Source organism: Acartia tonsa, chromosome 2, assembly GCF_053477335.1.
Source record: "Acartia tonsa isolate MP-2025a chromosome 2, ASM5347733v1, whole genome shotgun sequence".
Taxonomy (NCBI): Eukaryota; Metazoa; Arthropoda; class Copepoda; order Calanoida; family Acartiidae; genus Acartia; species Acartia tonsa.
Window position 1 is genome coordinate 28,793,915 of NC_137261.1, and position 102,462 is coordinate 28,896,376.

Sequence of the window (102,462 nt, forward strand, 5' to 3'; positions counted from 1 at the left end):
ATTGTTAAGAAATATTTTTATGTAATCCTATTTAGTACATTTGAATATATTTTGTTTGTCTGTAATTATTTTTCATTAGATTACTTCAGTGATAAACATAAACTTATCACCTGAAAAAATAATAGGGTGCATTTAGAATCACTTTAAAAATAGATTGTTGTTTTTTTATTCAGTCTGTTGTTAGAGTGGTTTTGCTGGAATTCCTATAGACTTCATTTAATCAGAAACATCAAATTAATTTGTATCAACTTGAATAAATTTTCATCAGAGTCTTTTGTATTATAAATAAATATATAAAATAATTTTTGAAAATGTTTGAGCAAGTTTATGTGAGGTTTTAGTAGCTCAAAAGAGAGGTAAGTAAACATAAGATAGCTGGTGTTCAAGCACATATTTCACAGTAAAAAGGTGAATTAAAGAAAGCATGAAATAAATAAATGGATGACTTAAGTAAGCAATCAACCCCAAAAATGGCTTATTTAAGTAAGGATTTTGCAACCAAAATGGATGATTTAAGTAAGTAATCAACCCCAAAAATGTCTTATTTAAGTAAGGGTTTTGCAACAAAAATGGATGATTTAAGTAAGCAATCAACCCCAAAAATGGCTTATTTAAGTAAGGATTTTGCAACAAAAATGGATGATTTAGGTAAGTACTCAACCCCAAAAATGGCTTATTTAAGTAAGGATTTTGTAGCAAAAATGGATGATTTAAGTAAGCAATCAACCCAAAAAATGGCTTATTTAAGTAAGGATTTTGCAACCAAAATGGATGATTGAAGTAAGTAATCAACCCCAAAAATGGCTTATTTAAATAAGGTTTTTGCAACAAAAATGGATGATTTAAGTAAGCAATTAACCCCAAAAATGGCTTACTTAACTCATCCATTTTGGTTGCAAAATCCTTACTTAAATAAGCCATTTTTGGGGTTGATTGCTTACTTAAATCATCCATTTTAGCTACAAAATCCTTACTTAAATAAGCCATTTTTGGGGTTGATTACTTACTTAAATCATCCATTTTGGTTGCAAAATCCTTACTTAAATAAGCCTTTTTTGGGGTTGATTGCTTACTTAAATCATCCATTTTTGTTGCAAAAACCTTACTTAAATAAGCCATTTTTGGGGTTGATTACTTACTTAAATCATCCATTTTGGTTGCAAAATCCTTACTTAAATCATCCATTTTTGCTACAAAATCCTTACTTAAATAAGCCATTTTTGGGGTTGATTACTTACTTAAATCGTCCATTTTGGTTGCAAAATCCTTACTTAAATAAGCCATTTTTGGGGTTGATTGCTTACTTAAATCATCCATTTTTGTTGCAAAAAACTTACTTAAATAAGCCATTTTTGGGGTTGATTACTTACTTAAATCATCCATTTTTGTTGCAAAAACCTTACTGAAATAAGCCATTTTTAGGGTTGATTGCTTACTTAAATCATCCATTTTTGCTACAAAATCCTTACTTAAATAAGCCATTTTTGGGGTTGATTACTTACTTAAATCATCCATTTTGGTTGCAAAATCCTTACTTAAATAAGTAATCAACCCCAAAAATGGCTTATTTAAGTAAGAATTTTGCAACAAAAATGGATGATTTAAGTAAGGGTTTTGCAGCAAAAATGGAGGATTTAAGTAAGCAATCAACCCCAAAAATGGCTTGTTTAAGTAAGGATTTTGGAGCAAAAATGGAAGATGTAAGTAGGACATTAATCACAAAAATTGCTTGTTTAAGTAGGGATTTTGTAACAAAAATGGAAGATATAAGTAGGACATTAATCACAAAAATGGCTTGTTTAAGTAAGCAATCAACTACAAATATAGCCTAAATGGCTGAGAAGGGATTAAATTTTGAGGAAAAATAATCCGGATTAAAATCTTAATCTGTAAGACATTTACGTCAAAAGCGTCCGATTTGGCTGATTCTTATCAGCCACCCTTATTTTTGGGGATTTTTAGGGGTTTATAGGGCAATAATAGTTCTTCAAGTAAGCAATTAACCTACGAAAATGGCTCGTTAGTCCGACATGTCCGATTTAAGTAAGCCACTTTTGTTGTAAAGTGCAGACTTTCCCGATGTGAGCACGTCCTACTTAAATCTGACAAAAATGCTTATATAAGCACAAAAAAAGGTAAATTGCTGAGATAGAGATTACTAGGGTCTAGTTTCAAAATATAAATCTGTTTACCTGTCCTTCGTTAGTTAGATGCCAGGGGCTCAGCAGCTGGTAATTTTATACCATAAGTGCAGTTTTTACCTAAAATGTGTGAGTATGCGTTGACAGGGGAAATTTATCGTTCATTTAGCTTGCTATTATGGACTTCATTCATTGGTCAATTCATTTATCCAGTAGGATAGGAGGTTATGGCGTTATCGTTTTTTTTAGCTAACTACGAGCATCACTTTAACAGAGAACATTAAAATTTAGTGCAACATCCAGGTGATAACATATCAATTTGTATGAACATTTGAACTAACTCAGGATCTAATTGACCGTGCCAGAGATATATATGAGAACAGAGTAGAGAAACTGTTGGACAGTATGGCTTCTGTTGAACTTTATGAGCTCCCCACCACGGATCCTTGGACCTTGGATAGGTAAGTTCACAGTAAAATGTTCCTTTAAAAAATCTATGTACATTAAAGGCTGTTTGCTAGCAAACGGCTGAACAAACATGTTATGCCCGCACATCTTTATAAGCAGCTTAAGAAGGCCTCAAAGTAATCTGGAATGGCCATGAGAAAGCTTCGCTGAAGAAAACACTTGTAATATGAGTCTTTTTTACGCTTTTATGTGCGCTGCGAGATACCTGTACATTATTGAGAAGTGGTTATTCCAGATAATTTTTAGTCCTTCTTTTGTCGGTTAAAACTATGTGTGATCATAGCATAAAGTTCATAGATTTTTAAAGATAATCTATCCAAGGAACATTTCACAACTGATCCAGTTTGTTACTAGCGGTTAAGTCCCTAGCATCTAACGGCTCTGTTTACGAAGGGTTAGGGAAGGACAGAGAAAAAGCTATCAAGGAACCTATGTGAAGCTTCCCTAATATGAGGAGCTCAATCGGATTAGTATTTATCTTCAGAAATCTCAAGCTGCAGACAAAAAAATTTACTACTTTATATAATTTGGGTACTAATTATTACAAGTAAGACTTCTAGAAAATATCAATTAAAGAATAGAAATTTTAGGGTAGGTGAATTTGTTGAAAGGAAATATGAAATTTTTCCGCAATAAATATTTATTTCATATGAATTTTTAAGGACCAAAAATTCGACCTTTTTAGATTCTTGGAGAAAGTGAAAGATAGATGTAAACAAGGATCAAAAGAGTTGCAAAAACGAAGCTGTATGGTTGAAGATGCTATTGAAGACCTTATTGGTCTGGCCTTGGAGTTTAAACAAACTGGTAAAAGTTCATTTCATATTTATTTTAGGAATTATTTCAAATTTTTAACTTTATTGTAGAATATATTTCATAGAATGTTGATTTTCTTTCCAAATCTTTACATAGTTATAAGATTTTAGGACGAGTTATTTGATATTTGTTAAAACATAATTGAACATAGTAGAAAATTATCATGCAAATGCTTATGTTTAAACATATCATCCTAAGCTACCTGTCTGTGTCTGTCTGTCTATCTCGTTAACCGCTGAACTGATATGGTTCTCCTTTAAATTGTAGCTTCTTATAGTTCTTTAGAAGGTTTAACACTTTCCAAAAGATATCATCCCTAGAAAAAAATGACCTCGAACAAAATAATTATTTTGCTCTTATTTTGAATTAAATATACAATGGGCAGGGGTTGACTAGACTACCCCCCTCCCCCCCACTAGCCATTTATTATTTCAACTAAAATTTTCATAATTTTGTATAGGAGAAGCAGTGGAGGATAACACTTCAATCAAATCACCATTTGGGGACACAGATGATGAAGTGTACAGTGCCTCTGAGGATGGAGATAATTCTGCTAGGCGCAAGTCAAGACAAGGATCTATTTCCTTGATCACAAAGTCAATCACCGCCATGAGGTAAATTTATCTTGTTCTAAATGTTTTACTTTTATAGCTAACAATATATATCCTAATTATTTAGATTTAAAAAAAAAAGTTGGTTTATAAGCCTAACATAATAGAATTTTTATGACATTATTTACTCCTAGCAGCTACGCCTCTAGAGGCCTCTAGCTAGACACTTGTTGTAACGGGAGGTGGGGGAAGTCGCCCTTCACTTCAATTTTAGTTGTAAAATTAAATGAAGACCAATGGTTAGCGAGATCCTTCATATACTGCTGTATATGATCTTTAACACATTAAAAATGTATTTTTCATTTTTTAGAAAGAAAAGTAGAAAGTTCAGTTCTATCCCAAAGAAGAAGAGTGTTGAAGAAGAAGGTGATTTAAATGCAAATCAAATAGCCAATCTTCTCACTGTGCTGGATAAACATCAAATAACAGCAGTCAACTCAGCTGCTAAGGAGATCAGAAGAAATTACAGCAAGAAAATATCTGAGAAACTTATCAGCTTAGTTAGGAATGGGTTTAATCTAATCATATTTAAACAAAAGATAGGAAACAATATTTCATACCAACAGGTGCACCATGTATCATTTTTAGTATGAAAGACACAAATATATAAAACCTCCTGCATCATTTTGTCAGACAATTGATGTCAGATCATTAAGAAAAGAGTTTTCACTTTAAAGTTTATTCACTGATTTATATATTGGGTGAAAGTAAATTATTCTTAAATAAAAAAATCTTACTCAGTTGTTTTTTCACAATAAATGTCATATAATCAGATTTTCTCTATTATCATTGTATATTAGTTTACAAATCATTTTTCATCAAATTTGAAAGATTGATATTCTTACAGATATGATTGTCATCTTTTATGAAACATGGAGCAAAACTAAATTCCCTACTTACATTTATATACAATTTTCATATAAATACAAGATTAAACTAAATTTTAGGAGCACATTGAGAGTTTTAGCCAAGTATTTTAACTCTGCTGTGGGCGATGGTCAACAACAAATTGAAGCAAAACCAGATGATGAAGGAAGCTATGATGCTGGAGATATTCTCTTTGTTCTCACTACATATCTTAATATTCCTAATGTTGAAGTCAGACCATCTGTTGATGAAGTTCAGAACATGCTCAATATTGCTGGCAAGATTATTATTTCTGTAACAAAAGGTGTCAGTCAGTGGAAGAGTATTAGAAAGAAAGGGGGTAAAATTATTGGAATGAATCATAATGAAGCAGGCAAAGATTTAAAGAAGCTGTATAATGCATCAAAAGTAGAAATTCCTTTGATTGAAGAACAGCCATCAAATTTTTCAAAAGTTGTTTCTGAAAGCAAGGAGGTTACTAAATCTTTGGGTATGCTTGCTAATGCTATGTCTGGAATGAAACTGGAGCTGACAGCCTTCCAAAGTATCTGGCAGAGATATTCTGAAGTTTGGACTTATGACAGGGAAGAATACGTTGATGAGATAGCCAGAAAGAAACCAAAATTAAAAGATTTTGAAGAGGAATTGCATAAGTTTAAAATGACAAAATCACAACTTTCAACAGAAAAAGATGAATTTAAATATGGATCCATCTTAATCAGTACGTCAGAATTTAAAGAAACTCTGAATAATGAACTCCAGCAATGGATTAATATACTAACAAAAGCTGTACATTTTAAATATAAAAGAGAAATGGACTTTATTATTGCACAATTGAATGATTTTGATAGAAAGTTAGACAGGCCAATTAATGATCTAGATGATATTAGAATTATTATGGAAACCCAGAAGAAGATCAGAGAAATTGAAATTGATCTTGATATGAAAATTGAAACTGTTGAAGAAGCTTTTACACTGATTTCCAAGTATGAGTTACAATTATCCAAAGATGACACCGAAAAAGTTGAATGTCTACAATTTAACTGGCTCCAGCTGCAAGGTAAAGCAATGGATGTACAACTTCTACTTCTCACTGTACAAGAACACTTCCAGAGAGAACTTATTAGCAATCTTGAGATATTCCAGGTTGAATGTGATGGGTTTGTTACAGATTATCATGGCAATGGACCTATGCAGCCAGGATTGTCACCCAAGGAAGCATCAGACAGATTACAAGTATTTCAGAATCACTTTGATGCTCTCTGGAGAAAGCACTCATCTTACAGTGTTGGCGAGGATCTATTTGGTCTAAATCACACTGAGCAGCCAGAATTGAATGCTATCAAGAAAGAATTAAATCTACTTCAAAGATTGTATAAATTGTATAATGATGTTATTGATAGTGTTAATGGCTACTATAATATCATTTGGATTGAGATAAATGTTGAGGAGATTAACAATGAACTTATGGAGTTTGGTAACAGATGCAGAAAGCTTCCAAAGGCCTTGAAGGAATGGCCAGCTTTCCATGCTCTGAAGAAGATTATTGATGACTTCAATGATATTTGTCCTCTACTTGAACTTATGAGTAATAAAGCTATGAAATACAGACATTGGCAGAGAATTCAACAAATTACTAAACATCAATTTGATTTAGAGAGAGCTGGTTTTGCACTGAAAGATATTATGGAAGCTCCACTGCTTGTCAACAAAGAAGACATTGAAGATGTTTGTATATCTGCTCTGAAAGAAAAAGATATTGAAGCTAAACTCAGACAAGTCACATCAGAATGGACAATGCAAGAGTTGTCATTTCATGTATTCAAAAACAGAGGTGAGTTATTACTTAGAGGTGATACAACAGCTGAGATTGTTGGACAAGCAGAGGACAGTCTTATGGTTCTTGGCTCACTTCTATCTAACAGATACAATGCTCCATTTAGAAAACAAATCCAGAAATGGGTTACAGATCTTTCAAATACTAATGAAATTCTTGAAAGATGGCTTCTTGTTCAAAACATGTGGGTTTATCTTGAAGCTGTATTTGTGGGTGGTGACATTGCTAAACAATTGCCAAAGGAGGCAAAGAGATTCTACAAGATTGACAAGGCATGGCAAAAGATTATGGCCAGGGCTCATGAAACACCTGGTGTTGTCAACTGTTGTGTTGGTGATGAATATCTTAGACAAACCCTTCCCCATCTACAAGAGCAGCTTGAGATGTGTCAAAAGTCACTTACTGGTTATCTTGAAAAGAAAAGACTTATGTTCCCAAGATTTTTCTTTGTGTCAGATCCATCTTTGTTGGAGATTCTTGGTCAAGCTTCAGATTCTCATACTATTCAAGCTCATTTGCTGTCTATATTTGACAATACTGCAGCTGTCAAATTTCATGATCAAGATTATAACAAGATTCTTTCCATTATTTCCTCAGAAGGTGAAACAGTACACCTTGAAAGACCAGTCAGAGCTGAAGGTAGTGTTGAAGTGTGGTTGAATGGATTGTTGCAAGCATCACAAGAAGCTATTCATTGTATTATTAGACAAGCTTTTCACTTTATTAATGACTCTAACTTTGATTTATTGGAGTTTGTTTCTAAATTTCAAGCTCAAATTGGAATTCTTGGACTACAAATGGTGTGGACAAGAGATTCAGAAAATGCGTTATCTAACTCGAGATTAGACAGAAAGATTATGTCAGATACTAATAATAAATTCTTAGATTTACTGAACACACTTATCAGTCAAACAACTAAGAATCTTGATAAAATGGAAAGAACAAAGTTTGAAACTTTGATTACAGTACACATGCATCAAAGAGACATTTTTGACATGCTTGTAAGATTGAACATTAAAACTATGAATGATTTTGAATGGCTAAAGCAAGGAAGATTCTATTTCAAGCAAGATATTGAAAAGACACAAATTAGTATAACAGATGTTAATTTTTATTATCAGAATGAATACCTAGGATGTCAAGAACGTCTTGTAATCACTCCACTCACAGATAAGTGTTACATCACACTTGCTCAGTCACTTGGTATGTGCATGGGTGGAGCTCCTGCTGGACCTGCTGGTACAGGTAAGACAGAAACAGTAAAGGACATGGGCAAAGCTCTTGGTAAATATGTTGTTGTGTTTAACTGCTCAGATCAAATGGACTACAAAGGTCTTGGTAGAATTTATAAAGGATTGGCGCAATCAGGATCTTGGGGATGTTTTGATGAGTTTAACAGAATAGCTCTTCCTGTACTTAGTGTGGCTGCACAGCAGATTGCTGTTGTACTTACATGCAAGAAAGAAAAGAGGAAGCAGTTTATATTTACTGATGGAGATACTGTGGATATGAATCCTGAATTTGGTATCTTTATCACTATGAACCCAACATATGCTGGTAGACAGGAGTTGCCTGAAAACTTGAAGATTCAATTTAGAAACGTTGCTATGATGGTCCCTGACAGACAAATTATTATTAGGGTGAAGTTGGCTAGTTGTGGTTTCCTAGAGAATATTACATTGGCCAGAAAATTTTTCACACTTTATAAACTTTGTGAGGAACAGCTGACAAAACAAGTTCATTATGATTTTGGTTTGAGGAATATTTTGTCAGTTCTAAGAACTCTTGGTTCTGCAAAAAGAGCAAGTCCAAAAGATACTGAGACTGTCACTGTCATGAGAGTTCTGAAAGACATGAATTTATCAAAACTTGTTGATGAAGATGAACCCCTTTTTATGTCTTTGGTCAATGATCTTTTTCCTAACTTGAGTCTTGAAAAGACTGGATATCCAGAACTTGAAGGAGCCTTAGAGGAAAAGATTGCTGAGGCTAATCTAATTTACCATCCATCTTGGGCAATTAAAATGATTCAGTTGTTTGAAACTCAAAGAGTCAGACATGGTATGATGGTGTTAGGTCCTAGTGGTTCTGGTAAAACTACATGTATTAGCTTCTTACAAAAAGGTCTAACTGCAACTGGTAAAATTCATAAAGAAATGAAATTGAATCCCAAGGCTATTACAGCTGGTCAAATGTTTGGTAGACTTGATGTTGCCACTAATGATTGGAGTGATGGCATTTTCTCTTCACTGTGGAGAAAAAGTATGAAGGCAAAGAAACATGATCATTACTGGCTTGTTCTTGATGGTCCTGTAGATCCACATTGGATTGAAAATTTAAATTCTGTACTTGATGATAACAAAACACTTACTCTAGCTAATGGTGACAGGTTGCCTATGCCACCAAAAGTGAAACTTATATTTGAACCTCAAAATGTAGATAATGCATCACCAGCTACTGTATCAAGATGTGGTATGGTTTACATGTCATCTTCTGGTCTAGATTGGGCTCCAATCTTACAATCTTGGTTCAAACAGATGGGCTTGTCATCAGAGCATACGGATCCTCTAAAACAAATTTTTGAAGCAACATTCTTTAGAATTTACAAATGGGCAGTATCTAACTTGCATTTTGTAATGAATGTTCTTCAGGTTCATGTATTGAACACATTGCTTAGCCTTCTTGAATGTTTGCTTCCTTGTTTACAAAAGAATGAAGATGCTGTACAAAGAAAGACAATTGCTAATGAGAAACAAAAGAAAGCAAACAACAAAGAAAGAGATTTTGTTCATGATGATGATTTGGACGATGATGATAGTGATGATGATGAAAAGAAAGAAGATGAAAATGTCGAGGAAGAAGATCCCAATAGAAATGATTATGAACAGACTTACATATTCTCTATTGCATGGGCTATTGGTGGTTATCTAGAAAATCCTGAAAGAACAAGACTTGAAAACTATATGAAAGAAAGAACTCAATTAAAATTTCCACAACTTCCTAAAAATGATACAATCTACAATTATGTAGTAAATCCTAATTCTGGTAAATGGTCACATTGGAATGATCAGATTGGGGATTATCAACCACCAGAAGTAAATCCACAAACATACAGCAATCTTTTGATCCCTAATGTTAGCAGTATAAGAACAGAATTTCTTATCAGTAATGTTCATGCTTTAAGAAAGAATGTACTACTTGTTGGTGAGCAAGGTTCTGCAAAGACAACTCTTCTAAACTCATTCCTCAAAAAATTTAGCAGGGAAGAACATGTTGTAATGAACAGTAATTTTTCATCCACAACTACACCACAAATTTTTCAAAAAAGTGTTGAGTTCAATGTTGACAAAAGAATGGGTAGCACCTATGGACCACCTGCTGGTAAAAGGATGTCAATGTTTGTTGATGATGTTAATCTACCTGATATAAACAGTTGGGGGGATCAGGTTACAAATGAATTCTTTAGATCCATGATTGAGATGAAAGGTTACTATAGTCTTGACAAACCGGGTGACTTTAGTAATCTTGTTGATATTCAATATTTGGCTGCTATGATTCACCCAGGTGGAGGTAGAAATGATATTCCTCAAAGATTAAAAAGACACTTCATAACATTTAACTGTACTATTCCTACAGAAGAAGCTATTGATCATATCTTTAGAATTATTTCAAAGGGACATTTTAACAAAACAAGAGGATTCTGTGATGAGGTTATTTCTCTAATTGATAAACTGATTCCAGTAACAAGAAAGATTTGGAAACAAACTAAGGATAAAATGCTTCCAACACCATCAAAATTTCACTATGTATTTAATCTCAGAGATTTAAGTAGAATTTGGCTTGGAATGATTGGAACTCAAGGAAATGTTATCAATACAGAAGAATTAACAATGAAATTATGGCGTCATGAGATGACAAGAGAAATGTCAGACAGATTTATATCAGATAAAGACAAAGAATGGTTTGATAATTGTTTGCTGCAGTCAGTACTTGATGAATTGGGTGAAGACTATCAGCTGATGGCTGAAGATGCAAGATACTTTGTTGACTTTATGCGTGATGCTCCTGAACCAACAGGAGAAGAGGTTGAAGATGCTGAAATGGAGCTTCCCAAGATTTATGAGCCTATTGAAAGTTTTAAATCTTTAGAAGACAGATTACTTGTTTTCTTAGATCAATATAATGATATTATGAGAGGTTCCAACATGGATCTTGTATTTTTCCCAGATGCAATTATTAATCTTATAAAAATATCAAGAATTATCAGAAATCCTGGAGGTAACATGATGTTGGTTGGTGTTGGTGGTTCAGGTAAACAATCTTTAACCAAACTTGCATCATTTATTGCTGGATATAAAACCTTCCAAGTAACAATGACAAGAACATATAATACAGCTAACTTTGTTGAGGATTTGAAAATATTATTCAGAACATGTGGAATCCAAGGAAAGGGAACAACATTCCTATTTACAGACCAGGATATTAAAGAAGAAGGATTTTTGGAGTATATTAATAATGTTCTAGCTGGTGGAATTGTATCAAATCTATTTACACGTGATGAGCAAGGTGAAATTGTCACTGAATTGTTGCCAATCATGAAGAGAGAATGTCCTAAGGTTGCCCCAACTCCTGAAAATGCAATGAATTGGTTCTTGGACAGAGTAAAGATGAATCTTCATGTAGTGTTGTGTTTCTCACCTGTTGGAGAAAAGTTTAGGTCAAGAGCGCTAAAATTCCCTGGCTTAACTTCAGGTAAATTTTTTTATATATTTTTATACAATAGAAAATGTTTTGGTTAAAATCATGGTTATTCTATAACTGGGGTATATTTTATAACTATCCAAGTGTTATTTAAAGATTGCGATATTTATTAGTCTGTTATTGATTTTATGTTTCCCTCTGTATAAAACTTTGCTGTTCTTATGTCCTCATTTTTTTATTTACATTTTATATTTTATCTAGTTCTAATTCACATCTTCTTTTTCATTTACTTCTACTTTTATTTTAAAAAACCCAAATCTGTTTTAATTTCTAAAATATCTAAATTATTATGATAACAGATGTTAGATTAAGTTATTTTTTTTTACCCCTTTTAAATATAACTAGCAAACTAGTAAAGTTATATTTGATAATTGAAAATTGTATTTAAATTTTCATATTTTTTACAGTGCAGTTTGTTATATATCCCAATGATATAAAATTAAGCTTTAATCAAATTAATAACAATATAAACAAGATTTGTTTTATTCAAAACTTATTTTCTTATAAATTTTGAATTAAAAGAAAAGTGCTTTGAAAGCAAGGCCTAAAAAATAATTGCAATTCTATGGTAATATTATAAATATAGATAATAAAGGGACTGTGTACAAAAAAATCTATTCTGATTATTTCGGCCGATTTTTGCTAAGCCAAGATTGGAAAAAAAACATTTCCTGTATTTTAATGTGCAATTAAAGGAAGCCTGCAAGAAATACCACGCTTTAACTGCTGAAAGACTGCCACAAGTAGACCAAATACCCCAAATTTGAAGTCTTCAGCTTCTGTAACAAAAAAGTTCTAGGCATTTTAAAATGGCATTTTATGTACAATAAAAATTTTGAAAGAATCGCAATGCTCATGTTGAAAACTTTGAAATTAAACTACGTGGCCTAGAAACAAAATGATAAGCTTATTTTTGTCATAAATTTAGGTTTCCAGTAACTAATTATATTTTTACAATAAAATACCCATTTTAATAGTCAAAATCATTGAAAAAAATTAAGTTTAATGTTTCTGTTAAAAACGACTAAATGTTGCAATGGATTATTTATATTAAGTTTATGGGTTTTAATTTAACATGTAAAGTTATGTCCATAAGAAGAGCAATAAATAAAGGGATAAGAATTTTCTTTAAAATAAGTTTGACAAACATTTATGAACTGACAAATAAGTAGAATAGCTTATGAACAGCCACTATAAGTCTATTATTTTATGTATGTTCATATATGTTTGTGTTAGATAGTGGGATTGTATGTTATATACATATGGGGAAAAGGGGAGTTGAGTGGGAATGTTGAGAGGTGTTGTCTTTTGTAAATAGATCAGATATAGCTATCAAATTTTCTTTACTTACCCTGATGTTGTGATATACTGACATTTAAGTGTTTCTATTCAATTTTTTATTTAGGTTGTACAATAAATTGGTTCCAACCATGGCCCAAAGATGCTCTGGTGTCAGTAGCCACTCATTTTCTACAGTCATTTAAAATCATGTGCTCAGCTGACATCAAGAAGAACCTTTTCAAAACAATGGCATCTGTGCAAGACAGTGTGTCAGTTGCTTGTGTAAATTATTTCCAAAGATTTAGAAGGTCTACTCATGTTACTCCTAAGTCATTTTTGTCATTTATCAACAGCTATAAAGTTGTCTACACTAAGAAAGAAGAAGAAATTGGTGAAATGAGTTCCAGAATGAATCAGGGTCTAGAGAAACTTCATGAAGCATCAAAAGCAGTTGAACTTTTGAAAGAAGAACTTGCTGTTATGGAAAAACATTTACAGGTTGCTAATGAGAAAGCAGAACAAGTATTGGTTGAAGTAACACAAAGAGCTAAGGAAGCAGAAATTATGAAAGATCAAGTGCAAAAGAGCAAAGACAAAGCTGAGAAAATTGTAGGTGAAATTGAGATAGAAAAGAGTGCTGCTGAGGAAAAATTAGAGGCTGCTAGGCCTGCTCTTGAAGAGGCTGAAGAAGCTCTGAATACAATTAAACCTGCTAACATTGCTACTGTCAGAAAACTTGGAAGACCTCCACATTTAATTATGAGAGTCATGGACTGTACTATGATTCTATTCAGATCCAAACTTCCTCTTATATCTCCAGATCCTACTGTTCCTTGTCCTAAACCAAGCTGGGGTGAAGCTTTGAAGATCATGGCAAGTACAACTTTCCTTAGCCAGCTTCTTAACTTTCCAAAAGATACTATCAATGATGAAATGGTTGAACTTCTTGAGCCTTATCTAACCATGGAGGATTATAATATGGCAACAGCTAAGAGAGTGTGTGGTGATATTGCTGGTTTGCTATGTTGGACCAAGGCTATGGCATTCTTCTTTGGTGTAAACAAAGAGGTATTGCCCCTGAAGATTAACCTTGCCTTCCAGGAAGCTCGTTTGAAAGCTGCTATGAAAGAATTAACAATAACTCAAAACACTTTGAGAAAGAAAGAGAGACAGCTAAAGAAAGTACAATTGTTATATACAAATGCTGTCAGAGAGAAACAAAAGCTGGCAAATGAGGCTGATGTGTGTAGAAAGAAAATGTCAGCAGCCAGTACTTTGATTAATGGTTTGGCTGGTGAGAAACAAAGATGGACTCAACAAAGTAGAAGTTTCAAAGAGCAGTTGCTAAGATTAATTGGAGATACTTTACTTGCCTGTGGTTTCTTATCATATTCAGGTCCATTCAATCAAGAATTTAGAAACCAACTCATGAACACATGGAAAGCTTTGCTAAAACACAAAACTATACCTTATACAAACAATCTAAATGTTGTATCAATGCTTGTTGATGGTAATGAAACATCAGAATGGTCCTTGCAAGGTTTGCCTAGTGATGAGTTGTCACTTCAGAATGCAGCTATTGTCACAAAAGCTAGAAGTTATCCATTGCTGGTAGATCCCCAAGGCCAAGGAAAGATTTGGTTAAAAACAAAAGAACAGTACAATGATTTGCAAGTTACAAATCTAAATCACAAGTACTTCAGAACTCATCTTGAGGATTGTTTATCACTTGGTAGACCTCTTCTTATTGAAGATGTTGGTGAAGAATTAGATCCTATTCTTGATAATCTGCTTGAAAGGAATTTTATCAAACAAGGTCGTGTGTGGAAGGTTATGCTTGGTGACAGAGAAATGGATTTAACTGAAGGTTTCAACTTGTTTATAACCACAAAATTATCCAACCCTGCTTACAGTCCTGAGATTAGTGCTAGATGTGCTATTATTGACTTTACTGTAACAATGAAAGGTCTTGAGGATCAGTTACTAGGACGAGTCATTAGAATGGAAAAGTCAGATCTTGAAACAGAGAGAATTAGACTGGTTGAAGATGTACTTGAAAATAAAGCAACTATGAAAGAGTTAGAGGACAGTTTACTTGAGAAGCTTAGCTCTGTTGAAGGTTCTATTGTAGATGATGATGAACTTATTGAAGTGTTACAGGAGACCAAAACAACAGCTGGAGAAGTTAGCAAGAAACTGTCCATTTCCGCTGAAACTGAACAGAAAATCAATGCCGCCAGAGAGGAATATAGATCAGTAGCTCAGCGTGGCAGTATTCTTTATTTCTTAATTGTTGAACTGAGCAAGGTTAATGTTATGTACCAGACTTCACTTAGACAATTCCTTGGGCTGTTTGACAATGCTGTATCTAAATCAAAACCAACTCACATCATTGAAAAGAGGATCATTAATATTCTGGACTATTTGACAGTATCAGTATGGAAATATACAGACAGAGGTCTGTATGAGGTTCACAAGTTTCTGTTTGTTATGCTGCTGGCATTGAAAATTGACCTGAACAATGGAGTTATAACTCATGCAGAATTTCTTATTTTCCTGAAAGGCGGAGCTTCATTAGATCTTAATTCAGTAAAGGTAACAGCTTTTTAAATTTTTTTACACCAAATAATTCAACATTTACCTTGAATTAACTAATTTTAAATGTATTAACACCTTTGAAGATGTTTTGCAAAAAATAACCTTAATTTTATACATAAATATTTTTGTTAGGAAATATATATTTTTTTATTTTTAGCCCAAGCCATTCCGTTGGATGTTGGACGTTATCTGGTTAAACTTGGTTGAGCTAACAAAACTGGAAACATTTTCGTCCTTGTTAGATAAGGTAATTTTTTATGTTTTTTAAAACTTGTCACTAAATTATAATGTCTAAGTATAGCCATAACTTATGGTCCACTATTAAAACAAGGATGACAACATTCATAAGTAGCGAAGAATAAATGGATCAAGATAGGGACAAGGATAAAAAAATCACAAAACCTTTCCATATATTTGTTTCGGCTTATATATTTTATAGAATTTACCAACGTACAAAGTAAATTATATACTAGATCCTCATTATAATAGGGAATCTTCAATAAAAATCAGCTGTCTATCTTGAATAACAACTGAGAAAAACCAATCCCATTAAACAAAATTGGACTGACTGACTACGGGCTGAAAGACAAAGTGAATTATGGAGAAGGATTACTACATCAAATTTGTTATAGGTGATCTTGACAGAGAAAGACTGGAAGTACTGGTGTGACACAGAGAGTCCGGAGGAGGAGGAGATGCCATGTGGCATGGAACAGGACCTGGATGTATTCAGGAAGCTCCTGCTCATTAGGTCCTGGTGTCCTGATAGAATCCTGTCCCAGGTATACTAATCATTTCAATCTTTAAAATACCTTGAACATTTAAATATTTTTCTTTCTTTGAAATAGTAACATATGCAATGTGCATACACAAATATGAAGCAATTGAAACGTAACAGTTATAAATTTTACGGTTTTAAAAATATGAATAGGTAGTCTTGTAGTCTGTAATACAACCCCCTGGATTTTGGTTCTGTGAATAATAATATGATAAATTATAAAGAATTATAATTATAATATTATAATTTATGGGGATGTCAAAAACATTCGCACGCCACTGGTATAGTCTATAAAAGTAAAAAATGTAATCTTATACTTTATTTCCTTATTCCTAAGATATTGTAATTTGTTTTTATTTTATTTTAGGCTAGAAAGTATATATTTGATAGCCTTGGTGCCGAGTTTTTGGAAACATCTGTCCTTGACCTTGAAGGAATGTTAGAAGAGGCGGATAACAGGTATAGTAGCTACGCTTAAATTTTACAATTTTATTGGTCATAATTTAATGACCGGGTTGGTTTGATAACCCAACTCAAGTGACAATTAGTAAGCTTTATAATGTAAAATTATTTACTTATTTTTGGTTTTGGCTAAAACTTAAACCACCTTTTTAGTTAAGAGATTGGGAACACAGGGATCTAAAGGGATAAGACAATAGCTGATAAATTGATGTACATCTCAAATGATGATACACAAAACTACACCTTCTGTAGATTACAATTAGTGGTCGAAACGTGTGGACAACCAACCAATCCAAATTTAATAAAAGTCCCAAGAGTTGTTGATTCGAAAAATAAGAAATCGCTATTATAAAACTTTGGGGACTAGTGTAATAAACAGCTCAATGACCACTCACTCACTTTGAAAAACATATGCAAATACATAGGTTTGATAGTTATAAATTCCATTATTTAGGGTTCCATTGATTTGTTTGCTGTCCACTGGTTCTGATCCTTCTGGACAGGTATAACATATTTTCCAGTATAGCTGAAAACCGATTATTATCCGCTGGATTAGAACCGGTCTTTTTGGGCTTACAAAACTTGCTTTAATCTCTCATTCTAATATCCACGGATAGCTGTCTATAACACGGTTCGATAAAGAACTATAAAGAGATGAATATGACATTTTTTGATTAATAGATATACCCTTCCAATTATGCAGAAAAAAATTACCCCTTGTATAAATCAGTATTTAATTATAAACCATCAGAGTTGGAATAGCAGAAAGAGATTATAAACATTAAGGTTTAGTTTATCTTACAGTAAAAAGTCCACTTCCTCCCTGCAATGAAAGAATTGAGAAGAATATTTTTTTTTACTTTTTATTTGCTTTTAATTTAAAAAAAGAATTATGATTTTCCAAATATTAAAGAATTGTTCAATTTCAGATTGAATCCCTGGCAAGGGGAAAATCTCAAGATTTCCGGTCTCTGGCCATGGGACAGGGACAAGAAGAGTCGGCTAGGAAAATGATCACAGACGCCATTGTCAATGGACATTGGCTCCTTCTCCAGGTAAAATTATTATAGAGTTGCTATGCTTGTAATATAATCCACAGGATGTTTCTTTGTCTGTTTTTATTTCTGGACCGTATCTTTTACTTGGCAGTGAATCTTATTTCTATTTTGGGGAAGGAAATCTTCACCCTCACAGGAGAAATAACTTAACTAAACTAAAATCTATAGTGTTATTGGTCGACCCGCCCCCTTTCTTTGAATATCGAATATAGAGGTTATTATCATGAAAAGAAATACACCATAAATACTGACAATTAATCAGGAGTCTAAAGGGATACGAATGGCCGATAAATTGATTTATAATTCCACAATGATGATACACAGAAATAACCCTTCTGTAGATTACTTATAATTATTGGTTGAAACGTTTGGTCTCTCAAATTATTGAACCAAACAATCAAAATTCAATAAAAGTCTCCAAAGTTGTTGAGCCAACAAATAAGAAAACGTTATTCTAAAACTTTAAGGACTAGTACCCCTTACTCCCTGCAATTAAGTCCATAAGTAGCGCTGCAACTTAAACAAGTTTACAAAATTTCTATATACACTATAATTAAAAGTAAACTCATGTAGAGTGTTAAAACAGACAAATCATTGAATAAAATTTTTTAGAGTTTGAAACAATATTGTTTTAGAATTGTCACCTCTCCTTGGATTTCTGTGAAGAAATTATGCAGACAATGTTAGATACTGATGATATGCATCCTAACTTCAGGTGGAATATTCACCATTTTTTACTACAGCATCAAGTTGCTTGATTTCAGTGTAACATTTTGTGGCATTTTCCAGGTTTATTTTACTTAAAGGAAGCCTGCAAGAAATGCACCGCTTTAACTACTAAAAGAAATTTTCATCTAAATAAAATGTGACTTTAAAATGCCTACAACTATAATCGAAGCTGATGCTTCATATTTGGGGTATTGGGTCTACTTGTGGCAGTCTTTCAGCAGTAAGATCAGTGTATTTCTTGCAGATTTCCTCTAACTCTAAACATATCTCTAATACAAAAAATACTTTGTTTAGTTATTTTAATCTTATTTTTGTTTGTGTTTGTGCCATTTATCTTTTTATTTACTGTTTTAAATTTTTAGGGTGTGGATGACAACCGAAGTAAACATAAATTTCCCAATTGGTCTTCTACAAATATCTTTGAAGTTCACTAATGAACCCCCTCAGGTATTTAACTTGAAATTGTATTTTAAATTAAAGAAATTAAGGAAACTCAGGATGGTAATGGGCTCGAATCTTGGCCCTAACTTCTATGCATTTAAATAAATTAGTATGTCTTACAGTTACAGAAGAGAAGATGCTTACATCGCCCTATAAACTATAAGGAATTAAATATTAGTAGTAAAAAGATTAGTTTTCGTTATGCTCCACTTTAAAGTTTAAGTGCTAATAAGCTTCTGAATTTATGGAAATCCTCGTTATAATATTTTTAAATAATAGGGTATACGAGCCAGCTTGAAGCGTACCTACGGAGATATATCACAAGATACTCTGGACTATTCTACACATTCAGCCTGGCCTACCATGCTCTATGCTGTAGGTTTCCTTCATACTGTTGTACAGGTACACACTCTAATTATTCAGCATTTTCAACCTGGCCTACTATGCTCTTTGCTGTAGGTTTCCTTCATACTGTTGTACAGGTACACACTCTATTTATTCAGCATATTCAGCCTGGCATACTATGCTGTATGCTGTAGGTTTTCTTCATACTGTTGTACAGGTACACACTCTAATTATTCAGCATATTCAGCCTGGCCTACTATGCTGTAAGCTGTAGGTTTCCTTCATACTGTTGTACAGGTACACACTCTAATTATTCAGCATATTCAGCCTGGCCTACTATGCTGTATGCTGTAGGTTTCCTCCATACTGTTGTACAGGTACACACTCTAATTATTCAGCATATTCAGCCTGGCCTACTATGCTCTATGCTGTTGGTTTCCTTCATACTGTTGTATAGGTACACACTCTAATTATTCAGCATATTCAGCCTGGCCTACTATGCTCTATGCTGTTGGTTTTCTCCATACTGTTGTACAGGTACACACTCTAATTATTCAGCATATTCAGCCTGGCCTACTATGCTGTATGCTGTAGGTTTCCTCCATACTGTTGTACAGGTACACACTCTAATTATTCAGCCTGGCCTACTATGCTCTATGCTGTTGGTTTCCTTCATACTGTTGTACAGGTACACACTCTAATTATTCAGCATATTCAGCCTGGCCTACTATGCTCTATGCTGTTGGTTTTCTCCATACTGTTGTACAGGTACACACTCTAATTATTCAGCATATTCAGCCTGGCCTACCATGCTGTATGCTGTAGGATTCCTTTATATTGTTGTACAGGTACACACTCTAATTATTCAGCATATTCAGCCTGGCCTACCATGCTGTATGCTGTAGGATTCCTTTATATTGTTGTACAGGTACACACTCTAATTATTCAGCATATTCAGCCTGGCCTATCATGCTGTATGCTGCAGGTTTTGAACTGAGATAATTGAAAACAACAGGATTCTTATTAATTTTATTATTTTGAGTTATGTTTTAGGAGAGAAGAAAATTTGGTGCCCTGGGATGGAACATACCATATGAATTCAACCGTGCAGATTTCAATGCTAGCACTCAGTTCATCATGAACCATTTAGACGACCTGGACCCTAAACGTGGCATCAGCTGGCAGACAGTCTGCTTCATGCTTGGCGAGGTCCAGTACGGGGGTAGGGTCACTGATGACTTTGACAAACGTCTTCTCAATACCTTTACAAGTGTGTGGTTCTCTGACAATTTATTTGTTCCGGGATTTAAATTCTATGATGGATATCCGGTCCCAGAATGCAAGACAATTGAGGAATATAATGAGTTTATCAGTAATCTTCCTCTGCAGGATATTCCAGAAGTTTTTGGTCTTCATGCCAATGCTGATATTTCTTACCAGATTAACACAGCTAAAGGTATCCTGGATAATATCCTGAATGTGCAGCCAAAGGAAGGCGGAGGAGCAGCTAAGGGTGAGACAAGAGAAGCTGTTGTCAGCAAGATTGCTGATGATATGTTGAAAAAGCTGCCGAGAGATTATGTACCTCATGAGGTTAAAGAGGCATTGGTTAGGTAATACTATTATTTTTGTATCTTTAAACTCACAGGGGAGCTATTACTCTCCAGACCCTTGCTACTTCACAGGACTTTATAGAATTAACCTAAACCAATACTATTCAGATGAATGTTTATTTTGTTTATAGCTTTTATAGCAGAAAATAGCCTTTAACCATCCTATTACTTAGAATTAAAACTTTAAATACTTAAAACCTTGCTGTTACCTATGTGTAGCTTCCTTAAAATGGATAACTCATTTCCACCAGAAATTTCCGAGATCTTTAGCTTCATACAAAATAAGATATTTTTAATTCTCTAGGTATATTTTAAATATTTTTACAGTTTTAAAAATAAAATGTTTTCAATTTAATATTTAATTTTTAAAAGATAAGAATTTAATACAGCAAGGTAAATCATTAAAAGAGAGATTAGAAGCACATTTTTATATCAAGAATGTCAAGAATTAATTTATCATTAAGCAAATAAACAAAATATTTTCACTTTTTCATTTACAATAAAAATATAACTAACAAGAAAACTTTTTAAGTTAATTTATGAAAAGTTAAGTTTTTTTACTAAGCTCAAAAAGGAAAAAAGTAACAGAAGGAGAAAAAAAGAGAGAAGTAAAGTAAGCTCAAATTTAAAACTTTTCATATTGCCTATTATTCATCAGATGTCATTACGTTTAGACAATAAGACTTTGTATACTTAATAAATTTATTTAGTCAACACATGAACAACAAAAGTTTCCCCTTATTTTGTTTTATATCAAGTCAGAAATTCTTTTAGGCTTGGAGGTATGCTGCCAATGAATATTTTTCTGCGTCAAGAAATTGACAGGATGCAGAAAATCCTAACAATGGTGAGGAAGACCTTGACTGACCTCCGCATGGCTCTGGAGGGTACAATTATCATGAGTGATGATCTCAAAGAGACTCTGGATAATATGTATGATGCAAGGAATGTTTATGCAAAAATAGTTTGAAATTATAATCCTTTTAAGAAAGTAACATGATCTGTGTCTATGTGTACCAAAGGGATTTTGCTATATGCTGAACCAATATGTTTCTCCTTTACAGTGTAGCTTTTCATAGATCCCGGAAGGTTTGTAACTGTTTTGGGGGAGGGTACCACCACCCTGCCAAGATAAATCGCCCCAAGATAAAAATAAACCGCATCCAACTAATAAACAAATGGGGGAAGGAGGAGTAATTGACTCCCCCCCTATTACATAAAATGGGTTTTGTTTTCTGAGGCTTAAGATTTTACTAAATACTGGACAGGCACTGAACTGAACCATGCATTGCACAGCCTTGACTTTATAGACAAAGATCATAACGTTGGTTGTCTGCAAAAAATGGGATATGTTAGGGATTTTCGACCTATCTTGAAAAAGGATGTATCAACCGTTATAACAAGGTAAAAATGTTTATAATTTGGACCTTATTTATTGGTCAATTTGTTCGTCCATTAGGAGGGGAGGGGATGGGGTCGAGGGGTAGATGTGGGAAATCGTTATTTAAGCAAATTACAAATTTCACTTGATAGAGTACATGATAATCTGGTGTAAGATCCAGATAATAATAAATCCATTACCTGTCCAAAAGGTATTAATCAGGTATTAATACATAAACATTGGTGCAGAGTGCCTGAAACCTGGAAGAAAATTTCCTGGCGGTCAACGACACTAGGTTTCTGGTTCACAGAGTTGTTGGAGAGAGATGCACAGTTCAAGCGCTGGTGTTTCCATGGCAGACCAAAGGTATTTTTCATTGGTATTTATTAATGAGTCATACTTAAAAAAAACATGTATAGCATCGTAGTATTGACAATTTTCCACGAATAATAATATAGATGAATAGAATAGTAAAGTTAGATCGGCCTTCGGCCCATCGACTCGAGGCTAACTAAACTAGAATTAATCTAATTATTTTTTTATTTAGACAATAAATTTCTGAGACCTTTAGCTTTAGATAAAAAATAAGAAAACAAATCTAATTTTTATACTTAGGTATTCTGGGTGACTGGATTCTTCAACCCGCAGGGTTTCCTAACAGCTATGAGACAGGAGGTGACTAGGGCTCACAAGGGCTGGGCACTTGACAGTGTCATCTGTCAGAATCTTGTTACAAGGTATGAAATTAGTTTTAGTAGCAAGGCTATTCTATAATTCACGTTGTCTGTCTGTCCGTCCGCCCAACAGACTATCTTTTTGTACGGCTATTGAAAACGTAATGATATTCTTGGAAATAGAGCTGAACTTTTTTTGAGAAGATACATATGACCAATGCGCAACAAGTATATGCATTGTTTTGTCCTTTAGGTTTGCCAAGGAAGATATTCACGATTCACCACCTGAAGGTGTTTATGTGCATGGACTGTTTCTGGAAGGTGCCAGCTTGGACAGGAAGACTGGCAAACTTGTAGAATCAAGACCTAAGGTATTGCTTTGTTTTTCCATGAAAATTTTAAGTGAAGATTATTTTATCATGCTATGTTCTATCCCTGTACGCGTAACATATAAATTAAGATTTTTTTTATATATTTTCTCTTATCTTTTGTAAATAAATTCAAAAAAATTTTGTTTAAAAATAACTATATACTTACAAACTAGTGTTCTGTTTTTAAGGGAGGGAAGTAAGGAGTGGATCAAAATATCCCTTCAGATATATTTTTTTCTCCTTTTGATTTTATCTCCTTTGTTTGCAAGTCCTGAATTAAAAATGAATTTTAGTACAAGCTTAGTTAGTCCCCTTCACATTCTATCATACAAAATACATTTTATAAGTTGTTTCGCCTCTAGTCTTTGATGGTGAGGGATGTCATAAAACAGCTAATATTTATAAAGCTTACCGGAAAAATACAACCAATTCGGATCAGCAATTTCTGAGATCCTTTGCTTCTGACAAAAAAAGCTTTCTGCGTATTGAGTAAAACACTTGATGAAGAAAGGGTTAAATGATTGTATCTCCCAATCACAATGTCCTAGTGCCGACTCTCAATTGGGTCATTGAAAATTAGCCATTGGTGTTGGGAATATTTACACAGCCAAGTTGCAGAAAACAATTTGGTAGTAGACGAAAAAGGTCATTGGAAAAGGGAATGCGGGAGTTATCTTTATTTAAATCTTTACTATAGACCTGTTTTCTGCGTTATAATGAGGAATGAATTGTTTAGGTATTGTACGAGCAGATGCCTGTGATCTACATCTACGCTATCAACACCACCGCCGGCAAGGACAGCAAGCTGTACGAGTGTCCCATCTACAGGAAGCCCGCCAGGACGGAGATCAACTACATTGGGTCCATTGATTTTGAGTCGGACATTGGGCCCAGGCATTGGGTTATGCGGGGAGTGGCGCTACTGTGTGATATCAAATAATCACATTATATTTATTATTACAGTATGGCTTCCAAACCGATTAATATCCGCTGGATTATAACCGGTTCTCAGCCTGACCGAAAAATAATGTATAGCATCGTATTACAGACAATTTTCCACGAATCATAAGATTAATACCAGTTTTGTTAGTCAGAAAACTGTCTATAAGACGATGCGATAAATAATTATTATGTATTTTATTATATTGTATACGCTTTATATTGAAGCTTATCTTATATTTTGCTTTTTTTCTTCCCATTAGATATTTAGAATACCTATTTAGAAAATTTTAGAATTTTTTTATTTAATTTAGCTGATCTATTATATTTATCAACTAGAATTTAGAAATCAAAATTTTAACTTATAGACTTGTATGACATGTACAAAAATATACATTTTTGTACAATGGCCTTTTAGTATTAGTTATTGTATTTATATAAATATTTATATTATTATATGCATTTATGTATCGCATTTACTTACATATTTATCCAAATATTGTATTATGTCTGATTAATAGGAAGAGTTTCCTTAAAATTTTTTCAAGATTTTTGAAAGTTGCCTAATAGCCAAAAGGCTGACTGCTCACTTGTAGATGCTGCAGCTACAAACAATCTGTTCGAACTAAGGCAGCTTGCCGTTTGGCTGAGAAGATTTTAAGAGACTGGAACCTTTATATTTCTCACTTGACCCCAAAATTTTATTAGAAAGTGCTCGGTAGCTGCTTATTAGCCGTGACTAAGCCTTTAATTGTAATCCGTTTTGATGTTTTGAAATTATTGAATAAAGGGAATTTTATATTCCAACTTATTTTCAAAGTTGTAAAAGGTTGATTTACCTGAGGCTTACAGGCAGCTGTCGCGCGGCTGCCGAGCCCTGTCCAAATTATATTAGACTATTAGACACTGTTATAGAAAATTTATTGTATCAATGCATAAATATATAACCAAATATAATAAATCAAATTATATTAACAATTGTCCCATAGAATAAAAATATAATATCTAAACAATTTTTCTTATTCATAAATGCAATAATCAAATTAGTTAGTAGGGTTTTTAAAAAAAGAAACATTCATAATTAATCATTTATTCAAATCATCATAAAATATTTCTCAAAAATTAAAAAAAACGAAATTAAAAATTCAGAGTGTTTTCAATTTAGAAAAACTTTCTTGTGAACACTCTAATAGTAAATTACAAACCAAAAACATATAACCAATAACAAGTAAAAAGAAAAACAAAAATTACGGCTGGTGGTTAGAAAAACGGCAATAATTGGATGAAGAAACATTAATTAATTAAATATCCATTTTTGTTATTCTTTATACTGTAATTTATAAGATGATTCATTTCAAAACCTTGATTAGATATTTATCGCATCGTATTATAGACAGCTTTTCGTGGATTAATAGTTATAAAATTAATAACAGTTCTGTAAGCCCTGAAGGGCCCAAGGCCCGGGCTAATAAAATTGGTATAGATTTTATGATATTTATTTCAATATTTGTGGAAAATTGTCTGTAATACAATGCTTTACTTTATTTTTCAGTATGGCTGAGAACCGGTTCTAATCCATCGGATATTCACTGGTTTCAAAGCCATACTGACTTTGATGAATCTAATCATAGATAGGTTCAGCACTCCAGCTGACAACATCTCCAGTATTTCCCATTTGGGGGCGCAGCTTGACTCCAGTTATGTTGGAGTTTGTAGTAGACTGGTAATGACGGATAATGCTGAAATTAACAAATTTATAAGTTAATTAATTAATTTATTTCTTTATTTGATAACAGGTGGTTACGCTTCTAGAGGCAACCCTCTATTAAATTTTAGTTTAAAAATTTTTTTTGTGTGGGTTATTTCTTTAAGGGTGCTGGTACTCTCCTCCAAGATAGTTATTAACCTTTCAAGGACCTATGAGATGCTACGTTCAAACACATCATGCTACTTTTTAAAAAGAGTAGCGAATTTTACAAAATGACTTTTTTAATTTAAGGAAATTAACACTTAAAATTCTCCGATGATTTTACATTTTTAAATAGTCCAAATGGCTGGCTGACTAATTAAATACTAAAAATGAATTCACTGTGTGTTTGTTTTTAAAAAGGTTTAGACAATGTTACCTTTCAGCGTTGTTATCCGCCCTCTGTACAGTGTCGCAGTATCTGTTGATCTCACTCTGGTTGATGTATCCTCCAACAGACTCCCATACCCTAAATATTTGTAACTATGATCACTCTGTGGTTGATGTACCCTCCAACACACTCCCATACCCTAAATATTTGTATCTATGATCTCACCCCTTCCTCTCCCCTTTTACTGGATGAACGAACTGACGAATTTTCCCCTGGCAATATATCCACGTATATCCTAAATCCATTTAAATATTTTTATCCTATTTCATATTTCGAAAAAACGTATTGCCTCCAAAAAATTGACGTCATACAATACAAAGTACCAATGATAGGGCAGAATAAATCTTAATTTACAAATGGTAAAATTTTTACTGGCCCCTCGATGGTCACTTGTATTGTATCCCCCCCTCCCAAGGGTTTCCAAACTTTATTATGAACACTGCGGAGGCCTCAAACTTTTTTGTTGAATCTAACCTGCTGACAATGAGGTCCCATTCACGTTTCAAGAATGCCAGAGCAGCTTCTTTAGCAGCGAACTAAAAACAAATATATTATCAGGAATATCACAAAACAAACACGGAAGGACAAAGTGAATTATTGAGCAGATGATTGAAAAGGCAAAATAAAGATAACGTGAATAAATATAAAATCATGATACTTTTATGTTTCTATAGCTGGACCAACTGAATAGGTAAATTAAATACTGGAAGCTCATTGGTACAGGGAATCTACTAAAAAATTCAACTATCCATCTAATATAGGATCAGAGAAAATCACGTTTCTCTCAAAATAAAATAGGAAGACTGGCGAGCACTTCGAATCATAGAGTAGCTGCGATCTTTTGTATAGTGAACCTACTAAAAAAAAATCAGACCTTTATCTATTATAGGAGCCAAAATGTTTCATAAAGACAGACGGACATTCTGAATTATAGAGTAGTCTCGCTACTAAAGACAGCCATTTTTGTCATTGCAGCTGCTAGCTAAATAACGATCCACCCTATTTACCCCATCCCCTCCCCATCCTACAGGATAAATGAACTGACCAATAAATGAGTTCTATGTTAACAACCTAAATTAAAGACAAATTTTCCCCTGTCTTCTATGTATTGACGTATATCCTATAATGATTACCTCAGCTAGGAAATTGAACAAGTTTCTGTCTCTGTCAAACCTAAGGTTGGCCCTCTCTTGACGAATACCAAACAGGTCTTTTTCTCTCAACATCAACTCACTACAAGATTAAATTGTATCATTGGTCTTGATTTGTGACAAAAAAGAACTCTTTATAATTATAGTTAACTAACATGATAAAAAATTCCCCTTCTCTACTAAAAAATCATTGATTGATAGTTTGGACTCTGCTAGTTAATAGCCCCAATGATAAGATACTCCAAAATTTTTCAGATAACTTTTGAGAGAATTGTAGTTACTTACTCATAGAGGGATCTAAACTCTCTCTCTTGTTCATCACAGGTGGCCAAGGGTCTAAAATAAACATATGATTTAATTTTACAAATTTGATTAATTTGGTACTTTAAATACATTGGTATCTAGGGGCTTTGAATTCGAAGGGGAAGAGGGGGACCAGAAAAATGGCTTAAAACCATTCCAAGACTTCAAAAAATAAAATAGCATCAAATCATCACAGTACCTATGTGAAGCTTACTTGAAATAGAGAACCAAAACAGGTCAGTAGTTATTGAGATTTTAAGCTTCAGACAAAAAACGCTTACTACTTTGTTTAATGGATGGAACTCTAGTCTTTAGTGGTTTCGAGGACTTATCCTTATTCAAACCAACCAAAGCTTACAAACTTTTTTATAATAGTATTTGCAATTCTTACCTAATAAAGTCATTGTATCTGACAATGATGTCATTGAGAAGTCCGCGGAAAGGTTGGATCTCCATGTTCATGTTGTCCAGACGAATCTTGAAGCTGAAAATTACAATTTTCAACATTATTAATACAATTATTTTGTATAATAAAAATTAAAAATAATTGAAAATTAAAAAAAAAATCCAAATATTTTAAGTAATGTTTTAGAATAGAAAATCTTATAAGGAATATTAAATATTTGTTTTATGACTTGATAAGAGCAATTGATACTATTCAAAAGTCATGCATTTAATGAAAGAAGCATTTATTTCCTTGCTTAAAAATTAAATCTTATGGCAAAACATCTTTATTTAAGATTTTAAAATACATTATTTAAGTCTAAAATCATGAAATAAAAACTATGCTTACTCTTCCGAATAGCTCTTTCTAATTCCCCAGATGATTGAAGGAGATTGGATGGATCTATCCACAAACACCTTCAACTTTCTCTCCATCATTCTAAAACATTTTCATGTTATCATTCTCAATGGTGATTCCTTTTAACATTGTAAAGATATTTAGAATATTTATTTCGTAGGGATTTTATATACACATCTACTCTATATCAAGGGTTATAACATCTATGTCCAGTCTATAATCTTTACACAGTTAAAAAGAATTATTTATAGACAGGAACTTTTCTGGAACCACATCATATCCATAAGAACTCATGTCTGATAGTCTAATGCTGTCAATATCTTTCCAGTCTTTATCCAGTCTCTATACAAGCAACATACAATAGCACACACAAACAATATAATTTTTAATTTAGAATCTAGGTGTTAAATCAAGTAATGGATTAAATAATAATGATAATAATGCACTACTCATAAAAATGTCCTATGAAATCTTTAACCTTTGATGAAAGAGTTCTTATAAAAATCAAATTATTTTTCATACCTGTCAACAAGTTCCTTCTTTCTGGAGACGATGTCCTTCTCGTAGTACCAAGTGTAGTAGTCAATCAGACGATCCCTGTGAAAATTAAAAACTGAAGAATTTTGGAATTAGCACTACCGACAGACAGAAAACGTATAGGTTATTAGAATCTTCACTAAAAATCCCAGCTGCCTTCTGAAATAGCAGGTGAAAAATCACATTTTTTGTATAGAAATCAAATTTCTGTTAAAGCATTGGAAACATACCGACTGGCGAAAAATATACAGACAACTTTTTCTAATTGAATTGTAGAGTAGATTCATTAATTAGAATAAAAAACTTACTGGTATTCCATAAGTTTTCCTTCGTAGCTTCCATCATGCAGTCCATAGTTCTACAATTATTAAAATATTATATATCACTTTAAAAAGCTATGAAATAGAAAGTTTAACCTTTTTTAATCTATAATACAAAGTAGAAGGATGTCTGTCCGTCTGTCTGTCCGTCTGTCCGTCTGTCTGTCCGTCTGAAGCTTAAGATCTCAGTAACCACTGAACTGATTGGGCTCTACTCTTCAGGGAATATACCTACTGGTCCTGTGATGGTTTTAAGCTATTTTCTTGGGGAGTGGGACACCCCCAACCCCCCCAAAAAAATGAAAATACCCCCCCCCAAAAAAAAAAAATTTTTTTTTTTTACTTTTTCTTTTTAAATCTAAAATACGAAAAATTAAGTTGATCAAACCTAGCAAAGCCCCTAGAGGCTAGGGGCGAAGCCGCTAGTGATACAAATATAGTATCTATTAATATCAATTCATGCTTAGAATTTACATAGGGTTTCGAAAAGGAATACTTATCAAACTTGTAGGTAATTGTGAAGTTGTACGTACAGCATTAAAAAAAATATATGAAGAGGAAACAAGGCGTTACATACAATTAGAGATACGTACAAAGTGAGGGATACTAAGCTTTAGAGAACATACTTTTTGTTGGTGTTATGATTCTGTATTGAAGTATTCAAAAAGCATGATGTTACTGTTATCAACAAAGGAGATATCTTAAATTTGAACCTTTTTTTATAAGTGTAAGTAAAACTAACCGGTTTTGAGCATCTATCAATTTCAGTCTGCTTGATGTTGACCTCCCTGGAGCAACTCATGATCATCTTGTCCAGGCTGGCCTCCTCAGCTTGCATTGTCTTAATAACAACAGGTCCAAGTTTTCAGGGAAGAAGAGGACATAGGGCTGTTTATACGCTTGTCCCCAAGATTATGTAATAAGCTTTTCAAATCGTTGGCTTAATAACTTTGGGGACTTGAACTTTGATTGGTTGGTTTATTAAGTTGATTGTCCAAACGTTTCAAACATTAATTATAATCTACAGAGGGGGTGAATTTTTGTATCATCATTGGGGATGTACATCAATTTATCGGCCAATTTATTTCTTTGGATTCTAGGCCCCTTGACGATAAATTGATATACTTTATTACTTAACCAATGATCATAAACACAATTACAAATTGTTGGTTGAAAAGTTTGGACTCCACTAGTTTGACCAACTAATCAAATTTAGTAAAAGTACTCAAAGTTTTTGAGCCAACTAATAAGATACTGCGGTAATTAAAATTTTGGCTACTAGTTTACAGTCCCTGGTTTGTTTGTTCCCTTTTTTACCATATTCCAAAAAAATGTTCCTAATTAATTAATGTAAATAAGTACCTGGATGATTTGATCAGTAACTTGAATCCTAAAAAAACATCAATTACAAAAATTATCGGGAATAGTCCTTTTCGTAGCAACGCCCCTTATGGGGCGAATCGACGTAATTTTAAAATGGCTTTTTATAGGTTATTTTAGGTTAGGTTAGGTTATATTGGGTTAGGTGATTGCCCCAGAGTGTTAGGCAATTGGCCTCGCAGGGTTAGAACCCCCCGCAAAGGCTAGAAATGGGAGAAAACCTACTGTAAAAAATACGAAGAATCGCCCCTAAAGTTGCGTTGCCACGAAAGGGACTATACCCAAATTATCTACTTTTTATTGATGTAAGCAATGATGAAAGCAAATGATTAAATGATGATAGGAAGCCAACTTTATCCTAAGAAATTCAACTATTCATAATTAACTCATTATGTGGTTTGTCACGTGCTTTCATTGTACGTGGAAAAAATTTTACACGATATAATTTACCCAAGCTTTATCCTAAGAAATGCGACAATTTATAGGTGACTCATAATGCGTACGAAATGAAAAAAAATTTGCCCTCTCGTACTCAAATCTGAAAAATGTTTTAACCAATGACAGGTCTGGGATGTATTGTCACCATTCTCATATTGACCAATTTAGACAATATGTTTCTAGATTATCTCTATTGGAAAATATATTTAGACTTACTTGTGGGTAAGATATTCCACCTCAACCTCAAGTTTTTCATTCTCAGCTCTCAACCTTGCAAGCTCACGGATTTCATCACTGGTAGGTTAAACAATATTTTAATGTTAGTAATTTTTTTTGGGTATATTACCTTTCGTGGTAAAGCTCTTTAAGGGGCGATTCTTCGTTTTTTTCCACAGTAGCTTTTCTCCTATTTCTAGCCCCTGCAGGGGGGCTCTAACCCTACGGGGCCAATTGGCTAACTCTTTGTGGCAATCACCTATCCCAATATAACCTAACCTAACCTAAAATAACCTATCAAAAGCCATTTTAAAAATACGATGAATCACCCCTTAAGGGGCGTTGCCACGAAAGGGACTATTCCCATTTTTGTAAAAAAGATATCTCATCCCTTCCCCCCCCCTCCCCCCTAAAAAGAAAGTAAGAATGAGACTAGGTAGTAAATTTAACCTCAATACAAATTTCTACCCTGAAAAACATTCAAGGGGAAGGGGGAAAGGTTTTAATTGCCAATATCCCAACCCCCTAAATTTAAATATCTAGTATCTTAAAACTATGTAAAACTTCAAAATTTTGTTATTTCCTTGTATAAGCAAAAGCTCTGTTCAACTCATCTAAAAAAATTTAAATGATTAGTGAAATTTAATTAGATAATTTTAGTGAACATGGATTACATAATTCTGGTTATATTATTTTAATCTTCTACAACTATAAAAAAAAACGCTATGGTAGATCTAAGAATTAAAACTGAAATAAACTTACTGTTGATATCCTCTTCAGGAAGTGATTCCTTGATGTTCTTACTAAAAAAATCATAAACATTAGAATGAAAAATTATATGTAAAGCTCTTTTTTAGAACTTCGGTTAGTCTTTTAAAATCACCTTACCAAAGAAATATCTACAAAGGCTATTTTCCTAGAGTAAGGTACACTACAAATTCAAAGAAACATGTCCCCCCCCCCCCCCCCGAAACAGAATTAAATTAAATAGGCCATGCTGCTAGAAAAACTATTAAATGTATAGGATCAACAGATAGGCTAAGGGCAAAGACATTTAAGGATCTAAAGGGATAAGACAATGACCGGTAAATTTATGTACATCCCCAATAATAACACACAAAATTACCCCTTCTGTACATTACATATAGTGGTTGAAACGTTTGGATCCTCAACTCATTGAACCAACCAATCAAATTCAATGAAAGTCCCCAAATTTGTTAAACTAATGAATGAGAAAAAGGTTATTAAAAAACTTTAGGGACTAGTGTGATAAACAGCATAATGTCCCCTCCCTCCATAGAAGCGACTAATTATAACAAAAGTATTCACCTGATCAATCTCACCATGAGGTCATCACTGATGTTATGGAAACTTCCATTCTTCCTGATAATCTCATCCAGGCGGGCATTCAAATCCCTGAAAAATATATGAAAATTCAATAACAAGTAAGAAAAGGATACCTTTGTAATGTAACTTACTTTTAAAAAGATCCCAAATGATATTTTTAAAAAGCCTTTTAATTAAGTTATACAAGGCAGGCTTATGAAAACTAATAATAATAGCTCCAAAACTTAAACCAAAGAAAAACATTTTTTGTTGTTGTTGAAACGTTTGAAATAAATTATGAGTTATTAAACCTGATGTCATATCCCGAGGAAGAATGATATGATTGGCGAGAGGCTGTCGTAGTTGTTGATGAAGCATGATACACCTGCAAATAAATGGTAATTGTATTACACAAGAACAATTATTAGCTTGTTGCTAAAAAATATTAAACACTGAACTATTTGCTAAGACCAAGTCTATAGTATTGGAGCAGAGGTGAAAAAAAATATAGTGGCTGGGACATGTGCTCAAAATCTAACAGAAAAGATATACAAAGAATTGCTTAAGATGGTATTCACAAGGTACACGGAGACAGAGAAGGCTAAACTAAATAATACCTGGTTAGAAGAATAATGATTTCCCTGTCCACTAGTAGTGCCTGAATGATAGGAGGACCTGCTGGAAGTAACTCCTCCAGACTAAACTAAATAATACCTGGCTAGAGGAATGATGATATCCCTGTCCACCAGTAGTGCTGGAATGATAGGAGGACCTGCTGGAAGTTACTCCTATAGACTAAACTAAATTATACCTAGCTAGAACCATGATGATATCCCTGTCCACCAGTAGTGCTGGAATAATAGGAGTACCTGCTGGAAGTAACTCATCCAGACTAAACTAAGTATTACCTGGCTAGAAGAATGATGATATCCTTGTCTACCAGTAGTGCTGAACTGATAGGAGTACCTGCTGGAAGTAACTCCTCCAGACTAAACTAAGTATTACCTGGCTAGAAGAATGATGATATCCCTGTCCACCAGTAGTGCCTGAATGATAGGAGGACCTGCTTGAATTAACTCCTCCAGACTAAACTAAATAATACCTGGCCAGAAGAATGATGATATCCCTGTCCACCAGTAGTGCTGGAATGATAGGAGTACCTGCTGGAAGTAACTCCTCCAGACTAAACTAAGTATTACCTGGCTAGAAGAATGATGATATCCTTGTCCACCAGTAGTGCTGGAATGATAGGAGGACCTGCTGGAAGTAACTCCTCCAGACTAAACTAAATAATACCTGGCTAGAAGAATGATGATATCCCTGTCCACCAGTAGTGCTGGAATGATAGGAGGACCTGCTGGAAGTAACTCCTCCAGTCTGGCTAATCTATAAAAAAGCAAGGTATTAAATTGCAAGTTAATTCATGTTTAAAAAATATAATAGAAAAATTAGGTTTAAGTTTCATTGTCTGAATCAAATTTGCCTCTATACTTACTATTAGCTGATGACAACTATGTCTTAAAAGAGCAGCAATAACATACTAGTCAAAAATAGTAACAGTAAATTGTTACGCAGTATTTAGATACAAAAGTCTAGGCAAGATTTTCTAAGGAGTTTTTTATGATAATTTGTAAAGGAAGTACGGACAGTCACCCACAATAAGATATATAAGTTTTCCGGAATTTTAAAGTTAGGGGGAGATTTGAAATCTGGATCAAATTTTAAGGATTTTTTATAAAATTCGTTTTTTCTATAATTCTTTATCTAAAAGCGGAAATGCAATTTAAGTTAATTAATTTTGGCATCTGTGATTGGTGGATTTAAAAAATCTGCGCTCTGATTTGATGTAGTAAATCATTCAACCAATTAGAGCGCAGGTAGTTTAATATCCACCTATACTATTGGTCAAAATTAATTAACTTAAAATGCATTTCCGCTTTTAGATAAAGAATTATACAAAAAACGAATTTTATAAAAAATCCTTAAAATTTGATGCAGATTTCAAATCTCCCCCAAACATTAAAATTCCGGAAAACTTATATATCTTAACCCACATCCTATTTGTAAATTAGCAGTGCAACAAAAAGCTATAACATACCCTAGGACGATTGTTGTCCACAACTACTGGTCTTGGGCTTGAAGTAGCAGTAGCAGTTACCACAGGCTAAAAATATAATCATATTATTAACCCAAGTCTTTATAATAAAAAAATATTAACTAACTTTAAATTTTTGATAAGTTTTTTTTTAGCTTTTAGGGTTTCATTTTTAAGCTTATTTAAAAAAGAATGTTAAAGGAATTTTATAAATTTCTATTTTTTTTCTCACAATAGTAAGTATATATTGATATTAATTGCTTTTCTTATTGCATTTAACTTACAATTTAAGAAAAAAAACTAACCTTTTTAACTGTTAAATGTTTATGAACTCGAATAAAAAAATTATAATAAAATAAAATAAAAATTACTTTAAAGTGATTTAAGTAACTAAAGCTTACTTTAAATGTTATATTAATTGAGTTTTTAAGACTTGACACAAGCATTTGACAGATAAATTTTGGTAAATTCTTTTCCAATATGGCTTCCAAAACTATTAATATCCGCTGGATTAGATCCGGTTCTCAGCCATACTGAAAAATCATGTTAATCATCGTATTACAGACAATTATCCACGAATATTAAGATAAGAATCATAGAATGAATACCATAAATTTAGATATTATGATAATTTCAATAAATTTTAATTATAAAATTTTTAATTTAATATCCGTGAAAAGCTGTCTATAAAAACATGGGATAAACAACTAATATATACTTACAGGAGTAGTGGTGAACTCATGAAGGTCCAGAGAGTAGTCGGTATCACTTCCAGATACAAGGTTAACATCTCTCAGTGCAATGCGTGCCTAAAAATCATTAAACTTTTTCCTTTGCATCAATCAATATATAGTTACTTGGATGTTGCACCAGATTAACATTTACCCTGAAAAAGAGATACTTGCTCAACCTTATATGACGACAGTATTCTGTATTTACGCAATTTTGCAACAAATTTATGTACAATTTTGTTTAGACATAAAATTTAAGTTCTGACACTTTACAAAAGCGATTGTTCATGTGTCCTTCCTATTAATTATAAAGCTTCGCTTTATGGTTGTTGTCATCCTTGTTTTCACAATTTTCCTTTATAAAACTAAGTAGAAATGCATATTACATATTTAAATATTGACATTAAAAAAATCTACCTCTCCCATTTTATCATCTTTTCCATAATCAGAATCAAAGACTTGGAAGACAGCAGTTTTCCTAGCTGCTTGCTCCCTGCTCAACTATTAAAAAACAACAAATTAATGTTTGTAAAAAGGATCAAGATGTCTGTCTGTCCTGCTTTCAAGCAAAGAAAAAATACCCCGTCCCCCCCCCCCCAAAAAAAAATTATTTTGGTAAACAAAAACTATTAACCCTCCTCCAGTTTAAGAACGATTCTATATAGGAGGTTGGACATCCCATTATCTCTTGGGGTGAAGCTACTAGTGGCTATTAGTGAATCTATTACTATTAGTTTAAATAATTATAATGACAAGTACAATTTTCAAAAAAATTGAAAAAAAATTGTTGAAATCTTACAGTAAAAGAGAATGTGCTGTTATAAACAGGATTCAGATTTCCACTGATGGTCTTAGTCTTTAACTGAGTATGCTTTCCTGAAAAGTTGCTGTATTAGTAAAGAATATTTAATTGTGGAATAAATAATTGTTAGAGAACTTAAATTATTGCATAAGTTTTATATGTTAATTTTTGTCTTACAATTATACAATTACAGATTTTACACGTGAGAAAATGAACACTTATGATTATAGTATAAACATGCACGTGTGTAATAATGTAAAATTATCACCTGGAAGAACAAAAAGCATAACATAGGGATCACTTTTACCCATCATTTCCTTGTTCTTCAAATTCTAGAAAAGTATTGATAATTGAGATATTGGTCTAAATATTAAAGAGTTTCTTATGCTATCCTTAGAGTTAGAAGTTGCTAAGCTTTATCTATTCCGTTGATTTGCGTAGTATATTATTAGAACTGTTAGTTATATAGCCAAGCCATTCCATTATATCTATGTAAAGTTAACAAAACAATAACTTTTAGGCTAGGCTAGATAATGTTATAGTATTTGGCTTATTAATACACTACAAAAAGGTTATAGTGAAATAATAGATATCCATAATGTTTCAATATCTTCTGAAACTATTAATCTATTACTAAAATTTATCCATAACCAAGAAGGGATAGGAGCTAAGATTCTGTTTCAATCAAATTTACAAAATTATAGGATACTTTTAATATTTTACAAAAATTAAAATGTTTACCTGACAGTTAAGGATCTTGATATCAAGTTTGTTGTCTTGAAACTTGACCTGGAATAAAATGAGTTATCTACTTGTTTCATAGGGATTTTGTTATATTTTCTCTTTTTTGTCAGCTGCAAAAGTACAAAAATAAAGGGCTGGTTGTAAAGAATGGAGAACTGTTATAAGTTTATTATCTTTATGATTGGCTAATATGACAATTTTCCTTAAAGATTAGCTTTTATCTATTTTTTTATGCTTGAATGTTTTTTTTATGGATTTTATGATCTTTGATTTTTGTTTTTTGTCAGATTTATCTCTATAAATAATAACGGTCTGATGAATAATACAAATCTAAATTTACTTACATTGATGTTGACTTTCCCTAACCCGACCATTTTCCAGGAGAATTCCTATTTATCTGAAATTTTCATGATTTTATTTACAAATATATATTGAACAAGGATGACAACATCCATAAGTAGCGAATCACAAAATATCATGGATTAATATAAAATGAATAGTCAATCAAATGAGAAGAAGAAAAAGAGAGAGAGGAAGGACATGAGAATTAAAGATATTATGAATGATAAAAATCATGAAACATCAAATAATTAATTATGCGTTTAAATTCTCTGATCATTCGAAAAGAAATTACTCTTGAATTGTTCGTGTGTATATGAAGTGTTGGAGAGGTTTGACTGGGCAGCTAGCACGTCCAAATATACTAAATAATCACCTGGAGATAACACAAACAAGGATCAGGGATCATATTTAATCCTATAATAGATACCTTTCCGCGGATTTTAAATAAAAAAAATTCAGATTTAAATCAGTTTAACCTTCGGCACCTCGGAACTAACAAAACTGGTCTTAATTGCATGTTTAATATTAACAGAAAATTGTCTGTAATACGATGCTATATATACAATTTACATCAACAATGCTAATAGTAATAAAAATTTCAGTCATAAAAAACTTTTACTGTCGATTTAAATGATAACCTCTAATTGTAATCTACAGAAGGGATAATTTTATGTATCATTATGGGGGATGAGCATCAATTTATAGGCCATTGTCTTATCCTTTTAGATCCCTGACCCTTATCCCCGTACAAAAGAATAGAGAGAGAGAGAGAGAGAGAGAGAAAAAGAGAGAAAACAAACATTCATTGTAAATGTCTGTTTACTTAATCGATATGAAATTACTTGGATGTTGCACCAGATTTTCATATGCTCTGATAAAGTAATACTTTAAGCTGGCTAAAATAACGATATCTCCCATCCACCTCCTTAACCCTATCCCCTACCCTCCTACTGAATTAATGAACTGACCAATAAATGAGGTCCATATTAGCAACCCAAATTAAAGAAAAATTTCCCCTGTTAATATATCCACGTATTATATTTCCATTGTTTACTCTTACAAACTTTAATCACATACTCAACAAGAATGACAAACAAGCGAAGCTCAGAAATTCAGAAAAGATGAGTTTTATTAAGACGCTATTTAAGAATAAATAAAATGTATTAAATGTACTTAATACCTTCTGATAATTTATATAGAGTAACTTTGATTAATAAACTACTGTAACGTACAGACGGACATACTAACAGACACAGTCTAATTATAGAAAGATTTGCTTTTAACTAATTGTTATCTTCTCTGATTCACGAACACAGTAATAGTGTCTGACTGATTATGACGTAACAAAAAAAAATAAGTCAATGAGAGGCCGTTATTGACCAATGGTAAAATTTATAGTGGCCTCTCATTGGCTAATTTTTTTTGTTACGTCATAATCAGTCAGACACTATTACTGTGTTCCTGATTCACAGCTAAATCATTTATTTTTAATCTTCATATCCTGTCTTAAATATAATTTTTATTTGCTCGCAGTTATGCCACTAGAGGCATCTAAAGCACTTTAAAGATGGGAATGGGTGGGGGAGGTTGAATTAACCCAACCCCTTTAAATTTAGATTTGATGTAGATGTAGAAAGGAAAAAATATTATATATTCGTATCTCTAAATAAAAGTAATAGGATGTCTAATTGTCTATAATAAAGTATCCCGCTAATCGCTGAACTGATATGGTTCATTTTTACAATGTAGCTTTTTAGATATCCTAGAAATGTTTATAATTCTTTTAGGGAAGGGTGCCAAACTCCGCTCAAGAGAAATCGACCCTAGAAAAAATGACCCACGCAAAATTTATTTTGTTACTTTTTCTTTGTAAACCGGAAATTGAAATAGGGGGGGGGGGGGCGGGCGCCGGGCGGGCATTTGGTTTGTAGAATCTTTATTGATGTTGTAATCCTTGTTTTACTTAAGCTATAACAAAATATTTAGAATATTTGTTTGAAGGTTTTAATTAAATAAAAATTAAATAAATCAATACAAGGCCAAACTTAAAAGAAAAATAATTGTAAAAGATAAGAATGTTTATTTAATTACAGGATCATTAAAAGATAAGAAATTGTTTTAAGCAATTTGATATTCATTAAACATTTTTTAATTGAAAATTTTAAAAAGTATAAAATTAAATAATGAGTTGAAATATGATATTATTAGGTAAATTGTTTTTCTCACCCCTGCGGAAACCAATTAGAATTGTCATATCGATTTCAACGTTGGATGATGATTCCTGTACCAATTAGATGCGGTTCAGAATTAATCGTTACCAGAAAGACCATATTAAACAATAACATGCTGATTTTTAACTAAATGTGACATAATATTTTTGTATGATATAATTATCCTATTTATCTGATTTTTGTATTAATGATTCCTAGAACAACAAGGTACAATATTTGAATTAAAGCATCTCTATAATCATAAAAATGCAAGTATGCCCTTAAACATAATAATGTTTATACTTTTACATTAATATTCCTTCTATTTAGTCTTGACTTTTGACACTCTTTAGTTTATAACCCATAATTGATATTGTAATTATTGAGTTCAGAAACTAATACGTTTTGACACTTGTTTGTTTTTATCATTAAGTTAATATTTTCATTATTGAGAAACTGTCATCCTTGTTTAATTGTCATCATCCTTAAAAGATAAGAAATTTATATTTTTAAAATAAAAATTTCTTCTATTTATCCAGAAAGGTAGGAAAATTAAAAATTGTCCTTTACGACGTACTGCAGCCGAGCTGCACGGTTCTTGGAAAGCTGCAGCCGCAAAAAAATATAGGCTGCTCAAGGCTAAACCTAAATCGCGAAGTTCTCTATGGTTTTGTTTAGAAACAGCAGCATCAATAAATTGAAAAGATTGAAATTTCTGCAGAAATCAAAAAATCAAACATTTTTAGTTAGAGTGGATACAACCTTTTTCTTATACAAGATGTCTTAAAGCTGATGGTTCCCGAGCCTTGATTTTATTTGTTGAGGAAATAATATTTAGATAAATATTTGAAATGTATTTTTGACCTTAAAAATAAAATAATTATTCTTTACCAATCCTCATTCTAATTTCTGTCTTAATATATATTTAGTATTGCTTTGAAACCGATAAATATCCGCTGGATTAGAACCGGTTCTCAGACATACTGAAAAATTTTCTATGGCATCGTATTACAGACAATTTTCCATGAATGATAAAATAAAGATAATAAAATTAATGCCAGTTTTGTTAGCCCGAGCCTTCAGCATCTCGAGGCTATAAAAACCGGCTTTGTCTTAAATTTTTCACTTTAATATCCACGGAAAGCTGTCTATACTATGCGATAAATAACTATTCTTATCTTTCACGTAAAATAAATAAGTAATATTTTCTGGAAAAAACAATGAATTTTTACCAAAATGTCAATTTAATAATAATTTCTCAAAATTATTAGACTGATTTAAATATTAATGTGGTAATTAGAAAGACACATAAAACTTTTTGGAATCATCCCACTAATAGCCATTAGATTACCCATATTTTTTTTACAGGTGAGAGGGGGACGTGTTAGGTGCGAAAAAAAGAGGAGAATTTTTTTTATCTAACTTAACCAAAATCATGAAAAAATTAATTAAGGTGAATAAAAGTGAAAAACATTTCAGGGAGGGTGGGGACACTAGGCTGTTAATCACACTAGTCCCCACAGTTTTACTATAACATTTTCTTTTTCGATGGCTTACCAACTTTGGGGACTTTTTTTTATTGAATAAGGGTCATTTAACTGAGTGTCCAAACATTTCAACCAATTATTGTATTTTATAGAATGGGAGATTTTTTTGTATTGGTATTTTATCGGCAATTGTCTTACCTCTTTAGAGATTCTTGAAATTATCCCCCTTGATCTCGTGATCGCTAATATGTGCAGTGGTGCAGTGCTTACTAGTACAAAACTTAAAATAACCTAACCTAAGTTAAATTTTTACAACAAAGACATCCGCTTATCTTAATATCTAAAAAACTAGTGGCAAATCCCCTAGTATCTAGCTGCTCTGTATTCGAAGAGGTAGAGGAGTGCGAATAGCTTAAAACCATCTCAAAACTTAAATCGAAGATAAAATAGCCTAAAAGCATTACAGATATGCGAAGCTTACCTTAAACAGATAACCCAATCGGTTAAGTGATTGTTAAGATTTGAGTAATTTAGACAAAAAAACTTATATAAAAGGATAAGCAAATTTTAAAGAGAAAAAACTTGAATGTGTGAGACGTATGAGGGGGGCAGACGTGCCAAACTGGTAGCTTAGAGAAAAACTACCAATTCTTTTGTCTGCCAAAGTTGAAAGTTGAGACTGCATAATTATGAAAATTTCAATTAAACTTGTTTTATTTCTATTCTATGATAATTCACTTACAGAATGTTGATATAATTGATAGATCAATTTGTAATTTTAAGTTTTTTTTTATTGGCAATTCAAAGTTTTAATTTATCATATGTAAACTAAAATAACCATTTAGATGAAACAAACAACCATGTAAACGAATATTGTTATTAAATTTTGAGAAGCAAAAAAATGTTGATTCTTTATACAACTATTCCTGTAATATTATGCACCCCTTTTTACCATTTTGTGTTGTTTTTTCACATTTTTTCTGGGAAAATTCTGCTGAAATATCAAAATTTTCAATCAGTTTACTCTAGGTTGAAAACAGTAAAAGTGTCTGACTATGACGTCAGAAAAAATTAACAATTAACCAATGAGAAGCCAGTATTCATTATGGTAAAATATATAGCGGCCTCTCATTGGTTAATTGTTATTTTTTTCTGACGTCATTGTCAGACACTTTTACTGTTTTACTCTAGGTTCTCTTGCAGAGGGAAATAATTTTAAGTATAATCTTTTTTTCAAAACATAAAGTATCTCTTCAAACAAAAATAACTAATTATAAGGTATCAACGTTTTTAATGTGAAAGAAATGTTCTAAAAAGTACGAAAAAGTACTGTCCTTTAATTTTCAAACAAACAAAACATTAAATATCATAGCTTTCCTATACTCAATACGTTCATATTGACGAAAAAGAAAAAAAGAACTATCTTTTTCTTAATTGTAGCCAAAAAAACTAGATAATTTTGCGACTGTTTCTGGTTCTTTAACCCTATTTCGAGTGCATAAGAGGCGGGGGGGGGGGGGGGTGCTGTTCACCTCTTCCCCCTAAAGTTTTTTTGTTTATCATTTTAATTGTGTGAAAACTAGTGTTACAAAATTGCACTGATATTGTAACTGCACCAAATAATTTACTTTTTACTTTTTTTGGGTTTTATACCGGTTCCGTTGTCACCGTTTTAAACGGTAAATAACGGTGCCACGGTGGTTGAATTGATTTGTATCTACCTAAATTTTAAAAACGAAGAACTTTGCTTAATAAGTGTGTATATAATATCTCTTATCATTTTCGAGATAGCAGGGGGAGGGGGGAGAATACTCACCCACCCCCATGAATAGTGATTATTTGGAGGCCCCCCGGAGTAGGGTTAAGATTTTGATTTATTTTGTTTTAATAATTAGACACTTAGATTTTATTTTACGCACGTCCATTCTCAATTTTCGTGGCATATTAGAGGAGCCATGCCAACAAGGGTAACATCATTCATAAAGGCGAAAAAACATGTATAATGTATATTCGAGATTTTGATTTCCTATATCCTACTTTAGTTTACAAATTGCTGTTACAAAGTTACAAACAACAACACACTAACAAAAATATTTAAAAATCAAACAATATTTATAAAAAAATATGCATCTACGTTTGATTTAGTTAATTTTATAAAGAAGCTGAAATTTTATTTGAAATTATAGAAACAATCAGAAATATTTGAAAATCTAACTGTAGCTTTCATCAGTTTTATGCACACAAACATAAGTTTAAAAAAAAAGGCTCGCATCTGAAGACCAGATATACCAATAATGGATATATTATTAGTTGGACGTTGCACCAGATTTTCATGTACTCTCATAAAGTGATGATCGCAGCTGGCTAGAATAACAATACCCGTTTTTTACCAGAGGCAATCCCCCACCTTCTGAATAAACGAATTGATCAATAAATGAGGTCCATATTAGCAAGCTTAATTAACGACAATTGTCCCCTGTCAATATATCCATATACATACATATATCCTATATCCAAGTATATCCTATATCCATTATACCAATCGCCATGCCTAGGAATGTTGTAATGAAAGCATATTAAACTGAATATTACTGGAATGCAGGGATAAGACAATGGACAATTAATTAATCTTCCTTACAAGTCCTTGGAGAAATATTGTGCTTTGTTAGTTGGTAAATATACAAGAAAGGGGGAGAAATAGTTGTAGATTAATTTAACCATGATAGTGCCCTGTCCCTATCCCCCTGGAATATTATTAAAGTTTTTACTCACTTGGAAGAAATAACTGCCAGGGGGGAAGGGCTCTGCTATACATGATAGTGCCCTGTCCCTGTCTCCCTGGAATATTATTAAAGTTTTTACTCACTTGGAAGAAATAACTGCCAGGGGGGAAGGGCTCTGCTATACATGATATTACCCTGTCCCTGTCTCCCTGGAATATTATTAAAGTTTTTACTCACTTGGAAGAAATAACTGCCAGGGGGGAAGGGCTCTGCTATACATGATATTACCCTGTCCCTGTCTCCCTGGAATATTATTAAAGTTTTTACTCACTTGGAAGAAATAACTGCCAGGGGGGAAGGGCTCTGCTATACATGATATTACCCTGTCCCTGTCTCCCTGGAATATTATTAAAGTTTTTACTCACTTGGAAGAAATAACTGCCAGGGGGGAAGGGCTCTGCTATACACGGGTTGGTCATACAAAAAAAAATAAATATAAAAAAATGGCATTAAGGATTTTAGAACCTCTTAAATACTGCCTAGAACCTGTAGGAAGCTTCCCAGGAAAGCATAAACTAAATAAATCATATATAACAAAAAATTTAACTCAAAGTTTGCATAGGTCTAAATAAAGATTCATTGAAAAGGAAATTTAAATTATTTGAGCAATTATCCTTATATAAAAGTAACTTGATCTCTGTCTGATTGTAACGAAGGATCTCTGTAACCGCTGAACCGATATGGTTCTCCTTTACAGTATAGCTCTTCATATGTACAGGGAAGGTTTAATACTATTTTGGGGGAGGGTAATAGGTATTCCCCCGAACACAAATTTTTTAAACTTTTCTTTTTGAAACTATAATAAGAAATTGCTTAAAAATGTAGTAAATATCTTTTTGTATCACTCCAGTACTAGGGGATGATTTTGTATAGTTGCTTATGGCTCTTTTACAAACGTAACACACAAGATAAAAAATGTACAGGAATAAAGGGACGGTTATTACTCTATGGTTGAAATTTTTTTTCTTACTAGTCATGTGGTAATAGCGCAATGGGTAGGGTGTTGGCCTTGTAATCTAAGGGTTCCCGGTTCAAACCCCGCCACGTGCAAAATTAACTCTGATGAATATGAATTGAGCCACTCTGATGAGCCCTAAAAGGGTGAAACACTGTGTCTATGGATATCATATATAGTAGTAATGGTTTTTGTCTGAAGCTTAAGATCTCAATATCTACTGCACTGAATGGGTTCTCTAGTTTAAGTAATCTTCACATAGGTTCCGTGAGGGTTTAGATATAAAATCTTAGGATAGTTTTAAGCTATTTTTTTCTAGCATCTTTTGGCCCCTTAGAATACAGAGCTAATAGATGCTACTGGCTATTAAAGTCTTAATTCGAAGATGTACAATATATAAAAATTGCTTTACATAAATTTTCCTTCAATTTGTAATATTAGATTTATTAGACGTAACATTTTCTTAAGGAACTACATTAAAGCCGTTGTTTTTATTTTGTTATAAATAGCTTCTCTACTTATAAAAACACTTTTCCTTAATAGACACTGGTTATGATTTTTACTGTTTGTTTATCATTTTCAATAGAATTTAACTTGGTTTATATTTTTAAAACATAAAATGTATTTTTGGAAAGCATTATTGATCTGTTCTCCAAAAACTAATTAAAAAACACACAGTTATGCAACATAAATATATACTCTAAGAAAACTTAAAAAGGATAATAAACATTTTTTTAAAGAAGGAAAACAAGTAAGAAAACATCCATAAGAAGAGAAGCCATTGAAAATTTAAAACACCCAAACTGAGAAATGGACAAAGTGAGTTAGAAAGTATCTAAATCTATGTTCATTTGTCTTGGACACCTTTATGCGAATATGAAGAAATCTAGCTTTTATAGCAGCTGAGAAAAACTAGAAAACCCCACATTTTTCCCACATAATATCCATCTTTAAAACAACATAATGGACTTAAATACGTATAATGTACGTTAAACATATTTCATTAAAACTTTTTTTCAGTGTAATTGCACATAAAACACACCCTTATTTTGCCTAAAACAATGGGTAACAAGGATGACAACATCCATAAGTGGAGCGGACAAACGAACAATAACTCTTGAAGAGTGTCAAATCTTAATAAACAGAACATTAAACAAATGAAAGTACACACTTTCTGGTAACAAATATAGAGTTGCTATACTTCCTAAATCGTACCTAACTGTTATAGAAATCAGCATGCAATGTTTGAAATGCAAAATATAATTCTAACATGTCTAAATTTCATCCTTGTCAAGTCTTAATAATAGCTAGATGCCGTATTTTAATAGAAATTTCAGCCAATCCAAATTAGTAAGTTAACCTTCGCAGCAACAATTTGCAGCTGCTGTCAGTCAAAATTTGGCAGCAGGTGACTAATTTGTTGTTGTTCCAGATGAGCCTGAAAAAGAGCCTCTGCCGAGCCTTAATATATAGGACTAAGGTAGAGCGAAATAAAAAAAATTACTACGAAGTGTTGCCCACCAAAATCAATAAAAAAAAATGATTTTACCAAATGTTTTTTTTTTCTCAAATTAATTCCGTTGTTGGTTAAAGCTGCCTGATATTCCAAACTATATTTCTGGTGATTAGACATTTTATTATATATTAATGATCTAAAAAATTTTACAGAGCAAAAAATTTTCTTGTTTCTTATGACTGCTGATATAACTAGCAATAAATATTTGATGTGGTCATTTATATAATAAGGCAGAGACCAACAGGGTGGCTTTACAGGGAGAGAGGGAACATTGGGCTGATTATTACACTAGTCCCCAAAGTTTTGTAATAACATTTTCTTATTTGTTGGCTTAACAACTTTGAAGAATTTTATGAATTTGATTAGTTGGTTCATTAAGTTGAGTGTCCACACGTTTTAACCACTAATTGTAATCTACAGAATGGGTAATTTTGTGCATCATAATTGGGGATGTACATCATTGTCTTATCCCTTTAGATACCTGTTTGCTTTATCTTTCAGATCTGACCCACGAGATTTTTGTAGCCAAAAATCGGTTGTTTTTACAATTGCTTACAGTACATTGAATTTTTCTCCACTTGTTATCTTTAAACATAATGATGAAATTGTCAAATTAGAATCCCAATTTCTTCTTTGCCGAAAGTATTTTTTTGTATTGTCAATTATGATGAAACAATCAACATGACTTTCAATCCTATTTATGATGGCAGATTTTTATAGAACATTACAAACATTTGTAGTGTCTATAAAAAGATTACGTCATAATGTTCAACATTGGTCAATTACAATGAATATTGGCATCATTGGCATTATAAACAGCTTCATTTAAAGAAATAGTTAAATTTTTGTATAAGCACCCAAAAAGGGTAAAACCCTGATGCTTCCGCCCGGCCCCCTTCTCCGAGAAATAAACCTTATCACTCTCCACAATGGATATAGAAAATACGTGAATATTATGACAGGGGAAAAATTTTCGTCAATTAGGATTGCCTACATGGACATCACGTATTGGTCATTTTGTATTTGCAGTAGGAGGGAGGGGATGTGACGAAAGGGGTGGACGGAGGGATTCGTTAATTTAGCCTGTTTCGAGTTTCATTTCATAACAGAACATTAAAATCTGGAGTAACATCCGAGTAGTAATAAATCCATTATCACTCCCCACCCTATAACATTCCAAGGCCAGTTTTTTGCTAATGCACCCCTCCCTCCAGTTTCCCCAAGCTCCCCCACAACCCCCAAAGTAAATTTGTTCCTTCAAAGTAGCTAAAGTAGGAATATAATTTTAAAATATATATCTTTAAGTAAGCCATATTGGTTCACGATCTGAATGGAAACTGCAAAGCCTCTAATGGCCTCTTTCGCATAAAAATTGATTATTTGAACCAGTATAAAACTTCCTTTTGCTTATATATAGGATATAAATATAGATACCTTTTTACTCTTTTGTAATTTGTTATAAATAATGTTAAAATAAATGTAAATCTTTGCTCTGTTTGATTCCACACCCGAATGTTATTGCATCCCTCCTCTTGTATAAATGATAAAAAGATAAGGTATGGTCTTGATATGGTTCCCTTTGCTTTTTGCACATCAAAATTTGGTTCCACAGTTATTAGGTAATGTAATAACACAGTAGATTACCTGCATTTAAGATCCTACTTACATAGTGTGACGTTTTTAAGAGTAAAAGAAACAGCGCGTGTCGAAGCTGCAGCCGAATTAAGCGGCCTTTTTCGCCCGCAGCTGCCAAACAAAACTTTTGCCCAATAGAAACTACAGCTAGCTGACAAAGTCATGTTAGTCTAAAGTTGTTATAAAGCAGCAAGTTTTTTAGTCTGACAGTTAAACATCTATAAACATTGTGCTGATTAGGTTAAGAAACTGCAAATAGGTCCCTGGATGGTTTTAGTCTATATAATATTATTATTATTTTCTCCAAATTCTATGGTCGCAGCCGGAAGTAGAAAGGTTTATGTGTTTTTATATTAATAATCAAACTTATTTAAAGAAGTATCAAGGTTTATGACATGTCTGTGTATTAAAACCTCGCTAATGATTGACTGATATTATTGAGTTATTCATCCCCTTTCTTTCCTTTTTAAACAGAATGCCCTAACATGCTAGGTCCGGAGTCACTGGTACAAAAAATTAAACGATTTTTCCCCTTGGAGATCGGTGGGTGATAAAGCTTGAGATATTGTCAACCACTGGACCAATTAGTTTTTGAATTTCCGGGAGTATTCTCACTGGCCATGTCATGTTTAAGATTGCAAAAATTTGTGTCATTTTATACCCATAAAAATAAAACTTAAATTTTGATGTGAACATTTGAAAAATGTATGAAATATGACATAATAACATAATAAAACATATCAAACTCAACATTTTTGTCGAAGCATAATTTCAGGGAATTCAGTTTTCAGTTTTTGCTTTGAAATATAAAATTCCAGTCGTATTTTGTTTAAAGGCGCTGCTACTCTGTAACTAGTATCGTCTCTATTTTCTAACTAACAAGGATGACAACATCCATAAAAGCGAAGTACTGAAACGGTAGGACAAACGGACATTAACACTTATATAGTGTCAGAACTAAATAATCAGAATATAAATATATAAGAGTCGAAGCAAAATTCTAAGTAAATTTGTTGAAAAACTGCTTTATACAGGATAATGTTTATGGGCATACCTACATTTTTAGGACTTGGGTATAGAGTTGCTTCGCTTATAACATTATACTTTGTTCTCCCAGGAATCAAAATACCAAAAATCAGATCAATCGGATGATTTGATCATATAAAAATTGGTTGTTAAAAAGTAAAAAAATCAACATGTTTAAAACGGACGTACGGACATTTTGTAATGATTATTGAGTTGCTACGCTTTCTAAATCGTACCTAACTATTAAAGGAATCACCATACAAAATTTGAAATCGATAGGACAATTCTAACATGCCTAAATTAACGAAAAAAGCTATCCGTTAATTACGGACGGACGGACGGATGTACGGACGGACGGACGTACGGACGGACGGACCGACCCTAATTATAGAAAAGCTTTGCTTTTAAAAATGGGATTTACTTAACTGCTATATAAAATAGCAGACATTTTATTTTATTGTGTTTAGATTCCCATGCAGTGTTATTGTATCAGCAGCTTGCAGAGGGGGAATGTATCAAACCCCTGGCAAAATTAAGAAGTGTATTCTCCCTCTTAAACCCCTCTACATTTTCCTTAAATACCCCCCCTAAAACAGCCAATGGGGATGTTAAGTTAAAAAGTCAAACGCCCATTGAATTTATGGAAGTGGGGGGGATAAATATACTAATCAATGATGTTTGTTTGATCGACTTTTAGTATGTTTTTGTCGATAAGAAGAGAGTTACAAAATTTTCAGTGTGCTTAACACATCCACTTGGTAAAATTTTGTGCACGCCACTAGATCGCATCTTGACTGCCTTTCAGCCGATATTATTTTATGTCTAGGTGTTTTTATACATAGAATTTTGGATTTCATATTCAGGATAGATACACGTAAAAGTGTTTTCGTGTGTGATCACTGTGCGCCTTTTCATGGAATAACTTGTTCTTGTTTGAGTCTTGTGTTGAATGTGTGAATGAGCTGTGCGCCAAGGAATGTTTAATTGTATGATTCTCTTTTTTGTTACTTTACAATAATTATATTAAACATGGAGAAATAATTTAGATTTAATACACTAAAGAATTAATAAAACTTTGTTATAATTCTAATCCATTAGATATTAATCCATCTCGAAGTTATACTGGAAATGATGTTATCACTCCTTTAATATAATTTTGTTGCAAGAACTATCTGTTAATAAATCCTGATATACTGCATCCCTACGTATTACATCCATTGTTTTTGTTGTAGATAGTTTTGAATGTATCCTCCCGAAGTTTTTATAGTTTGGATGGGTGTTATATAGGCTCGTGCTATCTCATTTGTAATACACTAATTATCATTCATCTTAGCATTATGAGGTGTGGAACATATTTCTTATGTGCAACACATAAAAGTAATAGGATCTGTGCACCGAAGGATATCGCTGAACGCTGAACCGATATGGTTCTCCTTTGCAATGTAGCTTATCATAGATCCTTTGAAGATTTTTAACTATTTCGGGGGAGGGTACCATTATCCTCCCAAGACAAATCGCTAAGAATTTAAATTTTTCTTTTAAAAAATAAAATTTAAAAATAAAGGGGCGGGGGGGGGGGTCGATTACTTCGCCAAATAAATCTGACCCACAACCCACCTCTAGAAATTTTTTCTCTTACTTTTTCAAATTCAACCCCATACCATCTCAAGTTCCCATAGAGGCCTCTAGGGGCGTAGCCGTGGGTGTACAATATTTCATCACAGCTAATTTCCGATTATTTACACAATTTGCAGCCACAGCTATCAGCCAAAATTGTGCTAGGTTCAGCGCCTTATTACATGTTTTCTACCAATTATACTATTCAAATAATGATAACTAACAACTACTATTTTTCTCGTATTCATTCAATTCAAATCCGGTGGATAAGAACCAGTTCTCATCCATACGAAAAAACTATTTCTAGCATAATATTATATCCAGCTTTCTACGATTTTAAAAATTTACAATCATAAGATTTAAAATATGTTTTTTAGCCGGTGCATTCGGCACTTTGGGGCTAAAAAAACTGGTTTTAATCTTATAATTGTACATTCTATATCCGCGGAAAGCTGTCTATAATACGATGCAAGAAACAACTATTAAATATTTTGGTTTACATTAAATGTTTATATTATTTTTTTTGCTATAAAATTGACAGGTAGATTTATAATTGTTATACCCTAGTCATAAAACATAACAAGGATGACAACATCCATAAGTAGCGAAGCACAAAATTTCGTGGATGGGACTGACGGTCATTGTTGTTTTTTTCAAACGACGGAAAATTTAATTTTGATATCTTTAACTGAAAAAATTTTGAAAATCGATTAATAAACACCAAAGATATGGGGGGAAATGTAAAAATATATAAAAATAGCCAAAAACCCGCAAAAAGGCAGTCTGACCATCATTGTTGATTTCTTCAAATGACCGGAAATTTAATTTTTATATCTTTGACTGAAAACATTTTGAAAATCGTTCCATAAACACCAAAGATATGGGGGAAAATGTAAAAAATATAAAAATAGCCAAAAACCTGCAAAAAGGCAGTCTGACCGTTATTGTTGTTTTCTTCAAACGATGGGAAATTTAAATTTGATATCTTTAACTGAAAAAAGTTTGAAAATCGGACCATAAACACCAAAGATATGGGGGAAAATGTAAAAAATATAAAAATAGCCAAAAACCTGCAAAAAGGCAGTCTGACCGTCATTGTTGGGTCTCATAACGACGGAAAATTTAATTCTGATATATCTAACTGAAAAAATTTTGAAAATCGGACCATAAACACCAAAGATATGAGGAAAAATGTGGAAAATAAAAAAATAGCCTAAAACCTGCTAAAAAGCTGTCCGACCGCCATTAATGTTTTATAGTTAATTGTGCTCCTTAATGATGGGAATGTTGTCTTTCTATCTTTTATAGGGGCTGAGTAAATCCCATTTCCCCCATAGCGTTACGGACGGACTGACGGACGGACGGACGGACTGACGGACGGACAAAGTGAATTATAGAGTAGCTTCGCTACTAAAAAGGAATGCCAAAATTGATATAAACTATTTTTGAATTTAGTTTAATTAGCACACATGGTATGAAAAACTGGCCGTGTATTATAGAGCTAACTTAGAAAATTGCCTACCAAATTTTTATTTTTAAAGGATATTTTTTTTAAGATGACCCATATAATGGTGCTTTCTCTCATACTTGTTAATAGATGAACCAATGGAAAACCCATTTCTTTATTTTTAAAGTTATATATTTCTAGCCACTGAGGGGGGGGGGGGGTCTACAACCATTCGTAGCCCTAACCTTACAGAGTAATATCCCAGAGGGGCTATTCTAGCCGTTACACCATCTAACCTAAAAAAATTTCAGGTGTATAAACTACTCGCATCAAGAAACAAAGGAGTCTAAAATTGAAAACTCTAATATGTTGGTCTAAAAGTGTTCTTCAACCCTTCATAATACTCTGACATGTTTCAGAAATTTGTTTTAAAAAATTATCATGCAAAACAGAAAGCAAAAAGTTGGATATTTCTTGAATGGATTGTTTTGTCCGTCTGTCTGTTGGTCATGCTTCAAAAGATTTAAAAGATTTAAAAAAAAAGTTTCGTGATTTTCTAAGAGTTGTATAGTCTCTCGTTTTTTTTCATTGTTATGAGAACTGACCATCTGCTTAAGACTCATATTGTTTGTTTCGCTACATATGATTGTTGTCATCCTTGTTATAGCTATAAAGGTTGCTGATACGAAGATTTACTTTGGACGACCAGCGCAAAATTAGTTAACTGACCTACCCCTAGCGCAATTGTTTGGATAACATTCTATTATTAATTATATCTCTTTTCTAACCCTTAAAAACATTATTATATATTAGTTATATAGGGCACATGGAAACATAATAATAGAATAAGAAACTTGATTAAAAAATCAACTCGTTTGGAGAAATGCGAATTATCTATAATACAAAGTAGCTTGATGTCTGTCCGTCTGTCTGTCCGTAAGTCCGTCTGTCCCTTAGGATCTCGGTAATCACTGAACCGATTGGATTCTACTCTTCAGAGAATATATCTATTGGTCCTGTGGTGGTTTTAAGCTATTTTCTTAGGGGTTGGGACACCCTCAACTCCCCCCCCCCCCAAAAAAAAATCCCCCTCAATTTTTAGGCAGTTAATTTTAAATGTAGTGGTTGCAGCACCAGAGGCACCTAATTTTTTAAAAATTACCTCTTAGAAGCCGCTAGTTCTATTATATAAAGTAATAAGGTTTTTTTTTGTCTGTACTTAAGATTTCGATAATTACTGAATCGATTGAGTTCTCCATTTTATGAGTGCTTCCTATAGGTCCCAGGAAGGATTTTGGCCATCTAATTTTTATATCTAAGTTTGGTTTTAGGCCATTTTCCTACTTTCCTTACTGTTTCGAATACAGAGCTCCTAGATGCCAGGAGTGAAACCGCTAATCCTATATATGTAACAGGATCTCTGTGTGTCTGTTATAAACTTTTTTAAAAGCTTAAAATCTAATTATAAAGTAGGGTGTCTAAATTTCCAAGAAAAAAGGTAATGGTAGTAAACAATAACGTTTTCTTATTCTGCCTAACAACATTGGGACTTACTGAATGGTTTGTTTATTAAGTTGAGTGTCCAAACGTTTCAACCACTAATTATAATCTACAGAAGGGGTAATTTTGTGTATCATTATTGGGGATGTAAACTAATTTATCGACCATTTTCTTATCCCTTTAGATCCCTGATTTGTTTCATTAGAGTCATTTTCTATTATAGATTATTCTATGTTAGGAATTGATGTATCCTTATCTATAGTTTCTACTGTACATTATTCTATGTTAAGAATTGATGTATCCTTATCTTTTTGAATAATGAGACTCATCTAAATCCTACCAACCATATATACTACCAACATGCCAGGGAAAAGCTTTCTGAAATAGTTATTTAACGCATCGTATTATAGACAGCTTTCCGCGATTATTAAAATGAAAAATTTTAAGAATTAAATCAGTTTTGTTGGTCCCGAGAGGCCGAAGTCCGGATCTAACAAAACTGGTATTAATTTTAAGATAATGGAAAAGATTTTACTGTATCTTATGCTATTAAAAGTATTGCAAGAGCCAACAATATCATAGAGGGAAAAGGAACAGTCAACTGTAATACAATTATCTAAGTTACAAAGTCAATGTAATGTTTTAACACGGTATTATGCTGTGGGTAAAAAATTACCATGACCGGATTCAGAAGGGGGGTAAAGGGGGTTGTCTACAAAAAAAGGAAATTGGGAAGGGATGCCTTTCCCTTTCTTCGGCACCTCAATGAGTACACACCCCTAGCAAAACCCTGTGGACGCCACTGCTTTTTTTCTTGAGAATAATAATCAGTATGAATGAAAACCTACCCTATAAACTAGTACTGTACAGAATAATGTAGTCAATGGATATAGAATATGTGGGTATTGTGACAGGCAAAATTGTTTTAGAGGCTCTTTATAGTGCCTAAAATAAATTCACGTCATACAATACAAATTACTTTAAAAGAAAACCACACAAAAATTATTAAGAAGGCGTGCTGTGTAAATCAGACAATTGGGACGTCCAAGCTTTTTATATTAAGGGGTGTAAAATGAGGGATTTTAAAGTTTGAGGAGGACACACCCCTTTACCCCCACCCTTTGATTTCTAGGTTAGGCAACATATCATGAAAATATTGAAGCTTTATTTGCCCATACAATAACAATAGAGCTATTATAGATTGACCAAATATAAGCTGCTTATCTATAAATTATATTATTAACCATTAAATGCATGATATGTTATAGAAATCAACATTCCACCCACAAATATAATATACATGATGATTCTTTTGTAACAATTTTAGGTGTCAAAATTTGTGCAATATACTTTCTGCTATTGATTTTAGAGTTTGTTAGATTTTGTATGGAAAACAGCAGACCAAAATGTCGTGCCTCTCTATCAAACAAGAAGTCTAATATTAATTCGTCTGCTATATTATGAGGCTAAACAGATCACGGCTGGTTTTTTATTAAATGAATAAGTTAGGGTACAATGTTTGGCACTTTCGATATAAGTAAATGATAATAAAAAACCCATAGAATGCGATAATAACTTCAGAAAAATCGAAGAAAATAGTTTTCATACTTAATTAACGTTTTTAAGTTTTTCTTCAAAAAGTTTAGATAAGATGCCTTTAAAAGTCGTCTATGATTTTGTCAGGGATAAAAATGTAACTTTAAAATAAGAATTACAACATATTTTGTCAATTAGTACAAAGTAAAATTTTGAACATTTTATTGATCAGTATATTTTTTAAAATGTGAAGTAGAAACCTGAATATTTTATCATGAAAATTGTGTTATGATTTGATTGTCTGCTAGATTACAAGAAAAAAGATACTGACAGTACTTGTTGGTTCTTTAAAAAAAATTAGGTAGATTACTTTCAGAACCCCTCTTTTTGCAACGTTATTTTAATAGAACAGAGACGTAATCTTAGTGTACTCAATATCTAGACAGCCAACCATTGTTTTAGAATTGTTCAATTTTTTAACTTCTGATAAAAACAGAATTAATGGTATTTTTGTAAATATTATACCTCCAAGAAATGGCTATACTTCCCAATCATATGTTGTGTGATATTTAAGAGGAATTATTTTGATATAATGTCATTAAAATATTCGTTGAAAAAAGTGCTATTCTAGCTTATACTTTACATTTTAATGTGTATGATAATTCAAATAAAAGATAATGAAGATTTATATTATATTTAATTGTTATAATTATAAAGAAAAACCTGGAAACAGTAAAAAACTGACTTTATTTTATTGACGTAGGGAAAATTTTGTCAAATATTTGAATAAAAAAGCAATATAAAACAAAATAAATTATTTTTAATATAGTCACAAAAAGGCTTAATGAGTTTAGGAAATATTTCATTCACTAATCATGTCATTTAAACTCTATTACATAGAATACAGTGTAAAAAGATGTTCTCGTTTTAATTTTAAGTAATTTCAAATGCATTTTAATACCTTTTAATGATTTATTTTTTGAAACATCTTTTTATAAAATGTTAATGATTTTTGAAGTTATATGTTAAAATGTTTTTAAATTATGTTAACATTTTGTTTTAAATGTAGAAAATTGGTAATTCTAAACATTCTAAAAATGATTTTATTAAATTTTCATCACTTAAATTGCATGTTTGATGAAATTTTCAACTGATAATTCAAGAAAAATCGTTTAAGTTTTATTATATTTTACTTTGAAATGTTAAAAAAATATATTATTGTCAAAAATGTGGAAGTTATACTTTCCTCAAAAAAAGACCTAAAACATGCAAATTAACACGTGTAATGAGATTTTTTTTCTTTCAGGTTTAATTTTAAGTAATTATTGATATTTTTTGTAAAAAGGATTTTATATAAAAAGTTTTAAAACTCGAGTTATGTAGTGGTTCTAAAAAAGGTTGCGAATTTATGCAATTTTCTTGCAAAAAAAATTTTCTAGGATTTTAAAAATAGCAAAGGATGTTATTAGACGTACTTACAGATACAATTGCTAAGTCATTTTGGCCAAACACTAAAATAAAGTTTTGACATCTGAGGGCCCATACGTGAGATCTATATGAATTGAAATTAAGTATTACAAATGAAAGCAAAAAGTAAACTCAATTTGTTTTTGTTGGACATCTGGCGCTACATTTTTACATACCAAATATTAATAGAATAAATATAACTAGCGGTTACGCCCCTAGAGGCGGGGAGGGGTGACTCGACCCCCCTTGGTTTCAATTTTAGTTTTAAAAATTAAAGAAGAGTAAGAAAATATTTTTTTTGTGGGGGGGGGGGGGGCTTTTTTTCTAGGAGCAATTTTTCTTGTAGATTGTTGTAACCTTTCCTGGATGCTACTTTGTAAAGGATAACCATATCGATGCAGCGGTTAGTGAGATCCTTCGGTACAAAGAGATAATGTGATAATGTGTGCATTTAGTTTGGGGGAATTTTCTGCTTTGTTTATCATCATTTGAGATGTCCAACTATTTATAGCGCATTTTTCTAACTGTCTTGTCCTCTTTTCAAGGAAGCTTCAAGTCCAGAATTATTTTCTCCCAAAGTCCTCTATTGATTAATTGCATTGTTTTGTTTGGGAGGCCATTTTGAATGTGTGTGTGCGTGCATTGTTGCGGCATTATTTTTAATAGAATTATTGCTAGATAAACATATAGTGAGACTATGATAAAGCTTTTGGTGTGTCCAGAGAGTGAATATCATGAGTAGTAGGCCAGGGGCTTCACCAAAATACACTTCAGGTGGGTAGGAACCCACCCGTGAAATTATGAATACGTATATAAGGAAAATATAAGTAGGTTTTCTAAAGGCATTTTAGGCCATAAATAGTAAAATAATGTAGTTATGATTTTAAGTAATTAATTCTTATTTGATCATTTTTATACCAAAAAGTTACCTTATTACATTACATTTTAAGTTAATTATTCCAATTAATATTTCTTTAGTTATTGAGTTTTAACCCAAAGAATTTAAACATTGAGCTTCGTGATCTATTAAAGCAAACCAAAGTTCGGGCCTTAAAATATAAAATAGTTTGTTACCAAAGCAATTGTGATGTATGTTTTAAAATATAACTAATTGATATTGTTATTTCAGGATAATGTAGATAGAAATTCTTCACTAAATCTATACTCTTACCTGTTGTTTTTGGTCCTGGTCTTGGATGATTGTCTCTCGTTGTTGATCTTAGACTTTTGTGGTTATTAAAAGTCAAAGCATCACCAAAAGATTTATGCGGTCATGACACTAACTCTTAATATCGCTGTATTTTCCTTTTTGTAATGAAAAATGTATGAAACATATTAATTAATAAAATACAAAGAAACAATAAGAAAAATATTTTATAAGAATTGTATAAAATCTGAGTAGCTCAAAAATATTAATGTTATTTATGAAAATAAATTTAGCCTGGGGGCAAGTAGCATAATAGCAGCTCACAATAATTTGGAATTCATAAATTACGGAGAACCACTTTTCATTATCAGCTTATATCGCAAAATCATCGTAAAAGCTTGAAAAGCAGGCATGTAGGAAAACGCAAATGATAATTTTTTTTTTATAATTATAAAATCAAATCTGTGTGTCACTATAATAAATGGAATATTAAAGATACTAAAAAATAAAAAAGGGTTCTTATTTAACATTTAAATCTAAAAGCTTTGACTCTAAAGTCACTCTAAGAGTGTTGTTGTATAACATTTTTCTTTTAGTGAGGCAAGCAAATACTTATAGAGATGCTCATCTGTTGTTGTTGTTGTAGCCATGATTCTCTGAAGTTAGGACTCAGATGCACACGGAGACTAGAAGAGAGAATCCTTTGGCCAATCTTAGATTGGTAAGCTTCGCGCACAGCTGATTGTATTATATGTTACATTACAAGCTGACCCGCAATTATCGTGGAAGCTACTCAATTATTACATCACCCTTGCCTAGAGTTTTGGCAGGTGTTCCATATTAAGCCACCCTAATTAATGGCACTCTCATACGAGGAGCATGGATGAGGGAAAGCATAGTTAGAGCTGCTTGATTTGTAGAATCCTAAGTTCCTCATGCTCATCTAAAACAAACTAATATAATATTTAGTCTAGTTGTATACAATAATGGATGTAGAATATAAGTGGATGTTATGACAATGGAAAAATTGTCGTCAATTTATTTGCTAAAATGGAACCTATTTATCGGTCAGTTTTTTCATCCAGTATAGGAGGGGAGGTTATGGGGTTAAGGGTGTGGAAGGGGGGTATTGTTATTTTGCCCGCTGAAAGTTTACCTTTATTAGATGAAAATCTGGTTTAACATCCAAGTAATGATATATATATTTATACGATTAACCAAATGCTGCCTTTGCTGCTATAAGAAAATATTTTTTTCTTTTACTAAAATGCCTATTCTACACCCATGTATATAAAAATGCATTTTGGTTGTTGTTTGGGCATTAAAAATGTACAAAAAGTGAGTAAAAATAGAGTAAGCATAATAGAAGTAAAAAAACATAAATTTCTAAAAAATAAAGAATTTGCCAAATTTTTAAAAACATCTACAAATTACTTTTCTTTTTAGCCAATATATATATATAATATATTTTTAACCGCTTCCCATACTGACTTACTAACTGACTAAGAAATGTTGTATACCGCTATTAAATAAATGACAATAGAGTGCCTTTAGAGTACAACATTTGATCAAAATTCCACAGATGAGTATTGAAAAATGCTGGAAAAGCGTGTCAGCCTCCTGTAAGATTCAGAACAATCATCCTTTCCCATTTTAAAAAATCATCTGTAAGTCTAAACATGACCAATATACGGTAATCCCTTTAAACTTTAAACATTAAAAAACTTACCAAAGCATCCAATAGGGTTTAAATTTGAGCCTTAAGGGCGGCTGAGGCGCGGCTGCCGATACCTGGAAAAACATATACACATTTTCAAAGATTTTGTAATTGGACCAAAAGTAAAATGCCAAATTTCAAACGCAAACCTAAGATAAAATAGTGACCTTACCTTATAATAGAAAAGCATCGCTTTCAAAGTGGACTCTAAGTTAACTCTAAATGATTTGGTGTGATATTAGAGTTGCATAGTTTTTAGGCCAATGCTATCACTAACAGGGGAACATTTTAATAAATTTTAATCATGTAAAATTTGCACTTTAGAAAACAACTTCTTTTATAGTGTTACGCCACTAGAGGCCTCTATGGACACTTAAGTGAAGGGCAAGGGTGTGGGGAGGGGAAGTCGACCCTTCATTTTCAATTTTAGGTTTTAAAAGAAAAAGTAATTTTTTTCTTTTCCAGGAGCGATGGTACGTACCCTCCCCTAAAATAGGTATTTACCTTACCTGAACCTATGAGAAGCGTCAATGTAAAAGATTAAGAATAAACCTTTCAGCTCAGTGGTTGGCGAGATCCCTCGCAAAACACCCACACACAAACAGACATCCTGTTTTTACAAAATTGTAGAGAAAGATGCGACTAGACTACTTAGACTTAGATTTATTATTTCGTGGATCTTTACCAGATTATCACGTACTCTAATAAAGTGATACTTGTAGCTGGCTAAAATATCGATCAACCCTTATCCAACCTCTTAACCCAATTTCATCCTTTCCTACTGGATGAACAAACTAACCAATAATTGATGTCCATGTTAGCAATCTAAATTGACCACGATTTTTCCCCTGTCAAATTATCCACCTATATTCTATATCTATGGTCATGAATTATGAATTATCATCGCTACTATAAATTTGTAAATGTTTGTCAGTAATCCTTGGTAGTCAGGGAGGGAGGGGATGTAGAGCCTTTTATTACACTAGTCCCCAAAGTTTTATTGTAACGTTTTCTTATTCATTTGCTTAACAACTTTGGGGACTTTTATTAAATTTTATTTGAGATGAGTGTCTAATCGTTTCAACCACTGATTTTAATCTACAGTAGGGGTAATTTTGTTTATCACCATTGGGGATATACATTAATTTATGGGTCATTGTCTTATCCCTTTATATCCCTGAGTGCAGACACAGTGAGTTTCTATTTTCTTATTTATCACATAAATATTAAAAAACGCCTAGGGGCTAATCCGGTAAAACATAGAATTTTAATTTTTTAGTTTTTTTGTATACCTTCTATAAAATATTTCTGTTCTTTAATTTTTTTTCTTTGTTTTTTTTATAAATGTTATTAATATCCTGGCTTATATAAAAGTAAGAGGATCTTTGTCTGAGTATACCAAAGGATCTCTGTAACCGCTGTAACCGATATGTTTCTCCTTAACAATGTAGCTAGTCATACATAGGACATTGGAAGGTGTGTATCTATTTTGACGGAGGATACCATCACCCTAACAAGAGGAATCGCCCCAAGAAAAAAATGACCCACTAATGACCCTCCACCTAAAGGGCTCTAAGCACCTCTAATGGCGTAGTCGCCAGTCCTTATGATAATCAGAATCTGTGTGTATGTACCGAAGGATCTCTGTAACCATTGAACCGATATGGTTCTGATTAACAGTGTATAGGTCCTGGGAAGGTTATAACTATTTGTAAATTGATTTTTGCACTTTTGTTTGTTTAATTATACATAGTTTAAATTTACTTTTCACTGTAGTTTAAAAAAAAAGATTTGAAATTTTTTTTTGAGGGGTGGTAATTTTTTTCTCTCCCTAGGACCTATAAGAAGCTACCTAGTATAAGAGAACAATATCGTTTCCGTGGTTAGCGAGATCTTTCGACATAAACACACAGACAGACAAAGATCCTGTTACTTTATTATAAGGATGACCGTAGCGATTTGTAGAAATCATAAGAAATGTTAAAATTCAGCTTCATTGAATCTCACCATTACAAGAACTTACTACAAGAGCAACATACAAAATTGAAAAGATTAGTTCTTATTTTGTATAAGTAAGGCTTCAACAAAGTATTCGCCAGCTTTTTGTTGGCATTTACACGCTCTTCTTATAAATATAGTTGTCAACGAAAACTGCAAAAAATAATATAATTGAAAATATTTTGGATCATGGAAAGCAAACGAAGTGGCGGGTTTTATTGTATTTTCACAGTAGCTTTTGATATGTTAATTTAGGTTAGGTAAATTTAAATAATTACTCCGCTTGATTAGGAAATTGGTCCCTAATGGTTAGAGCCCCCCGCAGGGGTTGATATTGGAGAAAATCTTCTGTGAAAATACGATGAAACTCGCTATTTCGTTTTCTTTCCATGATTTTACCTTAATTATAAATGATTGTTGCAATAATATGATAAAGAATGACATCCTCCATAAAATAAAAATAAATAAGTGAGGACAATGGTCAAGCAAAATTTAACAATTTCATAGAATCATTGCTTTAAAAAAATATTATATTCTTCAGCATCGTGCCAGAAATCACCATTTCAAAAAATTTAGCTAATCTTAAAGGGACTGTGAACGTAAATTTTTCTCATCTTAATATCAAATCTTAACATTATCTTATTCATAATATCTCACAGATAGAGCAAAACGCGCTTTTGTTTGCTTAAAAAACGGCCTTTTCCGACGATTTTTATAAGGTAAAGGGAAAGGAAGAAATTTTCCGTATTATATAAAATGTGCATTAATTTGCTTTTTTCTCCCATCATAGCTAAAATTAAACTTTTTCACATAGTTCTTGACTTTTCCTAACGGTTAAGCTGACTTTTAACATAATTCTTGCTTTAAAAAAATGTATAGTTACTTAGAAATTGATATTTTTTATGGAAAACCAAATACAATAACAAATCTAGAAACAGGTTTTTTATTAGTATCCAATTAACTTTAGATGGCCCATCTCTCGCCCACCTTTAATTACAAATTTGTAAATAATAAAGACGCAATATTTCTTTATAAACAGTCTGATAAAAGTGTAAACTAATTCTCCAAAGTGGGTTATTTATTGTCCAACACAATAAAAAAGGATATTGTTATTTTAAATAACCTATGAGATTCAACCCTTTGTAGACAGTGAGGTATTTTTTTGTCAATAATACGAATTTTAAAAAGGTCTTTATTACCTAATTACTACGTTATAAAAAAACTAATTGGCAATTTTATATCATAAAATAAATCCTTCACAAAAAGTAAATTGTTTCAACTATATATGACAAGTTAAATATCCCTACAAACATTATAAGAAACAAAAACGTTCAGATTTCCCCTGTTTTTTCCTTTTTCCCTCCCAAAATACCATAAAATCAAGGCATTATTCCTGGATATTTTTGTTAATAGGACGTTTTTGGTTGATCAGTGTAGTGAAATGTGCTTAGAAAATGTTAAGATTTGATAATCAGATGAGAAATTTTTACGTTCACACTCCCTTTAATGATGTGTAAAATTTGTTTGAAATCACATTATACAGATCATTATGTAGATCATAATAATATCTCATCGTAACAGGAATCTACATATAAAGTTTAAAGTGTAAAAAGTTTATATATATAAAACGAAAACAGTAAAAGTGTCTGACTATGACGTCAGAAAAAATTAACAATTAACAAATGAGAATCCAGTATTCACAATGGTAAAATATATAGCGGCCTCTCATTGGTTAATTGTTAATTTTTTCTGACGTCAAAGTCAGACACTTTTACTGTTTTCATATAAAACTTTTTAAAATTTAGTTTTATTGGTTGTTACGTAGGTTAACCTTTTATATTAGTTTGAAGTTTAACACTATTATAAAAAGCAAAAACCCAGAATTATTTTGGATAGGCTAGATAAAATGTAATATAAATTTAGTTCCTTATAAATATCCTATTATATAAAGTTGTAAGGTTTTTTTTTGTTTGAAGCTTAAGATATTAGTAACTACTGAACCAATTGAGTACTTTTTTTAGGGTTAGCTTTACATAGCTAATGTAAGGGTTTTAGGCCTTTCTATTATCTGATTAAGTCTTTTTAAGCTATTTTTATAGCTCCTCTCATCGAATACGAGCCCCTTAAGGCTAGTGGCGTGACCGTTTTACCTTTATATAAAGTAGTATAGTTTTTTATCTGAAGCTAAAGATCTCGGGAAATGCTGGTCCGGATTGTTTAGACTTTTCAGGGAAGCCTAATAAATGTCTCGTTGTGGTTTTAGGCCATTTTCTTGAACTCTTCTACCCTCTCCCAAGCTAGGATGAAGCAACTAATAAATACATAGTATGTAGTAGTATGGCGTAGAAAATAAAAGTAAAGAAAATAAAAATCCTAAGACTGTCAAAAATCTTGAATATTTCTATGTAGCTCAATTTATCCTAATTATACATTATTTAACCTATTAATGGTCATACTTTATTGATATAAAATCTCTGCTGTTAAAAAATTAATAATAAGCAACGGTTGTGGGCATATGACGGGGTGTAGTAGAGATAATAGGGAGAAAAAAGTAATGCGAATTGTTTCAGTTTTTGCGCCGTCCAAATAGTTGCATAACGTAATAATCGCAATATATATCCTATTGGCTTTTTGCAACCACCATTTATATCCTAGGCCAACATTTTTCTGCGGGGAGTTTATCTTAGGGTTATGCCAGAAATCTGACATGATATAAAGATAAAAAATGGTTGATTTTTTTATGGAAATGATTCCTTAGTTGATTTATATTATACAAAATATTCATTAAAAAATGGAATAAAACCTTACCAGGACAAAAAATAAGATTTACATGTGTCAAGCGGTTTTTGATATCTTTCTGGACATAGTATTACATCCAGCTATTTATTTCAGTCATAAGATAAAAAAAATTATATGAGAAGAAAAAAAAATCCTAGAAAACCACGAAACCTTAAAAGTATCGTTGACATCTTTTTAGCATGACCAACATACTGACAGACAAATAATATAGAAAAGATTCGCATATGTAATATGAATTTTCACTAAAACTTTCAGCTTGTTATCTTCAATAGCAGTATAGAAAATTACTTTTCTCCTATAGCGTTACGGACTGACGGACAGACAAAGTGAAATATAAGTAACCTCGCTACTAATATTACGCTATAGATAAACTATAATTTCATTTATATCTAAAAATACATATAAAATGTTTTATGTCAAAATCCATGAGATTAGAAGTTTATCCACTATTTGCGAAACCCCGCGGCATTTTTAGAAACAGAGAGAGAGAGAGAGTGAGGAAGAGATATATAGAGAATGAGGGAGATAAGAAAGAGAAAAACACCCTTGATGTACATATATACATACATACTCACTTAGAATCTAATAATTTGGTTTTAAGGCTGGGGGGAGAAATATGGGCGGATAGAATACACATTGGTCAGTTGTGAATTTATTTTCTGTGGGTTAACACACCAAAAAAAACAAAAAAGCATCTTATTAAATAAAGATAAAGAGAGATTATAATGATGATAAAGAAATGAGAGAGTTGCTATTTATTTGCAACTAAAATTGTAAGAAAAGAATGGCTAATTCATTTTTGGAAAGTTTAATCAGGGTAAGATTTTTGTAAGGTCGAAGAAAATATTGGTAAAATTCACAAATTTGCCATAGTCGTTGGACATTGGGTTGTTTATTACACTAGTACCCAAAGTTTTAAAAATAACGTTTTCTTATTCGTTGGCTTAACAACTTAGGGGACATTTATTGAATTTTGATTGGTTGGTTCATTAATTTCATTAATATCGTCCACTTTTATATATAACCTAAAGAGGACTAGTGTATATCACAACCAACCTCTTACCACTTTTCTCTGGGAGTTCTAAAGTTGTTTAGTTAAGTATTGCACCTGTATGTTGATCAAGTCAATTACCCCACTCTTACCAACATCGTCACGTGCCTGACAGAAGCAGAAGGAACAAAGTTTAAGATCTTAGTCAAAAATATTTTTTTTTAAATTGACAAATTGATAGTTAATGCTAGATAATTTGGTATCCATTCTGTAATTCTCCTTATCATTGATGCTTTGGTTTTTATAGGGATATAAAAAGGTGATAATCATAACTCCATACGATAATATAACAAGGATGACGTTATTTATCGTTAAAAATACCCAGAAATACACGGCAAAAATTTCATAAAGCATGAAAAAAACGAATGATTAACAGAATAAACTTAAATTTTACATTAAATCATAAAACATTGCAAACAAGGATGGCAACATCCATAAAAACGAATCTCTGAAATAGTAGAAGAAACGAACATTACCAAGTAAATTAAATTTCAAGTAAATTTGTTGCAAAATTGACTAAATACAGGATACTTTTTAGAGACATACTTACATTTTAGGAGTTGATTATAGAGAAGCATTGCTTATGACATTGTACTATGTTGTCCTAGAAATCAGTATTCCAAAAGCAACCTGAATTATAGAAAAGCTTCGCTTTTAAAAAGCTATTGTATCAAGTTTGGTGTATGAATTGTGTAAGTAATTATTATGTTCAAGCTGATTTTTACATTGGACTATATTTTTAACAAATACTATAGCCTAACTCTTTTAGGATGTAATGACATTCTAATTATAAAGCATTTGCGCTACAATAAATGTTACATCAATCGATATATTGTTACTTGGATGTTACACCAGATTTTCATGTATTCTGATAAGGTACTATTCGCAGATGGCTAAAATAACGATATTTCCCATCCACCCCCTTTGTTCTATCCACTCCCCTCCTGCTGCATGAACTAACTAACAAACGAATAAATAATGTCCATGTTAGCACGCTAAATTGTTGATAAATTTTACCATGTCTTAATATCCACGTATATTCTATATCCATTCCTAATTATTGAGAATTTGCGCTACAATAAATGTTGCATCCAACAAAATTATGTCATTATAGCAAGTGTGTAAAAAGTCAGTATAACTTTTATGGCTATGACTTTAAGATTTTAAAAATAGCGCGGCTAATCTTAGATTAAAGTTTAGTTGTCTTTTATATGTATATTTTATATCATTGTCTATTTACAATTTTTGCAAATATGCAATTGAATAAAAGATACTTTTTAAAAGAAAATTCAAGGCTAGATTATATTAGTAAAACCTCTATAGTTGAGGCTAAGACTAAGTACTTATATAGTAAAGTTATATTGTACCTTGTTGTCCTAGAAATCAATTTTCCAATTATCAGATGAATTTCATAACCATATCATAAAATATTGTCGTCAAACAAATAAATATTTTTAAAATGGACCTACTTACTTTCTGGTAACCATGAATATGTTGCTTTCTAAATCGGACCTAACGATTACAGTAATCAGCATGCAATGTTTAAAATGGAAAAGGACGATTTCATGCCTAAACTAAAGAAAAGAACAATCTGTTAAGGACGGTCATATGAAACGAAAGAAACTATTATAGAAAAGCGTCGCTTTTAAAAAACAAGCTTATTCATTCTTTTTCATAATATATTTTCCAGTATGGTTTCGAAACCGATTATTATCCGCTGGACTAGAACCGGTTCTCAACCATATTGAAAGGTCATGTATATCATTGTATTACAGACAATTTTCCACAAGTATTAAAATAAAAATCATAAAATTAATACCAGTTTTGTTAGATCCCTCGGGGCAAACAAAATTAGTTTTAATCTTAGAATCTTTCATTTTAATATCCGCGGAGAGCTGTTTTTAGGACGTTGCGATAAATAACTAAAACGCTGTACAATCTTTTAATAGTTAATTATGAACTTGATGGAATGCCACAAAAATAATTAAAATATTGACAATTTATCTCAATTCTTGATCTGTAAAAGATTCCAAATATATAGGGGGTGGTTATTAAAGATGGATTCCTCATCTGTTAGAATATGTATTATGAAATATACTTTGGTGATTTCACATTTCTGTTGAGCAAAGGTAACCCTTACTTTTTAAAGCAATTAAAAATAAGGGCTGCATATGTAGCTTTTTATATCCCTAACCACTAAGGTGGGCTTTAACCCTGCGGGGCTACCCGAATACCCCAAATAACTTAATAACAACAAAACAAATAAAACCTAACATCTCCCCCCCCCCAAAAAAAAAAAACAATTTAAAAAATAAGAGGATTGTCCTAAAATTGGGCGAGCAGCAGCAAAAAATAATGGCCTTCTGCCAAAATTTGCAGCTAACAGCGGCTGTCATGTTTCACCTTATATTATTTTTTTCTTTGTCTGCGAGGACAAATTGCGTACATAGTTAATATTCTTTTAAGCTTCTGGCATTATAATATTCTTGTCATTTGCTTCTGTAATATTATTCTGGTATTATTTACTAAATATGATTTATTGTTGTGTTGCTCAAAAATGTCCTCAAGCAAAAAAAGTAGGCCTTAAGAGAACTGCCAGGCCTAATTTTTAAACCATAGAACAAATAAATTAATAGAAGTAAATATATTTTTAATAAATGAACTAAAGCCAAGAAAATAAGGGACATTTTGTTAATAGTAATTGATATCAGGAATTGTTTAAACGAATAATTTATTAAATGCTATTTCATTTTCAATATTTCACCAAAAACATGGAAGTTCCAGCCTATTTCCAAGCTCTTTCATGGACTCACGGACAAACCATTGTTAGGGAGTAGATTAGTTTCTTTAAACTACTTACATGAGCTCTACTTCTAAGTCTTATTATTCTATGCAAAAGGCACATTTTTTATTTGGCATAGAAACAGAAAAATTGGGCTTACACGTAAAAAAAAGGGAAACAGGATAAATATAGGGGAGAGATGTAGTATATGTCAATGGTGTCAATGGAAAAACACAAAAATAAAACAACAGCCAAAATTTTTCAATTTATGTAAGTATGATGAGCTATCGCTCTAGAATTTATTCTCTTGGACAAAATATATTCATTCCTTTCAAAATACGTGGATAAAAATAATTTTCTTTTCAAGTACTATTGTGAATTAGAAGAAACAATATTGTTGTTCTTTTTTTAAAGACTAGCCGCTTCTCATATCTGTAAATGGGGTGTAGTAAATAACACAAAAATAGCCTAAAACTATCTAATAACTTAAATTTATAGATAAAACATCTTAAACCACCCCTATATGAAGCTTCCATAAAATGAAGAACTTATCGGCTCAGAAGCTGTTGAAATCTTAAGTTACAGTTAAAAATCTTAAGATATGATCATTACCTCGTTAAGTTCCATAGACATCCCAACTATTTTTTTAAATTATAAAAAGATATAAATAAAGGTACTTTTTTAAATTTTCTAAATTCTGAAGAATTTTTGGTTTCTTTTAATGAACATTTAATGTGAACATGGTCAAAGGGATGATGGGTAAATAGATAGATAGGTGAGGGTAGTATGATAAGGGGGTGGCGTTGATGAACGGTATTTGGACAGCCCAGGCGCCGTCTGTCAGCCACTGCAATTTACGAAGAAACAATTTTGGCTCTAACCATAGTATACCCCTGAATCTCTTATAATTGCTTCTTTTCAATCCATAATGCTTAAAACATTATCTTAATGATCAGCATCCTTGTATTATCTTATATTAATACCTTTAGCGAAGCTTTTTTATAATTAGGAATTATGATTAAGTCCTAAAAATAAAAGTATGTCATTTACAGTATCCTGTATTTACGCACTTTTACAACACATTTATGTACTATTTTTGCTTTTTAAGTTCTGAGTTATTTTTCGTTTGTCCTTCTACTTTTAGCGCTTAGCTTTCATGGATGTTATCATCTTTGTTTTAGTAGATGATAAAAGTAAAAATACAAAAGGAAAAGGTGGGTAGCTGAAAGATACTATTTTTTATTAAAACTAGGACAAAAGAAAATTATTCGTCAGGACTAAATATTAGGGTACGTAAAAATTTTGGGAATAGCCCCTTTCGTGACAACGCCCCTTAAGGGGCGAATCGTCGTATTTTTAAAATGGCTTTTGATAGGTTATTTTAGGTAAGGTTAGGTTATATTGGGTTAGGTGATTGCCCCACAGGGTTAGGCAATTGGCCCCGTAGGGTTAAGCCCCCAGCAGGGGTTAGAAATAGGAGAAAAGCTACTGTGAAGAAAACAAAAATCGCCATGAAAGGGACTATACCCAAAATTTTCTATCCTTATCAAAAAAAAAAGCTAATTGCTGAACCAATCCAGTTCTCCTTTGCTTTTCATAGGTCCTGGGAAGGTAAGGTTTATACTATTTTTAAAAGTTTAGCTTCTACAATTTTTTTCTCTTTAAATCTAAAACTAACAGTGGGATAGTGGTTGATTCCCCCCACCCCGAGTGCCCATAAAAGCATCTAGGGGCGTATCCGCTAGTAAAGTATGAAGTATAAGATAGCCCTGATTTTAATAATATGCAATTATATACTTATCAAGGTATTTATCTAACAAAATATTTTTAATTATACAAAAATTTCCTTTCAAAATTTAGCATTTTATTTTTTGAAAATGATTTTAATGAAAATGATCTTAAGTTTCAACCAGACGAACAGACATCGTTCTACTTTATATTATAGCTTGTATGTAATTCTGAAAAGCAGAGGGCTCAACAGCCGAATATGCTTCATCATTGAAATCGTCATATTATAAATTCAGCTGGATGACTAAACCTGTTTCTAAACATGCAGACAATCCATCTTTTCGGATCTATTTTTGCACACAACCTGGTTTAAATTTAAAGCTTATGCGCGACTGTCGAGCCCTGCTTAAAAGAGCAATAGCAATAGCAGTAGCGAAGTAACAACATTTCTGAAGAAATTTTGTTTTGCTTGTATTACAATCAGTGTTGCGGAGCCAGAGCCGGGAGCCGCCATATTTAGCTGGAGCCGTAATTTTCGTTAAAAAACGGCTCAGGCTCCGGCTCCAGCTCCGGACTAGATAAACAAAGATATTTTTTATAGAATATAATTTGGTAACTCTGTTTTGTCATGTGCAAATGCCCCTTTTAAGTTTTTCAAGTCCATTTTTATCAAAAATTGAACTTTTAAAAGAGCTACGCTTCTTAATTCAAGAAACAATTGAAAGCAAAAAAAATAAAGTTGACCTGACCATATAAAATCTTAAGATATGAAGTGAAGTTGATTCTTATACAAAGAAAATAAACCTAACATTTAATTTTCAAATTTCTCAGAAATAAGCAGAGAGGGGAAAGGGGGGAAGTCAATCTACGACCTTTTATTCTTTTCAGCAACTTCAACACAAAGGACATGATTTTATGCATATGCAACGGGAGAGGGAAGAATAAATCTATTTTCCATTGTCCTACCCCTAGTTCCCTAGAAATTACATGAAGCGGATGTTTCAAAAGTAAATTTGTGTCTGTTTTTAGTTTCTTTCTTAGATAAGTTGAACCAGGGATCTAAAGGGATAAGACAATGGCAAAACACCCCCAAAATAAAACACATTATCCCTTCTATAAATTACAATTAGTGGTTGAAATATTTGGACACTCAACTTAACGTACCAACGAAAAATAAAAATCCAATAAAAGTCCCAAAAGTTGTTGAGACAGCGAATAAGAAAACTTTGTTATAAAACTTTTGGGACTAGTGTAATAAACTGCCAAATGTCCACTCTCTTCCTGAGTTGAACAGAGGAACAAAATATAAACACAAAGAATTTAAACAAAAACGTCAAGATTTTTTTTTGTAAATTTTATACTTGGTTTAACGTACATGCGAATTAATTCTAGTGACAACAAGGAATTCAATACAAAAACTTGGGGTGCTGCCACTTTTACCACTAGCAAAAATACTATACAACCCCTGTGTTTTTGACAAAAAGTGGGTGTGTTTTTGTCAATTTCTTTTTTAGCTGTATTTTTGGCAATATTTCTTATCCACTGTTAAAATTACACCTTTACTACTGTCATAAACACAGTTTTACTGTCATTTTCACACCCATGAAAATTCAATGAGGCTGTCAAATTCACAGTTTTAATGACAAATAAACACCTAAATATTTTGACATTAACTTTTATACTAAAGTAACAGGATGTTTGTCTGTGTGTCTGTACTGAAGGATCTCGCTAACCGCTGAACCGATCGGGTTCTCCTTAACAGGGTAAATTCTCATAGGTCCTGGGAAGGTTTATAACTATTTTGGGGGAGGGTACCACCACCCTCCCAAGAGAAATCACAATAAAATCGAAAAAAATTGAAATATTCCTGCCGCATAGTGTCGCTAGCGTATGAATGTCTATACGTAGCATAGTGGCGCTGCGTAGAGACATGAATTTAACAGCTGATTGACCATAGACAAATTATTTCTCAAATTAGATATTTGAAAAAAAAACATTTAGATGCCACTAGAGGCCTCTAGGGGCGTAGCCGCTAGTATAAGTATAAAGAACTTAAACATGAAATCAAATCACTGTGTTTATGACAGTATTATCACTGTATTTTTGGTAGTAGTAAATCTGCCATGTACCCCAAAATTTGGTTAGAGCAAAGTTTTTCATACTTTGTTTATCAATTTGTTCGTCAATCTGTAACGTATAGCTCTAATAGAAACCGTATAACCCTTCAGTGCAACAATTACCTAATACGAGCGAGGATGCTGTCTTTGACACTCAAACGTCAGGTCTAACAACCAACTCTTTTATTGCACAACTTTTGTGTGGAAGTCCTAACTGTGCAAGTTGAGCCTGCTTTGGGCCAATGTATTTCCCATACTCTAACTAATAAGTAATGATATCACACAGGTTTTACATAGCTGCGGAAGGAACCATTTTTACATTTTAAATTATGACGCAGTGTTAAGCCGAGTTTCGAACCTATCACGTCCAAAGGTTTTAACTATATCTTTATTTTGATATAGAGAGGCCTCTAGGTGGCGTAGCAGCTATCTCACAGATAAAATAACTAAACCGCGCGTAAAAATTAAAATTTGATAAAAATAACGGTTATTTGGAAATGAAGATTTTATTTATTAAAATACCATTTTAGATTATTAGCAAATAATTTTAGCTTACCCAAAAAATTCATTAACAAAATATAAATGGTCAAACAATTATATTAGATGATTTAAAATTAATAAATAAACGCTTATCCTGTTTAAAATAACCATAAGTATCAATTTGAATTAACTTAATGATTTCTTAGAATTAAGGTTTATTATTACTTGGATAAGACACCAGATTATCATGATTGTAGCGGGCTAAATAGCCATCCCCCTGTACTCCATCCCATCTCCTACCACTGGATTAAAGAAATGACAAATAAATGACAGGGTAGAGAGCAACCCCTGTGATAATATCAACGAAGATTTGATATCCATTGGGTGGAAACGTGAACTTACATGCTTCTATACAAGATAGAAGGCTGATAGTTTGAAATAAATAAGGCTATAAATACATTCGATTTTCGATAGAAAATGTAATTTCGCTGGATTAGAACCGGCTCTTAGACATACTGTATTATAATGTATAGCATCGTATTACAGACAATTTTCCACGAATGTTAATATAAAAATCATAAAATTAATACTAGTTTTGTTAAAAAGGTCCTACGACCACTATGGGCTTAACAAAACTGGTTTTAATCTTCCTTTTTCTATTTTGATATCAGCGGAAAGCTGTCTATAATTGGATGCGATTACTATTACTAGACTGATATTTTGGTTAAACGGGGATTTTTTTCGATGATTCTGCTTACAAACTCTTTAACTCACTAAGTCCGTCGGTCTTTTTTAAATATTTTGGGAGAAATCAAGGAAATTAAATATTTAATAATAATATTTTGCTATTTTATTATTATCAAAATGAGTTTGTGAAATGAAATTGTACAAACTTAAAAATACTACTAATAACAAATTAATGTACAATAAAAATATTCTAATTGTACTGTTCATTATTTCAATATTGTGATATGAAGTCTAAAAACACATTTCTCTTTTTTTGTTAAAAATAAAAAAAACCACACGGCTTTAATATTTTTACAGTAGTTATAAACTGAACTTTATTGTGCTTTACATTTGAAAAGTTGAAGGCAAAATAGTTTTTCCATTGCCATATCCCTATTCGTGGGATGAAATGGCCAAGTAAAATTTTAATTGCATATACTTATCTGTGTAGCAATTGATGATAAAAATCTTGCCATCAAGTCAAAAATACGAAGGACATATTGTTTTCGGGTTCCAGCCCACCCCCCTGCTTAAAAAAATAAAATAAGGTTGGGTTGTACTTGATTTCTCCTATGCTTAACATCTGCACCGGCCCTAATCCTACTGGGCTTACACCTTTGGCCCTCTATTCCTAAGGGGTTTAACCTAACTTAACCTGACCTAAAGTAAAAAACAACTCCCCACCCTTCTTTCTTTTAAATTTATTTAAAAACAATTTTTAAAAATTTAAAAACAAGTCACTTTGAGTAAAATCATTTGCACAAATAAAAACAAACAAACTTTATACTTTTATATTCCAATGGATTTACTATTTCTTGGATCTTACATCAAATTATCATGTACTGTATTAAATTGAAACTCGTAGCTGGCTAAAATAACGATACTTCCCACACAAAAAAACTTTGTCCCCTCCCCTCCCCTCCTACTTGATGAACAAACTGTCCAACAAATGATGTCCATATTAGCAACCTAAATTGACGACAATTCTTCCCCTGTCATAATTTCTATGTATATTCTACATATATCCATTCATATTTTTGACATGATCTACATATTTCAGGTAATTCTGGTGGTGACCTGCGCCAACATTTCTCTGCCAGGAAAATAAAACTTACTTAATCCTCAATCATTATTCTACACGCAGCTGCTCTATACCTCCTTTTATCTGTCTATAAATAAATCACAATTAGCAAATTGACAGTAAAATATGTGTATGTGTATGTCTGATAAGATCTCGCAAACAATTGTTTTAAAATTTTACTGAAAGTTTAGTATTGGTTTAGTGAATGACGGGTTAAGAGGTTTTTTCCCCCCCCCGAAAGATAAATCTGCATTGTATAAAGTTCTTTTTTTCAAACCAAAAACTACTTATTCCTTATTGGGTGAAGCTTCTAGTTTTCTCATAATACATTTTCAAAACTTTTTTTTACAATATCTAACAAAAAATATCTTTAACCAACTCTTGAATTTTCTTTTTTTCTTGAGAATATTATCCCCTGCCTTCCAGACGCAGCATGATACTATATCAAAATTTGCAACAAAAAATGCACCAATTTGAGAAACTAGATTATGATAATTAGGACAGAAAAAAAATTATGACCGTTTTATTACTCAAATTCTCAATGATATATGGACTAGATGTAAGTCATATAATTTACTTTTTTTCGCACACATACACACACAGTACAAATCAAACATGGATAACAACATCCATAAAAGCGCAGAAGGTATGACAAACGAACATGTCACAACTTAATAAGCATAATATTAATTGAAAACCTGAAATTTGTTTTATAAAAAATGTGATGAAAAATACAGGATACTGTTTAAGCTGCATACTTACATTTTTAGTACTTGATTATGGAGTAGCTTCGCTTTTAATATTTTACCTTGTTGGTGTAGGAATCACTATTTTAGAAATCAGATGAATATGATAAATATAGCATAATTTTTTTTTGTTTTAAATGGACGTACTGATTTATTAGTAACGATTGTAGAGTTGCTACCCTTTCTAAATTGTACCTAGCTGTTACAGGAATCATCATGCAAAGTTTGAAGTCAGTAGAATAATAAATAATTAATTGCTTAAATTAACGATAAAAGCTAACCGTTACGGACGGACATACTAACAGATCAAAACATTTTTGGACACCCTGCATGTACTATAAATACTTAAAATAGACTTAGAAATTACAGAAAGAGCCTTTTTCCTTCTAGGGCATACTACAAAATTATCTTCAACATTTACTTTCCCCTTTTAATTCGAAAAGGTATTCCTTCCCCATTTGACCAATTTGAAATTCAAGTGTTTGCAAAAACGCGAAGTTATGAAGTTCACATAAATCGGTGTTTCCACCTTTCAGCAAACACGAAATTTTGCACCAAACGATGTAATTATGACACGTATTTTTTTTGTCAATTTAGGTTGCTAACATAATTTATTGGTCAGTTTTTTCATCCAGTAGGAGGGATGGTATGGGGTAAAGGGGTGAGTGGGGAAAAAAGAGTCAAAAAAGAAATGTGAGTGTTCCTAAACCTTCAGTTAATTGGATGTATGGTTGAATTGAATTATGAGATTTGTGTTTTTCGGATAAGAAATTTAACACAATGAACAGATAAAATCATTGGTTGAAGTAGCTACATTTTTTCCCCAGTTTTACGTGAAAGCAACATAAATTTAATGCAAAGAATTGGGCTACCACTACCATCTCATTTTTTTGGTTATTTATCACCATTATTTAATCTCAAAGGTTCTGCCTCAAACATAATATTAACAAGGATGAAAACATCCATAAAAGCGAAGCTCTTAAACGGCAAGACAAAAGATCATTATAATTTACATGAAAATCAGAATAAAAATGTATTAACAAAGTCTAAACAAAATTGTAAGTAAATTTGTTGCAAAGGTGAATAAATACAGGATACTATTTTAGGACATAATTACATTAATGAACGAAAAGAGCTAATCGTTCCGGAAGAACGGACCAACCCTATTTATAGAAAAGCTTCGCTTTAAAAAAGTACACTCAGTTGCACTGGGTCAAATTTTTAATGTAGGGTTTTAGTTCAGGATTTGGGTGGATGATCATTTACGATAAAATAAAATTTTTTTTTAATGCTAAACAATACATGATAAATGATAAATTTACTAATTACCACACTAAGAAAATGTTACATCATATACGTTCAAGAGTGGGAGTAAAGGGTTGTTTAGTTACCAACCTCAATCTTTGAAACTCCTCGATCATTTTATCGCCAAAATAATTTAAAAAAAATACATTAGATTACCCTCCGCAAACCTTTGGAATTCCTAATTTCACCAACCTAATAATTTAAAAGCTTGGATGTCCCTGTGTTTCTGTTACAATCCATAATGTAAAGGGTAGGGGAGAATCTCTGTCTTTTGATGATATTAAAAATTCCTGTTTTTAAGTGATTAAGAATAATGGGAAAAAAAATGGAATTATTATTACTTGGATTATCACCAGATATCATCATGTACTTTAATAAAGTGAAACTTCGAGCACCCCCCACCCTCCATCCCCTCCACTTCCACTGGATAAACGAACTAACCAATAAATTAGTTCCATGTTAGCAAGCTAAATTGACAATTATTTCCCTATCATAATATTCACGTATATTTTACATCTGTTACTGTTCTTGAGGGTAAGTTTGTTTACCTGTGTGGCTGCTTCAGGATGCCAGAGTGTGCCTGTTCCCGCCATCTGGCCGCCAAACGGAGAGCTGAAGCCTAACAATTATATTCCACCAACCACCACTCCTCTACCTAAACTAGGAAAGTATTTTACATGAAAAATTTAGTAGACACTAAAATTGAGAAAAAGGTTTTCCATTAAGGATTCGAAACTGATTAATATTCTCTGGATGATAACCGGTTTAAAGACACACTGAAAAATCATTTATCGCATCGTATTACAGACAATTTTTTACGAATAATAAAAATAATTCATATTCTTAATATCAGTTTTCTTTTAGTAAATGTATGCCCATAGTACTACCACTAAGTTTATTTGTAAGAGTTTAAATATTAAGCTAGCAAATACTTCACATTAAACTTAAAAATGAATATTTTACTATAAATTTGCAAAAATATAACAAAATAAAGCAAATAATAAGCTAAATCTGGTCAACTATAAATATTGTGGTGTTCCTACATAAGAAGGTAATTAAGCCAGTAGCAAAATTTATTATTTCATAAAGAGAAACCGGTAGCTGGCTAAAATAACGATCCGTCCCTTTTACCAATCCCCTCCCATTCTAATGGATGAACGAACTGACCAATAAATGATGTCCAATGGCAATTTCGACATACTTTATCCTAAAATAGGAATTTGTTATGGTAAAGTTTTAGCCGATAAAATGTTAAAGTCAAAAGTTTTTTTAAATTGTTATATCTCTTCCTGAAAGAGATTGTTCTTCATGAAATAAAGTTAGTTGGGATGAAATTAATTATGATGTAAAGATTTTTTACCCATATTGTCCTTTATAATTTATTCGCTCGACTCCGCCAAAAATACTCCGACTGCTTCGATGCTTTTATTTTTGAGATTCTCAGCTACTTTTTTTTTTATAAAAAAGATTGTTTTTGAGGTCTTCAACAAACACATTTGTCAAGATTTGCTAAAAAAAATAAGGAAAAAAGTTTACATTTCTAAAGGAACACCGCAAATTGGATCTATGTATTCTTTTGTAGAATACATACATTTTAATTGCAGTTTCGTGATTGCAAAATTTTTATTCGCAAGAATGCAAGTAAATCCTAAAGAAGTCAACATGGACCACTATTTAGTTTAGTCTTTCAATCGTCTTTAATTTATCATGTTACTGCTTATCTATACATATATAAAAAAATGTTGTTTTTACTATATTACTAACTAGCGGCTACGCCCCTAGAGGCCTCTAGTGTCATTTAAATGTTTTTTTTTTATTTTAAATATCTAATTTGAGAAATAATTTGTCTATGTTACGATCAGCTGTTAAATTCATGTCTCTACGCAAAAAATATGACGTAACAAAAAAAATTAGCCAATGAGAGGCCGTTATTGACCAATGGTAAAATTTATAGTGGCCTCTCATTGGCTAATTTTTTTTGTTACGTCATATTTTTTGCACCAATACTCACAGCATCGGCGTGAATATTTTTTTTCTTCTCGATTTTATTGTAATTTCTCTTGAAAGGGTGGTGGTACCCTCCCCCAAAATAGTTATAAACCTTCCCGGGACCAATGAGAAGCTACCCTGTTAAGGAGAACCCAATCGGTTCAGTGGTTAGCGAGATCCTTCGGTACAAACACACACACAGACAAAAAGACATCCTGTTACTTTAGTATAAGGATGGTTAAAATACCCTTTTCTCTAAAACTGGTATTAATCTTACGATTTTTATTTTAATTTTAATATTCGTGGGAACATGTCTGTAATACGATGTTATACATGATCTTTCAGTATTGATGAGAACCGGTTTTAATCCAGCGGATATTAATCGGTCTCGAAGTATTCTTTAGAAATAACATTGTTTGATAACAGGTTGTTTACAAATTTCTGAGCAAAGTTAATTTAACAAGGATGACAACATCCATAAAAGCGAAGCACTGAAACGGTAGGACAAACGGACATTAACACTTGTATAGTATCTGAACTGAAAAATCGGAACATAAATGTATAAATGTCGAATCAAAATTGTAGGTAAATTTGTTGAAAAACTGCTTAAAAACAGATTAATGTTTATGGACATACTTACATTTTTGGACTTGATTATAGAGTTGCTTCGCTTATAATATTCAATATTGTTCTTTGTTGTCCCAGGAATCAATATACCAAAAATCAGATCAAACGGATAATTAAAACACTTGAAAATTTGTTGTTAAAAAAGTAGAAAAATCAACATGTTTAAAATGGACGTACGGACATTCTGGTAATGATTATAGAGTTGCTAGATAGATAGATTCTAAATCGTACCCAACTACTACAGGAATCATCATGCAAAGTTTGAAATCGATAGGACAATTCTAACATGCCTAAATTAACGAATAAAAGCTATCTATCTCGGACGGACGTACGGACGGACGGACCGACCCTAATTATAGAAAAGCTTCGCTTTTAAAAATGTGGGATTGTAGGGGGGTTATATTTGGTTAGAGAGGTAATGAATCTCTAGAATTTTCTTCCTGGGGATATTAACACCCCCCTATCGCACGTCCTTTGTTAAATGCATGATCATTAATAAAACACGCCACTAACCTTATTTCTGTAATGCAATTGTTGTGCAAGGGTTGATAATTTGTATGCTGCGTATCTTCAGGACCATTTACAATTTATATGTTCTTGGGGTGTGGATCCTAAATTATTTTTAAATGCGTAACAGCTCCATAAATGATATTCCTCTACACTGTTTTTAAATCTAATCCCTAAACTCTAATCTAATGTACTGAAATAAATTTAACCTTTTAACAGTTAGGAAGTTGAATCCATTTTTATAGAAGCAGAAATATAATCTAAGATTACAGTTTTGACCCTCTAAAAAACGTAATCTTCCATTCCACTTTCCCCTCTCTTGGTGATGATATCATCAACGCCGATATGATTTATGTAATCTACCATTCCAATTTTGCTTCTCTTGGTGATGCTATCATCAATGACGATACAATTTTTGAAATGTACCATTCCACTTTCAAGAGAGGCGAAACTGGAATGGTGGTTTACACTTTTAACATATTTGAAATCATACATACTATTTTTCAATTATGTTAATCGTAGGAATGTATAAAATACTATTTAAAATTAAAAATATTTATGTAAAATAAAAATAATTACTAGAATATACAATTACTATTATGTCGATTTAAATAAGGGGATCAATGTTTATGAATACTCTGATATGTAAACATAAATGTACCATTCCAGTTTCGCTTCTATTGAAAGTGGAAAGGTAAATTTCAAAAATCGTATTGGCGTTGATGATATCATCACTAAGAGAGGGGAAAGTGGAATTGTAGATTACGTTTTTAGAGGATCAAAACCGTAATCATAGATTTGCTTCTATAAAAATGGATTCAACTCCCTAATTGTTAAAAAGCTAGTTAAACCATTTCTCAGTTTTTGTTATTGAAAATTTAAGTATCTCTTATCTGTTTACTCATAAGATAAAGCATTTCTACATTTACATATTGTTTGATGTTTTTTTTATATATTTTTATTACTTCATAATTGATACTAAATTGAAAGATTTTTTTTCTTTTGAAAATGATCTACTATTTAAAGGATATAGATGTCATAAAAATCAGAAGTTTGGGAAGCTTCAGAAAATTTATATAAAAATTGGACCAGGATCCTTACCACTGAAACATATACATACAAACAGACACTCTAAAATTTCATTTTTGTAAATTATAAACTTTTTTACTTCTGTAATATTTAACTACATTTGTTGATTTAACCGGGTTTACTTGTTTATTTACTGAATTTGAATTTTATTCTTTTTCCTGTACTTCTACTTGTAAACATAATTTTTAAACCCTTTTTTTTATAGTGCATTCGTTTTGTATACACACATACATATTACATACTTGTTTTAGCTGTGTAATTTCTTTTAATTATCTACTACTTCACTTTTCCTACCCCTAAGCTATGAGCACAAAAATTGAAGTATTACCAAAGTTTATACCTTATAACCAACATTTTTTGTGTCTATATTTGGAGTATGTTTGTCCTATTGTCAGACCAGATATTAATCAGGGCTCAGCAGCCGAGAAGCAGCCGCCTGTAATTCCCAGGGAAATAAACTTTTTACACTTTTAAAAATCAGCTGAAAGTCTAAACCTGACTCAAAAATGGCTATATCCCCTTGAAAAAAATTCTAACATCCAAACTGGTTTAAATTTAAGGCTTAGTCGCGGCTGATGCACGGCTGCCGAGCCATGGTTTATATTTCTTTAGCAGTCTCTCATACGCTGAATTGTAGAGATCGAAATTGATCTAATTCAAATTTTGATGATATTAAATGTTTATTGTTTAACAATTTCAGAGTAAGGAAAAGGTATTAATTGTCATATATTGTATCGTACTATATACCGCTTTCCGTGGATATTGAAATGGAAAAGTAAAACCAGTTTTTTTAGGAACTGGCTAACAAAACTGGTATTTTTTATTTTTATTTTAATATTCTAGGAAAATTGTCTGAAATAGTATGCTGTACATGATTTTTCAATATGACTGAAAAACAGTTATTACAAGGTTTCTAAGCCAATACATGAATTTATGTTGCTTTTCTTTAAAAAAATAGTTTTAACACTTTTTATGAACACTATTTAAACCTTTGAGAAAAAGGGGCTTAGGCAAGATTAAGCATAAGGGCGCGCTATCTTTTTTATCAAAAGTTAATTTTAAACTTAAGTAATTGGTATATACATAATAGTTTGCTTTTAACAACAATTTTTTATAGTAATTTTTAAGAATTAAGTTCTCGCATAAATGTAATTTTCTTAACAATAGATAATATTAGATTGTGAAAAAGATAAAATTTACCTAAAGAATAATTCAATATTCATGGGAGCGAATCTGATAATAGCTTTTTTTAATTCGATGCAATACAAGATTTTTAAGTATGGCTAAGTAATGGTTCTGATCCAGCGGATGTTAATTAAAAAAGCTAAAAACAGATAACTTTTCTACATACGAAAAATTAGTTACGAACAAACTTACTCGGATTAAAGTAAAGTGTTGTTGTAGCAAAGATGGATGCATCCATAAAAGCGGTGTTCTAAAATCAGAAGGAAGGACAAACTCTTGTAGAGCAGAATAATTATTTGTAAATCTAAATAAAATCAAATGAAAAGGTTAATTTATCATGCAAAAAAGATGTTGTCAAAAAGTTAAAAATGTTTTAAATGAACATACGAACTTTCTGGTAACAATTATAAAGTTGCTACTCTTCCTAAATCGGTGTAGAAATAATAATACAAAGTTTGAAATCTATAGGACAATTTTAACATGTTTAAATCAACAAAAAGAGCTAACTGTTACGGAAGGACGTACGGACCGACACTTATTGCAGAAAAGCATCACATTTAAAAATCTAGTTTACTGTTTCTTATCGCAAGGCCCAGCGTATGTGTGTATTTATACAACTTTTTAGTCCACAAAAACTATGCAAGTATTATAGCCGTTGTAAATCATTTTATAATTATCATGTGCTCGGCTAAATACCATGGCTCAGCAGTCGCAGTCACGTTCTAGTATAATTTTGTCTAATCTGCAGCTGCCCACTGCAGTTTTAGCCCACTGGGCCGGAGCCGCCAAAAGCAGCCGAATTGTCTGGTGCTGTTGCAGACGAACACTTTAAATAAAAAACATTTTTCAGTATGGCTTCGAAACTGATAAATATACTAAATATATTAAACCGGATCTATGCCATACTAAAAAATCATGTATGGCTTCGTTTTAAAATAAATATCATAAAATTAATAATAGTTTTGTTAGCCCCTAGAGACGAGTTTTAATCTTATAATTTTTATTCATTTTAAATATCTATTAATCATGCTGAATAAACACTATCATGCCGCCTATCAAAATAAAATTGCGGCTATCGAGCCCTTGTATAAAGAAAATCATTTTTTTTTATAAAACTTTAAAATGCCTTGTAAGGCCTATAAAATTTGCGCGAAAAAATTGTTTATATATCAAAAGTAAAACCCTGAAAGAAATGTTCTATAAGCGTTTTCTATAAAACATAAAACGAAGGTTTTTATAATGAGGCATGTTCAAATTGTCCCATCGATTTCAAACTTTTCATGATGCAATATTAAGGCAGAAACTAGAAAGCGTAGCAGCTTTTTTGTTGTTATATTTTTAATATTTTGTTTATTAAGTTCTGACACTCTGCTTATGTGTTAATATTCATTTGTTCTATTATCTGGGCTCAAAAGCTTCGCTTTTATGGGATTTTGTCATCATTGTTTTATTGAAATTTAGCAGCTATGCCCCTAAAAGCCTCTAGGAGCACTTGATGGTGAGGAAGAGGGGGTGGAGGTCTGTCCAAATTTTCAATCATAATGATTTAAACTTAGGTACTATATTATCCTTTAAAGTTATAAATTCAACCAAAAAGAGCTTAAAAGAAACAACCAGAAACGTTGAAACAAATGCAAAAACAAAACTTTTGTTGAGTCAGGATTATTCAGATTGTAAGAGGCGGAATGATTAAATTTTAAGATATTGGTACCATCTGTTGTAAAAGAACATAACAACCTAATGAAAAACTAAATCTTCAATTGGAGGGCGGGGAGGTGGCAGAGGGTGTTTTTTTTTTGTCATGACCATATATCTATGGAGGACACAACATTCCCCCCATTACTGCACTAAAACCTCTTCTAGAACAATATAAAACTTCCCCAAAAATTATCAATCGATCAATTGTACAAATAAGCTTTTAGTGAGTTAAACATTACGATTATACCGTAGTTTAAACATAGCCTATGAGTAGGACAGAATACACACCAAGATCTTATTTTGGTGCATCTCTAGACCAAATCTTGCTTAGTGGCTGTTCATGATTATATGGTCACACGCCCTCTAGACAGCCAACCCTTTGATTGCACGATCTTTGTCTGGAAATCCTAACTGTGCAAGGTAATGAGTTGCGAATATTTTGGGTAATAACATCCCCCCTACTCTACACTAACTATTTATGTCACACACCTGACACAGCATCAAAAGGAACCAATTTTAACGTCTTTGGTTATGACGCGATGTTGGCCGAGATAATAACATAACGATAACGCTACAGTCGCAGCCCAACTACTTTCAAGGAACCATTTTCCATGTAACACCAAACAATTGAACCATTCTGACTATATGTATGAGAAAAACATTGAAGTGAGAAATATGTTGATGTCTCGCCAAAGATTACAGAATATATCACATCAATATTTTATCATTTATACTCCCAGGAAAACTGGGGCACAGGAATCACCAGCCGCATCGTATTATGGACAGCCTTCCGCGGATATTAAAATGAAACATTATAAGATTAAAACCAGTTATGTTAGCCCCGATTGGCCCCTAACAATACTGGTATTATTTTTTAATTAGAAAATTGTCTGTAATATAATACTATACATGATTTTACAGTATGGTTGAGAACCGTTTCTAATCTAGCGGATATTTATTTGTATCGAAGCCATACTGAAAAATAGATTTGTGATATAGCCTTAAGTAGCAATAGGCGTACAATATAACATTCGGCAGCTTAACAGCCAGCAGCTTTTAAAGTTCATAGAAATTTGGAGATAATCGTTACCATGAACATTTTTCCGTGAACTTCACTAGATTCTAAACATATACTACTTCAACATAGACATAGTTATGGAAATTTTTGAGTATTTTCGTAAAAAATGTGTTTTAAAACATACTTTCCCGCAATTAGGGTTTGTCCGTCCGTCCGTCCGTAATGGGTAGCTCTCATCGTTAATTTAGTCAAATTAGAATTAATCTATGAATTTCAAACTTTGTCTATCCGCCTGTAAAGGTATTATCGTTCATTTAGGCATGTTAGAATCGATTTCAAACTATATTCTGTGCTTCCATATACATGGTGTAATCCTTGTTTATAACTGCAAATATCGATCCCTCTACAAATCCGATTTAGTAGCATTTAAATGTGTAAAGGATCCCATTTAGGATTTAAATATAAGGTGGTGTACTTTACTATCGAGGGTTTTATTTTATATCTTCGTTTATTGAGGTTTAAGTACTTTTTATCTGTGCATATTTCTTATATTTTACTATCAAATTAAGATAAACTGTTGTGAATATAGCTTTACTGGGTAATTCAAGTTTTTCAGAAAACGCTTTTATTTTACAAGTGAATCATTTCCAATATACGTTTTTTCGTCTGATTGTTTGTCGCCCTATCTCTTCACCAATTGCAGTTTGTCCGTTAATATTTTCATTAATATTTTAAGTAGGCTTCTGAAACTTTGAAATTCCCTTATTAATAAACATCAACCTTACTATGTTAAATAAATAAAGGCCGATAAATTGATGTACATCCCCAATGATGATACACAACATTACACCTCCTGTTAAAACTATTTGACACTATTTGACAATTAACCAACCAATTAAAATTCAATAAAAATCCGGTATCCAAAATTGTTAGGTCCACAAATAAGAAAACGTTATTTTAAAACGTTGGGGACTAGTGTAATAAAAAGCCCAATTTCCCCTTCCTGAGAAACATACAATATTCTGTAAAACAATTATTAAAATACTTGAGAGTTCAGAGTACAGATATGAGGACAAAGAGTTTTGTAGAAATATCACGGAGCCTAGATGTGAGATTGTCAACAAAACCAGAGATATCACCAGGTAAAATAATATGTAACATGATGTCTGTTTGTATGTTTGTCTGTCCGTATCGTAGGATCTCGCTTACCACTAGACTGATATAGTTTACCTTTACAATGAAGCTTCTAATAGGTCTTGGGAAGGTTATTTTAGGAGATGATACCACAATCCACCCAAGACTCTCGCCCCTAGACTAGAATGATCCCCCACTTGTCCCAGCATATTCTTTTGCCCCAAAAATTAAGGGACTTTAATTCAATTTTAAATGGGTTGTACAAATAATTCGCAGTTTCCAAACTTATCCATCAATAAAGTTATCTACATGAGTGGTAGTTTTGTTTATCATGATTGGGAGTCTTGAGATATACCAACATATTTTGATGTAAATACAACAATTATTTACTAAAAAGAATGTTAGTATATCTTTAATAAATAGAAGAAAAAATATTTAATGTTTGAAAGCGATAGAAAGAGTAATTATCTCTAAATATTAATTTAAGGAAAACACCAGAAATTCAATTTAACTTTTTGGTCATAAACGTCTTAAGTATATGGAAATACCTAAGTAATTATATTTACTATCTCAGGTTTAAATGTTTTTAATAATATTTCCCATAATAGATAATTTAGGTTTGTAAAACAGGGACATTCACGGACATAACAAATAAAAAAAATTTTTAAAGTAAAATAACACATGGACATAAGATTAGTGTTTGAAGTAATACCCAAGTGATGATACCTTTTCATTTTATGAGGAAGGAAGAGGGGTAAAAAATATTTCAAAGGCTTATATGGGAATTAATCTTTATATTATCCGATTTGGTTCCTCTTGAAGGTGATTGGAATGGTATTTCAGACGTGCCATGAATATAGAGAAGCTCTTACATATAATCTTTTGATTGAGTAAACTAGATCAAATTTTATTAAATTATTTGTTGCTCTCCTCAAAGTGCCTGTCGAGCAAGGAACTCCCTTTCAATCTCAAATAATTTCAAAAAAGAGATAGAGGGGTGATTATTTTTTCATGGCCACTGCGGGGGGCCCTAAACGCACGGCTCTACCCAGTACCAAATATTACCTAACCTAACATGACCTTTGAGGGAAAACACAAATAATATTCTTTGAAAATATTATTTTATTTTTCAGATGTGAGCCTGTTAAACCTGACATAGATAAGAAGATCTGCAAGCCTGGGAAAACTATTCAATACAGGAAAATTTTACATAAAATCATTTTAATTGATCAGTTAATTTTAAGTTCTTAAAGTTTTCTAACCCCAAAAAGAAATGATTGGATAAAAAAATTCATTCATAAGAAAATAAGCGGATATAATCCCTTTCGTGACATCAACTCTTAAGGGGCGTTTCTCCGTATTTTCACAATAGCTTTAGATAGGTTATTTTAGGTTAGATTGGGGATTGCCCCACAGTGTTAGAAAAATGGCCTCGTAAATAACCCTATAAAAAGCTAATATGAAAATATGACGAAACGCCCCTTAAAAGGCGATGTAACGAAAGTGTTATAAGTTTTTAATGAATTTCTTCTAAAGTTCCCATTCGAGCAAGAAACCCTTACCCCTTATTTAGAAATAAATTCCAAGTAAGGGGGTATGGCTCATTTTTAGTTTGTTTGTTCATTACTTTAGTTCAAGTTGGGTTAGGTTATATTGGGTGATGGGTAGCCATGCTTGGTTATGACACCACAGGTTAGGGCCCCCCAGGGCTTAGTTAGACTAACCCGTGATGGTTAAGGCTTCCTTCAATGATTAGGTATGAATATCCCCACCAAACATGTCATGTAAAATTTATTTAATTCCAGAGAGAAGTGTGAGATGGAGTATAATATAAAGTGTACTCCAGTATTTGATAAGAAAACAAGGACCATACAATTTGAAATTAATATTTACATTTTTTAATATAGCATAGCTACTCTATATCTCAGATATATCAGAACGTTCGTCTATGCGTAAAAGCGAGTTTTAAATTATAACCATTAGGTACAATAGTACTAAGTTTTTTTTGTCTGAAGCTTAAGATCTCAATAACTACTAAACCACTTAAGTTATCTTTAAAAAAAGCTTTATATATTTAGCTTCTGTGAGGGTTTTAGGATTCTTTTCATATTAAAGTCTTGGAATGGTTTTAAGCTATATTTAAAGCCCCTCTCTATCTTTTCGAATACAGAGCCCCATAGAAGCTAATTTGTATCCGCTAGTATTGCTTTTATTAAAAAACTTCTCCTCCCCCTTATTTCTTATTTATTTTAATAATAAGGAGGTGGGGGGACTAGGAACTTTAGGGGAATGAAATTAAATTAAAATAAAATTTGTTTGAATTGATGGGATAACATCACCCTTGAGACTTATTTATCATCTATCAATCCTATGAAGAAATTTATAAATTTCAATAGAGGGGAATAGTTATTTATCGCATAATATTATAGACAGCTTTCAGCGGATATTTAAATAAAGAATTTTATGGACGATGATGGAAGTCCCTCCACAGATTATGACGTCAAACGATTGAATAACCAATGGGAGACCAGCATAAATTTTACCATTGGTCAATTACATTGTAGCTTCTTATTGGCTAGTCTTCTGTGGAGGGACTTTAATCATCTTCATTTTATGATTAAAACTGGAATAAATATAACGATTTTATTTTAGTGGAAATGTATCTGTTATACGATGCTATACGTGATTTTTCAGTGTGGCTGTGAACCGATTATTATCCTGCGGACATTAGTTGGTTTTGAATCCATACTATACATTTTATTGACAGAAAGGGAGGGACATTAAAGTAAAACACTAGAGGGAGAAAGGGTTAAATAACTGTATCCACCCATAGCAATCGTCTTGTGCAACCTTCCAATTGGGTCATTGAAAATCAACCAATGGTATAGCTTATATTACCACAGCTAAGTAGCAGAAAATTATTTAGAAGCAGACGAAAGAGGTCTTTGAAAAATGAAGGGAGGTAGTTGTCTGTGTATACATCTATACTATAGATCTGTTGAAGAGACAAAAATGCCGACGATATTAATCTACAACCCTTTTGTACCCAAATAAATACTGAACAGAAAAAGCAGGATTTACTAGAGGAGAGGGGGGGGGGGGACTTTATATACCTCCATTGTCTTATCACTGTGTTTATAATAGAAAAAAGTCGAAGTAGTTAAAGGAGTAGCTAATTAATAACAAATTAATGATGCACTATAATTATCCTTAGGGGTCAAGTTGAAAATATTAACGTTTATGATAGCAAGGACAATACTTCACATAAGTAGCTCAGTAGGAACAAGAATAGAGATGCGCAAATGTGTAGATTTAGTTTAAATGTAATATATCACAACGAAATAAAACACGCTGAACAGCAGTCAAAAAGCAGCCCATTATTTGATTTTGCAACAGAGTGTTTCATATTTTAGTTATCAATAGCGACTACGCCCCTAGAGGCTTCTAAGGGCACTTGAGGGAAGGGGTAGGTGAATTAGACAACCCATTTTTTATTTTTGTTTTAAAAGAAAAAAACTATTTGTGAGGTAATTTTTTTCTAGAAGCGATTTCTAGGGGCGAGGGTGATAATAACCTCCCTAAAAATTGTTATAAACCTTTCCAGGATCTATAAGAAGAACCATATCGGTTCAGTGGTTTGCGAGATCCTTCTGTGCTCACATAAAGATATTGTTACTTTATTTATAGATATACCAAAATACCAGGATATACTTGTATACGGACGTCTTACATTTTTTATTGTTAGAGTAGCTGCGCAAAACAACGTGTAGAAAGTGATAAATATGCTTGGTGTACCTTTAATCTCTTCGATTTTAATTCAATTAATGTCAATTTAGGAATTTGCAGCTCTCCGAGCAATGATTTAATGACCTAATTAAAATTAATATCTATTTTTATTACGGTTTTTGCTTGTACCATATCAGATAATGGAGAAATAGAGAGAAGTTAGATAAAAAGAGAGAGGGGAGGGTGAAAAAGAAAGAGAGAGAAACAGTTTAGATCAGTATAAAGATAGATATGCAGCCAAAAATTTTCTATAGTCGCTATAAAAACAAATTAATAATATTTTAGTATGTACGTGTGTTGGCTAAATCCCCTTAAACACAATACATGGCATAGAATAAGATAGAAAATAATACGCAATAATGCAACGAAAAGTAAATAAGGTGACTTTGTATCTACACTGCGAGGGGCCCTGTCCCTACAGTGCTACCTAACCTAACCTGAACTAAAGAAAAAAATAAACAAACGAAAAATCCCCCCCCCCTTGTTTTTAATTGATTTAAAGCATAATGGGGTAGGGGTATTTCTATGCCCAATTTGAGGGAAAACGCCAAAAATGTGACCGTTTGTTTGTAATTTTTTTTAGGGGGGGGGGGGTTGGATGTTAAGGGCAATGTAGAATTAGACACTGTTTTCTGAGCGATAATTTATTAACGGACGGACAAATTTTCTGTGTTATCGCTGTACCTAGATATACCTAGAAGCTAGTATTATTGTTCTTGTTTATTAAGTATTTCAAGCTATAAATCAGATTTGCAATTTTATGCAGCACTGGTAATTAAAAGTAATTAGTGTATTATAATACGTTAATTAAATATGTTTTATAATAATCGATATATTATTACTTTGATGTTGCACCAAATTTCCATGTACTTTGATAAAGTTATGCTCGCAGATGGCTAAAATAACTGGATGAACTGACCAATAAATGATGTCCATTTTAGAAAGCTAAAATGACAATAAATTTTTCCCTGTCAATATATCCACGTATTCTATATCCATTTTTATAATGCATGTATTGTATAAAGAGTTTGAGTATAGAAGAAATCCAATAAAATAAGGATTACTTACAACATACATAAAAGCGAAGCTCTAAAAAAAGAAAGGAAAAACGAACAGTATATCTTGTAGAGTGTCAAAACTTTATAATTAGAACACTTATTTCTAAGTCTAAACAAAAGATAAGATTGTTGCAAATTGTGTAAATACGCCACGCTTGTAATACTGTAATACTTTGTTGTTTTTTATTATTCCAAAAATCAGTTGAATGGGATAATTATATACCGGTCATAAGGGCCGTTCCTAATTATAGAACCTTCCTTGGACCTATGAGAAGCTTTATTGTAAACGAGAAACATATCGGTTCAACGGTTACCAAGATTCTTTGCTAAGCACAGACAGAGAGACAAACATACAATCAACCTGTTACATTTATATAAGGAAAAACAAGAAAGCTTGGGTCATTTGTTGAATTGTCGTTTAGAAATTGACTTACTAAAAAGTACTAATTATATAACAATTGCGCTAAAACAAATACAGACTCATTTTTTTGGTCGGAATGTGAATATCAGACATACATTTTTCTTTCGTCAAAACCCCTTTTTTGATACAATAGTTATAGGGATAAATAGATTACCAAAATGGATTTATTATTACTTGGATCGTACACAAGATTTTCATGTTCTCTAACGAAGTGAACTTGTAGCGGACTTAAATAACTATCTCCCCCATCCCCCACCTTTACCACATATTCTCCCCTCATACTGGATGAACGAACTGACAATAAATGACAAGAGAAATAGTTGTCTAAAACAAGACAGACTGGTTAAGACACTGTATTCCCCAAGTCTTTAATAAGAAGGAAAAATTTGATATTTCAATTACAAAATAAATTTAAAAAAAAACAAACAGTGAGCGTTTCTCTAGACTTTTTTGTCTCTAATATCTCAACCTAAGTTAAGATCCAAATTGTATGGAATAATATTGCAGGGAGAAATGTGAAGATAGTTATCAGTCCAAGGTAAATATAGCAGGGCTCGGCAGCCGCGCGTCACCCGCGACTAAGCCTTAAATTTAAACCCGTTTGGTTGTTTAGATTTTTTTGGGGAAAACAAGGAGTTTTACATATTTGGGCTGAATTTTAGATTTTCAGCTGATTTTTAGAATTGTAATAGGTTGATTTCTCTGAGGCTTACAGGCGGCTGACGAGCTGCTGCCGAGACCTGTTAAATATAGAGTGTAGGGTACCTCTGAATTAGATCTTTCCCGAGCATAAAACTTTCCCTAACTAATGCATAAAATAGCTAGGATTTCATTTTCCACCCAAAATAACTCAAACTTCAGAGCATTGATCTTTATCTTATAGAGGCATTTTATATAAGTTTATAAAAATTACCCAAATTTCCCAATCAAACTTTTTTTGTGGTTTAGTAAAATTAATTTCTAAATGCTGTCTAAAGTTTCGAAAGGTTGTTATTATTTGTATTATCTATAATATTTGTATGCTGGTTTCTGTACTCTAACCTGATCCAATAATGAGGTTCCCTAGTAAATAGGCATGTCTAACCCATAATGATTTCATAATACTGCCCCTTTTCAAAATTTTCAAGTAGTTTAACAGTTGGAATATTGAAAATATTTTACCTTCTTGATGCATATATTTATTTTAACCTAACTATTTTAACAAGCATAACATTTTTTTTAGTGTTTCCATAGGATAACAATTACGGTTTTTTATCAGGTGCACATTATGGTAAAGTGTTCCTGGTATAGATTATTTCTAAAAATCTATTATCTTTAAATGCTGCTATCGGCCAAACGACTGAAAGTATATATTATGACAACCGACAAAAGAAGGCCTACAAATATTTGGAAATAGCCATTACTTTATAATGCACAGTTTTCTCTTGTGTAATCAAAAACTTATTTTACGCCTGTTTTCTTCAGTCAAGCTTTCACTGTACATCGATAAATCTTGGCTATTTTAGATTAATTATTGTCTTTCTCAAGCAGAGTACTATTATGCTAAATGTACGTTCAGCCGTTTGGCAGCTAGCAGCCTTTAAAAATCATAGATTTTTCAGGATAATTGATACCAGGAACATTTTCACCTGCTTCCTAGAGACCTCAACTAACATTAGGAGAAAGATAATTTATTTACAATATGAATCAAATAAACAATAAATATAATAAAAGCTAAAATGTCTTACTTATATTTCAAGAAAGTAAATAGTATATTTAAACTCTCAACTGTTAAAGAAGTTTTTGCATGTTTCAGTGTTGTTTAAAGTGTGTTAAACTATCATTTTTATTCATTTTGGAATTCTTAAAAAAAATATGTAACCTTGAGACTTGAGTTGAATCTTGGATGAATTTATTTACAATATTTTTTGTATGTTTTGTTGTTGCGATTAATATTAACACAAGAATTTATATTGTTTTTATATACTTAAAAGTTAAACTTTTAAATCTACACCTTCATTCAGCTTATAGCATTTTAAACTTAGACGTGTTTTAAATGTGGTATTTTTATCCCCGCCCCCAGAAAATAAGGTTTTTGAAATGCATTAGATAATCCTCATTAAACCTTAAAAAATCCTCATTTAAACCATTTCAAAACTTGGACATCCCTGTTAAAATAATAAATAATAAATATGCTTATTTTTTATTCATCCTTGATTGACTAATATTGTTTAGTGCGAGGAGAAGATGAGAGTTGATTATAAGACTGAGTGTATCTATACCAAGGACTGTCATAAGAACTCTTGTAAACAGGTAAATAGATAGATAAATATAGAAAAGTTTATTATAAGATAACTAGATAGACAAGTCTTTAGTTATATGGATGGAAAAATATATATACAAATAGATACATCTTAGATTGTGAAAAAGATTTGATGTTACTTGATTAATAGATAGAAAGATAGGTATGAGATAGATAGATAGATAGACAGAAAGACAGATATGTGATCTTACAGAAGAAAAGATAAATATGTGGTAGATAGATAAAAAGATAATTTATTAAATTAGGGATGGATATATCCTGATGCAAAGCAAAATTATAATCTAATATATTACAATTAAATCAAACTATTTTTTTTGCTGATTATGTAACTTTTTGCACGAAAATTATACTAGATGAAACTTACAAAAAATCTTAAAAATGCCTGGTCAAAATCATAAAAGTAGGGGGTTATTTTTTAGGAATTTTTTATGAGCGGTGATTTTCTACAATTGGTTTAGTTTCATAATTCAATGATTCTGGCATTTAAATTTAAGTATGATTTAATTAACCCAAAAATTGTGTAAATGGCATAGTAAGTAATTAATTGTAAAGGTATACAATTTATCTTTTTACAAATATTTGTTGTTCTATGGAAACATTATGCCATTTACCTATTCCAGAAATAAGATTAAATAGAAATATAAACAAGTAAATATAAATGGACATAGAATATACATGGATATTATGACAGGCAAATAAATTTGTCGTCAATTTAGGTTGATAAAATGGACATCATTTATTGATAAGTTTGTTCATCAAGTAGGAGAGGAGGGGATGGACGTAAAGGGGTGGATAAAGGAACTCCCCTTTATTTTAAAATAAGGGTTGATGGGATGTATTTGCTCCACAGGGCACTTTGAGGAATACTGTCAAATTCATTAAGCTTCGCATTGGTAAACGATGTCATCCTTGTTTCTAGCCTTGTTGTGGCCTGCACGATTTCTTAGAACCAATTAGAGGGTAGGGCTGGCAAAAAAAATTCATACCTCACCCGTTTTTCAACTTTTAATAGTATTTATATTTGTAATTAAGAAAAAAAAATTCATAAAAAAACCTTAAATGAATGGATTTATTATTTCGCACTTTTAAAATTTTATATTGATATTGGAAACTTTTTAAAATAAATAATTTCCGGATTATGAAATATGTTTAACATAATATTTGTAATTATTCATTAAAAAAAATATTCTTAGATAAAGACCAATAAACTAAGGCAAAATCTTTTTGAGACCTTCGAAACCCCCATCAAAAATATTCCCACCTCCCCCATACATAGATAAATCCCCCCCACTAAAATAAAAAGCTTGGATGTCAATGCAAGTTCATTGCTACTTCTACCTAATCTGAAATCCCTTGTACTTTTAGTAGCAATGACACAACAAACACAAGAATCCGTATTTTTTTCTGTCCATTGCAACTTATTGACCCATGTTACAATTACCATGCAATAAGCAATATACTATTACTTGGATGTTGCACCAGATATTCTATAAAATGATGTTCACAGCTGGATAAAAAAACGATACTCCTCATCTACGCCATTTACCCCATCCCATTCCCTCCTACTAGATTAATGAACTGACCAATAAATAAGGTCCATATTGGCAAGCAAAATTGACGAAAAATTTTCCCTTGTAAATATATTAACGTATATTCTGTTTCCATTGTTCCAGTAACCACTGCAGAGTACTTGTATTTTGGCATTGCAGCTCGCATGATAATTCTGAATTACTTGATTTTAATCAAATTACCAACAATCATGGCAATGATTACACACATTTCTTACTGATTCTTAATATGATAATCATCAACATTTGAGTTTTAAGTCAGGGATCCTAAGGGACAAGACAGTGAAGGAACAATCAGTTTACATCCCCAATGATGATGAACATAGCTCCCCTATCTATATATCTATAGATTAAAATTATGTGTTAAAAAGTTTGGACTATAGTTTTATTGCAATAAATCAAACTTTAGGTACCAGTGTATATCGGTCCAATTTCCTTACCCTCCCTGGGTTTTAGTAGCTTTTATGGTTAAAGACCAACCCAAAATATTAATTTACATTTGGCTTATGAGTGAAACCTGTGTTTTTTTCCTTCAAAACTCTGCCCATAAAAGATAAAAGTATTAGCTTGATTGCTGTCAAATTATTTACGAAAAACTTTATTTTAGTTGAAACCAGTTTGCAGGCCGGTTCCAGTGAAGCGACCGGTGCTAATGTGCTCCAGACAACCCAAGAGAATCTGTACCCAGGTAAGAACTAGTATGCACCCAGGTTCTAGTAAAGAGGCCAGTTCTAATGTGCTCCAGGCAACCTAAGAGAATCTGTACCCAGGTAAGAACTAGTATGCACCCAGGTTCTAGTGAAGAGGCAAGTGCTAATATGCTCCAGAGAACACAAGAGAATCTGTACCCAGGTAGGAATAAGTATGCACCAAGTTTAGTGAAGAGACCAGTACTAACGTGCTCCAGACAACCCAAGAGAATCTGTACCTAGGTAGGAATAAGTATGCACCCAGGTTCTATTAAAGAGACCAGTACTAACGTGCTCCAGACAACCTAAGAGAATCTGTACCCAGGTAAGAGCTAGTATGCACCCAGGTTCTAGTGAAGAGACCAGTGCTAATGCGCTCCATACAACCTATGAGAATCTGTACCCAGGTAGGAATTAGTATGTTAGTATTAATCTAATTAATCATATTCAGGTGCTTTCACATAAAGTTCTTGTTGAGCCCAATTCCCCTCCCCTATTTTTCCATGTGCGTAAACTCTACAAGGCCTGTTGTGCACTTACTCAATATTATTAAACAAACAAACAATTTTTTTTTTTAAATGAGGGGAGGGGATTTCAATGCTAACAAGGTTTCTTGTGTAAAAACGCCAAATTTATTAATTAATCTTCTTTCAGGTGATGCTACCAGATATACACAAATGCGAAGCTCCAAAACAAAAGTGTATTCAGGTACTTTTTAGAAGCAAAACTACTCTATGATTCACTTTGTATGTCAGTCCTACAGTCAGGCCGTAACGCTATGGGGGATATGTGATTTTATCGGCTGCTATCAAAGATAAACAGTTTAAAGTTTTCATGAAGAATCCATAAACATTGTTTTGTCGGTCTGTCTACTGGTCATGCTTTAAAAGATGTAAACGTTATTTCTAAGGTGATCTTCTTGGATTATATTTGCATATTTTTTTCTCCATATTTTTATGAAAACATCTGCTTTTTAACTTTCTTTGTCTGTTTGTTAATGTTCATTTAATGATTTTTTGTGCTTTGCTAATTATAGATGTTTTAATCCTAGCTTATTTATTAGCACAACTAATCTTTAAATTATAATGTGCATTAATTGTTTATTATAAATTATCTGGGTTTTGGGGTAAATATTTCCAAGTGGGCATCTTTATCTAAATCTTCGAAATTTGACTATTATAACTTGTCTGCTATTAGGGGTGGATGCTTCATTTTACATGCTAAGATTCTAAGATAACTTAAAAACTTACTATGTCCATCCACATTACTCTGGAATTAATAGAATTTGAAAAGGGGAAAAATCAGAGATCGGCAGCCGCAAATCAGCCGCGTGTAAGCCTTAGTGAAATAGCCAGATTATAACTATGTTATTCAGCTGGATATATAAACCTGTTTATTAACAGTCAATCCTTCTTTTCGAATTTTTTTGTTTAAATTTGAGCTGAGGTAAAGGTACAAAAATAAATAACATACCATTTTATATTAATTTATTAAAAATAATTTTAGGTTCCTGTTGAGGTAGAAAATATTTGCGAGGAAGAAATAGAGGTATACAAATTTAAAATATAAATTAAATAATTTAAAATATAACATTATGTGTCCAACAAAATCACGAAACCTTTCATGCAATTTATAATATACATTCTCATTTTTAACTTTAAGCTATTTTTTTGTAATTAAAATCTATTTAAAAAGAGTTTTTTACAAATCGTTAGGAAGTTTTTATTTTATTTTTAGACACCTAAAGAAATATGCACAACTACTGTTGAAGAATATCAGGTAAATATATTTATAGTATGGCTTCGAAACCGATTAATATCCGCTGGATTATATCCGGTTATCAGCCATACTAAATAATCATGTATAGCATCGTATTATAAAGAATTTTTCAGGAATATTGGAATACAAATCCTGAGATTAATACCAGGTTTACTAACCCGGCCTTCGGCCCCTCGGGGCTAACGAAACTGGTTTTAATCATAAAATTTTTCAATTTAATACCCGCGGAAAGCTGTATATGATACGATGCGATAAATAACTATTTTAAAAAAGAGTAGCTTTCTACTAATTAGCACTTGAGGTGAGGGCGGGGGGGGGGGGGGAGTGGACACCGCCCTCATTTTCTATTCTAAATTGGAAAAGGTAAAAAAAATTTGAGGAGGTCATTTTTTTCTTGTGGCGATTTCTCCAAAAAATAGTTAAAACCTTCCCTGGACTTTTAATTATACGCTGTAAAGGAGACCCATATCTGTTTAGCGATTAGTGAGATCTTTCGCTACAGACATAAAAGATTTATCCTAAAGGATGCACTTGACATCACTAATGTAAAATTGACATTTATTTTCTTTTTTCTATAAATCTTGTATAATTTCAGTGTGTTGTGTATCTAAGTACTACGTTACTACTTTGTCAGGGTTCTAAAGGGATAAATCATAAGACAATGGCCAGTGAATTGATGAACATCCAACTGATATACACAAAGTTACATATTCTGTACATTATAATTAGGGGTTGACACGTTTGAACACTGAACTCAATGAACCAACTAATCAAAATTCAATTTAGTCTCCAAAGTTGTTAAGCCAACGAATAAGAAAACGTTATTAAAAATCTTTTGGAACCAGTCTAATAAAGATCCCAATGTCCCCTCCCTGCTTTGTACTTATTTATTTCTAAAAGGATTGCGTAGCAATTCTATATTTTGTCCTGAACATTACTCCAGCTTCTTATATCAATATAACCCTTCCATCTAGGGAAATCCTGAAATCCTCACTTGCAGAACAATTTCATAAAAAGTATTTTTTCGATTTTATGGATGGTTGTATTTTCTCTAATTCTGCCCTCCCCCAACTCCCTATTGAGATTTTGTACCTAACCTCTCCAAAATAAAAGACATTATTTTAATAATAAATCAGGGTCAGTCTTATATTACTTATTTTTCCTATTTCTTTGAAATTTACTACCCTTATGCAAAAAATTATTCTTGTTTATTTGTATTTATATATTTCCCCCTCCCTCCTACATATTTAACTGAAGAGGGTTCAATAAATCAAAGGTTTAAACACAAAATATTAGGTTTCTTATTTAGATTGTTTCTTTTTTACACAAAAAAATAGTATTTATTTCTCGTTTAGGCTACTTTTCTTTTAAATAAAAATGTAAAGGAACTAACTCTTAAACCATAGGTTAAATTGCTTTGAAAGATTTTTCGTTTGTAATTGATAGGACTATTCCAACATGCCTAAATTGACGAAAAGAGCTTACCATTACGGACGGACGTACCGACCCAATTTATAGAAAAGCTTCACCCTGAAAAAAAATAATAAGTTTTACTATTTCCAGGACGAGGAATGCATCAAAACACAAAAACAGGTAGAATTTCTAAAAAAAATCAATCGCCATTTTCGTCGGTGTCCCTCAAAGCACAGAGCCCCCTAGGATAAATTGAAAATAAGGGGTATTGGGGAGGTGTAGTTTTTTGTTTTACGGCAGATAATTTTTTTTAAAGCCACATATCATCGTGTTTAAAAAGGACATACTGACTCTTTCAAAAAAGCCTCAATTAATGTCGGTTAAGAGCTATCCGTTACGAACAGACCTAACCAAAATGTAAAAATGTTTTGCTTTTAAAACTTGTTTTGTACAGGTGTGTGAAACTAGACAAGTGAAGATACCCATCATCAAAACATTAGGTAAAAGATATTAATTTGTAACTAATCTAAATATTCAAACTCCCCAAAACAGTTGAAATAACCAAATATTTTTTCTTGAATGAATTATGATGTTGGTTACTGCTGAAAACACAACACATTGTATAGATTGAAATTCTTGGCGTGCAGATGAATTTTTATCCAGGGATATATTATATTTAAGGGGTTATTAAAGGAAGGGCAGGTCTCCCTAATCTAAGGAACTGAGGGAAGAACTGACACTCACACCCTATTCCATTAAATATAAATTAGTCGGTTGATTTACTTTTAATAAGAAAATCAAATTATTATAATTTTTCTTTTTAAAAATCTGATTTGCTTTTAGGAACAACAATTCCTCCGCAACCATTTACAACAAACCGTTCCAGCAAAGCCCCAAACGTAAGTTTGATTTTGTTCGTTGAAATATTGAGATAATTGATATGGAAACCTAATACCTGGAAACTTAGGTATCTTAACTTAACTAAAGTATCTTTGATATTAGCAAAGCATTTGAAGTTAAGATAAATGTATTCAAGAAAAAAACACAATTTTTGTGATATTTCATAAACTGGATGGATTAAATTGAGAAAGAAATACTTATTTGTTCCGTAGTCTTCTAGCTACATCGAAAATAAATCAAAATCCGTTACTATCCGCCCAGAATAAAACAAAAAAATATAGAAAAGTAATAAAATAGAGGGGAAACGAGTTATATGTGGGGACACTGTGCCGATTTAATATGAATATCAGCCAATGACGTCGGAAATATAAACACAGCCGAGTCGCTACAAAAAAAGCAATTTGCTAGCAAAAGAAAAAAGGCCCCCACCACTTAAGCTAGGTAGATGTCTGAATTGTATTTCTATACTTATTCATTATTATTCAGGTAACCCGAATAATTCCGACTTATGAATCTACGACAAAGCAAAACGGTGTGGTGGAGAAATCCTCTAGTGTCCAGCAAACTGTGGAAAAACCAGACATTGAAGGTAATTTTTGTAAATAATCCATATCGCTCTCTCTCCGAAGGGTCTCGGATAGGTAAAAAAATTAAAGATCTTAAAGGATAAGACCATGGACGATAAATTGATGTACGTATCCATTGGTTATAAACAAACAGCTACTAACGATCATATAAAATTCTGCTCCAAAAAAGGAGATGCATTCATTTTTTATATTTTACTTTTCATAAAAAAATATACTAAGGGAAAATGTCAAAAGGGTAAAGTGATTCCTTAAATTTGATTAAATTTGTATAAACCAGTGGCGTGCACAGATTTTTCAGGGGATAAAAAGCTAACTTGTTTCAGTATTAGGTGGTGAGGGGGTTTAAAATTCTAAAGGACTATACATTTAACCTAAGATTTATTTTTTTCAGACATAAAAGAGATTGTTATTGGAGATGAAGACATCGACCAATACTACACAAAGTTTCATCAATAACAAATCATCAAACGAGCCAATACTATACAAAGTTTCAGCAATAACAAAACATCAAACAGACCAATACTACACAAAGTTTCTGCAATAACAAACATCAAACAGACCAATACTACACAAAGTTTAAGCAATAACAATTCATCAAACAGACCAATACTATACTAAGTTTCAGCAATAACAAATCATCAAACAGACCAAAACTACACAAAGTTTCAGCAATAACAAATCATCAAACAGACCAATACCATACAAAGTTTCAGCAATAACAATTCATCAAACAGACCAATACTATACAAAGTTTCAGCAATAACAAATCATCAAACAGACCAATACTAACAAAGTTTCAGCAATACAAATCAACAAACAGACCAATACTATACAAAGTTTCAGCAATAACAAATCATCAAACAGAGCAATACTTCACAAAGTTTCAGCAATAAAAAAGCAACGAACAGGCCTGTACTATACAAAGTTTCAGCAATAACAAATCATCAAACATACCAATACTTCACAAAGTTTCAGCAATAACAAATCATCACCCAGACCAATAGTATACAAAGTTTCAGCAATAACAAATCATCAAACAGACCAATACTATACCAAGTTTCGAAAATAACAAATCATCAAACAGACCAATACTACACAAAGTTTCAGCAATAACAAATCACCAAACAGATCAATATTTCACAAAGTTTCAGCAATAACAAATCAACAAACAAGCTAATACTATACAAAGTTTCAGCAATAACAAATCATCAAACAGAGCAATACTTCACAAAGTTTCAGCAATAAAAAATCAATAAACATGCCAATGCTATACAAAGTTTCAGCAATAACAAATCATCAAACAGACCAATACTTCACAAAGTTTCAGCAATAACAAATCATCACCCAGACCAATACTATACAAAGTTTCAGCAATAACAAATCATCACCTAGACCAGTACTATACATAGTTTCAGCTATAACAAATCATCAAACAGACCAATACTACACAAAGTTTCAGCAATAACAAATTATCAAACAGACCAATACTACACAAAGTTTCAGCTATTACAAATCATCAAACAGACCAATACTACACAAAGTTTCAGCAATAACAAATCATCAAACAGACTAATACTATACAAAGTTTCAGCAATAACAAATCACCAAACAGACTAATACTGTACAAAGTTTCAGCAATAAGAAATCATCAAACAGACCAATATTTGCATTGTTAATAATGATTATAAATCATTTTTTTCTATCCGTTCCCTTTAAATCAAAATTATTCTAATCCTATGGTATTGTTTTACATTATGAATGTCTATACCTTACTTTTATTTATTGTTAAAGTTCTTAAACCCATTAAAACTTTCAATAACTTTTCTTCTAGTCAATATTCTAGTCTTTTCTTAATGTTCATTACCTATTCAATTTTTATTATTTATCCTATTTTTGTTAAAAGTATAACATAGTTAACCTAATTTTAAAATAATAAATCATTTTCTTATTCAGTTTCATAACAATCTGTTAATTTATATAACCTAGTTTTTATCAGCGAAACTTGTGTATGTATTATTCACTTTGTCTGATAGTCTGTCTGTCAGTCAGCCAGTCCGTAACGCAATGGGAGAAATGTGATTTTTCTGATGTTAGTAAAATTTCATGAAGATTCCTAAGATATATGTACATCTAGTCTATGCATCCATTAGTCCTTGCTTAAAAAAACACCAACCTCATTCTTTAAAAGTTTCGTGATTTACTTTAAGTTTTAGAGTATTCTCTCTCTTTCTTTTCTTTGTACAAATTATTGAACATCTGTTTATAACTTACTTTATCCGTTTGTCCATTACTTGTTTTCTTTTGTGCTTCGCTATTATGGATGTTGTCATCAACATTTTATATTCTTCGTGTTTGATTAA

The 102,462-nt window shown here is 32.1% G+C and overlaps 3 protein-coding genes across 4 annotated transcripts; 2 read left to right on the forward strand and 1 right to left on the reverse strand.

Annotated features, from left to right (window-relative positions):
• The first annotated feature begins 2,210 nt into the window (after positions 1 to 2,210).
• Positions 2,211 to 25,181, forward strand: Dhc1 (dynein axonemal heavy chain 1). Its single transcript, XM_080151565.1, has 21 exons — positions 2,211 to 2,231; positions 2,487 to 2,602; positions 3,295 to 3,416; positions 3,886 to 4,039; positions 4,347 to 4,547; positions 4,984 to 11,492; positions 12,907 to 15,377; positions 15,538 to 15,627; positions 16,013 to 16,162; positions 16,526 to 16,617; positions 17,075 to 17,123; positions 17,550 to 17,675; positions 18,314 to 18,393; positions 18,770 to 18,854; positions 19,128 to 19,250; positions 20,247 to 20,806; positions 21,581 to 21,749; positions 22,434 to 22,553; positions 22,803 to 22,924; positions 23,115 to 23,232; positions 23,969 to 25,181. Exons 1-21 carry the CDS (start codon positions 2,211 to 2,213, stop codon positions 24,170 to 24,172), a joined length of 11,682 nt encoding a protein of 3,893 aa, XP_080007691.1. The 3' UTR covers positions 24,173 to 25,181.
• Positions 25,076 to 37,563, reverse strand: LOC145309112 (uncharacterized). Of its 2 annotated transcripts, XM_080150318.1 has the most exons (25): positions 37,499 to 37,563; positions 37,152 to 37,199; positions 36,679 to 36,742; positions 36,408 to 36,484; positions 36,026 to 36,109; positions 35,600 to 35,686; positions 34,881 to 34,946; positions 34,137 to 34,168; positions 33,982 to 34,039; positions 33,094 to 33,167; positions 32,786 to 32,872; positions 32,219 to 32,259; positions 32,040 to 32,070; positions 31,457 to 31,534; positions 30,785 to 30,812; positions 30,165 to 30,263; positions 29,411 to 29,460; positions 29,088 to 29,162; positions 28,557 to 28,646; positions 28,155 to 28,247; positions 27,746 to 27,796; positions 27,443 to 27,542; positions 26,784 to 26,845; positions 26,298 to 26,387; positions 25,076 to 25,910 (listed from the first exon to the last, which is right to left on the reverse strand). In XM_080150318.1, exons 1-25 carry the CDS (start codon positions 37,526 to 37,528, stop codon positions 25,793 to 25,795), a joined length of 1,713 nt encoding a protein of 570 aa, XP_080006444.1. In that variant the 5' UTR covers positions 37,529 to 37,563; the 3' UTR covers positions 25,076 to 25,792. The 2 variants fall into 2 exon arrangements, with proteins under 2 accessions (XP_080006444.1, XP_080006443.1); XM_080150317.1 differs by lacking the exon at positions 33,982 to 34,039 and having other exon boundaries at positions 34,079 to 34,168.
• Positions 37,564 to 64,996: 27,433 nt separating this feature from the next.
• On the forward strand, positions 64,997 to 102,048 carry LOC145309154 (uncharacterized). The gene is made up of 17 exons (XM_080150321.1): positions 64,997 to 65,153; positions 74,281 to 74,317; positions 76,915 to 77,014; positions 85,521 to 85,607; positions 86,733 to 86,795; positions 87,402 to 87,462; positions 91,370 to 91,402; positions 93,079 to 93,156; positions 95,342 to 95,422; positions 96,078 to 96,131; positions 96,930 to 96,971; positions 97,161 to 97,202; positions 98,766 to 98,795; positions 99,070 to 99,115; positions 99,459 to 99,514; positions 100,002 to 100,104; positions 100,494 to 102,048. Exons 1-17 carry the CDS (start codon positions 65,121 to 65,123, stop codon positions 100,556 to 100,558), a joined length of 1,011 nt encoding a protein of 336 aa, XP_080006447.1. The 5' UTR covers positions 64,997 to 65,120; the 3' UTR covers positions 100,559 to 102,048.
• The last annotated feature ends 414 nt before the right edge of the window (positions 102,049 to 102,462 follow it).

What these genes read in the sequence shown, in the direction of transcription:
- Dhc1 (XM_080151565.1), top strand. Translation starts at nt 2,211, where the DNA reads ATGCCAGGGGCTCAGCAGCTG. An exon ending in TGCCAGGGGCTCAGCAGCTG is followed by an intron (nt 2,232 to 2,486) that starts GTAATTTTATAC and finishes GAACTAACTCAG; the next exon opens with GATCTAATTGACCGTGCCAG. An exon ending in GATCCTTGGACCTTGGATAG is followed by an intron (nt 2,603 to 3,294) that starts GTAAGTTCACAG and finishes CGACCTTTTTAG; the next exon opens with ATTCTTGGAGAAAGTGAAAG.
- LOC145309112 (XM_080150318.1), bottom strand. Translation starts at nt 37,528, where the DNA reads ATGGTCGGGTTAGGGAAAGTCAACATCAAT. An exon ending in TATGCTTTTTGTTCTTCCAG is followed by an intron (nt 36,485 to 36,678) that starts GTGATAATTTTA and finishes GCAACTTTTCAG; the next exon opens with GAAAGCATACTCAGTTAAAG. An exon ending in ATGAGTTCACCACTACTCCT is followed by an intron (nt 34,947 to 35,599) that starts GTAAGTATATAT and finishes TTATATTTTTAG; the next exon opens with CCTGTGGTAACTGCTACTGC.
- LOC145309154 (XM_080150321.1), top strand. Translation starts at nt 65,121, where the DNA reads ATGGCTAATTCATTTTTGGAAAGTTTAATCAGG. An exon ending in CCTGGGAAAACTATTCAATA is followed by an intron (nt 86,796 to 87,401) that starts CAGGAAAATTTT and finishes TTTATTTAATTC; the next exon opens with CAGAGAGAAGTGTGAGATGG. An exon ending in CCAAGAGAATCTGTACCCAG is followed by an intron (nt 95,423 to 96,077) that starts GTAAGAACTAGT and finishes ATCTTCTTTCAG; the next exon opens with GTGATGCTACCAGATATACA.